This window comes from Ambystoma mexicanum, chromosome 3q, assembly GCF_040938575.1.
Source record: "Ambystoma mexicanum isolate Mex_15411 chromosome 3q, UKY_AmexF1_1, whole genome shotgun sequence".
NCBI classification, from domain to species: Eukaryota; Metazoa; Chordata; class Amphibia; order Caudata; family Ambystomatidae; genus Ambystoma; species Ambystoma mexicanum.
The window spans coordinates 801,245,851-801,390,029 of NC_090926.1; positions in this window are offsets into that span (position 1 = coordinate 801,245,851).

Genomic DNA, 144,179 nt, shown 5'->3' on the forward strand with positions numbered 1-144,179 from the left:
CCCAGTCCTACTCTTCCTTTGAATGCCTTGTCTGCAGAGTTGGTGTCTCTCCTACCCTCTCATATCGCGCCTTGAAACACTTGTGTATAGGCGCGTTACAAATGCCATATCATATCATATCTTTGACTCTTGCCACCATCTATAGGACCCCTGGTCTGGTCTCCCTTTCGTCTCTGAATGGTCTGAGCTCACCTCTTTTCTGCTTGCCTCTACCTCAAAGCTTCTCCTCCTTAACGTCTTCAATATTCACCTCTACGCTCTTGATTCATCCACCGGTCTCTTCCACAGCCTCTGTTATTTATATTGATATTTTATTTCTATCGCGCTCGTACACAAGTGTTTCAGAGCGCGACAAGGCAAGTGAGGGGAACAGGGGAGAACAAAACAGCGATCTTACTAGGCCCAGTGACATTGAGAACGCGCAAGTGCATGGGAGAGGGGTAGGGGAAAAGTGCATGGAAGGGGGGAGAAGTGGAAAGTGCGAATAATAAAGGCAACAAACAGTGGTAGTGCAGCCAGCAATTTGCAAGTGCTAGGTTTAAGGCAGCAGACATGGTGGGTCTGATAAGTGCAGGAAGAAAAAGGGGGGGCTGTATGGGTACAGATACAGACCCCAGTGCAAGGGGTGGGCCAGAGGTAGTGCGGGAGGGTGGTAGGATGAGCAGGTACCTGGGCCCAGAGGACAGAGTGTGGCCAGGTACACGGTGCCAAGAGAGAACACATCAGCAGGGGAGAGGGGGAGCGAAGGCAGAAGAAAAGAGGAAGGTCTTGCGGTGCTTCCAGAACCAGAGATTGTTCTCCTCAAGTTTTAGAGTGGCAGGGAGGCTTTTCCAAAGGGAGGCCTGAACCAAAGACAGAGATCTACCCCCAGCTCATTTCTTTGAAAAACGACTGACCCAGAGGGAGTTAGAGGTAGAGGAGCGAAGAGCTCGAGAGGGGAGGTATTTGCGGAGGGATAGCTGAAGGTATTAAGCTGTGACTTTCTTTCCCTCACCATCATCCCTCCAGGTCAACACACTCTGCTGGACATATTTTGTATGCTCTCATCTGTTCAGACATCCCCATCTCCAACACTCTCACTACATCTCTCTCCTGGTTTGACCATGCTCTCCTTTCTTATCATCTGGATTTCCTAGGACCCCTGGCTAAGCCCTTGCCTGCAGTGCCAGTCTTCTTCTCTGTCATTCGACCAATGAAGCGAGTGTCAGTTGCTGCTTTTGCCAACACTTTCATTCCCCCCTCCCACTCCTGATACTGACTCTCACACTGACTCTGCCCTTGCCAGTTTTCATCTTTCTATCACCAACACTCTGGACATCCTTGCCCCTGTCATGAGGATCTGCATGAAGGCTGCCTCCAAGCGCAACACCTGATATGATTCTGACCTAGCCTCTCTGAAACGCAAGTGCAGACTGGCTCAGTGGAAGTGGTGGGCATCAGGCACATCCTCTGACAGATTGGCATTCTGCTTGCTCCAAAGGCACTACATACTCTCCATCCTCTAGAAGAAGAGGGCCCATTTCCAAACCTGCATTTCTGTGGCCACAAACAACTCTGGCGAACTGTTTAAAATCTGCAAGGAGCTTGCCGATCCTGATGCAGTCTCCACCTCTCCCCTCCCTTCACTGGCCATCTGTACTTCACTGGCCTCTCACTTTTTAACCAAAACTCAGAACATCCTGTCCTCACTCCACTCTACTACCCTCCCACCTCCCTCCCCCCCAGGCTCTCAATCCTCCCTTGGCTCCCCTCCCCACTTTTACTCTCCTCGTTCTCACCCATAGCAATGGATGAGGTCTCTAGACAAGTTCTCTCTATAAAAGCCTCCTCCAAACAGGTGCTCCCCTGCTCCTCCGGAACTATTAAGGACAACATTTACTCCCTTGCGCCAGCCTTGACCGATTTCTGTAATCACTCCTCGGCCACCGGCTCCTTCCCGCCACTCCTCAAGCACTCCCTTGTGCATCCTCCCCTCAAAACTCTCTCTGTTGGCCCCTTCTGCCCGGATAACTTCCTAGCGTCCTATCTCCATTATCCGCTTCCTGGGCAAACTCCTGGAGAAGCTTGCCATCTCCCAACTAATCCAACACACTGAATTTGTTGGTTGTGTCCACGATCACCAGTCTGACTTTAGAGCTTACAGAGGCACAGAAACTGCTTTTCTGAACCCCTGTGAAGACTTACTCTCAAATTTCGACTCCAACTCTCCATCTGTTCTTATCCTTCTGGATCTCTGCCTTTGACATGGTCAATCATGCCATCCTGACTAATCGGCTCCGTGACACACTTGGCATCACGGGCCTGGCACTGGACTGGCTGACCTCGTTCCTCTCCGATCGTCCTTCCCAGGTTCAACTGGGCCCTTTTCTCTCCCCTATCACACTCTCCACCTGCGGTGTCCCTCAAGGCTCTATCTTCTTGCCGTGGCTCTTCAATGTCCACCTTGCCCCTCTGGCCCATCTGATCTCCTCCTTCTCTCCTCACTTCCAGTGTTATGCAGATGACATGCAGCTCTTCTTCGAACTTCCCTCTACTTCCTCCCCTTCTTCCACTCTCATACCTGACAGTCTGACTGCACCTCAGGCTTGGTGTGCTGCTAATGATCTATGCCTTAATGTCAGTAAGATGGAGATCCTTCACATTGAGACCCCAGCTTTCGCCTTCCCTCCTAACATCTGGCCACCCTCTATGGGTTCCCTCCCCTCACCATCTTGTGTGGAAAAAAAACTTTGGTGTCATCTTTGACTCCTCTCTCTCCTTCTCTCCTCACATTGCAGACCTTGCCAAGAAGGCCCACTATCAGCTGCTCCTCCTCAGAGGCATTCTGCCTTTCCTCACTTTCCCAAAGAAACTCAATGTCTCCAGACCTCTGGTCCTCTCTAGGCTGGACTACTGCAACAGCCTCTTCCTCAATCTTCCTTTATCCTCCATTTGCCGCCTTAAGCTAATCCAGAATAGGACTGCAAGGCTTATCATTGGCCTGAGGCTCAGGGACTGCATCTCTCCAGCCCTAAACTCTCTCCACTGGCTCCCGGTTGCTGCTTGGATCAATTTCAAGGCCCTCTGCATCATCCACAAGGATGTCTGGGGCCTGGGACCCGGCTTCAACCAACTCTCTCTTCCTAAATACCACCTTCGGTCTTCTAGCTCCAACTCTCTGCATATCCTACGCTTCGCTAAGCAGAGAGTGGGGGGTAGATCTCTGTCCTCCGCAGGAGCTTCCCTCTGGAATGGTCTCCCTGCCCCTCTCAGGCTTCAGCTGGATCTCCTTAAATTCGGGAAGCTCCTCAAGACCCTCCTTTTCTCTTCTTCCTTCCCTCTCCCCATCCCCTGCTAACTACCCCTCTCCCTTAGTGACTGGCTACCTGGTTCCCTCTGAGCTCTATGGGACTCCAGGCCCCCCTGCCAGTCCACCCCGCCACCCCCCTTCCTCGCACTCAGCATGTCGACCCTCTCTCGCTTCATCACATGCAATCCCTCGCACTTGCCGTCATGGCCTCTCCTCAGCACTTGCCTAGCCCTTGTGCCTTCTTCCCCCTCCCTCCGACACCACCCATTATTTCTCTTGCACTTTTTACCCTGCACTTCCTTCCCACCCCATCACTTCACTTAGAGCTGACCAGCACTCCCCCCCTCCCTCGCACTTCTTGTTACTGCACTTGCATGATCCAAATGTCACAAGGCCTAGTAGGGCCGTTTTTGTTGTTATCTCTCTCCCTTGTTCCACCACCCTTTTATGTGCCTTGTGGTGCCTTGAAGCACCATTTGTTGTATAGGCGTCTTACAAATACATAAATAATATTATCCAGTTGATCCTACTTTGTACACCCAGACTGCTCTGAACCAATAGCTAATCTCAAAATACTAAAGAAGGGTACTCCACTCCTCCCCCCCCCCCATGTCTCTGACTGAAAGACAGGTACTCCACGTGTCTTTCCCCGACCTGTACCAAGGACCCTTTACTTGATGATCCTTGTACCCCAAAGAATCAGGGGAGGACCTCCCTGGTCCGTCTACACTGCTGTTGAAACACTCATTTTAGAAGCAAATAGTGTAGGAAAATTCTGACCAATCACCCAAAACTGTTTGCACGACCATTGAGCCATTTACTTTAGATGTACGAAGTGTAGCAGGAGTGTGACTCCCTGCTGGTAACCCTGAAGCAGCAACCTCCATTTGAGTAGCCAGGCAACATACTCCAGTCAATTAAATCCATGCAGGCAAGTTATTACACCTCACACCTGGTTTCAACACCACTTGACCTGTTTGTACAGCCCTAGATAGAGGCCTTCCACATGGCAAATCCACAGGATCACACCAGCTTGACTCATAAAAAGAACTATGATCTTCCGATGTGACAGCGAATCTTGCCACCTGAGGTCGTAAGAACACATCGGTGTGTGTTCCTTTAAGCGCCTTGTGATGTGTCAGTTCAGGAGGCAGAGTTAATAAATAGGGCCGGCCCTTGGCACGAGGTACGGTGGACACAGGGACCTCAAGTAAGTAAGCTGATGTCTGTGTGAATCCTTGACGTGGTGGCAGGCCTCATCTAGACACGGCTGGCCACCAGAACATGGCAACGAGGCGGTTGCCACCCGAATCATCATCCAAGTGGTTGTGATCCCGCAGTAACTCCGAAGGCGCTGTGCGCTCTGGCAGCGTCCCTCTGCTGGCGAGCTTGAGTTTGCCAAGAGCAGGACCACCCCAGGCGTTGTGTCGGCTTGCCTACGCACTGGTAGCGGCAACTCTCTCACAAGCTCCTTGCACAAGTATCCCGGGCTGCCGGTGTTGATAGAAGTGCGTTCAGATACTTCCCCTCATCACCACTCACATGGCCATGTACTGAGGCACGAGTTGGGCATAAAAAAGAAAGAGAGGAAAAAGTGGATACAAAAGAGGAGAGGGTAGAATCTCCCTCTGGGGATTCCATACTGGATTTGAAACAAACAATACTTTTCACAAAAGACCCCCACTGAAGAAGTGGGCCTGCGATCTGTAAGCTGCTGCTCAGCTGGCTAACAACACTTACAATATTCAGAACAGTTTGGGGTTGCAGCTTGTTTCCAGAGTGCTTGTGTGCCCCGCCATCACTGCGCCATATAAGGTGGAAAACAGAGGGTCACTGAATACTAGATACTCTGTCACGCCGACCCTTGACTGGGTATGATCCAGCTCCCGCCGCTCACCTGGGCCTAGCCCAGTGTGCCGGGTGTCGAACACTCGGCAATTAATCAGAAGAACGAGGGCATTCTTTCCCCCACAGTGCGAGTGATAATTTGCACACACCTGTGTAACTTTGCTAAGTGAAAATGGCAAATGAGGACAAGAGTGCCCCTGCAGGTGCTAGGATGCCACGCCTTTCAATGACCCTTGCACCCCTTCAAGAGTTTGATCTCTCCGGAGCCCTGTCAGCCCTAGGCCGCAGGTGGTGCGCTTGGGTGAAGAGCCTGGAGCTGTACTTAGCAGCAACTGGGGAGGGCAATGATTCTATAAAGAAATCAGTGATATTCTATTTGGCTAGCCCCACCGTCAGTAAAGTTTTTGAGACTCTACAACCACTTGATGGGTCATTCAATGCAGCCAAGACAGCGCTCCAAGAATGCTTTGCACCCATGGCGAATCTCGACTACGAGAGGTCTCTTACGAGAAACGCCCTGCAGAAAGGAGGGGAATCCCTTGACACCTATCATTGCAGACTATGGCGAATGGCCATGACATGCACATGGCCAGATGAAGAACATGGGATACACCAACAAATAATTCAAGGATGTTCATCCATTAAACTGAGACAACAAATACTGCGAGAGCCAGGTATAACCTTAGTCGGTATCCTAGAGCTTGGATGCTCCTACGAACAAGCGGATATAAGGGAAGATAAAATGTGTGCCGCCATGAAGTCAAACAGCCTGCGACATAGGTCATTAGCAGTTCTAAAAGACAAACGTCCACCATGGAATAAGAGGGATGAGCGAGGAAATTAGATCACACTGTGTCCCAACTGTGGCTACGACCTGCCTCATTCTGCCAACTGCAAAAGGCCACATGTGTGGGAGATGTGGGGTAACAAACCACTTTGCCCAGGTCTGCTCTGAGCCAGCACCGTCAATGCACTCCCGAAGACAAGCGGGCTAAAAGGGGTCTAACCTTTCTCCCTGGCTGTTCAACCAATAACTCGCACTTCTTGCCCACCGCATTGCCACTCTCTGCCCCAACTTTCAGTGCTATGCGGATGACACGCAACTCATTTTCATGCTCCCTTCCGCCACCTCTTCTCCTTCTCTCATCTCTGACTGTCTGCTATACTACCAACTGCACCTCCCCAGAGGTATTCTTACTTTCTTGTCCTTCCCTCAGAAGTTCTCTGTTTCACTGCCTCCTGACAACCCTTGCACTTGGGTCTGTATCTGCAACCCTACAGTCCCTTTACCTGTACTTATCAGACACTTGTTGCCTGCACTTAAGCAGCCTTGCACTGCCACCTGCTGGCTGCACTACTGGTTTTTAATCCAGTGTCCTGTACTTGCTCTTCCTCCCCTGGCACTTTTCCCCTTCCCTCTCCCCTGCACTTGCGCGATCTCAATGTCACTTGTCCTAGTAAGATAGTTGTCTTGTCCTCCCTTTGTTTCTCCTCCCTTGCCTTGTCGCGCCTTGAAACACTTGTGTATAGGCGCGTTATAAATGTCATATCATATCGTATCATTCAACAGCTGGGGCTCACGCTGCAAGAAGACAAATGTGCATTCTTGCAAAAGAGAATCAAATTCTTTGGGTTTGTGTTAGAGGCAGATGGGATCTCCCCGGACCATACAAAAATGAAGGACATCCAGGAAGCAGGCCCGCCTTCTGACACTTCTGAGGTATGCAGCTTTCTCAGTATGGTCAAATACTGCAGAAGGTTCATACGCAACCTATCCACTTTGTTTGAGACGCTCTGTAACCTCACGGAGGACTACAACTGGAAATGGACCACCCTGGAACACAGCGCCTTTGAAGAAATTAAGAATGCACTCGCGGCGAAAGACATAATGGCATTCTTTGACCCGAATAGGAAGGCAGGAATTATTGTGGACACCAGTCCGTGTGGTCTCGGAGCTGTGCTGACACAGCCTGATGACTGTGGGAATGCCCGTCCAGTGGCATTTGCCAGCAAGGCCCTTTCAGCTGCGGAGCAGAGATATTCGCAAATAGAGCACAAGGACCTAGCCGTGCTCTGGGGCTACAGACACTTCCACCTTTACGTATAGGGCAAAGTGGCAAGGTGACAGTGGTCACCGACCACAAACCACTTCTCCTGAACATGGTTGGCTCTTCCTCCAAACCTCCAGCCCAGATTCAGATGTGGCTACTCGCACTGCAAGGCTATGACCTGGAGCTGGTGTCCCGCCCGGGGAATGCAAACGCTGCAGATTACCTTTCCAGACACCCTGTAGAGATGAAGAAACTGGTAGAGGACAACTAAGTAAAAGATACTGAGGAGTTTCTGCATACATTGCTGTCGGCTGCAACACCTGTTTCGATGTCCCTCAACAAGGTACAAGAAGTATCAGCAAATGATGACTGTTTCCGATTGCTGCAATCAGCCGGAACGCGAGGGGAATGGAAACAAGTTCTGGAGAAGCTGAACAGGCGCACTCAGGATGCAAAAAAAGATTGCTAGAACAAATGTGGCTTGTGAGGACTGAACTGACGTTTATGGACAATGGCCTGATTCTCAGGGGGTCAAAAATGGTCATCCCCTCTAGTTTGGTGCCACGAGTGTTGAAGTTGGCACACAAGGGACATCAGGAAGTAGCCAGGACCAATGCTCGGCTCCAGATGAAGGTGTGATTTCCAGACCTCGAAGAAAACGTAGAAGAGTTTGTCTGCACCTGTGTGTGGTATCAAGCAGCACCGCCCCACCAGAGAGAGCCCTACATCAAGTCCATGGTTCGGAGAAACGTCCCCTGGGGAATAGTACACATGAGGTCTCATTATAAGTGTGCCGGTCTGGAAACAAATGTGCCGGTAAGCTTACCGGCACTGTTGTTTCCAGACCGGCACACTCTAACTCTGCCCTCCCGCCCGGCAGTTCAGACCTGCCAAGCGGGACGGCACCTGCCCACAGAGTTTTCACGGAAGCACCAGCATCGTTAACCATGCTGGTGCTTCCGTGGTCCCTATTCCTATGGGAATGGGAACTTACAATTTGCAGGCGCCAGACTTTCTGGTCCGCCGGGGTTGTAATCCCCCGGTGTTGCCGGGAAGTCAGGCGCCTGTAAATATTTACGGTTCCGGCAGTATCACTGGCATGGTTAATGCTGGATCCGTAATGAGGCCCATGGACTTTGGATATCCGGAGGTGTAATTCATAGAGTCCACCTCACTTGAAGATGTGGTGTCTGGTCTTGAGAAGATTTTCACCGCACATGGACTCCCTAACGAAAGACACACAGACAATGGGCCTCCCTTTCAAAGCAGAGGGTTCTCCGAATAAGTCCAGCGCCTGGGAGCACGACGCCAAAAGATAACACAGGTATGGCCCAGGGCAAATGGTGAAGCAGAGAAGATGATGAGGACCCTCAATAAAGTGTTTCCTCATCGCACACGCACAAGGAGAGTGTGAGCGGTGAGCCCTATACCAGTTTTTGTTAGAATACTCAACCACTTCGTACTGCTCGACGGGGGTATCGCCGGCAGAGGCCCTCTTCCAACGATGCCCAAGGGGACTGTTGCCGGATCATTCAATACATAGCCCTAGAGTGATTGATGAAGAACTGGTGCTCGAACGAAAAAGGAGAGCGAATGAGAGGGAAAACATCAGGAGGGGATTACGAGACCAGCATTTGGAAGTAGGAGACAGGGTGCTGATGTGGTCCAGACACCCCAAAGGGAACATTTTGCTGCCCCATGAACCTACCCCCATGGAAGTGATGAAGACCAAAGGCACCATGATTACTGCCTCAGATGGCAGAGCAACAGTAATGAGAAACTCCAGCTTTTTCCAGAGAATTGCAGAGCCAACTGGTGAGGAAGGTGGTGATAGTTCTAATGGTCAGAGGAGAGTGGATCCCCCACAATGGTCAGGCCTAGAGATTGAGGAATCTGATCTAGGGTCACCGCAGTCCAGCGATGGCAAAGGCGATCCGATAGACCAGAGCGTCGCAGGACTTTGAGGTCAACCTACCTTGATTTGGACTTTAGTCCATCTAAATGCCTTTGGGTAGGTTCAATGCAATCCTGTTATATGCCTCATGTTTTCACCTGTTGTGACCACTGTAAGAATACTCTATTTGTATTATTTGTTTATGGAAAAGGAGGAGTGTGGTGTGTGTTCCTTTAAGCGCCTTGTGACGTGTCAGGTCACGAGGCAGAATTAATAAATGGTCCGACCCGTGGCACGAGAATCAGTGGACACGGGGACCTCAAGTAAGCAAACTGGTGTCCGTGATTCCTTGGCATGGTGGCAGGCCTCATTTAGACACGGCCCGCCACCACAACAATCGGGACTGTTAGTTTTTTTAATATGCTGGAAAGATTCTAGTAAGATTACGCTTCTTAGGAATTTTCCTGAGGATGGCCAGTTTACATTATGTGGTTTAACATTTTTAGGTTTCTTTCCCGAGCCTACTTTGACATTCTTTGTCTTTTTAAGAGGCTTCTAACATACGGGCTCCAGTATTTGCACAATCTTCTGCTTCGATTGTATTACAACAGGGGGAGTCACCACTTCCTCCACTGAAACCGGCAGTGAGTCAGGAACTTGAATTATCACAGAAGACTCCTTCAAGTTATCTGATTGCATGTTATGTGCCTGCTGAGTTAGACCCGAAGAGTTTTTTTAAATGGACATAGTTTGTGATAAGTCCGATTTCACACATAGTAGGGTACGGCTGTAAAAAAAATGTCAGGTTGGACTCATTAACTACATTGTCCAGCTTTTTTGTAATTGCATGCAACAAAGTTGTGTGTGTTTTTACCTCCGACTTGATGTTCTCCAAGAGAGATGCAAAGGTAGAGAGCTCATAGTTTAGCGCCACCAAGGCCTGTCTTGCACCCCTGTTCACATCTAACTCTGATCTCTCAACTGGGGGTGGAGATTTTCTAGTCCGACGGAGGTAAAGAACAGGATTTAGTAAGACTTTGGGGGTCATTCCAAGTTTGGAGGCAGCCATGGTGCTATTATTGCCATGGCTGCCTCCAAAACCGGGTCCGGGTAGTCGGAATGGGGATTTAGCGGGACATTCCGACCTATGCGGACCCGGTAAGTCCCCATTTCGAAAACCATTCCCCATTCCCATTTGAGCCCCTATAGGGCATAATGGGAATGGGGAAGGAGCTAATAACGGGCCCGCAAATTGCGGGCCCGTTATTAGCTCCATGGCCCCTTAACTGGTCCCGCTAAGGGCGGCTGTTAAAACATGCCAGCGCTAGTGGGACCCACTAAGGGACCTCGGAATGCGGCGGTAGGGGGTTAACGGCCCCAGCATCCTTACCGGTGCCGTTAACTCCCTACCGCCATACTCGGAATGACCTGTATCCTGTACAGGTCATTCCGAGTATGGCTTCAGCAATGTACTTCTACATCACCAACATAAGGGCTCCAGTATTTGCACAATCTTCTGCTTCGATTGTATTACAACAGGGGGAGTCACCACTTCCTCCACTGAAACCGGCAGTGAGTCAGGAACTTAAATTATCACAGAAGACTCCTTCAAGTTATTTGATTGCATGTTATGTGCCTGCTGAGTTAGACCCGAAGAGTTTTTTTAAATGGACATAGTTTGTGATAAGTCCGATTTCACACATAGTAGGGTATGGCTGTAAAAAAAATGTCAGGTTGGACTCATTAACTACATTGTCCAGCTTTTTTGTAATTGCATGCAACAAAGTTGTGTGTGTTTTTACCTCCGACTTGATGTTCTCCAAGAGAGATGCAAAGGTAGAGAGCACATAGTTTAGCGCCACCAAGGCCTGTCTTGCACCCCTGTTCACATCTAACTCTGATCTCTCAACTGGGGGTGGAGATTTTCTAGTCCGACAGAGGTAAAGAACAGGATTTAGTAAGACTTTGGGGGTCATTCCAAGTTTGGAGGCAGCCATGGTGCTATTATTGCCATGGCTGCCTCCAAAACCGGGTCCGGGTAGTCGGAATGGGGATTTAGCGGGACATTCCGACCTATGCGGACCCGGTAAGTCCCCATTTCGAAAACCATTCCCCATTCCCATTTGAGCCCCCATAGAGCTCAATGGGAATGGGGAAGGAGCTAATAACGGGCCCGCAAATTGCGGGCCCGTTATTAGCTCCATGGCCCCTTAACTGGTCCCGCTAAAGGCGGCTGTTAAAACATGCCAGCGCTAGTGGGACCCGCTAAAGGACCTCGAAATGCGGCGGTAGGGGGTTAACGGCCCCAGCATCCTTACCGGTGCCGTTAACCCCCTACCGCCATACTCGGAATGACCTGTAACCTGTACATCTCCTAGTGTGTAAGGGGGATTCACCACCACATCTATCAGTGCTACTCTTGAGACAAGTATCACCAACCTGCTCCCGCTCTGCTAACAGCTCTGCCAACAGCATTCATCGTACACTCCGCAAGAGCTCCGGGCTTGGGACAGATTTTGATGCAAGTGAGTGCAAAACAGTGCTCGGTCCATCCAGCAACAATATTAGCACACAACAGCATTCTCTACTAACAGCACTTGTCGTGCACTTCGCTCTGTGTCTCCTCCACCCTCCTCTGCTCTCCCCTGTTCTCTGTGATCTTCACATTCTTCAACCTTCTCTGTTCTGTCTCAACCTCTTTAGACTTCACCACATTCAACCTTGATTCTTCCCACACCTACTTGGTTTTCATCAGTGTGAGGGGTCAGAAATGTGAGGTAAAGTATTTTTAACTTCTGCCATTTTAAATAAATGCCTCACTATCCCTACCCTAAAATGGATTTCCCTGCCTAGAGTAAACAAAAAGGGATCTCTAACTCTCACACTTACACAGCAATCAAAACAAAAAGGTATAATATAGCAACTCAATTTCACAAATATATAAAACTATAACCTGGTTCACAGTGTAATCAATGGGGGTCATTACGAATTTAGAGGTAGCCATGGTGCTACTAGCACCATGGCTGCCTCCAAACTCGTGTCCGGGTCCTCTGAATGGGGACTTACCGGGTCTTTCCAACCTTGGAGGACCCGGTAAGTCCCCATTCAGAAAACCATTCCCCATTCCCATTCGAGCCCAAATAGGGCTCAATGGGAATGGGGAGGGAGCTAATAACGGGCCCGCAAATAGCGGGCCCCTTATTAGCTCCCTAGTCCCTTAGCGGCTCCCACTAAGGGACCTCGGAATGCGGCGGTAAGGGGTAACGGCACCAGCATCCTTACCGGTGCCTTTAACCCCTTACCACCGCACTCGTAATGAGGCCAAATGTCTCTTGTCATGGACTGGGCGAACTCCCCTTCCCCAGGTCCAAACAAGGGTTTTCTTCACAGTTCAAATGAAAACCAAGGAAATCCAACTTTAACACAAAGTTCTGTTGTTTCAATGAGATAACTTGTCAAAGTTCAAAAGCTCTCACTCCTCCTGGAAAATGAACGTTCCCAAAGTATCTTAAAAGGAAAAAGTCACTAGTCTCACACCTCCTGGAATGAGAACTCCTTCACATCTTTGCCAACAAAAAATGATTTGGTCAGAATGGTCTGCTTCAAGAATGACTTCAGGAAGAATGATAACCTTTCCCTTAATAAGCTTTCACAGTTCTTCCACAAATGTCACAACTTAATATATTGCTCTCCAATAGTACCACTCTTTAGCACTTCTGACTTCTACTACCTGGCATAACCAGGTTTCTTCGGGCCAATCACTTCTTGCCCTACGGATCTACTCGCCTACCCGCCTACCAAAACAGATAAGTGCTTCAATGGTAACTTTCTCAGTAAAATACCCAAAACCTCAATGGCCTTCTTAAACATAAGCAGGTTAGCAGCTTTCAGAGAATAGAACATTTGCATTGATCCTTATAAGGACCTCTCCACAAACGATGCTCATCACCCTCTGGACAATCACTTCCAGAAGGGCAGCCTGTTTGCCACTCTTCTTTTCCTTCTGCATTAATACCGAACCAATGTTCAGGATCAAGTCTTTTTCTGCTTCTATCTTGACTTCAGCAATGTACTTCTACATCACCCACAATAATAGGTCTCACCGAACCTGAATGGCAATCTTTACTACTTTGGCGCTGCTCACTATTCCCCTCTTGTGTTTGTCAAGCTTTATTGCACTGATATTACCAGGTTCTCAAGGTCTCTTGGCTTGGGTATTGGTGGTATGGTTGGGTTTCAAATCCAACCTCCCCACCAGACTGTTGATGTTTGCCCAAACTCACGCTTTCATACCTGGATCTGGTTTGGTTTAATGTCAGACCCTTTTCTAAGTTTGTAACAGTTCGGTATTCGTAATGCACATTAGCTTTTTTTGTACGTTAACCACAGTTCGGCATTCATAACGTTGCTTATTCTGCCTTTGACTCACTTGCACTTGCTTTGAACATGCAGCCTGAACCAGAGCGCCCCGGAGTCACTCGAGTGGCTTAGATGCACCTTCTCTCTTCGGTCACTGATACCTCAGCCACGTTGAATTGGAGTTGCTCTGACTCCCGAGAGTCTCCGGTGCAACCCTACCACCTGAGACCTCTCAACTGCTCACACTACGCCTGCCTTCCACTGGGACAGCTCTGCACGACGCAGTCTTCTTGGGTAAGCGTTTCTTCCATACGCTTCCTGATGCGCAACCTCTGCAGTTTAGGATAATAGAGGCACAGACCCTCTCAGGACTTGCATCAGTCCTGGCGTCTTCCAGCTCCTCTACTCCTCTCTCCTGCAGCATTCACGACCTGCGCTTCTTTTGCTTCTCAAAATGCTTCTGATTCTCCGCTACCTGCGCCTAAAGAGGCCTTTTATGCCTCCCACTCTCCCTCAGGTTTAGGTAATTCCTGTCAATTAGCTGACCTCTTCTACATCTTTGTTCCTCTGTATCCCTCGTACCCGTCTCAGTACTGATGGAATTATGGGACTTGCAGTCCAGAATGAAAGAGTTTATTTGCCTTGATTTTTCTACATCGCAAATTTGATTTACACTTTCTACAACGTTTAACAAAGGGTTATTACCTGAGTCAATCATACGGCAGGTTTGAGAAGAGGAATTTGATTCTTTACTTTTAGACCTTCCATTATTATACAAATTCCTCTTATTAGGTTTTTGGGAACTAGGGGAATTTATAACTGCATGCATTTATTGGGTTATAACAGGTTATGTGTTACTTTTTACCACAACAAGGTTCATGAATGAATTTGTTCCCATTCAGATGGTCTACTTGGGGGATAATCGAATTATGATGGCAACAAGCCAATACATACTGTGTTAGTGGTTGGATATCCAAGTGAGAAAGAGGTTAAATACTGTGGGCCTCATTACGACCCTGGCGGTAGGGAGTGAACGGCGGCGTAAAAGGTGCCGGCGTCGTTCACTCCGTACCGCCGCATTACGAGTTCCCCTCGCGGGACACAGTAAGCACACCTGGGAAAACCAGGCGTGCTTACCGGGTCCTGCGAGGGGAAGAGGGAGCAAACAACGGGCCATCTCGTAATGGCTCATTGTTTGCTCCCTCTCTCATTCCCATTCAGTCCTATGGGGGCTGAAATGGAAATGGGGAAGGACCGTGTCCGGGTCCTTGGAGGGAGGAATTAACGGGCCTTCCGAACTCAGAATGGCCCGGTAAGTCCTCATTCCGAGGACCCGGACCCCAACGTGTTTTCGGCGCAAATAGCGGCATGGTTACCACCGAACTCGTAATGAGGGCCTGTGTCTCATCACCTAGGTATCCTTCACTCTCCTGGCCCTTTTCGCCTCCTGTGTGATCCTCCCGCAGTACACCACCCACAAGGTCAGGATCAGGAAGCGTCTGCCATTCCTTGGCCACCCAGAAGGATACTTGAGGTACGGTTTCAGTGAGGGATCCATTGGATTCATCACACCAGCCTAACCTGACTTTAACCTTCTCTCCCCATGTCCTGCTTCTTCTGTTCTCTCTACACCTTCACATTATCCTGCACCTTTATTTACCCATGCATCTCCAGCTTTATCTGAAATTTCACTGCCTCCTGCACCTTTAACTCTGTCAATCCTTCCTCCTTCAGCATCTCAACTCTCTCCTCACCTCCAGACTTGTTACTGCTCCTCCAATTTCCCACACTGCTTCCCTCTACCTGTGGGTTTTTATGCCTCACAGATCTGTCCTTGTGGCTGGTTCTGCCTAAAGGGTCTGCAACTGGGGTCCCTGATAGTTGTGTCTCAGGGATTGGTGGATGCTTAAATGGATTTCTGTGTTCAGCTGTAACTGATTGATTAATTCACATTTTACCCAGTCATGAATCCAACCCATAAAGACCAGGCCACCTTCTTTGTTTTTACCCAGTCACACATGCACCTTTAAGCACAAGGGACTATGTCCCATAGATAGAGTCAGGGTTGCTGTGGTTGTCGACCTGAGCTTACTTCATCACTCACAACTGTAGCTGTAAGCATTGTGTGTGTGCGCTAACTCATCAAACCCTACCCTCTCTGCAATAGTAGCAACTGGGAATTTTGTGTATTCTGCATCTGCACGCTCTGCTATATTTTGTAAGAGTCTAACACCACATATCCTTCCTTAAAGGATCCATGGATCTGTTTGTAATGTTTTGGAATGGTATTTTCAAAAGACCTGAGACCAGGGACGGGGTCACCTAGTGGTCTGTTCCCTTGCGAATAGATCATTGAATCATTTTTTGTAATATTGCTTAAGTTAATACACCATTATCCAAATGTGTAATGCAATTCAAATGATTTTTCTAAAAAGGACAAACAAAATAGAAATCCAACACATTTAGACCTGTACCAAGCCCTTCATCAGGGACCAAATCCGTCTCTTTCCTGGTCATTTAGCTCCCCAGGCTTAATCTGATGTGAAAGATGTCTGTGGGGAATGTCAAATAGCAGTTTTGTGAACAATTTTCATTTGGATAACAGGAGCCATATCTCAGGCTCCTTGTTAGCTACTAAGCAGTAGCTAACAAGGAGACGACTTCATAGCCTGGTCTGTCTGCTTCCCCTGCACTTCCTTTAGGTGTTGTCTCCTTCCATACCAGCTGGATCCAGGTATGAATAGCTTGCTTGAATCAGGCAACATTTTGACCAGCATCCTCTTGATTCTTACCAGTCTTCTCGCAACATGTCTGAGATGTACAGTGGTCTTTACCATACACCAGTTCAAACTGGGAACGTCTGGTGGATGCCTTAGGGGCGTTCCTCATAGCGAAGACAGCCCAGGGAATCAGTTCATCAGAGTTCCGGGTATCTTCCTCAACAAGTATGACGGGCTTCCCAGAAAATCACTTCAAGCCTTCAAATGATTCAAGGGTTTCTACTATTATATACACAAAAGAAGTGGACTTGTTTGAGATAATGGCAATATTGATTAATCCAGGTGTTTGGTGTTAAAGGGATTGTGTTTGGGGTTCTACAGCCGACACATTTGCTCTTATGATATGGCATTTATAACGCGCCTATACACAAGTGTTTCAAGGCACGACAAGGCAAGGGAGGGAGGACATAGACAACGATCTTACTAGGCCAGGTCACATGGAGATCGCGCAAGTGCCCGGAAAGGGAAAAGAGGAAAAGTGCGGGGGGGAAGGAGGCAGTGCAGTCCATAGGATTGACAGTAAAAAATAAATAGAATAAATAAAAGCAATAAGTAAAAAGTGCGGGCAGCTGGTGGCAAGTGCAAGGGTAAGTGCAGACATCAGATGTCAAGTGCTGGTCGGGGACTTTAGGGATACAAAAACAGTCCCCAAGTGCAGGGTTTGCCAGGGAGGCAGTGCAGGTCTGCAACTGGCGGGGGAGAGGACCTGGGTCCAAGATCAGAGGGTAGCCAGGTGACCAGTGCATTTTCAGTTTTCAGCCTAATGTTCAGCAGGGGAGAGGAGGATAGAAAGCAGAAGCAAAGCGGAAGGTTTTGAGGTGCTTCCGGGAACCAGAGATGGTTCTCCTCGAGTTTCAGGGAGGCTGTTCTAGAGGGAGGCTCCAGCCGAACAAAGAGATCTACTACCAACTCGTTGCTTGGAGAAGCGACTGACCGTGAGGGAGTTGGAGGCAGATGAGCGAAGAGCTCGAGAGGAAGATGTTTAGGAAGAGAGAGTTGAAGGTATTGAGGCCCTAGGCCCCAGAAGGCCTTGTGGACAATGCAGAGGGTTTTGAACTTAATCCTCGCAGCCACTGGGAGCCAGTGCAGAGATTTCAGTCCTGGAGAGATACGATCCCTGGGTTTGAGGCCAAGGACAATCCTTGCAGTCCTGTTCTGGATGAGTTGCAAAGGGCAGAGAGTAGAAGCAGGCAGATTTAGAAAGAGGCTGTTTCAGTAGTCCAGCCTTGAGAGAACCAGAGCTCTGGAGACAGTGAGCTTCTGGGGGAAGGAGAGGAAAGGAAGAATACCTCTGAGGAGGCACAGCTGGTAGTGTGACTTATTAGAGACGACAGAGATGTGAGGAGAGAAGGAGAGAGTGTAGTCAAAGATGACCCTGAGATTTTTTGCCTCACAGGTGGGAGCAGGAAGAGGGCCAAGAGAGGCCGGCCAGAGAGAGACAGGAAAGGAGGGAGCAGGTGTGCTGATTAGGAGAATCTCAGTCTTACTGGGATTGAGGCAGAGATCATTGGCGGCACACCACTCTTGGATAGCAGACAGACAGTCAGAGATGAGAGAAGGAGAAGATGTGGCAGAAGGGAGCCTGAAAATGAGTTGCGTGTCATCCGCACAGCACTGAATGTTTGGGCAGAGAGCGGTAATGATGTGGGCAAGAAGTGCCAGGTATTGGTTGAACAACCAGGCAGAGAGGTTAGACCCCTGGGGAACACCACAGCTAGAGATAGAGATAGAGGAGAGGAAGGACCCAAGTTGGACCTGGAGGGTCGATCGGAAGAGGGTTGAGCAGGATGGCATGGTTGACTGTGTCAAAGGCAGAAGAGGGATCAAGTAAGATGAGCACACAGGGGATGTTGGAATTGAGGTTGGAGAGCAGGTCTTTACGGATGTTCAGGAGAGCAGTTTAGCTCTTGTCTCTTCTGGTAGTCCCACCTTAGCGCAGGTGTTCAAAATTGCTTGTTAGTGATAAGAAATGATGAGCTCTGCTGTCTAAGGTCTTGCCTGGAGTATTTAGATAGCTGCCCTAAATGCAGGGTCACTCACTCCATCAGGGACCTCCTAGTTGTCCCTCCATTAGCCCTGCAAAATATTACATAGGGAGATGGGAACAGTGCCTTCCACTCACTCCGTTGGAAACATACAGGCCAATTATGCTCAATCTCTCCCCACCCTGTTGGCAGACCTCGTTCTCTCCACTTCTCTGTCCCTCTCCCTTCTGGCTCCACCCTTAGATTTGAACTTTTCTCCTCCAATGCTCCTTGACTCCTCCCCCTCTCCTTCTCTCACCTCCATGAACTACGACTACTTTCCTCCTTCTACTTCTCTTCTTTTCATATGACTACTGCTCCTCTCACTACAGCTACTCCCCTCTTACTACTACTGCTCCTCTCCTCTCACTACTACTGCTCCTCTCCTCTCCCTACTACTCAGCTTCTCTCACTAGGAATACTTCTCTCCTCTCACCCCTTTCTCTCTCTCTCTCTCTCTTTCTTTCTCTCTCTCTTTCTCTCTCTCTGCATTATCCTTACTCGTCCTCCTGCTGGTTTCTTGGTCTATCTCCACTCCACTGCTGATCTCACCTGGATAACCCACACTCCTGATTCCCTCCTAAATCCAATCCCCACTCCTGGCATTGGCCAGCTTTCCCTAGCCAATATAGTCCTATTTTCTGTTCCACTGTGCAAGTAGGGTCAAGAAAAGAAAGGTGCAAATAGGGGCCTGAGTCCCACCTCTTTTCACTGCTCAGTTCACCAGTAAACAGGATGGGGATGGTCCTCCTCCGTTCTAAGGGCTGCTGTTTGGACTCCATGCTGTTAGGTGCTTCTGATGCCTGTTGGTGCCTGAGACCCTTTAGTAGGGCTTTGGTGGTCAAATGGGTCTCTCCCACATGTGGGACCCCAACATTGCTTCTGCACATCTTGGTACACCTACATTCCATTTGTAGCGAAGCCAACAACCCATGGGGGCCGGTTCGTCTTCCTATTTCCACCTCTGTGTGGCAGACTGAAAACATGAACTTTCCTTGGTAATGTAGTCGGGATGTAACTATGGGAACAGCTCTGCCCCAAGCTCGGCCGCTGCTGCTTTACATCAGGGAACCAGGATGAGCCTGGTCACAGCTACCATCATCTCCCTTATCTCCGCTGCTGCATCCCCTCGTAGGTCTAGCTTACAATGTGGTCAGCCGGATTCCATACTGCAAGCAGGACCGGCAAACCTCTGTGCCCACCCGAGCAACTCTGCCACCGAAGATAAGGCTGGCGAGTCCTTGCTCAATGTGGTAAGGTTGGACACTAGGGTAGTGCTCACAGGAATGCTGGCACTTGGGGTACCACAGGGCATGGGACCTTTGTCCAAAGGAAAGAGCTGCCATGGGATTTCCCATCTCCTTCCTGCTAAAAAGGCCAGAGTACTGGTCTTGTCACACAAGTTTCTGCAGAAGATAATTGAGGTTCTGGTTAAATCTTTCAACTCTGCCACCTGTTTGAGGATGATAAATGGAAGCGCATAGAGTATCTATCTGGAGGAATTTCTTTAAGTCGAACATGAGCTTTGACATGAAAGTGGATCCCTGGTCCATGAAAATTTCAGAGGGAAACGCCACCTTGGAGAAGTGCATCCTGTTATGTAAAAGGATATTTATACTGCACACTATCACCACTGGAGTGGTTCTCTGGTGCTCTGGTGGCTCTGAAAATCAAGAGGGTAGGCATAGTTAGTAGGACTGAGTAGGAAAAAGAGCAAAAGAGCTGTGATGTGCTGTTGGCAGCTTCAGTTCAGGTTACACCATTTGCTGTGCATTGGTGTGATTTGTTCGGTCTATAGTTATTATGTGCTGTTGTGCGAGACTATGTGTGGTTTGTTTTATTGTTGTGGTGCAGTGAAGGGTGTGCAGTTTGTTGTGCAATATAGGTATGGTTGTGTTATGTTTCGAATTTGAGAGGTGTAAGCTGAAGGCTGAGATTTTTAGTGGGTTGGTTAGTGGTGGCGCTCCATCGTGCAACCCCCGCTTTGGTAACCTGTAGTACATGTCTGTGCTAGCGTCACATATTGTGGTGCGCTTGGAGGGGGGGGGGTTGTCTCCCTCCTATATTCTGTGCTGGGATGTGGATTGTCTGCAGGTCTGTTTAGTGGTGATGCCTTCTCCACCCGTGTTCTGAATAATGGATTTCTACACCACTTTGGCCTCTGGCATAACCTGGTGTGCAGCGCCCATTGCCTTCCTGGTCCCCTTGAGGGGGTTTGCGGGGGGACCTCTTCCATGTGTCCTTGAGCTACATTGTTCCCGTGCGTTATCTGTTTGGTCACCACTCTTTCATCTTGAAAGTCATTTTGTTTATAGTGTTATTTACAATAGGGAAGTCATCAAGACAAACAGTTGTATAGTCCACAATGACCCAAATATACCTAGTTTTGTTCTTGGAGGGGAAATGTGGTCCCATGATATCCATCCCAATCTTAGAGAAGATTTCAATAATGGGGAAGAGGTTGGGAGGAAGCTCAAGCCACATCACTGCAAGAGGTATTTTACAGGATTATCAGGACTGCTCGATTTTTCAATATATATTCCAGCCAAAAGAAGCAATTTAATACATGGCTCTGTGTCTTGGCCATCCCCTGGTGTCCCGTGGTCAGCTGGGAATAGGACCTGTGTAATACTGCCGTCCCAAAGTTTTGTGCGACCAGCAGCTGGTAGCATCTTTGTCTGTTCCTGGTGGGATTACATTCTACCCTGTAAAGGAGCCCCATTTGTTCTACAAAGTGTGTCCTTGTGTTCTAAAGCCCTTCCTCCACAGAGAGCACGTCCTCAAATGTATACCCATGTGAAGGATCATTTCTTTCAGCTGATGCAAAGTCAGGGCTAATGAGCTGTGGATCACTATACACCTGGATGGCTCGGTGAGTTCTTATTTTGGGGTTTTAGGTAGGTGAAATGTAACTGCTGTTCCCCTCTTTCTCTAGGGATGTGATTGGTAGTTTCTTCCACTGTACGCTGAAGGTACTTTTCGCATATCATTTGTCCTACTGGTTTGCCTAAGTTGCACTATGAAAGACTGATCACTATTGTTAAACAATATCAACTTGATCTCACCCCGATAGTCGCACTCTATAACCAATGTCCCTACTTTTTTTTACCATTCTTGAGGTTAAGCCCAGTCTTGGCCAGTATCCTCAATGGTTTTCCGAGGAACTGAGCTCTGATCAGCAGCACTCGCCAATTCTGAGATGGCTTGGAAGTGCAGCTAGGCAATTGCTCCAATCCTTTTTATCCGAACAGTTGCATTTGAAAGACGGGTTCCCAGTCCGGCCTCTGTGAATCCTACTGCTGACACCATCTGTCAAGAAATCCTGACGCCATCTGTCAAGAAATCAAGTGAGCTGCACAGTGGAGGGAACTTGTATCAGTCAAATCAGTTGTGTCCATGACATCAAATCACAGCAGTCAAAATTAAATACTATAAAAACAGATGTTATGTAAATACAAAAAAATATATAAAACCTACATAATATATCACAAGGTTAACAGAGAAGGCAACAATACCATTACTACTAACAGACCAACCTAAGCAGTGCATTATTAAAAATAAAATATGTGCCACTATAGTGTGATCAGGCAATTACATAGACTGTGCACACATTTTCTACCTTATACCTATAGTGCTCTAGATAGCAACAGATAGGTTCGACTTTCATCAACGTGAATGCTGATTGACAACAGCTAAAATTCAAATTTGTAAACCACGGAATTAAAAAAGATTTCTTGAGGACAACATAAAAAAGACCAAAAAACAAAAATGTATGGAAATTGTGGGAATGTAATAGAAATAAGATAATCTAATTCATATGCGTGTATGTGTGTAATGCAATTGAAAAAGGAATCTGACGAGCAGGCTATTGCTACTTAGTGCAATTGTAAAGGAAAATAAATGTATATTAGGTATACAATCATAAACCCCTTCTAAATCACACCAGAATTATAGTTACCCGTTCACAGATCAACATATTGTTTTATTACTAATTGAAGCAAGAATGTTTGATATAGAACATTTCTCTTTTGAAATGTGATAGAAAGAACTTGTGCTAAATTGAAACATTGTGAATGTATTAAGTGGACACCAGTTGAACTAAAACCTATGTGCTTGTGTGAAACATCTATTAGTCATCTCTCATCAGAGCAAGCATTTCTAGACCTCTTTTAACCTACCACTTAGATGAACACATGGCAGACCATCACAATAGCTGTGTTTATTTGAGTTAATGTGTCTTGGTTTTCTGTATAAGAAATGCATGAACAATATATGTATCATAGCCAGAAAAATGTGGTCTTTCTTGTATTTCTAAACCAAGCTCCAGAAAACCATTGCATGTATTAGTCTATTACCTTTACATCTCGTCCAATTTCCTCTATACTCATGGACGTCCTTCAGAACGAAGACCGGAGCATGTTGCAAAGCAGCACCATAGACTTTTCCACAGCGGTTACACCCTGTACACCCCCCTGCGTAGCACCTCCTCTGTCCGCCATGCCATTGGTTTCTTTATACGTGTCGGACAGGATGGAGCATTGAACCAGCAGCTGTCCCTTGGGTGAAAAATGTACCGTCACCTCCATGATATGATAAGATATTTATAACGCGCTTAATACTCAGAGGTTTCTAAGCGTGGACCCGGGATCGAACCGGTGCTGCTCCGTGTCGTCTTGCATCCAAGCAGAGCACATTGCCCCTGAGCTATCCTCCCTAATGGGTTCCACCAAAGTGCTGTGTGTCCATGGAGTTTTTCCCCTGCTGACCTGCAGGCTTTTTGTTTAATTTGCTTGGTTAAGGGGCACATGTGGCACAATTTCAACGGGTGCCTCACCCTCTTGCATCAGGCACTCCAAAATGTGCATGTGTGGTGGGACACATCATTCGGCAAGCACCTCACTCTTGAGGTTGAAGAGTCTGTTGAGTTTAAGCAACAGGTAAGATACTTCATTTTCTCAGGGGCACCACAAATGGGTGATATTCTACAGGGTATCTTTCTACATGGGAGGGGTCCAGGAGATTCTATCCTACCCACTTCAGTGGAGTATACCGCATGGACCAGAGGTTACGATAGGGCCTGCTGTGACAACCCAACCCAGAATGCCAACGTCTTAATGGTCTAGCAAAGGGTAGGCCCCTGGTTGTGCACGATTCACCCAGCACCCTGTAACTAATCCAAATGGGCTGAGCACACACTGTCCGTGAGGTGCCGACAAAGGTAGCACAGGTCTGTGTATGCACTGAACTCAGGAGGGACAGGGATCCTGACCAACAGTCGCAGCAGGCTGAACATTCGTATGCACATAATTTGACTTAGGGTTCCACAGAACCAAGGCCTCATCCATATGCTCTATGGGTTCTGGTGAGTCTGCAGCACAAAGAGTATGGAAGAAAGCACTAAAGGCTCAATTGTAAACACTGTGCATGGGGAAAAAACAACTCCACATTGTAGATAAAGTGGCAAAGGCAGGATACACAGGCTTTTGACTGAAACAAACAGCAAGTACATGTCATTGTAAAATGAAAATGGAGAATAAGCGCAAGAGGCATGCCTCAGACTTGCAGGGAAAGCCCCTGAAGAAGAGACAGACAAAGAAAAGGTGATTCCAATTTCTGGACCCACAACAGTGACTCGGGTAAACTCAATGGCTGTGCAGGCCACTCAAACTTCTGAGCCATGTTTATTGTGGACAGCTGCAACATAGACATACTGAGTGAGAAGGAGTTCCAGTTCCTCACTGTTAAAGGGACCAGGACCCCACTTTTCTACATCCTTCCCAAAGTGAACAAAAACAGTCTAAATCCCCCCGATAGGCTGATCGTATCCTTATGCGGCTCGATCCTGGAACCTCTAGTTAAGTATTTAGACTTTGTTTTAAAACCTTTGGTGGCTGTGACTGCCACGTATTTGGCTGACACCACGGACGTGATTCTAGATCTTGAGGGACTGACATTCGATCCGGCAACCCATTTGTTTATCACACTAGATGTAGAGTCGCTCTATTCAAATATTCCACAGCTGGAGTCTTCACCAGTAATGAAGACCTTTCTAGACTCCAGAAGTGACCCCCAACTGGTCCCCAGCGAGTTTCTCATTAAACTGTTGGAAATAGCTCTGACCAAAAATGACTCTCGGTTCAAAGAATCATTTTTTTTGCAAACCAAGGGTACCGCCATGGGTGCAGCATTCGCCCCTAATTATGCCATTCTCTTCATGTGGGCATTTGAAAAGGCTTCCATCTTGAATGATTTCAACCCATTCTATCAGTCCATCATATTCTACAAAAGGTACATAGATGATATTATTATCATCTGGGACAAAACGAAAGGTGATCATGTTCAGTTTTTGACATGGATCAATACTCTTAATGAACATCTGCAGTTCACGATGTCCACCAATAACAAATCAATACCTTTTTGGACCTTTTGGTGAAGGACAAAAATTGAGTTATTGCAGTGGATCTTTACCGTAAAACTACGGATAGGAACACAATACTCCATTTTGATAGATTTCACACCCACTCACTGCGCACCAGTATTCACTACGGCCAGTTTTTGAGGGCAGGGCGAAATTGCACCGACAACCATGATTTCTCTACACAAGCAGACATCATAGAAGATCGTCTGCAGACTAGGGGTTACCCAACCCATGTATTGAGACAATCACGGAAAAGAGCGCGCCCCCACCATCGGGATATTCTGTTATCTAAAAACTCCCGGGAAAGCCTTCCTAACACACGGTTGTTGTGCGCAATGACATTCAGCACTTACCTCCCGGCCATTAAAAAGGCCATAAGCAAACACTGCCCTTGCTGCAACTAAATGACTTTAGGCTAGACCTCCCTATGTATGACCTTAAAAAAGGTGAGAATCTTAAAAACTGGCTATCTAAGGCAGACACAGCCCAAGTTAAACAAAGATCCAAGACTATATCAGAAATCTGGGGTATGAATAGAATTTGTGGGCATTTTTCTTGCGGCTATTATTGCCAATGTGCATCGACTTTAACAGGCAACACGGTGTTGATTAATACCAAATTGTGGCATCTCAGGGATCACACGACTTGTAATTCTAAGAATGTTATATACTCGGTTACCTGCCCCTGCAATAAGACATATGTAGGCAAAGCATGTAGGCCGGTAAAACTTGGAATTACCGAACACAAGTCCAAGATAAGAACCAAAAATGCCTCAACCCCTCTAGTACTCCATTTTCTTGAAAATAATCACAGCTGTGATGATCGCAACTTGTGTGTCTTGGAATTAGTCAAAGGCGTAGAGATAAACTCTACTGCCACTAGACTCTCCACTCATGAGCAATGGTGGATTTATAACACACAGTGCTTTCTAGTTGGACTTAATCTCCAAGAAGAATGGATCTTGGGCTTGTGATCCGCTTAATTTCCACTTGCCTATTTCCTTCCCCTTTTCTTTTGACTGGACGCCGGCTTGGCACATGGTGACTTGTATCTGATAACTTACTGACTGTAATTTTGTTAGGAATAGATGAATGCAGCCTTTGGGTCAAAAACCGTTTTGGGTCGTCTCCATTTCTCTGTATACCTTTACGTATTATATTTCTGGCTTTTTCTGGCTGCCTGCATTAAACAACTAACCTACGTCTATATCTCTGTAAGGGATGGTTTAATACAGTTATTACCATACTTATGCGTCTCGGGAAGTATCTTTCCGAGATTCATCCCTTCAATCTGGGCGTTATAATGGCCACAATTCGGTCTACACTGATTAAGGTCCAGCTTTGAACTAGCGGGTAACATATCCCCCTTTTTTCACTAATCATTTAACCAATTCACAACCACTTAAAATGCTCTGCCTAGGTATTTACCTTTACAGGCGGTTCTCATTTGGTTAATGCCCTTTAAATGGATTGGTGTTATCCTTCCACCATTAATAGATAAATGAACATAGTGGCAGGGAAGCAGGCCACACATTTCTGGGTCATACTTCTATTTTGCCCTTCATATATACCTAAACTGGAACGATGGCCATAGATTGCTGTGTTTTCTTCGTGTGACGGTTCAGCGCATTAGCAACACCGCGCGTGACACATAACGCCTGTTCAGCCCCGCCCGATACCAGCTGGATTTAATGCGGGCCAGGCGAGACTGCAAGTTTGGAATGCTGTACCAAGAGGAGACGGCCCCCTTTAAACATTGCGGTGAGTTGAGGCATACTCTTGCTTTTATATGCCTCCACGCTGCTAGGCAGTTGAGAGTTAGAACTTTTTACATTGCATAATAATACTATTGACAACTGCCCGAGAGAAAAGATGAGAATCTTTCTAACCTTTAATGTTTTAACGCGGAGAGAACACACGTGCTAGTGAGGGGTTCACTCCAATAAAAGGGCTTATCAGAATGGATTATATTACACACCCGCTGGGTTGGTGTGCCTCAGCGTTGAATGATTAGTCAAAGGCTCTCCCTCTCTCGCTCTCCCTCTCTCTATATTTTAACTTTAAAAGATGAGCGGTTGGATACTCAAGTGCGAGGACTTAATTTTCTCCTTAAAGGATGCATTTATTAAAGATGTCCCCATGTGAACCACCATTGGGAGGCTGCTTTTGAGCATCCACAACAGGTCAGCTTTTAAATATGTTAAATCTATGGTCATCCTCCACTTAGGTGAATAAGCCATTAAAGTGCAATGGGCCAATTTACTTCACAAATGGCAATTAGGGAATTGTTTCCCAATTGTAAAAAAACGTCCTTGGTTTATGTCTCCACAGACCTACTACGCTGGGGTCTGCATAGTCTTTGGCCAAATATGTTATTGGAAGCAAACGTATAACAGTTATTCAAGCCACCCAGGGTTGAGAATATGGTAATAATTTTGACTATTCTCCCTTGCCACACATATGCTCCTGTACACTACTGTGACCGGAGCAAGCTTGACTGTGTTTTTTCACTTTTGACCCGAGTCTAATGAAGTGATTTGTTTTTGTTTTTTTCTTCTTCTTTTCTACAGGGCTAACAATTTTGGCTTGCCCTATTTTCATCTTAATGTTTTGGTGTGTCATTTTAACCGATTTATATGATGTGTTTAACATACAAGGAAAAGTACTGTCCTGACAAAGACGGGCATCAACTGGAGTCAGTTAGAAGAAATTTCCCGTCGAAACTACAGTTGTTAAATATATATTGCTAGGTTGACCTTGTTATTATATTATATTAAACTAAATGGTCCCTTGGTTAGCGTAGTTGACATACAGCACTCCCTCGTCATTGCACTACGTTCTCCTGTCCAAATTTCACCAATATAAGAATTGTCTGAATGATTTACTTATTCACAGTTTGTAATTTGATATTCTTACAACTGCAAACTGCGCCTTTCTGTGAGAACTGAATTAATGGCACTTATGCAGACCTTGAATAAGTTTTGCAAGGATACTCTTGTGAATATCAGTCCCCCTAACTCACGTGGTTCACTTCACTTGAGTCCGATGTTCTGGTTTCCCAACTGCCTCCGTGGAACGTGGACACAGGCCTCTATTAACGTGGGCTCATTTTGCATTGATATCTTTTCAAGTATATTGGACAGTCAGAGCGTATATTATGAGCTACCTTTTAGGTAGCATGTTTTGTATGCACCGCATTTTATTGAGTAAAGACCCAATATGTATTATGGGTAACAGATTAAATATGTCTTTTATCAATTTAACTATGAAATAAAATTATGCTTCTTTTGACTTGGGTCTAATCGAGTTTTTTCCCCTGTGCATGTCATGGAGGACAGTCAAGCACTAATGTGTTAATTCAAGGTTAACTTCGCCTGACAGGACCACTGTTCTATAAATATATACATTTCCAGATGGCAAATACAGGAATTGTCCTGGCTGGCACGCATCACAGCGGTTAAAATTACCCTACTTCCTAAATTCCTATATGTAGTTGGTGCCCTTCCAATAAAAATTCCAGGCCCAGCCATCCAAACATTACAGAAAGAAGTGATGAATTTCATCTCGGGGGGGGGGGTGGGGGGGACCGAGAATCCCCCAAAAAGTACTATTCAGACCACAAGCCCTAGGGGGACTGGGGGTCCCAGAATTCCGCAGATACCTATGGGCAGCACAAGTAGCCCCGATGCTACAATGGACATCTGGAGAAGATCGAAATCAGTGGGTCACACTGAAAAGAACAGCGACCAAGACGCCCCTTGGGAACCTAGGCTTCCTTGCCACACGACACAGGGAAAAAGGAGGTCAGTTACTAGAATCAACCAGAACAACTCTGTGGTATTGGGATAGGGTATTTAGAAATAGGAAGGTCAAAGTGGGGAAGGGACCACTCACTCCGATTGCTTATAACCCAGAATTTTCCCCAGGAATGCAGGCTAATTTCTGGACACACTGGGGGGGCAGAGAAAATAACATGGTCCTAAAATATCTCTACGCAGATGGGTCACCCTTGACGTTTGAAGAGTACAAGGCCAGGTTTAACATACCAGAGCGGGAGCGATACCACTATGTTCAGCTTAGGCACTGGGTCTCAAACGCAAAGGTGAAAGAGGAGGCAACTAGAAGCCCCACAGGAGTGGAGCTAACAATACAAGAAGGCCAACCAGACGAGGGAATAACTAGATTATACTGATTAATAGGGGGGATAGATCCTGAGGAGAACCTCACCTATATGCAAAAGTGGGAGACAGATCTAGGGAGACCAATCTTTGGGAATACTTGGGGCGCATTTGGCATAGATCCGCCAGGAGTTCCAAATGCACCACAATTAAAGAAGCAGCATAAAAACTCTGCCTCCGTTGGTACATCACGCCCGTACGTATGCATGCCATCAACCCAGAATACCCTGCAGCCTGTTGGAGGAAATGTGGACAAGCTGGGGATCTTGTCCACATGTGGTGGTCTTGCCCACTAGCAGAGACCTTCTGGAAAGAGATTTTAAGCCACATTAAAGAAATAACGGGGTTGGGGCTCCCCTTTGATCCGCTGGTGGTGCTCCTGGGAGAGGCGGTCGAAGGATGTTATGCAAGCTCAGGGCCTACAGCCACGCTCATCACTCACATGCTGAGCACGGCCAAACTTACGATTGCACAAGCATGGAAGAATAAGGACGGACCAATAACAGCCATGTGGTGACAAGGTGACAGCAATAGCCCACGGCTCTTACTCAAAGTATCTGAATATTTGGCTACCACTACACGAATTTACAGATGATAAAGAACAAATGTACTTTAAACCTAGGTTACTCCGGGCTATACCTATCATTTGATAAACGCAAACACTAACTGAAAAGTGATTCTACCGGTTGAACTTTTAAAGCAAGAGCAGAACACCTTTTCACCCATAAATTGCGGAACTGTTTGGGGGAGGGGGGAAGTTTGACGGTTATTTTGCATGGTTAATATACATGAGCAATGGAATTGAATTGCACTGAAACCTCAAGATGGGGAAAGGAAGAGTTGGCATGAACAAAATAATGTAAGTATGTCATTAACTGGTTATTGATGTAAACATGTCTATGATGCTCTAAAAAAACTTAAATAAAGTTGGTAAAAAAAAATATATATTTACATTTATAGAACACTTAACACACTCCCACATGTCCTTCATGTTCCCTTACAAGTCATTACTCAAAATACAAATGGGTTGGCCCTATACAAGGACATCTAATCCCCACAATCCCATTGGGTGCCTTCCACTGCAACACCATCCCCTTGAATATACAATTTTCATGACATTGCCAATACAAGCCCAACCCTCGTCTTTAGTTTCTCCCTGCAAAACACCCAACCCTAACATGGTATACAATTCATTTTTAGTACAACCTGCAATGCTAAATCTGACACACATGGTTTAGGTATGGACACTTTATGAAGGCTAAGGAGTTTAACAAAAGGCTCCTTTAATCAGGCACTAACTCATTTCTCCACGCACTCTGACACTCTAGGCATTTATTCTTGGCGTTTCTCTCACCTTTCAATTGTGCGCTATAACCAATTCATTTCATGTGGCCTGTGTTCCCATTATAATCTTTTTCCTGCGAATCAATTTAACTTTATCATAGGCCCGTGGTCATTCTCTGCTCCCAGTCACCCTGTTGCAAATGTAGATACCACTCCTAGACTGACAGGGCCATGTGGAAGATGTTTCTCCAGCCACGCTTAACAATATCCAAGCGTAACAATATCCAAGCGTAAAAAACCCTGGGCCCATACTCTTCATTCTATTTCAGATTCAAATAGCCGTTCCGATGTGCTTTCAGCTGTCAACCTCCAAATTTCGTGGCCAGTCAGTTTCCCAGAGCAAGCTTCTGTGCTTTGTCTATGTTTATGTACGTGTGTTCAAGACTACCGCCTATGAAATTGCTACATGTATACAAATCTAAACTGTATGACACTTGACAGAAAATAACACTAAACGTAACTGAAGTGAAGAGGACTGCAGGTACATTTTGTAAGTTTCTTTATTTATAATATGAAGGCCCTCCTGTCCAAGATGAATTTCACATCTGAGCAGGAACACAGCTATATATATATACATTTCAATGGAATCTTGGTGAGTTCTAGGTTGTCCTGGGAACTCAATAACAAGCTGGTTTTGCATTGACCACCTGAGTGGAAACAAGATAAACAAAAACATGTAGGACCATGGCAACTTAAATACATGGCAATTTACATACATGGTGGAGTGAGACAGAGTGCTTCATGTATTTGCGACCCTGACTGGAGCTGCTTCAGCCTTTTTTCACTTTCTTTGCTGTTTACCTTACTGCCAGAAACACTTTGAAAACACTGTCTCTGCCGCAGAGTGTTGCAGAGTGAGACAGAGTGTTTTCGTGTGGACAGTGCGGACAGCGAGAAAGGATGGAAGTATCCTGCTCTACTTTGGATTGCATGGTAAACTCACCTAAAAGCAAAACATACATTGTTGTAGAAGCAGGATTATAGCGAGCGCCTTTATGTGAGTCAAGGAAGGCATGGCTAACTCTTTGAAAAACAGATATCTTGTGGATAAATCTTGAGCACAATGACTAGCTTATACTTGGTTGCATTTGAGACCTTGATCTGAGACCAAACGGGGCACAGCAGAATATGTCAGGCCGTGGGGGAGAGGGAGGTCTGACTCTCCCGCGCACTCGAAGGGAAACTAAATGCTCTGCCGAAGCTAAAGGCTCGCTTAAAAAAATGCTACCTGTGCCGATATGTACGCAGCCGATGAAACAAGTTCAAGATCTCTCTCTCCACTTCAATATAAAAGATCTTCAAGACGCTCAAATGTGGAAGGAGGATAAAACATTGGGCAGAGAATGTTGAGGGTTGGCGAATGTCCTGAAAAGGAAAAAGTCACCTTTAACTTCAGCCTCTTGTACGCTTCCAAAAAAATGTCTCAGACCGATTAAGGGAGGAATCGAACAATTCATGATACAATCTAAAAACCCCAAACAGAAAAGGGAGAGATTATCTACATTTGATTCAACCGACGAAGAAATGGTAGAGATCAGAAATCCCGATATAATTGAAACACAAGTGCCTAAACCCAACGATTGTGACTCAACCACACACTTAAATAAAATGAAGAGTGCAAGATCCTCCCCTATGGAGAATTCGTCCACCCATTCAGAAGCAAAGGATCATTCTATCCTACAACCAGTGCAAGGTAGAGAGTCTGAACTCTATCCATCCCCCACTGCTCATAAACTAGCGAACGATATAGCTTACATCAAAGGATTGCTGGGAAAGGAACCAATCAGAGTAAAAAAGGAAGGAGGAGACCAGCAATCTTTCCTGAAGGAGGCAAAAGAGGCATTGAGTTTCCTTCCTTAGACATGAAGGAAAGAAGTGGGAGGAAGAAAAGGCATTGCACACAAGCCTGTGTAGTAAGAAACATTAAGGGAAGGCTCCGATGTCCTCTACAACTTTAAGTCACAGGCCAACAAATAGAGACCACATAGAGGTAGAAAGAACCAGATCATTTCCTTCCTCTACAACCCTAGATGACTCTGTCTACTCTCCAAACAAACACCAGGCCCAGCCTTGCTCACAAACATCTACACTTATAAATGCTCAAAAAAGCTTAATGTCAACGCTGACAATATCCCTTGCTCCATTCCTAAAATTGTACGAAGCTATGCAAGAGAGTTTTAAAGATCAAGCTACATTATTGGCAATGGTTCATTTGAAAGTAATCTATATCGAGGCTTTTATTACCTCTCTCCAGACAAGGGTTGACCAAGAGGTGGCCGCAGCAAGCCAAATCCAAAGAATCATGCAGGGACATTAGAAGCGGAACGGCATGAGAAGAACCTGATCCTAACATCTTTGATGAAAATCATGCACGAGAAAAAGAGAACATTATCGCACGCACCTCATATGGTACTCTTGCAAGAACCTCAATCCAAACGAGATCCATCATCTAACCTGGCTGATGAGCAGGCAGAGAGAAACAGCACACACCAAAACCTTAACATCAGTGACAAACCAGAAAAGACCTGGAAGGCAGGCACGCAGGAATAGAGGAAAAATGACAAGATAAGTGGAAACAAATGGATCCAACAATGCAAGATTCTAGGAGGGGACATCAGGAATCCTTTCCCATACCTATAGAGACAAAAGCTCCTAAAATTCAATGTTTGTCCAATCCGTTGGAAGAACAGCCCTTCTAGATTTTAAGAAAAACCAAAATCAGCTAACAAGCAGAAAAAAACAAAAATCTTCCTGCTACTAAAAAAAGAAAATCGAATGCGGCAAAAACTTTGTGAGACATATCAAAACCCAACTGCCGCCGATGGCAAAGAGCCCAACACAGCTTCCCTCATCCATCACAAAAATGGGGGAAGTCAAGGACCATGGGCAAGAACAGACCACTCAGAATCTGACATGGCCATAGGAAGTGAACAATTTATCCAATGATGAAGTGGATCTGGTATCACTACATGTAATCCCCACCAAAAATATCACTGTATATATGGTCGTCGGGAACGGCCATAGGTGATGTTTTTTGGGGGGATATGTTTTGGGTTTTTTGGGAGCAGGGGTTGCGGGGGTGTCCCTCGCTCCTTTAAAATAATGCGGGTGTTGCGGGGGTGTCCCCCGCAGGTTTCATGCCTTAATATCGCCGCAAAAATATGGTGATATTTTTGTATGGCGATATTTTTGCGGGGATATTAACACATGGAACCGTGGATCTATTGGATCTCTCGACCTACACTATTGAGGAGGAGGAAGTGGGGAACAGCCCCTGGTTCGATGGAATTGAAAGAGGAACAAGAGAGAACACAGAAGAAGTATTGGAAGGCCTTCAATGGGTTAGCCCTAGAGTAACCTCTTTACAAGAAGCCAATCGCACAGTGGACGAAAGACTGTCCTAAAGTCCCACTGCAAAAAACCCAGTGTGTACCTGACTTTCGAACCTACAAAAGAGCTTGTATCCACAACATCAAAAAGGATACATATGATTGACATGATAGCTGGGTTGAAATACAAAAGGAAATCTGAAAGAAGGGCTTCTGACAAAGGGGAAATAAGGCTGACAAGAGAGATCAAGAGTTATACGGAGAGAAAGAATACTGATGGCAGCACAGTACAACTCCAATGTATCTTTCCAGATGATGGTCGGCTCATTCGTAACTGTCTGAATCTGATGAACCTTTTTCAACATATTCCTCCACTAAGGTTCAACAAATCATATGATATATAAATTGTTGAATTCCCTAGGGCATCTGTTAAAGAGCATGTCATTTTACACTTGTACTCAGGGATGGTTAAAGCATCCTTACTGAACCTGCCACACGTATTGCTACAAGTAGGTTTTGGACTATCTGACTGGTCTGAGAATAAAAAAGAAAGAGAGAGGGAGGACGAAAGATGGAGAATTCAACCTTTGGATCAGTACCTAACAGAAATGCAGACAAACAGCACAGTACCAGGAAAACCTAGAGCAGGCAATCCATCAGAGAATGAAAATGATGGGCAGGATAAGACTGGTGATCAGCACACCCTTATTAAGAAGAGCCAAAAGGGATCCCTGAAGGTGTCTTTTAAAACCAACGGAAACACTGACCATAAAGACAGACAAATAGAAGCTAAATCATATAATGATGGACAACAACAAATCATGATAACAATTTTAAAAAAACCCGGATAAAGCAAAGAAAAATCTCTGTGAAAAGGACTGGGACGCAACGGATATTCTAAAGAGGCAGAACACAAACTGCCATAACATCATCTGGCAACGAAAGGCATTGAATGATCCTCCGCCGTACCTGCAAAGGTTTCCATCGCCTAAATACAGGGATCTCCTGATCAGATGCAGGCTAAACATCTTGCCAACTAGGGAGGTACACTACTTAAGAAAACAAATACCAGCTGAAGAGGCAAGATGTCGATTCTGTAACGACTTGGATACGTTGGAATCAATAAAACATTGGATGCTATCATGTCCAGCACTGAGCACCCAAAGGAATCTGTATCTGGGAGAGTGGGTGGCCAATATTAACACATCACCGGATGATGAATATTAGGAAAGAATATTGACGGTACAAAAAATCGGCCCCACCCTGGAAGCCCTAAGATTCATAGAATCGATCCTAAAGGGACTAACAGAGCGTAATGAAGAAATCCCAGGGCGGGGTGTAGTGCCTTAAGGAGGATGGTGAATGGGAACGATACTGACTTAATTGTTAAAGGTTGAAAAAATATTAACCAATAAAACAAAAAAAAAGATAACAAGTCATGGACGCTCGGCTATTGGAATACCAGCAGACATAAACATTTGGCTAACGGGAAAGGATATTTCTAGGGGAAATATAGATATAATATGCCTTCAAGAGACATGGCTGAGACTCCCCCTAAACCTAGATGGCTATTCCTCCCACTTAAATCCAGGCTACTACTAAATGGGACTGTACCTGATAGTTTAAAACACTCTATGGTTACCCATCTACTAAAAAAGCCAACGTTTGACTCTGTCTCTGCACAACTATCGTCCCATAGCAGGGCTTCTCTGGCCGGCTAAAATCCTTGAAAAGGTAGTTACAGGTCAATTGCAGAAATGTGTGGAACCACCCTTTTATCCTTGCAGAATGACTTGTTAAAGGCTGCTGACCAATGAGATCTCTCCAACCTGGTAATACTGCACATGTCCGCAGCCTTTGACACAGTGAACCACCACATTGTCCTTGAGCGATTGCAAGAGGTAGGAACAGTCTCTGATCATGCCATATGCTGGTTTAGGTAATTTCTGACAAACTGTCAACAAAAGGTGAAATTAGGTCAATTTATATTAGATTTGATCAGGCTGAACTGTGGGGTTCCGCGGGGATCATACCTTTCACTGTTGCTGTTTAACCTGTATATTCGTCCTCTTCTGGAGATCTTTAGACGTTATGGGTTGAACTTTCACTCCTACGCGAATGATACCCAGATCTTTATCAGGGTGGTCAATTTTGTCGAGGCATTTAGTAGATTGGAACAGTGTCTGGAAGAAGTCAGCAGATGGATATCCAAAAACCAAATACAGCTCAATGCAGCTAAGACCAAACTTATTTTGTTCGGACCAAGACATCTGCTGATTGCAGCTAGGAAACTGCCCATCCCAACTCTTTTGGGAAAGACCTTTAAATTTGCATCCTGGGTAAAGAATATGGGCTGTATTTGGCAAAATGATCTTGGTAGCGAAGGTGAAGTGGGAGCCAAGGTCCAGGCAGTGCACTTTGCACTGAGACTCTTACGCCAAGCTCTGCCATACATCCCTACAGAAGATCATGTGACCGTGGTTGGTGCTTTGACTTGCGCGCATTTGGACTACTCTAACAGTCAGCTGTTGGGAATTCCAGCTAATTCATTAGATTTAAGGCAGCTTGCCTTATCTTTAAATGTGTTAATGGTACTGCCCCTCAATATTTGAGGGACCAGATCCATCCATTTCAGCCCGTTAGACAGTTGCATTCAAGTGACGCTCATCTTCTGTCGATACCTCACTCAGTGTACAAATCTCGGGGAGACTCTCGGTATTTGGTCCAAAATTGTGGAACTTGTTATCATTATTTTTTAAATATCCTAGCGGTTCTACATTTGGGTCCAACTATGTTCTGTTTGAATTATGTTTCCATCAGCACCGTTATATAGTTCGGTCTGTTCTCTGCGCAATATAAATACCAAATACCAAAATACGGCGACAGGAAAGGTAAACCCTCTGCCAGTCTATTAACCTTAAGAAAGAACGGTATTGGCATTGAAGTATCTAGGGTTCACAACCCAAATCCCTTCCTGCAAAAGATATATGCAGCAGCAAAAAATGATACAAGCAAACGACTCACGGGGGGTTTAATAATAAATGTCTACTGGAACCCTGTGATCATAAAAACAGCTCCTCTGGTACACCAGATAACTGTAGCCCTAGACCTCTTCGTTGGAATGCATGAGGATAGATTCATCATACTGGGAGGAGATTTAAACATCCCATGCATTGACGAAAGAGGAATCATAATGAATGAAGATGAGTAGCATACGACTGGACGTATGCAACGTGCCGCAACATGGCTCAGGACAATGCATTCTAAAGATCTTTACTTGCTGAATGGACAAATGAAAGGAGAGCAACTAGCAAAGGCGACGTGGTCAAATGGCATCCATTTTTCGTATTTAGATCACATATTTGTCTCACTAGACATACTGGGAGACATAAACATGTAGGAGATCATTAATAAAGAAGCTAGCAGTTACGCCCTCCTGAAGTTAACATGGGAGAAAAAAAATGACAGCAAAGAGGAGCGGTGGCGTCCGAGGGTGGCTGCTAATAATACAAAAACACGTTTAAGATTGCAATACTAGGATATTCCTACATTGCTAGATGGCTTTGTAAAACAAGGGGAAGAAAGAGCTGACATAAATTATGTTCCCTTACTATTGGAATTCACCAGACCAGTTAAAGTGGGAGGAAACCTCTACTCGCTCCGTGTGGGCGTTGAAAAGATGAAACATGAGAAGAAATTGCGTAATAAAGACCTGAGAGCAATAAGGAATCTTGAAATCAAAGCCTGTTTCACGCTCTAGAAACAGGCTGCGTGAATATAAGGCAATACTTATTCAAAAGGATGCAGAAGCCATGCTTAAAGCGCTGGCCGTGAAGGACACCAGACAGGTCTGGCAATGGCTAAACAACCAAACTACTTCCAACCGATCTACCCTAATTAATGTGGTGACGGAGGAATCCTGGAGCACCTTCTATAGAGATCTCTATGGGATGGGATTGTGTATCTCAGTGGAACTGAGGAATGAGTAGAACCATCCTTGCACCATCCCGATGGACAGATATGACCTAGAGATCATCATAAAGAAAGCAAATGCATCGAAGGATATGATATGGCATTTATAACGCGCCTGTACAGAAGTGTTTCTAGGCACAACAAGACAAGGAGGGGGAAACAGAGGGAGGACCAAACAACGATCTTACTAGGCCTTTTGTCATTCAGATTGCGCAGGAGCAGGGAAGGGGAAGGGGAGAAGTGCAAAGGTGGGGTGGAGAAGTGCAGGTAATCAAATGTGCAGCCAGCGGGTGGCTCAGTGCGGGTAATCAGAAAGTGCAGAGAGAGGAGACTGTAGGGTTACAGATACAGACCACAAGTGCTGGGGGAGCCAAGAGGCAGTGTGAGGTGGAACTGGATATGCAGGGACCTGGGCCCAAGTTCAGAGGGTGACCAGTTGGCCAGAGTGTGAAACAGACGGGTCATCAGCAAGAGAGAGGAAGAGAGAAAGCGGAAATGAAGAGGAAGGTTTTGAAGTTGCTTCCGGAACCGGAGATGGTGCTGCTCAAGTTTGAGAGAGGCAGGGAGCCTGTTCCAGAGGGAGGCCCCAAATGAAGAAAGAGACCTGCCCCCAACTCTATGCTTGGAAAAGCGACTGACCCTCAGAGAGTTGGAGGTGGATGAGCAGAGAGCTCGAGATAGGAGATACGTAGGAAGAGAGAGTTGGAGGTAGTGCGGTACCAGGCCCCAGAAAGCCTTGTGGACAATGCAGAGGGTCTTGAGCTTGATCCTTGCTGCCACTGGGAGCGAATAAAGAGATTTCAGAGCTGGGCTTGAGGCCAAGGACACGTTTTGCTGTTCTGGATAAGTTGTAGAGGATGGAGAGTAGAGGCAGGAAGATTTATAAAGAGGCTTTTGCAGTAGTCCAGCCTCGAGAGGAACAGAACTCCAGAGACAGTGAGCTTCTGTGGGAAAGTGAGGAAAGGAGGAATACCTCTGAGGAGGTGCAGCTGATAGTTTGACTTCTTAGAGACGTCGGATATGTGAGGAGAGAAGGAGAGGGTGGAGTCGAAGATGTCCCCATGTTTCCTAGCCTCACATGTAGGAGCAGTTAGAGGACCCTGAGTGGGCGGACATAGAGAGAGAGAGAGAGAGGAAAATAGGGAGCTGGTGTTCAGATGAGGAGGATCTTTGTCTTACTGGCATTAAGGCAAAGATCATTGGCGGTACACCCCTCCTGAATAGCAGACAGACAGTCAGGAATGAAAGAAGCAGTAGAGGCAGCCGAGGGGAGCCTGAAAGAGAGCTGGGTGTCATCCGCATAACACTGAAAGTTGGAGCAGAGAGCAGCGATGCAGTGAGCAAGAGGTGCCAGGTATTGGTTGAACAGCCAGATAGAGAGGTTAGACCCCTGGGGAATATCACAGGTAGAAAGAGAGATAGAAGAGAGGAAGGACCCCAGTTGGACCTAAGAGGGTCAATCAGTGAGAAAGGAGATCAGCCAGCCCAGGGCCTTATCAGTAATACCCAGGTTATCACAGAGGTGCATGAGTAGGATGACATGGTTGAGTGTGTAGAAAGCAAAAGAAAGATTGAGGAGAATGAGGACAGAAAGAAGGTTAGAATCAAGGTTAGAGAGCAGCTCTTCACGGATGTTCAGGAGACCAGTTGCTCTGAAGCCAAACTGATGTCATGGAAACAATCAACAGATTCAGTATGATGTTTAAGCTGGAAGACGACCAGCTTTTCCAAGAGTTTGCCCAGGAAAGGAGTGATAGAGACTGGGCAATAGTTAGCTGGGGAGGATGGATCGGCAGAGGGCTTTTTTAGGAAGGGTTGCACGAGGGAGTGCTTCAGGGGGAGGGGAAGGTTCAAGTGGTAAAAGAGTGATTGCAGAAATCAGCGAAGGCTGGAGCAAGGGTGTCGATGTGGTCCTTGATGGTTCTGGAAGAGCAGGGAAGAACCTGTTTTGACAAGACTTTCATAGTTCGGACTTGTTTAGAAACATTGTCAGGGGTGAACAAGGGAAAGGAAAAGAAGGGAGGAGGAGAGATGGCCACAGGAAGACCAGGAGTGGAGGAGGAGGAAGAAGAGGAAGAGAGGGTGGACAGGATGTCCTGAGTTTTAGTGATGAAATGAGAAGCCAGAGGCGTACAGAGGGCCTAGGAGGGAACAGGAGAGGTAGAGCCTGCAGCAGTATTGACCAGCTCCTTGCAGATTTTGAAGAATTTGGCCGAGTTATTAGATGCTGCAGAGATGCAGGCTTGGATGTGAGCTCTCTTCTTGGCGAGGACAGAGAGCCTGTACTGACTTTGAAGCATGCAGCAGGCCAGTTTGTTAGAGGGTGCACCTGTTGCCCTCCACTCCCTCTCCGCCACCCTGCACTTGAGTTTAAGGGTGACAAGGTCAGAGTGGTACCAGGAGTTGCACTTGAATTTGGGCTTCAAGTGGATCCTCATGACAGGGGCAAGTATATCATGAGTGTTAGAGATAGAAAGATGAATGTTGGAAAGGGCTGTGTCATGGTGTGAGTCAGCCAAAGGTGCGGAAAGGGGAGAGAAAGTAGCAGCAAAAGCCTCCACTGACACACGCTTCATGAGTGGAATGACCGAGAAGGTAGGTGGCAATGCTGGAGTTGGCTTGGCCTGGGGGGTAGAGAGAGAGATGGGAGGAAAGGAGAAAATGATTACTCCAGGAAAGAGGAGTGGTGAGAGGGTTGTAGAGGGGGAGGTCTGAGGAGATCAGAACATCCAGGGTGTGCCCTGCAGAGTGAGTCAGGCCAGAGGGAAGAATAGAGAGAGAGATGGAGTCGCAGAGGTTACAAAAGAGTCATGCAGAAGGACAAGAAGCATCCAAGTGGATGTTAAGGTCTCAGAGAATGACAAGCTGAGAGGTAGAGGCGAGGAGGAGAAATCCGCCCACTCCGAGAGGAAGGTGGCTGAGCTACTGGTAGATAGCGGTCAAAGTGAGAGAAAGGCCAGGAGAAAGAGAGAGCCTGGCATTTAAAGGAGGAGTAGTCCTGCACAGGAATGATAGAAGCAGGGGTCCACTCCGGGAAGATCAAGGCTACACCCCTATGGTTTGTTCTGGGCGAGGAGAGGATCTTGTAGCCATCAGGAAGGAGAGTGTGAAAGGTGGTGACAGAGCTGGCAGTGAACCACGTCTCGGTCAGACGGACAGATTAACAAACTCTATGATAAAGAACCATACACAGGCTTGGGTTGCGTTCATCTTCGACCTTTTCACCCAGGTTCTGAGACCGGGCACTATCCCTGATTCTTGGAGAAGAGCTATTATTGTGCCAATCTTCAAGAAGGGCGATAGGTAGGACGAATCTTTCAAACTATCGACTTATCACCCTCCTGGATGTGTTGGCTAAACTCTTTGCAGGCCCTGCTATTAAAACCCCTGAGAAAGTGGATAGAAGACACTAATAGCTTTGACACGCGACAATCTGGGTTTGCCGCAGGAGTCGGGACAAAGATAAATTTGTTTACGATAAACCTTCTAAAGCACAGTGCCTTAACAACACAAACTAAAATATACTTTGCGTTCATAGACCTGACATGGTGGATAGGACTTTATTATGGGCAAAAATGGAGGCTGGACACTGCCCTAATGATATATTGGGCCTCTATTCCTCTACCAGAGTCCAAATTAGATTGAACGACTAGGGAACCCTAACAAAAGAAATCCACACATATCGAGAGCTAAAGCAGGAAGGCCCTCTGGGACCTGCTCCATTTAATTTTCCTTGGCAGACCTAAAGATTTTTGGAAAACAGGGTAATACTTTTTCCCTGCAGATCAACGGCCAAAAAATACTACGCATTGTATATGCGGGTGATGTAGTCCTCATGGATCAAATGCCCATATGTCTTTGGAGAGCGCTTATAGATCTGCAAAAATATATGCAAAAGAATGGCTTAGAGATAAACGTTGCCAAAAACAAACATTGTAGTCTTTTCTTCCAGTAATGGTAAACAGAAAGCAAGATCTAAATGGTACTTAGGGAACAAGATCCTATCCCAGGTTGCCTCAGTAGTATACCTCGGTATACGGATAAACTCCAGTTGGGTAGATACGCCTCACCAGCTGGAGTTAAAGACAAAAGTTAAAGCCCTAACGGCCCAGGGCCGACTGATCTACAAGAAATATTGTAGATTTTCCATCCTCCCCTTCTTGGCCTTTTACAAATCCAAGGTTGTGGCCTGTTTGACCTATGTTGCAGAGGTTTTTACATTTGCTCTGTGGAATATTTGGGCCAATCTAGAAGCTTTCTTTTGGAGGAAGATTCGGAGATTGCCTCAAAACCTCCCGATAGCAGTGATTAGATACGAGCTGGGGCTGACATCTATGTATGCCAACACGGTCTGGAAGACGCTATCTCTATTCAGGAAATATGCCCTTCAGCCCTGCCCTGAAGCCCGCCCAGTCTCCAGTGTGTCTGGGAAGGCAGGAATTGGGGGAGGAGCCCAAACCTTCACTGTCCTTGTCTGTAGGTATGCCTGGCTAAAACTAGTTCTAACTGGGCGACTGGCTGACCGTTCGAGAAATAATGGTTTTCCAAGAAAACAGTTTGTCACTTTTTCCAACACTAGCAATAGTAGTTCTAATAGTGATCCAGACCTAACCAATAGCAACAGTGCTAACCGGGGAGGTATGGCCCAAAACCAACAACAACAGTTTTTTCACGGGTGGGGCAAAGGGGGCCGCAATCGACCACCGGGCCCCCAGCAGATGCACACCCGCAATTGGCAAGGCCCCCCTCAGAACTGGTAAATGCAATTCCGATTTTCAACCTTACTAACTATATTCTCTCACAAGAGGAAATTGACATCCTTAGCAAAGGTCTTACTTTTGTTCCTATGAAAAAAGCAGACTCTTTCCAAACAGCTATAGAATTACAGAAGTTCTTCAGGCTAATCCGCCTAAAATATTTCTTTAGAGATTCGCAACCCAAAGACGATCAAGATAACATCACGGGACTTAAATCTGCCTCCACCTTCACTTCTAATAATAGCATGGTCAGCCCAGCTATTTTGGCCTTTGAAAATAAGATCAGCTTAAAAGCAAAAACTACCATCATGACAATCTTTCATATAAAGAACGTACCGCCTAGGTACAACTTTAAAACAATGAATCATTGGTCATTAAACCGGCCGATAAGGGGGGAGACATCTGTCATGATGCCTACCCCCGGGCATCTGGTTCGAGTCCATCAGCACCGGGAGCAGGCATCCATATACCTATTAAAACCTCAGCAGCCTCGGCTGGGGGCTGTTTGGGTTCACTCCTGGTGCCTTAGGCGCCAGGCTCATCTTAGAAATCAGTCCTGGCGCCAGGCTCATAGACATTACTTACCTTATGCAGACCATGCTGCAAATGAATCCAAGCCAACGTGAGGCCTGGATGGGACTATTTTATTACAGGGACTATTTTTTACTTGGGTGTAGTTCTCGGGAACTTCTTACCTGGAAGTACTTTGGGGGCTATTTAAACCACGCCCGAACAGCAGCACACGCTTCGCGTTATTCTGCATTCTGCAGCGTAACGCTCACCGTGCCTGCAAGTCAGCATCCAGTCTTCTGCCACGCCCGCCTCGAATCCAGAGCTCCTAGAAAAAGGGGAAAGAAGGAGAAAAGGTTAGATCACAGACATTATTTTAATTCCTTACCTGATTCCGGACCCAGCACATCTCCAAGCCTGAAAGGACATTACTTCAACACACTTCGCATCGCCAGCAGCAGCGTCGCGTTATACTCACCAGTCCACAGCATCTTTCTTCGGCGAACTCCAGCACCTGGGGGAAAACAAAAGGAACAACAAAGTGAGCTGAGAGAGAGCCGACAAATACAATCACTTTTACCACCATAGGCTTACCTGATTTACCACTGGAGGCATACCCTTTAATACGCCACATCTTCTTATGCCGCACCTATAAAGGGAGAGAAAACAACAAGTTAAACTCATGCAACTTTTACCGGACAGTGTTGGGTAATACAGACTCTTACCTGAACGCCATCAGCAGCCTCAAGACAATATTTTTTGCTGCAATTCAACAAGGGAATGGAACAAGGGTGAACATCGGACATATTGAACTCTGAACTTTATAAACCCCGGAGTCAATATTCCTCCGGAACTCCTCCAGTACCTTCAAACCAGTGAAGTAACTGGTATCTACACGCCCCTGCATGCCACGCAGGATGGAGAGCTCATCATTTAAAAACATAAGGTGAGGTTACTAAAAGGAGATATCGGAGGTGACTAGTGGGGAGAACGGGAACAGTGGGGAGGGGCCATCACTAAAATCCACGGGTGGCTAAATCCCTTTCTCCACTTGCAGGAGAATACGTCTACGGGTCAAGCAGACGAGATTGGGCGGGCCAGTCCAGACTGTCATCTCTGCACTACGCATCACGTTGGTGGAGACCGCAGCTGTCCGGGTCCGATCGACGCCCCTGTGGGAGCCAGGTGAGCGTAACAGAACGCGAAGCCTATCTACAAATCCCCACCCGGGCGTAATGGAAACCTCAGAAACCGACCAACTAGCCCAATTGGTAGGGGAACTTAGGGGAGAAGTGCACTCTGCGCGCCAAGAAACTAATGCCCTGAGGAGAGAACTGATTATGTCAAAGGAGCGCACTGATGATCTTGCTAGACAACTGCTGCAAAACCAAGCTGGGCAAACACCACTACCTGGACTCGGGGGGAATCAACTCCCGTTTCATCGAGCAATCCTGTGCAAGTGGTTCTACCAGGGAGCATTCCTTTAGCTCCACCCGAACGTTTTGCTGGGGACTCAAAAAGGTTTGCCGTGTTCATGAACCAATGCCGCTTGCACTTTTTATACAGACCTGGAGCTTTTCCAAACGACCAAGCCAAAGTAGCCTTTGTTCTATCATACCTTAGTGGCAGCGCAGCGGATTGGTCAATTCCACTAGTCAACCAGGATGACCCTCTTCTTCAGGATTTTCAGGGTTTTCAATTGAGCATGGAAAGACTATTCGCCAGACATTCACAGGGACAGGCCCTGGATAACAAACTTTTATCCCTACGACAAGGTAATCAGGATCTGCTAGCCTATATTGCAACCTTCAATAGGTTGGTGGTGGAAACCGGATGGCCAGAGGAAAAACGAGTTACATTATTTCATCGTGGACTTCGGGGTGAACTCAAAGATGTTTCGGCCCAAGTTGTGAACCCACCTCAGGATTGCGCAGAATATATAGACTTAGTGGTCCAGTTAGACCACCGACTTCAGAATAGAAAGGCTGATCGAGCTAAGTTCGAGAATCGGGTATTGGTTAAACCCAATGTTACCCCCAAAGGAACAAATGCATCAGAACCTATGCAGATCGGGGGGGTTAAGGGACCCTTAACTCAAAAGGAAAGAGAAAGGAGACGGCAGATGCAATTGTGTCTGTACTGTGGGGCCTCAGGACATTTTCTACGGGATTGCCCTATAAAACCATCCAAGAAAGTAGTCGGAGTTGCTGATAGAAATCAAACAGAGCCTGATTCGGGAAACGACCATGCCCGACAAGCGTAGAGGTCCGCTTGCCGAGCTTGAAGAAGGACACTCAGACCTTGCACCTAATCATATCAATGGTCCTTATTGATCCAAGGCAACCTTCACATATGCACGCAGTAAGGGCATACATCGATAGCGGGGCCGTAGGAAACTATATGGACCACAAATTGGCTTCTAGGATGAATCTACCTCTCTGCAAAAGGACCACTTCGGATGTCATCTCCACAGTCGACGGAACTGAAATTGCCTCTGGGCCTGTAACTCATTCCACCACAGAGATGACACTGTTGGGTCAAGATGGGCATCGAGAAACTATTGTGTTTGATTTAATCAAAGCCCTGCAGTTCCAAATAATACTGGGGATACCTTGGTTGGAAACACATAATCCTTGTATTGATTGGTGAGAGAAGAGAATAACCTTCCCGGATTGTGCACACACCTGTTACCCTGAAAAAACCTTGAACAAAGGTCTGGCCACAGTCACTAATCCAGTCGCGCAGTTACCTCAGGAATATCAAGAATTCCAGGATGTTTTCCAAAAAGAACAGGCAAACACCTTACCACCTCACAGATCATACGATTGTCAAATCGACCTCATACCCGGTGCAGAACCTCCATGCAGTAGGATCTATGCCCTTACGGAACCCGAAAACCTTCACCTACGACAATACTTGGACGAATACCTTGCTAATGGCTTCATTCGTCCATCCAAGTCCCCTGTATCCTCAGCTTTATTCTTCGTACCTAAAAAGGAAGGTGACCTCAGAACGTGCATAGACTACCGCGCATTAAATCAGATTACGGTGAAGAACTGATACCCATTGCCTCTGATCCCCGAATTACTAGACCAAGTAAAGGATGCTTGCATCTACACTAAATTAGATCTCCGAGGGGCATATCATCTGGTCCGTGTAAAGAAAGGCGACGAAGGGAAGACTGCCTTTCGTACCAAGTACGGATTATTCGAATATCAGGTGATGCCCTTCGGGTTGTGCAATGCACCAGCAGCCTTCCAGTATTTTATGAACGATGTCCTTCGTGAACTCATTGACGTCTGTGTTGTCGTATACATAGACGATATTCTAGTGTACTCCTCCTCAGAATCAGACCATGTTAAGCACGTTCGTTCAGACCTCGAGAAACTATGCCAGCACAAGTTATATGCAAAATTGGAAAAATGTGTTTTTCATACTACAGAAGTTGAATTCCTTGGATTTATCCTGACTCCAAAAGGAGTCTGAATGGACTCTCGAAAGGTGGACGCAATTGTCAAGTGGCCATCACCCAGTTCAGTTAAAGGGGTACAAAGCATGCTTGGATTTGCTAATTTCTATCGCAGATTTATTCATGGCTTCTCACATGTTGTACACCCCATCACAGCACTTTTGCGAAAAAGACAAACGCTTCTTGTGGACCGAAGAGGCTGAAAAGGCCTTCCAAGAGCTGAAATTGAAATTCACGTCGGCACCTGTCTTAAAGCATCCACGCCCGAGCTCCCATACGTAGTTGAAACCGATGCATCTAGTTTAGCCATGGGAGCTGTCCTGTCCCAGAAGGATCCTGAAACCGGTCAACTTCATCCAGTAGCATTTTGGTCCAGAAAGTTCTCGGCCCCGAGTTAAACTATGCGGTTACCGATAAAGAGTTGTTAGCCATCAAATCCGCCTTCAAGGCTTGGCGGCATTATCTTCTCGGTGCCAGGCACACCATTACTGTAATCACCGATCACAGGAACCTGCAGTATTTAAAAACAGCCAAGGCCCAATCATCGCGTCAACTTCAATGGGCATTATTCCTTGCCAAATTCAATCACAATCACTTATCGACCTGGTTTCAAGAATGGTAAGGCAGATGCCTTATCCCGAATAGGGATGGGAGAAGCATATTCGAACCCAGAACCGGTGCCTATAATTCCAGAACAAAGAATTCTTGGCATAACTACTCCACAGACTTTCGAAGATATTCATTTAAAAATCCAACAACTTTTCGATTCAGCAGCCCTGCAGGACTGGATGAAAAAGGGCCAAGATTATTCAGTCATCAATGACTTACCTTACTATCAAGGGCATCTATTTCTACCACACAAGGAACTACAAGAACTAGTCATCTCCAATTACCATGATGCTCTGATGGAAGGGCACCCAGGTATTGCAAAGACTGAAGCTAAAATTAAAAGACAATTCTGGTGGCCCACCTGGCGAAAAGACGTAAAGTCATTTGTACTGTCTTGTGGGATCTGCGCCCAAAACAAAAGTCAGAAGAAAAAAACAGCTGGTCTTTTACAACCTTTAGATATGCCACCCACACCATGGCACACTTTGTCTTTAGACTTTATTACAGATCTACCGCCATGTAATGGATTCAACACCATTCTAGTTATTGTGGATCTTTTTTCCAAGATGGCCCACTTTATTCCTTTAAAAGGATTACCTTCCGCTTCAATTTTGGCCAAGGAATGTCTCGAAAACATTGTTCGAATACATGGATTTCCTTCCGTATTGATTTCTGACCGGGGTAGTCAGTTCATTTCGCAATTTTGGAAAAAATTTTGTCAATTGGCGCAAATCGACGTAAGGTTATCGACCTGTCACCATCCTCAAACCGATGGTCAGACAGAGAGGACCAACCAGACTCTTGAACAATACCTACGTTGTATGCTTCACCAAACCGAAAGTAATTGGAAGGATATTTTATGGATTTCTGAATACGCATGCAATAACTCTGTACATTCAGGAACCGGACAAAGCCCCTTTTATACCATATATGGACATCATCCTCGAACCTCAGAACTCGATTCGCCCCAGCATTTAGAAATGCCGGCAGTGACCCATCTGCACTCTACTATTACACAAGCCTTTAAGGAGGCAACTGAACATTTGAAACAAGCAAAAGAAAAATACAAGAAAAATGCTGATCAACATAGAAGTGAGACTCCACCATATCGGATTGGAGATCAAGTTTGGCTGGCACAAGACACATACCTCTGAAAGGAACTCAGACTTTTAATCCTAGATATTTGGGACCTTACACCATTAAGGCCATTATCAACCCGGTGGCCGTCAAATTAGAATTACCCTCTAATATGCGAATTCATCCTGTCTTTCATGTTTCACTTCTAAAACCAGTTCATCCCGGAACAAGATTAACCAAACCACCTGACCCCATCCTAAAAGATGGAGAACCTGAATTCGAGGTTAAGGACATCCTGGACTCTAAGATGGTTAAATCAAGACTTTTTTATTTAATCGACTGGAAGGGTTACGGACCACAAGAAAGGTCATGGGAACCTAGTGACCACGTTCATGCTCCTCGGTTGGTGAAAAAATTCCATCGGAACTTCCCAGACAAGCCAGGGCCAAGGGGAAGAACAACTTTAGGAGGGGCCTTGGGGGGGGAGTGCTGTCATGATGCCTATCCCCGGGCATCCGGTTCGAGTCCATCAGCCCCAGGAGCAGGCATCCAGATACCTATTAAAACCCCAGCAGCCCTGGCTGGGGGCTGTTTGGGTTCACTCCTGGTGCCTTAGGCGCCAGGCTCATCTTAGAAATCAGTCCTGGGGCCATAGGCGCCAGGCTCATAGACATTACTTACCTCATGCAGACCATGCTGCAAATGAATCCAAGCCAACGTGAGGCCTGGATGGGACTATTTTATTACAGGGACTATTTTTTACTCGGGTGTGGTTCTGGGGAACTTCTTACCTGGAACTACTTTGGAGGCTATTTAAACCACGCCCGAACAGCAGCACACTCTTCGCGTTATTCTGCATTCTGCAGTGTAGCGCTCACCGTGCCTGCAAGTCAGCATCCAGTCTTCTGCCACCCCCGCCTTGAATCCAGAGCTCCTAGAAAAAGGGGGAAAGAAGGAGAAAAGGTTAAATAATGGACATTATTTTAATTCCTTACTTGATTCCGGACCCAGCACGTCTCAGAGCCTGACAGGACATTACTTCAGCACGCTTCGCATCGCCAGCAGCAGCGTCGCGTTATACTCACCAGTCCACAGCATCTTTCTTCGGCGAACTCCAGCACCTGGGGGAAAACAAAAGGAACAACAAGGTGAGCTGAGAGAGAGCCGACAAATACAATCACTTTTACCACCATAGGCTTACCTGATTTACCACTGGAGGCATTACCCTTTAATACGCCACATCTTCTTATCCCGCACCTATAAAGGGAGAGAAAACAACAAGTTAAACTCATGCAACTTTTACCGGACAGTGTTGGATAATACAGACTCTTACCTGAACGCCATCAGCAGCCTCCAGACAATATTTTTAGCTGCAATTCAACAAGGGAATGGAACAAGAGTGAACATCAGATATATTGAACTCTTTGAACTTTATAAACCCCACAGTCAAAATTCCTCCGGAACTCCTCCAGTACCTTCAAACCAGTGAAGTAACTGGTTTCTACGCGCCCCTGCATGCCACGCAGGATGGAGAGCTCATCATTTAAAAACATAAGGTGAGGTTACTAAAAGGGGATATCGGAGGTGACTAGTGGGGAGAACGAGAACAGTGGGGAGGGGCCATCACTAAAATCCAGGGGTGGCTAAATCCCTTTCTCCACTTGCAGGAGAATACTTCTACGGGTGAAGCAGACGAGATTAGGCGGGCCAGTCCAGACTGTCATTTCTGCACTACGCATCACGTTGGTGGAGACCACAGCTGTCCGGGTCCGTTCGACGCCCCTGTGGGAACCAGGTGAGCGTAACAACATCGTTCTCTGGGACAAGTAAGCTTATGACAAAGAAGTTAAACAACAGCTCGATAACACCTTGTTTTACTGCCAAATCGATATTGATCCCACACCGAGACTAACAGAGGAAATTACCAGCCTTATGTACCATGCTCACCTTGAACGTTGGATTAGTCTAGATGAACAGCAATTCTTGATAGCTAAGAATCCGATAACTCCAGCATTTTATCTGTTACCTAAGGTCCATAAAAATGCCCCTTGTCCACCAGGTAGACCTATTGTCTCAGCTCTTAATTCCATTCTTGAGCCTTTATACATTTACGTTGATTGGTTTCTCCGTCCATTTATCAATTCTAGACACAGACATTTTGGTCACCCTTGATGTAACTTCGTTATATACAAGCATACCTCAACTGGATTGTATTCAAGTCATTGAACTCTATCTTAACCAAAGAACATCGACCTTACATTCTGTACCTACACCCTTTCTTCTAGAATGTGCCAGAATCGCATTAATGGAAAACTTTTTCCTTTATAACAGCTCTTTCTACAACCAAAGGCACGGGACAAGCATGGGGGCCACCTTTGCCCCTGATTTGGCCAACTTGTTTATGGCCAACCTAGAAGAACATTCAATTTACCATCCTGATTACCCATACAAACACAACATCCTTTGTTGGTATAGGTACATTGATGATATCTTTATGGTTTGGAGAGGGTCCACCTGCAACCTTGTCTTGTTCATCCAATGGCTCAATGGACAAAATTCACATATACAATTTACAGGGGCAGATCATTTAATTTCAGTCCCCTTTTTGGACTTAGTTATCAAATAATCCCCGAATGGTCATCTAGAAACATCGCTATACCGAAAAGAAACTGATAAAAACACCCTGCTAACATTTGACAGCTTCCACCCAGCCAGCCTTAAAGAAAACCTACCTATCGGACAATTTCTCAGAATCAGACGTAAATGCACCAACACATCTGATTTTGAACTCCATGGGAAAGTCATGAAAACCCGTTTATCTGACCGTGGCTACCCGTCAAGGAATATACAACGAGCATACAAAAGAGCAAAACATACCAACAGACACAATTGTCTAGCATCGGCTATCAGAAACACAATAGATAAAGTCACCTGTGTTTCAACCTTTTCACCCATCAGTAATCTTCTAAGGGAGACAATAATACAAAATTGGCACATCATAAAAACCCCTAAATTCGCCCCTTCCACACCACGTTTTGCGTTCAAGAGGCAATCTAATCTCAGAGACAAACTTGTACATACTTACCCCATTACACGTAAGCCAGCAATTTCTCAAAGCACATTGTGGTCCCTCCCACCCGTGGTAGGCCATTTTAAATGTGGCTCATGCTCTGTTTGCTCTTTAACAAAAAACTTGAAAACACTTGAACTGTATGAAATGAAATGGACTCTAACAGGTTTTACCAACTGTAATACCCCGTGAGCCATCTACGGCATCAAATGCCCTTGCAATTTATTGTATATCAGTAAAATCAAATGCCCAGTAAAGCAAAGAATATGCGAGCACCGCTCGTGTTTCAAAAACAAGATCGATAACAAACCGATGGTTGCACATTTCACCCAGTTAAAACATTCTTTCAATGACTTATTCTGGTTTGTAATCCAAACCATCCCAGCGCCCACTTGAGGGGGCAATAGAGATCTGCTCCTCACAAAACAAGAACAAAAATGGATTTTTAATCTGGGTCCTGTAAAACGGGGTCTAAACACCACAGTGGAATGGTCCCTCTTCTTTTAGAGGCTTGTCGCGTACATTAATATATTTCATCTGGCCCTATGGTAAACATCACAATAATAACTCACAGTTCACTGTCCTTAAATATCACAATATCATCCTGTGCCACGGTGTAGACCATAACCCCACGGTCTTTTTCATTTTGGCATAATAAAAACTTTTTAACACTACAGCACTTTTTGTATTCTTGCTAATTTTTTTGGAGCGTCTACACTTGTGTTTCTCATCTATAATGAAGGAATATGACCTCGCCGAATTCAACAACACCAAACGCGAGTGCATTTCATTGTGTCAAACAACGTCATCTTGACATTGACATAAATCACCCAGTTTAACTTTTTCACAGCTTCTTGTGTCAGTGCGCATGCTCGAAACGCCGTTCGATATGGTCTTAATCTCTTGGCTAACCATGCCCTTGACTTTGCCTCAAGCAACACCAGATGCGAGTGGGCTCAAGTTACTCAGACCACAAGGTCATCGTGCCATCTGCATAAATACCCAGCTTTCGTTCCTTTACAGCTGTCCACGTCAGCACGCACGCCCGACCGGCTGATCGATATGGCTCCAGCTCCTTGGCCAACCACGCCCCGAGTTTCTTCCCGGCGTTACAAACATCACAAACGAAGCGTCCGTCAGCTCGCTCGTTCCATGCTGCGACATTACCAACTGCAAGATAAGCAGGAGCCACAACTGTCTATCTTTTCAAGGCAGTGAACATGCCTATGATCTCAGTTACAACTTGACTTAGCTGTGACACTTTGATATTTATCTCTCATTAGGCATCGTTTGCCCGACGTAAAAGGATTAATTATAACTTCCTTCAAGTGGACCTAACCTCCGGCCAATCCAGAGGTAATAATTCCCACTCTTTACACATAATGACTAAGTCGGCAGACCCCACGAATTTCTAACAGCTTTTTCAATAATTGCTGTTCTTTGTAGACTCGAAAAACGTAAATTTCCACCGAGACTGTGCTTCTGGCCCAATCATGGTCTATTGACTCTTCCTGGCTCTACAATCATCATACAAGTATCCATCTTAATGAAGACAGGTGAGCACGCCTACTTTAATATCATTAGATACCCTGTGTATCTAACTATGTTGCCCAAATATAAAATGCAAGTTTATGAATGCCACACCTTGTGAAAAGTACATTGACTTCCAGGTGCTTTCTATTGACAGATCTCTATTGGCTATTGAGATAAAAAAAAAAAAAGCCATTCGGCCTGTGCTGAATTTTCGTGAAGTAAACCGCGGCCTTGTTGCCCTATTTTTACATATAGGTGAGTTTTTCCGCCTTAGGTTGTCAAAAATGAGCATGTCCTCATAGACATCGGTTGTCTGTTAAAAGCCTTAGTAATTTATCAGCTGGAAGGTTTAAATAAACATGCCTCCCAATGTATTGCATGGCAAATTAAACACTACATGCTTGTTGTGCTTTTTGCTTGGCCACAGTCAGTGATGATAAAAATGATGTGTACTGTTAGTGGGGATTTTGCCTCGATTACACTGTTAGTTTTTTTAATTTGTAATCTTTCTCAACCACTTTAATAACTTTTAAAAATTATTTTACTTACATTGATATGTTTTTGTTTATTTTGTAGTGGGTTCCGTGTTTATAAAAAAGTACGGCGATTAAGAAGTACTCAGCACTATCAAATTGTTACATTGTTTCTCTCCTTTTGTCCTGAAGACGGCTACACTTGCATCAACACACAACGTTTTTGTCCATTGCCTGATTCCTTTTGGTGCCATTAGCCGAAACATATGTCGACTTTCACAAAACCAAACCTAAGTTATCTGATAGGTTTTCTTTTTCATGTGATAGAGCTTGTTCAATTTATGATTGCTCTACCTTTATTTGTTTGATGTTGTACATTGAGTACTCACACAATACCTTCTGTTTTCACGTACTAACCCCACTTAATTGCTTGTGTTTTTTAGACTATTCAGCTTTGATAACAAAATAACTATATGCTGTAGTTACATTATGCAATGTTTTTTTCTCCTTTAACAGAATTTTTAGACTGATTTTAGCCTGATTAAAAATAAAAAATAGTTTTGTTATTATTTAGTGGTTGCTCTTTTTCTCAATAGTTCTGTAAATGTTTTTGGATGAACTCTGGTGTTGATATTTGTGCTTTCAACCTCAGACCAGTTGAGCATCATTATCATACTCAACTTTTTTATAAAAATGTAATCAGTGTTTTAGGGTTGTTCTTTTCCTAACGACAGACACATCATCCACCTGATTGTGGTTTCAAGGTCATAGGGTCACCACCTCTTCCTCTGTTGCTCTCCTCACCGTCCTGGAGGACAGCCAACCCCCAGGTAATTGACAACTCTGAGAGCGTGAATGACTCAGATCCAGCAGAAAAGGTGAGGATTTTGGAACCATAGGCAGAGTCAACCACTGGAACAAGGAATCTGAAGCAGAAGATGAGCAGAGACGCCAGCAGCACCTTCCAGGACCGTGAAAGCACTGGTGAAGCCTTGCAGTTGTGCTGGCCCTCTTTTCACATCGACAGGGAAGACCCGCCAAGGACAAATTCCTCCCTTAGGCTGGTGGGACCTACTAGCCTCAAGACCTTCCTCCTTTTGGGCCATCCCCGACCTGCTGCAACTTTCCTGGGCTGCAGAATCCCAATCCCCGGGGTACCTGGACCATTATCGGGTGCATCGTCTTCCGAAAATAGAATCTGGCTGAAACTTTCCAGGCACCCGTGTGGACCTCTACAGGTAGAAATTCTTTACCAAAGGTCCCCTAACTAGAGTTCAGGACCAAGTGAGTGGAGAAAATCCAATTGGCAATATTTGTTTCTTTTTGGCACTAAGAAAAAGTCTCCAAAACAACAAAGAGCCGCTGAAGTGAATGGAATCTATTGCTGCCGAGTCCTTCTTCCGAGTGCTGCCACAGAAGGCCACCATAGGTCCCCCCTTTCGTCACCACTACCAATGAGCAGGAATCAGGGTCTGCAACGTTGCACCTAGAGGGAAGCCAGCTATAATGTCTTCTTCACTTTCAAGGTACTGTGGGGCCTGGGTTGTAATTACCTCATGCCATTTTCAGTGCTTCCTTACTTGGGAAGTGCTGTATTCTTCAATTGAGAGTTGACATCAACTCCTCTGTGCAGGTATTGAAGCTTGTAGGCTCCCCTTGAGCTCCTGTGTTTCCTCTGAAGATCGTCATCAGAACTGGAACTGGAACTGTCCATTTGACATTGGCTGTCCTAGTTTCCAAAAGGTCCATCTTCTTGATCCTATTGGCATTGGCAATGCTGGGTCCTCCATAGGTTTTAATTGTGAACACTTTTATTGCTAGGAAACTGACTGCTTATATCCCTCCGGGAGAGTGTACTTGTTATTTAAAGTTGCTAGTTGTGTTCTGCCTAACTTTGAAACTTTCCCTCCCGTCTCAATGTTGCAATGGTGATACATATCTAAGTGCTGATACTGACCTTTACTGACGTCACTCTGTGAGTTGGCTATTTAAAGCATAGAAAAAGTTACTCACCTGCATTATTGTTTCTTATATTAATTGATTCCATTTCACATTGAATGTTATTAGTAGTTGCTGCATTTTAGATGTGCTTGTATAATCCTTGTCTATATATAAATACATATATTTTAATATAACTTTAAGGGAGTAAGGGCCTCATCACGAGTTCGGCGGTAATGCAGTGGTTTTCCTGTCGAGTGTAAATAACGCTAACGCCAAGCCCCCCGGCGGATAGTCCGCCAGATCACGAGTTATCGTGCATGCGCACAGGGACATGGCGGTAGCACAAATAGCGCTCGACGGGTACAACCCGTAAATCCGGCGCACCGTGCGCTACCGCCATACTTCGCTAATAGCACGCGCCATGAGCACGCGCTATTAGCACGCAGCAAACGCGTCACCGCCGGAACGGGAAAAAAAGCGGCGGCCATGTTGGAAATCACAATCCGTCGGATATCACAGCCCCTGGAAGCCATCCACCCCTGGGACCACTGAATAATGTCACAGGAGCGCACTAGGGGCAAGTCTGCCCTGGACAGGGTGAGGAAGCCCAAATTTAGCGACCAGGAGCTGGCTGTACTGGTGAGGAGGCTGAGATCCACCATGAAGAGCTGTAGCAGCGCAAAACCAGTGGCCAGCGCCGAGCACAGATTTGGCGCAACATCAGCCAAAGTGTAACTGCAGTGGAGCGCGTGCCCTGGGATGGAGAGGATTCCGCAAGCGCCTCAACGACCTAGGTGTGAGAGTCCGCGGCATTCCCTTGATCCATTGAACCGTAGTGCCTAGACTACCCTGCACGTGCAGTGCATCAATAGAAGGGGCAGAGGACAGACATCCATAGCCATGGGACAGCTACATAGAGTGTGAGTGTGCAAGAAGACACCCCCAGGACCCTGAGCGTAGTGCCCCCAACCCTGCATGTGATCTTGTCACACAAACATTCCCATGAAGTGTACCTCCACACCCTCACATCACACCAATCACCACATGGTCATCGCAAGTGGAATGCATAATTGATACTGTCTACAATCCCACTTGATGGCATGAACTGCTTGATACTTATGTAGGTTTCCTTGAACTCAATCCACACCCTATGTACTCCACAGGTACACGGCAAACCCCACGGGATGAAGATGATGGGGAGGAGGCCACACCATCACGGCACCCGAGGCAGCGTGCCTCGACCAGCACCACCACCCAACAAAGGGGCCGCACAGAAGGGAACCGACGCAGGCCACATCCCACATCACCACAACGCAGCCCAACCAGACCGCTGCAGCACCCACATGTCCGCAGGGAGTCCGCGGCCAGCTCACCCCAAGCTACCAGGCATAGCCCCGATGCAGAGGGAGTCACCTGTGGATCGGAGACCGACGTGGGAGTGACACCTCCACGTGCGCATCAAGCAGGACGTCTGCAATCACCCGGAAGCAGTGACGCTGAAGGGATGGCCACACCACAGGGGACCCCAGGGCCAGGCACACAGCTAGCACAAACCCCACTTGTGCATGTGCATCGTGTCTGCACACCACAGCCGGACGTAGACACGCCATCATATGGCAGCCCTGAAGACCGGCAGCCCAATCCCAGCCGGCAACATGTCCCCATGCAGCCCCCGAAACAGCGCACAAATGGCAGGCCAGTACCTGCCACACCAGGGGTACCCTTTGTCACGGGGGCAGCAGTGATGGGACGACTGGACGTGATCGAGGCCAAACAGGCCAAAGTAGAATCCATGGCCAAGGTACACAGCCGGCACATCAAGGCCATCAGTGCATCCATACGCCATGGATGCAAGTACATTGCGCGAGACAATGCACGCATACGCAGAGTGGTGGAGCAATGCACTGCAGCCCTGACAGGGTTTGGTGAATGGGTGAGGGAGCTGTGCGAGGCAGTATCAGCATTTGCTGAGCAGACAAGGGAGGGGAACAACCTTCTCCATCAGCACATGCAAGCAACCGGGTCAGTCCCATCAACCTCCACTACACCCATGGAGGGATCCCTTGAGCCGTCTCCTAGGCGCCGTTCAATGCGCCACCTGAGGTCACACACGCCAGAGGGGCCTGGACATGGAAAGCGCCCACGACCATCGTAGTTGGACATGGCATCGTTGTGGGTGCCCTGAAAACAATTATGCACCTACCTGCACTGTTGTGGGGAGTTCACCGGGGCAGGGGGGGTTGTGTGCTAGGTGTTCACTGGGGGGAGGGGGGACTGTGTGCTGGGTGTTCACTGGGGGAGGGGAGATTGTGTGCTGGGTGTTCACTGGGGGAGGGTGGATTGTGTGCTAGGTGTTCACTGGGGGAGGGGGATTGTGTGCTGGGTGTTCACTGAGGGGAGGGGGGATTGTTATACTGAGAATAAATCATGTTTCAAAATTCACAAAGCATGGACAGTAGTGATTGTGAATAAGTGCTCTTTAACGTTGAAGTGACATGTGCAAAATGTAGCTGTCACCCGTATCAAAAAAATACATCAATCAAGCTATGTCTGGCCAACCTCCCCTCCCTCAGCCCAACCCTTTGTGTACGTGCAACACCTTCGGTCACGTCATCACCTGCACTCCCATCCTCAGGTGGCTGCACATGAGCATCAGGGGGCAGTGGCACATTCCTGTCCTGCGACAGCAGATGTGCAGCATGGCACATGTCAGTACAATTTTTCCAACTTTGTCAGGTGCATACATCAGTGCCCCTCCCGTATGGTCTAGACACTGGAAGCGTGCCTTGAGCAGTCCAAATGCCTTCTCCACGCAGATCCATGTACGACCATGGGCAATGTTGTAGGCCCGCTCTGCTGCACTGTGTGTATGAGCCATGTGTACTGGGGATATCCAGAATCACCTGCAGGGGAGAGAAAGCAAGTTTGGGGACAAGGTAAGTTCAGTGGGTGTACAGGGCTCAGTCATCAGTGTCATTTTGGCATGCTTGTCATTTGGTCACTAACATTGTGGAGTGTGCTGTGCTATGAGCAGCATTGATATAATGAAGAACTCACAACTTGGTACGCCTCTGTTTCAGAATGTAACAGTACTCATGCACTTGTCACTGGGGAAGGGGACCCTTCAATCTGCTTGTGCATGCAAGAATAGGACACCTCATGTGTCATTGCCATTCCCTTTGGCTGCTGTTGCATTTGCTGGTTGTCACTATTGTGAACTGTTCTCCAGGCATTTCATTGGCCATTCAGGGGACAGTGTTTGTGGGATGTCATTGGCATTAATCAGACTACTTATGTGTGGTGCTTTTGTGCATGTGCCGACTTATGTGTTACATTTGCATGACTGTCAGGTGGGCAAGGTGGGATGTCTGTACTGTGTCAGTGTGGGAAGCCATGGTGCTACTCACACATGAGGCTTTGTGGTGGTAGGCCTTCCATATGTCTGTCATGATGCCTACCCCGGGGACCCAGACCAAGTCCAGCAACCCCGGAAGCAGGCATCAAGTTACCCCAAGCAAGCCCAACAACCCCCGATAGGGGCTATTTGGGTGCAGTCCTGGCGCCTATGGCGCCAGGCTCATATGGAGAGTCAGTCCTGGCGCCTATGATTAAAACTTACCTGATGCAGACCATGCTGCAAACTTACCTGATGCAGACCATGCTGCAAGAGCTCCAAGCCAAAAAAGGCTTGGAAGGGACTATTTTACCTAGGGACTATTTTTTTACTCGGGTGGGGCTGGGGAGGAAAACTTACCTGGGACTACTTTGGAGGCTATTTAACCACGCCCGAAGAGCAGCACACGCTTCGCGTTATTCTGCATCCAGCAGCGTAACGCTCACCGTGCCTGCAAGTCTGCATCCAGTCTTCTGCCACGCCCGCCTCGAGTTTGGAGCTCCTAGAAAAAGGTAGAAAGAAGGAGAAAAGGTTAGAACAAGAGCAATACCTTTGATCCTTACCTGAATTCCCGATCCATCGCGCCTTCGAGCTGGAAGAAAGAAGTTATTCTATGCGCGTTGCCTCACCTGCTGCAGCGCCGCGCTGAACTCACCGGCCTTCGCCGCATCTTCACATTTCACCGCATCCTCCTGCATGTTCCCGCAGCACTCCGGCACCTAAGGAGAAGACAAGATCAGCAAGGTGAGCCAAGGGAATACACAGAGGAATACCCCCCATAGACTTACCTGATTTTACCACCGGGGGTACTATTCTTCTTCACGGGTCGGCGCCGCTTCTGCTGCTGATAAAAGCCATATGGAGTCAGACTCGGGAAACGACCACGCCCGACAAGCGTAGAGGTCCGCTTGCCGAGCTTGAAGAAGAATACTCAGACCTCGCATTTCATCATACCAATGGTCCTCGTAGATCCAGGGCAGCCATCGCGTATGCACGCATTAAGGGCATACATTGATAGCGGGGCCATAGGAAACCATGTGGACTATGAATTGGCTTCCAGGATGAATCTGCCTCTCTGCCAAAAAACCACCTCAGATGTCATCACCACAGTTGATGGAACTGAAATTGCCTCTGGGCCTGTAACTCATTCCACCGCAGAGATGACATTATTGGGTCCGGATGGGCATCGAGAGGCTACTGTGTTTGATCTAATCAAGGCCCTACAGTTCCAAATAATACTGGGGATACCTTGGTTGGAAACACATAATCCTTGTATTGATTGGCGAGAGAAGAGAATAACCTTCCCGGATTGTGCGCAAACCTGTTGCCCAAAGAAAAATCTGAGCGCAGGCCTGGCCACAGTAACCACAGCAGTCATGCAACTACCTCCTGAATACCAGGAATTCCAGGATGTCTTCCAAAAAGAACAGGCAAACACCTTACCTCCTCACAGATCGTACGATTGCCAAATCGATCTCATACCCGGTGCACAACCCCCTTGTAGCAGGATCTATGCCCTTATGGAACCTGAGAAGCTTCACCTACGACAATACTACAATACTTAGACCAGTACCTTGCCAATGGCTTTATTCGCCCATCTAAGTCCCCTGCATCTTCAGCTTTGTTCTTCTTGCCCAAAAAGGAAGGTGACCTCAGAACATGCATAGACTACCGCGCATTAAACCAGATAACTGTTAAAAACTGATACCCATTGTCTCTGATCCCTGAACTACTAGTCCAAGTGAAGGACGCTTGCATATACACTAAATTAGATCTCCGGGGGGCATACCATCTGGTACGTGTAAAAGAGGGCGACGAATGGAAGACTGCTTTCCGCCCTAAGTATGGGTTATTCGAATACCAGGTGATGCCTTTCGGGTTGTGCAATGCACCTGCAGCCTTCCAATACTTCAAGAACGATGTCCTTTGTGAACTCATTGACGTTTGTGTTGTCCTATATATCGATGATATTCTAGTATACTCCTCTTCAGAATCTGACCATGTGAAGCACGTCCGAGCAGTCCTTGAGAAATTGCGCCAGCAAAAACTATATGCAAAACTGGAAAAATGCATTGTTCATGCCACAGTAGTTGAATTCCTTGGGTTTATCCTGACCCCAAAGGGAGTCCGAATGGACTCACGAAAGGTGGACGTAATCCTTAAGTGGCCATCACCAAGTTCAGTTAAAGGAGTACAAAGTATGCTCGGCTTTGCCGCAGATTCATCCCGGATTTTTCACATGTTGTATATCCCATCACAGCACTCTTGCAAAAAAATAAACGCTTTATGTGGACTGAAGAAGCTGAAAATGCCTTCCAAGAGCTGAAAGCGAAATTCACGTCTGCACCTGTATTAAAGCACCCGCGCCCTGAACTTCCATACATAGTGGAAACTGATGCATCCAGTCTAGCCATGGGAGCTGTCCTGTCTCAAAAGGACCCTGAAACTGGCCAGCTTCAACCAGTAGCGTTTTGGTCCAGAAAGTTCTCGGCACCTGAGTTAAACTATGCGGTTACCGATAAGGAGTTATTAGCCATTAAATCCGCCTTCAAGGCTTGGCGGCACTATCTTCTCGGCGCCAGGCATACCATTACTGTGATCACCGAACTTACAGTATTTAAAGACAGCCAAGGCCCAATCGTCACGCCAACTCTGATGGGCATTGTTCTTTGCTGAGTTCGATTTCGTGATAACCTATCGACCAGGTTGTAAGAATGGTAAAGCAGACGCCTTATCCCGAATAGGGATGGGAGAGGCAGAAGTGAACCCAGAACCAGTACCTATAATTTCCGAACAAAGGATTCTTGGCATGACTACTCTACAGACACTACAGGACATTCAGGTAAAGATCCAGCAACTCTTTGATTCTACAGCCTTGCAGGACTGGGTAAAGAAAGGCCCGGACTACTCTGTCACCAATGATCTGCCTTATTGCCAAGGACGGCTATTTCTGCCACACAAGGAACTACAAGAGCTAGTCATTTCCCGTTATCATGATACCCTAATGGAGGGGCACCCAGGTATTGCAAAAACTGAAGCTAAAATTAAGACAATTCTGGTGGCCCACCTGGGGAAAATATATTAAATCATTTGTGATATCGTGTGGCATTTGCGCCCAAAACAAAAGTCAAAAGAAAAAACCAGCTGGACTCTTACAACCTTTAGACATTCCGCTTACACCATGGCACACCTTATCGTTAGACTTTATTACTGATCTACCCCCTTGCAATGGATTTAACACCATTCTAGTTATTGTGGATCTTTTTTCCAAGATGGCCCACTTTATTCCTGTAATTTCTGTCTGTATTGGTCTCTGACCGGGACAGTCAATTCATTTCACATTTTTGGAAAAAATGCTGTCAATTGGCGCAAATCGATGTGAGGTTATCGACCAGTCACCACCCCCAGACCGATGGTCAAACGGAGAGGACCAACCAGATTCTCGAACAATACCTGCGTTGTATGTTACATTAGATGGAGAGTAATTGGAAAGACATTCTTTGGATCGCCGAATATACATACAATAATTCAGTACACTCTGGAACTGGACAAAGCCCCTTTTGAACCTTATATGGGCACCATCCTCAAATCTCAGACCTTGACTCACCCCAACACTTAGAAATGCCCGCAGTGGACCATCTGCACGCTACGATTACACAAGCCTTTAAGGAAGCAACTACACATTTAAAATGGGCGAAAGAAAAATAGAAGAAAGATGCTGATCGGCATAGAAGTGATTCTCCACAATACCAAATAGGGGACCAAGTATGGTTAGCCACAAAACATATACCTCTAAAGGGAACACGGACCTTTAACCCCAGATATTTGGGACCTTACTCTATTAAGGCCATTATCAACCCGGTGGCTGTCAAGTTGGACTTACCTGCTAATATGCAAATTCATCCCGTCTTTCATGTGTCACTTTTGAAGCCAGCACAACCAGGGACAAGACTAACCAAGCCACCAGACCCCATCCTTGTAGACGGAGAACCCGAATTTGAAGTTAAGAACATCCTGGACTCCAAGCTGATAAAGTCAAAACTTTTTTATTTAATCGACTGGAAAGGTTACGGACCACAGGAAAGGTCATGGGAACCTAGTGACCATGTTCATGCACCCCGATTGGTGAAAAAATTCCACCGAAATTTCTCAGACAAACAGAAACCACAAGGAAGAACGACTTTAGGAAGGGCCTTGGTGGGGAGTGCTGTCATGATGCCTACCCCTGGGGACCCAGACCAAGTCCAGCAACCCCGGAAGCAGGCATCAAGTTACCCCAAGCAAGCCCAACAACCCCCGCTAGGGGCTATTTGGGTGCAGTCCTGGCGCCTATGGCGCCAGGCACATATGGAGAGTCAGTCCTGGTGCGATAGGCGCCAGGCTCATAGATTAAAACTTACCTGATGCAGACCATGCTGCAAACTTACCTGATGCAGACCATGTGGCAAGAGCTCCAAGCCAATCGAGGCTTGGAAGGAACTATTTTACCTAGGGACTATTTTTTTACTCGGGTGGGGCTGGGGAGGAATACTTACCTGGGACTACTTTCGAGGCTATTTAAAACACGCCCGAAGAGCAGCATATGCTTCGCTTTATTCTTCATCCAGCAGCGTAACGCTCACCGTGCCTGCAAGTCTGCATCCAGTCTTCTGCCACGCCCGCCTCGAGTTTGGAGCTCCTAGAAAAAGGGAGAAAAAAGGAGAAAAGGTTAGAACAAGAGCAATACCTTTGATCCTTACCTGAATTCCCAATACATCGCGCCTTCGAGCTGGAAGAAAGAAGTTATTTTATGCATGTCGCCTCGCTGCTGCAGCGCCGCGCTGAACTCACCGGCCTTCGCTGCATCTTCACATTTCACCGCATCCTCCTGCATGTTCCCGCCGCACTCCGGCACCTAAGGAGAAGACAAGAACAGCAAGGTGAGCCAAGGGAATACACAGAGGAATACCCCCTATAGACTTACCTGATTTTACCACCGGGGGTACTATTCTTCTTCACGGGTCGGCGCAGCTTCCACTGCATCCTAGCCGAACCCCGGCCCCTAAGGGGAAACAAAAGGACAGCAAGGTGAAACAAGGGACTAACAAGGGGAACCCTCCTCACCACAATAGACTTACCTGATTTTACCGCCGGAGGCATTATTCCCCGAGACTTCATACTTTCTCTCAGCACCTGAATAAGGGAGAAAGCAACAGGCTACATATGGACATTATTTTTCGAACTGTGTTGGATAATACTAATCCTTACCAGAACATTACCGGTTGCCACGAGGAACTCTTCAGTAGGGTCAAGCTGCAACCTGCAAGGAATCGGACAAGAGTGAAAGTCAGGCATTTGAACTCTTACGAACTACATACGTACGGCGTCTTGCCGGGAATATCGGAGTCAATATTGTCCTGGAACTCACCAATTCCTTCGAGCCAGTGAAGCAACTGGTTATCTACACGCCCCTGCGCTCAATGCAGGATGGAGAGCTCATCTTTTCAAATCATCAGAAGAATATTCCTACGGGCCAAGCAAACGAAGCTAGGTGGGCCAGTCCAGTCCGTCATATCGGCCCTACGTGTCACATTGGTGGAGGCCGCAGCAGTCCAGTCCAGATTGACGCCTCTCTGGGAGCCAGGTGAGCGTAACAATGTCACTGTGCAGCCACGTCTTTTACATCCTGAATGGGTGTCTTCGGCTGTGTTGGACATGTCCAAGGTTTCTCGTGCAAGGTGCTAGAATGAAAATGCTGCACTGATGGTGCTGCCTATTCACATTCAGGGATTTCATTGTGTGTGACCATCCCCATCAGTTGTGGTTTAACATGCATTACAGTATACATTTGTAATCACCCAGCAGCCGAGTGTTTGCCCTCAGTGCCTTTCCATGTACGCTGGCAGGGTACTGTTGCGCAGGACCATGGAGTCGTGGGTGGATCTTGGGTAGCGGGCACAGCAGTGGTTCAAGGTGAGGTCAGGGCCATATGTCATCTGCACATTCAGGGAATGGTAATTTTTCTGGTTTCTGTAGGCTGCCTCATGTGCCTGGGGTGGTACGAGTGCTACATGTGTGCAGTCCAGGGCTGCTATTACATTCGGGACTTGGGCAATGGCATGAAATTGACCCTTCAGCTGGTTCACCTGTGCCTGTGTGGCTGGCAATGGGATGTGCTCATTCACATGATTCAACAGTGCATCCACCACCTCTCCTAGCATGGCACTGAATGTGGACTGGGCTAAGAAATGCATCATGGCAACGGTGTGTTGGTAGCTGCCAGTCCCAAGGAATTGTAGCACAGACACGAGCTTCACAAGAGGAGGTACTGCTGTGCTGATGGGTGTACGGCTGCCGATGTCAGCCTGGATTGTGTCCATCAACTGGGTGATGGTTGCCCTGTCCAGCCGATATTCTGTCACCAACTGGCCATCAGTCAGGGCCCAGGGTGTTGGCCTGACCCTGGGGATGGCTGGCCGCCTTGCTGGTGCTGCTCTCCTCCTCCTTCTCCTCATCCCCACTGCCCCCTGCTCTCCCAGGGCCCTGGCCTGGTTGGCTGGCCTCGGTAGCTCCAGGCACAGCAGGTAGAAGTTCACATCAAGGCTCCCGGCTCCAACTGGCAGCATGGTGTTGGGGAGGGTGTGTTGTGCATGGGTGGGTCCTTTGTAGGCCTCTGATTTGCATTGGTTTCACCTGGGCCCTTATTGCTGTCTCCTCCCTGCTCCTACTTGTTTAATGGTGTTGGGGAGGGTGTATTGTGCATGGGTGGGTCCTTTGTAGGCCTCTGATTTGCATTGGTTTCACCTGGGTCCTTAATGCTGTGGCCTGTGTTCTTTTACCTCCAGCATTTTGCTGGGGGTATTTTCGGCAGATTGTCTGCCGCTTTTCTGGCGCTAATTGCGCCTGCGCCGGACTCCTGTTTGTAATGTTTTAGCGCAAATGGTTACTGGCGCTTTTACAGCCGACGCTTGTACAGCTGGCTGTACTTGCGCCGGCTGTAATGGCGCCGGCGGTATTTGAACTCGTGATACGACGGACCCTTAAAATCGGCGCTGATAGCATTACCGCCGATTTTAAGGGTTACCGCCAAACTCGTGATGAGGCCCAAAGTGTTTACTTGGATACCTGTGTGAACTTATTTCATTGTGCTACTCTACAGCTCACATAACTCCCTCCCTAGATAAGCCTGGCTGCTCAGCCATTATACTGACTTGCGTAGTACAGGCCTATATTAAGAGTTGGGTCCCTAATACCAAGAGGTAAGTCTCATGAAGTCCCACACGAGTTGGACTTTTGAAAAACGTACCTAACAAGAGGACATCTTCATTTCAGAATTCTGACAACTAACGAGCACCGTGAGCTATTTATATAGGCAGGGAAATCCACATGCGATAGGGAGAGATTGGCATTATACTTATTGCTTGAATAAACCACACTCAAAATGTCCATCAAGTGTCTGCCTGCTTCTTCAGACCTGCTACAGCACATACCAATATGGGCACTGCATCGGAAATAACTTTGATTTTTCATCCAGGGTTTGCTCTATCAGTACAAGGTTCTCCCATTCAGGCTGAACTCAACCTGAGGGTCTTCAAAAAGATTATGGACGCTTTCATTTCCCATCTTCATCTAGAAAGGGTACATATCTACCCATATTTGGATGAATGGCTGATTCTGGGTCCCACAGCTTTTGGTGCTAGATTCTTTTTCAGTAGTGGTGATACAGGCATTTTCGCTGGGCCTCACATTGAATATGGGCAGGTCAATATATGACACCTACAAGGAAACTTCAATTTATTCAAGTTTTATGGGACTGTAAGGAAGGTAAAAAAGGGAAAGGTACGTAAGAGTATGGAAAAATTATTCACCATAGAGACACTGTTCCTATTAATCCATAGTCCCATTTACTCCATATACCCTCCCACCTTACCTGCTTATACGTTCCTATGTCTGATTTGAGAGAGGGACTGACAGTTGGTCAGGGCGCAAATAGGTGGTGCCACAGGGGCAATGTTTAGAGCATGCCCGCACTAGAAAATTCCATGATGCTTCTTTGCAATTCATTCAAGTTTTGTCCATTTTCCAAGGGACGTCCCATGAGTATGGAGGAAATGGGGCTATGGACTAACAAATCCCTTATGTCCCTGACGCACCAAAGGTTCAAGCCCAAAGGGGATTACCCTATTTGTCAATAACATCTTGAATTTTTGAATGAATGCATCCCTAGGGGATGTTGCATATTCACAAGGAGCCTCTGCACTGACGGTGCCCTGGAGAGTGAAGCTGTTGCTGATCGACCGCCATCAGAAGACAGAGTGGTGAGATTCCAAGATGGCTGCCGTCACAGTGTAGATGTGCGACAGCGCTCTCCGGACCTGGCTAATGAAAGGTACCCACCACCCCGGCTGCAGACCCGCTGTGAGCACTGCATGTCTCCCCGCGGTGTCACTGGAAGAGGAATTGAGCGGAAAAACCCCCGGCTAGAGTTGAAAACCTTTCCGGAGCATACCCCGTCGGAAGCCGTCTGGGTCTGTGGGGCCTTTGTGGTGTGACGGCAGCCATCGCTCTCGGTGTGAGTGGAGGAGGGGATGGCGCACCTGAAAAAGACAGGGAGCTCCGGCACTGCAATCTCCCTGGGGAAGTGTCTGTCGGCAGCTGAGGATCTCCGCGGAAGGGGGGCCAGCGGAACAGCGGAGATTGGTGGCCCGGCTCCCTGTGAGGAGCCCTGGTGAGCGTGGCGCCGGGAGAGGTTCAGCGCCGAGCCCACGAGGGAGCGGGGGATCGGAGGTGCTGGCGGAGACATCAGCAGCCTCAGATTTGACTGCGGCGCACCGCTGGCGATTCCCGCGCGCCAAGGAGCACGGAGGCAGTGGGCCCCCCGGGGGGGCTGAATACCCGGCGACGTTTGGGGGGCACTATATCACGGCCCAAATTGTTGGATGAGCTGAGGAGTCGAGTGGGTCCCGGCAGGCTCTCCTTGTCTGCATGCTGCATCGAGCGACATCCTGCCTGCTGCGTGTGAAGGTACGCGGGCAGGGGAGAAGGTGGGTGGCCCCTGAGCGCAGCGTGGTTCACCCGCGGGTACTTTTCAGCTACAGAACTGTTTCACACACACACCCCTGCATCAGAGGGCCCCGAGACTTTGTTTGTGCAGTTGGTAGCAACTGTTTGGGCTGCTATAGGCCCTTTTGGAACAGAGGGTCTCAAGGAGGAAGGAGGAGCAGGCCGGCCCGCGGGACTGGTGGAGCGACACTGGCACCCCTGATCATCGAGGGGGTTCTCCCCCAAGTGCTGGCAGGAGCCGTACCGACCCCGCACAGTGAGTCTTTGGAGGAGTAACACACAGGGGCTCAGCCGGTGTGAGTGTGGGGTTTGCCAGGGGGAGGGACGCCCCCAGACCCATAAGAAAAGTGAATAACGCCTGCATCGTGCACGTTCTCGCTGGGTGCTGAGGAACACTGAAACGGGGCGAGCGGACTGGGACCCTTCACGCAGAAGAGAAGTCCACGAAATTTAAGGGGGAAGGCGGGAGGGCTCCCCACTCTTCGGGAGAAGTACTGGGCACCCTCCAGGCGATGTGGCCGGATCAGACGGCAGGAGTAGGCTCTGTGGCCATCAGAGGGAAGACTGGAGAGGACACCACTCAAGGGGAGGTGGAGAATCTGGCACCCCTGCCCAGACAGGAACTCTTAGGGGAGTTGCACGCCCTACAGGCAAATCTGGCGAAGACCTTTCAGGAACAATTCCAGCTAATGCGCAACGACCTGAATGAAGCCATTGGGGAGATGAAGCAAGATATGTGTCAACTATGGGAGAGGACGGATGTGTTGGAGGAAGGCCTGCAGGAGATGGGCAACGATATTTCGGCTAACCGCGAGGCTATAGAAAGGCTGGGTGTAGCCACGAGAAATCTTGAGATTCAGATGGAGGACTTGGAGAACAGATCCCGCAGGATCAATATAAGAGTGAAATTGCTGCCGGAATCAGTACCAGACAAGACTTTGAAGGCAGTGCTTCAGGGCATCTTCGCTGATATTCTGGGGGAGGATAACCCGGAGGCTTTGGAGCTAGATCGGGTGCATAGAACCGGGCGATTGAACAAGGGACAGTCAGCGAGACCGAGAGATGTGTTGGCAGCGTTTGCCAGATACGCCCAGAAGGAGACGGTCCTCAGGGCAGCAAGACCAAAAGAACCCATAATCTTCGAGGGCCAGCAGATTGCTCTTTTTCAGGACTTGGCAGGCATTACACTCGTGAAACGGAAGCATATGGGCCCACTGCTGAAGGTCCTCAATGAAAAGGCGATTCGATATAAATGGACCTTTCCGTTTGGCTTGACTTTTGAATGGGAGGGAGCCCAGCGGCGGGTTACTTCCCTACAGGAGGGGGCAGACCTCTTGGGTTTAGACCCAGAGGAATCCTCTGCTACCACGAGCAAGAAAAGTGGGCACGGCCTCCCATGCCCCGACCATGGGAATGGACAACTGTCGTCGATAAAAGGCGTAGAGGATCAAGACATGGTGAACTGCAGAATAAAGGGAAGCCGTGCTCACCGAGCTGCGAGAATTAGTCAAAGCCCTAATTTGTGCTGGGAATGTCAGAGGTGGTGGGCCTCAAAAAGGAGGATGCAAGCTGGCGGGTTACTAGGGGAGCAAACATGTTGGAAGCTGAAAGGTGTTACGCTCACCTGGCTCCGACAGGGGCGTCGATCTGAACTGGACAGCTGCGGTCTCCACCAATGTGACGCGTAGTGCCGAGATGACGGACTGGACTGGCCCACCTAGCTTCGTTTGCTTGGCCCGTAGGAATATTCTTCTGCAAATGGAGAAAGGGAATTAACCACCCGTGGAGTTGAGCGTTAACCCCCCCAACTCCCGCTGTTCTCCCCACTGATCAGCTTTAATGTCCCCTCTTATAGACTCACCTGATGGTTTGGAAAGATGAGCTCTCCATCCTGCATTGAGCGCAGGGGCGCGTAGATAACCAGTTGCTTCACTGGCTCGAAGGAATTGGTGAGTTCCAGAACAATATTGACTCTGAGATTCCCGGCAAGACGCCGTAAGTATGTAGTTCGTAAGAGTTCAAATGTCTGACTTTCACTCTGTCCGATTCCTTGCAGGTTGCAGCTTGAACCTAGCGAAGAGTTCCTCGTGGCAAGCGGTAATATTCAGGTAAGGATTTGTATTATCCAACACAGTTCGATAAAATAATGTCAATATGTAACCTGTTGCTTCTCCCTTATTCAGGCGCTGAGAGAAAGTCTGAAGTCTCGGGGAATAATGCCTCCGGCGGTAAAATCAGGTAAGTCTATTATGGTGAGGAGGTTTTCCCTTGTTTGTCCCTTTGTTTCACCTTGCTGTCCTTTTGTTTCCCCTTAGGGGCTGGGGTTCGGCGAGGATGCAGTGGAAGCTGCGCCGACCCGTGAAGAGGAATAGTACCCCCGGTGGTAAAATCAGTTAAGTCTATGGGGGGTAACTAATATTGCCTCTGTGTATTCCCTTGGCTCACCTTGCTGTTCTTGTCTTCCCCTTAGGTGCCGGAGTGCGGCGGGAACATGCAGAAGGATGCGGTGGAATGTGAAGATGCTGCGAAGGCCGGCGAGTTCAGCGTGGCGCTGCAGCAGGCGAGGCGATGCGCATAAAATAACTTCTTTCTTCCAGCTCGAAGGCGCGATCGATCGGGAATTCAGGTAAGGATCAAAGGTATTGCTCTTGTTCTAACCTTTTCTCCTTCTTACTCCCTTTTTCTAGGAGCTCCAGACTCGAGGCGGGCGTGGCAGAAGGCTGGATGCAGACTTGCAGGCATGGTGAGCGTTACGCTGTTGGATGCAGAATAACGCGAAGCGTGTGCTGCTCTTCGGGCGTGGTTCAAACAGCCTCCAAAGTAGTCCCAGGTAAGCACTCCTCCCCAGCCCCACCCGAGTAAAAAAAATAGTCCCTAGATAAAGCAGTCCCTTCCAAGCCTCTTTTGGCTTGGAGCTCCTGCAGCATGGTCTGCATCAGGCAAATTTGCAGCATGGTCTGCATCAGGCAAATTCCAATCCATGAGCCTGGCGCCCATGGCGCCAGGACTGACTCTCCACATGAGCCTGGCGCCATAGACGCCAGGACTGCACCCAAATAGCCCCCAGCGGGGGCCGTTGGGCCTGCTTGGAACAACCCGATGCCTGCCCTCGGGGTTGCCGGACCTGGTCTGGGTCCCCGGGGGTAGGCATCATAACAAAAGGGCGTTGATGCCCGTATTAGGAATGGGGAGAGAGCGGGAAGGTGTTTACATTTCGGGGGGTGGGGAGAGGGAGGAGAGGAGGGAGGAGAGGGGGGAAGGAGGGGAGGAAGGAGAGGAGAAGGGGGGAGCAGTTGGGGGATGGTAACTAGCAGTCGGATGAAGCGAAGGGCAGGGGAGCACTCCCAGGTAGCGGTAACTACCTCTGATGGGTAACATTTCAAGTGGCTAACACATAGTGTGAGGGGGTTGAACACCCCCCTTAAAAGGAAAAAATTAGAGCATTTTGCACGGAAAGAAAAACCGGACTTTATGGGGCTCCAGGAGACGCACTTGAAGCGTACAGACCAAGGTAGATTAAAATTGCGCAGCTTTGACCAGATTCTCCATGCCTCCGGCCACAATAAAACGAAGGGGGTGGCTTTAGCTATCAGAAACACAGTGGTTTTCAGGGTTTGTGATGTGATTAGAGATAAGGAAGGGAGATATTTAGTAGTCAGGGGGAAATTCCCGGAGGCCCCATATACTTTGGCCGTAGTGTACGCTCCCAACTCCGGTCAAGAGCTATTTCTACAACGTTTCCTAAAAGTGCTGGAGGAGCAAAGTTAGGGTCAGATTGTCTTAATGGGGGATCTCAACATCGCTTGGGATGGGGAGAGGGATAGATCTGGGAGGCGAGGAGGAGGGGGAGGGGCAGTAATGTCGGCAGACCTCAAGGAAAGGATTGGCAGGATGGGCTGCGAGATGTCTGGAGGGAATTGAAAGGGGAGGAGGACGGTTACACTTTCCTGTCGGGAGTTCATGGGTCACAATCCAGGATTGATTACATATGGGTGTTGGTAAGCTTGTTGGGGAGTATCCGGGAGGTCGTCACCGGGCCGATTGGTATAGCAGATCATAAAACAGTCTCCCTGGTGATGGGGCTGGGTCGGAGGGCAAAGGGTTTGTGGTGCTGGAAATTACCAGAAGCCATACTGAGAGACACGGATGTGTGGGAGAGGGTTGAAGAGAAAATCAAGGTGTTTTTTGAGAGTAACAGAAAAGAGGACACTGACAAGGGTATAAGGTGGGATTCATTCAAGGCCACTCTCAGGGGGGAATTTATAGCTTTATCAGCCCACCGGGTGAAACAGGTACAGGCTTTGGAAGCCCAATCGGAAGCGGAGGTGGAGGCAGCTAGACAGGCTGCGGGTGACACCCCCTCTCGAAAAACAATGCGAGAGTACAGGAAGGCACTGGGGCAGCTGAACCTCCGTGTACAAAAAAGGCGGAGGGAGCCCTATTAGCCGTCAGGCAAAGGTATTATGCTAAGGCCAATAAAGCCGATGCTCTCTTGGCGCATCTACTACGCGGCAAAAAGGCGAGAAATGCGATTACAGAATTGAAGACAGGCTCAGGGGCCGGGGTCACAAGGCAAGAGGAGATACAAGAGACTCTAGCGGAGTACTTTGGATCCCTGTACGCTTCACAGCACCCCGATAATAACCTGCAGGAGCAGTTCTTGCGAAGGGTGCATTTGGGGGAAATTAGCAGAGATACGAGGGATGCCCTGAATGTAATAAGAGGCCTTACAGCACATAAAGCCCCTGGTCCGGACGGCTATACTGCAGTCTTTTATAAGCTATTCATTTCACAGCTTGCGGCGCATTTGGCTTCATTATTCAACTCATTCCGCCGATGTGGCAGGATTGCCCCATCCATGGAAGAGGCTAAGGTCACCCTTATCCTCAAACCAAACAAAAACCCGGAGGAGAGAACGTCTTACCGACCCACTGCCTTGATTAACATCAATGCTAAGGTTTACACTAAGATTCTGGCGAATAGGCTCGACTCTATCCTCCCATGCCTAATACACCCCGATCAGGCCGGGTTCATTAGGGGAAGGCAAACTGCTGATAACATTAGGCGAGTGGCCCATATAATTGAAAAAGTCCAGAAAACAAACACTCCCGCGGTCTTGGTGGCTTTGGACGCGGAGAAGGCTTTTGACCGTGTGGAGTGGACATTTCTGTTTCGAGTTATGAAAAAAATGGGATTTGGTGGGGAGTTTATGACAATGGTGAGGGCCAATTATCAAGCCCCTACGATTAGGGTGAAGGTGAATGGGGCAGCCTCTGGGTTAATCCAATTGCAGCTGGGAACAAAACAGGGATGCCCGCTTTCCCCAATAGTTTATGCGATCTATCTAGAGCCTTTATTGCAAGCAATCAGGGACTCCTCTGAGATCCGGGGCATTCCTTTTGGGGGGGAGCAACAGAAAGTTGCGGCTTTTGCAGATGACATGCTGCTTATGCTGTCGGCACCAAGGGATTCACTTCTGGCGAGCGTGACACTACTAGACGCCTTTGGGGAAGCCTTGGGATTAAAAATTAACACTAATAAGTCAGAAGTTCTGAACTTAACGGTAAGGGCAGTTGATCGAGAGAGCCTAGGAGAGAATACTTCCTTTCAGTGGAGCCCGGGAGGGATTCGATACCTGGGGGTGAAAATCATGGCGTCTTTAGGGGGGGTGGTACGCAGCAAACTTCCCTCCGCTCCTCAAGACAATTAAGAGGGACTTTCTGCGATGGAGGAATCTGAGGGTGTCATGGATGGGGCGGATAGCCGCGGTTAAGATGGTCACGCTCCCACGTTTGTTGTAGCTTTTTCAGGCGATCCCTCAACCGGTCCCGGCTAGTTTTTGCAAGGAATTGGGTAAGTTGACGAGAGAGTTCATTTGGGAGGGGAAAAGAGCCAGGCTGGGGGCTAGACTGCTGATGGCACCTAGGGATGAGGGGGGTCTGGCATTGCCGGATTTTGGGCAATATTATGAAGCCGCACAATTGCGCATCATAAGAGAGTGGCTGAAGGGAGATGAAGGAACGCAAGATAAATTATGGGTGAGGATGGACAGGGCTGTGGCGCACCAGAACCTAGCTGAAGTATTGCGGCTCCCTAAGGAGCATAGACCCAGGCATCTCTACCAGAGCACTATTACTAAACTGATGGCCGATACATGGGACAGACTGTCGGGTGCTAGGGGAATCACTACTTTGCCATCCCCTTTCACCCGCATTTTCGGAAATGGGAATTTCACCCCGGGTTTGGAGAGAGGGGCATTTGCAAAATGGTGGGAAGGAGGCTGCAGGAAATTGTGTGACATGTTCCGGGGTGGGGAAGTGTTATCATTTAGCGATTGTAAGAGGGAATTTGCTATACAAGAGGGTGACAGATTCCGATATGCGCAGATACGTCACTGGGTATTACACCCGGAGGTCAGATTGGCGGCTACTCGAGATCCAACCCAATTTGAGAAATTCCTTCTCACTAATGATGGCATGAAAGGGCTTATCTCCAACATTTACAAAATGTTGCATGTAGCGAATGCAGGAACTCCTTGGGCGTATATGCGGGAATGGGAACGTGTCTTGGGGTGAGAAATAGGTAGGCTGGAATGGGAAGGATTGTGGAGGAGAATACCCAAATTGGCCAAAGCTTCCCAATTACAAGAGGCATGGTACAACATTTTATTTGGGTGGCATTACACCCCCGACCGGCTACATAGGATATACCCCTCAGTATCGGGGGAGTGCTGGAGGGGATGCGGGATGGCAGGCACAGCGGAGCATATTTGGTGGAAGTGCCCGAAGATTCGAGCTTTCTGGGAAGAAGTACGGGAGGCACAGGAACAAGCCTTTGGTCGGAGGAGGTGGGAACTCCAGTCCAGATCCTCTTGGGCATACGGGGCGCCACAGGGGCAGGGGAAACCAGAGGGAGGGAGAAGGCGAAAGCAATCTTGACCTTGGCAGCAATGTTGTTAATTGCGCAAAGATGGAAAGTCCCGGAGGTCCCTAGATTCCAAGACTGGCTCCGGAAGATTTGGGAAATCGTAGCCCTGGAGTGGACATCCTATGCTATGAATGACAGGGTTCAGTCCTTTGCGGCTGACTGGGGTGATGTTCTGAATGTGCTTATGGACGATTTTAGGGTGATGTGGTGCCCGCAATGTTTGAAACTGTTGGATTTACAATGAACATTGAGTTGCAACCCGAGTGAAGGGTGAACTAAGAAGGTTAAGCTAGTTGCCAAGGGGGGAGTGGGGTGAGGGAGGGAGGGAGAGGGGGTGGATGGAATGTTCTTTTACACTTTGTATGTTATGTTGCGAATTTCAATAAAAAGAGTTTACAAAAAAAAAAAGAAGACAGAGTGGTGCGGTGTAGAGCTGGATCTTCACCTGTAGGAGCCACATCTAGCCTACAGCCATGCGGTCACTGTCTTTCACAGGGCCTCTGCTGACTCATCCAAGTGTGGTCCACCCATGAGAGCACCACTGGTGCCAAAGGCCAAAGCCATCAGCACCATGGCAATGATGCCTAGCATCTCAAGCTGAAATTCGTCCCATTCCTCTGGTGTGGAAGATTGGGTTGGGAAAGATACCTGAGGTGCCTTTTCCTCAGAGGAGACCACATAACAGAGACTTCTCTTCTGTGAGGAAAAAGAAGAATTTATGATGCCCGGAGGAACATCTCTGTGTTTAGGACCTCTTGCTTTGATGCTTCTTCATTTAGTCCTTGCAAACTGAGGAACATTTTTGGTTTGGCGCTCTGTGTCTGGCAATCTCGAACGAGTCTGTCTGACGTCTTTTTCCTTGTGGAAAAAAGTGAAGAGTTTTACCACCTTTAGGGTACATCAACTGACACTACCTGCAGTCTACGTGTTGTGTGCTTCCCCAAACAGAATAAACACATCCTCTGGGGGTCGGAAATGGAAATTTCAAGCATGCAATGGATGCAAGGTTTTTTTAAAATTTTATTTTAATTTAATTTTTTATTTATTGTGCAGTAGCCACATTTTGACTTTTAGCACACTAGACAACATGATGCATACAAAAGTAATAAAACTCAGTCAATTTGCATAAATAATTTACAATTACTCTAAAAAAACTTAAAACATAACCATTAGAAGGAAAGAAGAGAAAGAAAGAAGAAAAAATGAGAAGAAAAAGAAAATGGGAGACCTCATGCCAAACTACATTTTACAGGAGGGGAAGCAAAATAGGAAGACTGAGGGCCACCAAATTCCATCCCCTTCCCTCCCTCCCTGCTAAACTTCAATCAGCCATCAGTTTAAGTTCCCTTAAGGTTCTGACAACCTCTACAGACAGACCTGACTCCTTACCTGAGGATAGTCTGCCCCAAAAGTCATCAGTGTTTAACAAGGACAAACCTGCTGAATCTTCTAGTCCTCAAGCTCCATGTGCCGTGGCACTTGGATAGTAAATGTTTAATAGTCTGAACTTCATTGTATCACACTTATCACAATTGGGTATGGTCTCCCCATCCTTATCTCTAGTAGCTAGTATCTCCAGAGTAGCAAGTAGATTTAAACGAAATCTCTGATAAGATGTTCTTAAGTATGAATCAGGTGACTTTTTTTTTAAATAGGCAGACACTACAGACAGTTGCTTTTCCGTCAATGTAAACGAGGCCGATCTCTTAGCCTTCCACATGCTGTCTTTAATGCCTATCCAGTCATTCTGCTTCATTTTATCTTTCACCTTTGAAGGATTCTGAAGAAGAAGAAGGTCAACCCCACAGTCAGATCCGGCCAGTATTTCAGAGCATTTTTGCTTGAATTTGACCAGAAACCCATTCTTCCCAGAATATAACTCTAGAGCCACTTCCTCAAAAATGGAGCTCTTTGGTTGATCTAAAATTAATCTATAGAGTGCCATCCACTTTCATTCCACCCACGATCTAAGTGATGAGAGGCCTAGTTCATATGTAAGGCAGATTATCGTAAAACTGTCTGCCAAACCTAAGGTTCGTTTCCACAATTTAGCTTCGATTGTGTCCCATTCTATATCCATGGCTATTAGGTTATAATCCAGACCAAATAGAACTATTGGAACTACCTTACCTATATAGAATCTCAGGAGCGGGAGTATAGAAAATGTACAGAATTAAGATTTAATTTATTTAATTTGTGCTCCCAACTTAACAATTTTTAGATCAATAGATAGAAGCAAACAGCACTTAGTTGGAAAAGATCTAAGTGTAGCTCGTAAGTAGGTTATTTCCGCAACAGCGTTTATTGTTAGCTGATCTAAGTTCCAGGCATAGTTCTTAACTACCTTTCTCGGTTGTTTAAATATTAATATCTTAGACTTCGCAGGATTAATGGTTAGATTATTATTTCAGGCATAGATTTCTAATGCGGTTAGGAGACGATGCAGCCCAACTTGAGAGTAATCTAAGACTACAACGTCATCTGCATAAGCTAACCAATTAACTTTTGTTTTTCCAATAGAGGGTGATAGTAAACCTATTTCCTGCAGCCACCTGGATAGATCTGCCATGAAAAGAATAAACAGAAGGGGAGCTAGTAGACATCCCTGATGAACACCTCTCTCAATCCTGATCGGGTTTCACAAGGTGCAAGGTTTAAATCCTTAAGGTCATTGTCGGATTCAGCATGGTGCAAATCGATATACTTCTAATGAAGGAATGTTACTGAAATTAACAAAGGGCGTGAAAAAAAGAAACTGAGGTCATGGGGAGTGACGCCTCAATATATACTGACTCTGACATCCTACCTACCCATTAGAAAAACATATTAGTTAACTCACGGTAATGTTCTTTCTGATTGATGTTCATCCCTCGGATTCTTCATCAACATCTCATCCTACCCCACTTGGCAGGATTCTATGTCAATTCATCCCCAATTTCTTTTCGATGCATTTTTTGACGAAAACGTTTGGCTGAAAAATACCTTCAACCCCTATTATTAATTCCCTATTCCCTACCCTAGCCTACCCCTTATATGCACTTTAGGCCCCAACGCCCATATTTTTCAATGATTTATTTCTGGCAAAAATATTCAGCAAAAAATGCTGTGTAAAGAAAACAGGCGATGAATGAACATCGTACCCTTGGCAGATTGCTAGTACGCCTTTCAGTTCTGTGGTTCCTTAGCATCAGAGTGCTAGGGTAAAAGGGTAGTACTAAGGTCATGAGGTCCTCAGCCTCAATAAACTGGCCCCGAGATAGAGGTATCGAGTGAAGCTGACAGGTAGCCCAGCTGCGCCCCTTCGTGGTGGAAAATTTCCTAAGAGCAGCTGCACTGGGAGATAGATATTATAGATCGTTGGGAGGAAGGAATCTATTCAAAATATAATTCTGGCTGATTGTTTAGTCAGTCATTGATTATTGATCAGTAGCTATTGATTATCATTTGTGATCAAATAACAAGCCTTAAAAATGGTAAAGAAGTGATAACTGACACAAAAAGTGGTCCAACAGCATCTGCTGTTTTACACACGCTCACACGGATTATGGAAAGGCAAAATGCAGGAAAGAGTGGAGAAAGTAGGAATAAACATTTGCAAGGACAAAGCCCATAAAACCAGTCATTACAAAAGCAGTACAAAAAGAGTGATGTATGCTTGTGACTCTTTTTTTAAATAGGCTAGCTGAAAGAGAAGCTAACATGAATACATAGGGCCCGATTTATGGAATGATTTGCACGGAAAATAGGGGGCATGTGCGCAAGCGCCAGTTTGTGTATTCATGGAACACAATGCGCAGGGCTAACCAGGGACTTATGAGGAATCTGCGCCGGTCCAACACATCACTGTGACAAACACCTTGCGCGAGACTCGTAGCGAAGGGGCGTTGTGTTCTGCGCAGTCACCTAAAAAGGGTGCGGAACACGTGGAATGGGGAACAACAAGCGGAAATATGGGTGTAACGAGGGATGTACCGAAGTTAAATCCTTGCAACGCCCATACGCACGCAAAAATCCTGTATTCATGGAATTGAACAGGGTTCTCCGTCGTGTGGAAAAGACGCGCAAATCCGGAAACATGTACACCATGCGAAAGCTGGTGTAAGCGTCATCCCGCACTAAAACAAATGCATAAAAAGGGCGCGCGAACAACAAACGCACGTATACAGCTACGATGAATGTACAATTTGTCGCAGCAGTGATCGTGGGACACCGCAGGAGGAGGATGGCCAGGGCACATATTTTTCTACCTAGGATTAGCCTTTTTGGGATGATGACCAGGTCTATGGCAGGTATAGTTTTCCAACACATATCATATTAGACCTGGTCACGGAGTGGGAGGATGACCTTACATCACCCACCCTGCGCATCCAAAACTGAGCCCCTTGGAAAATGTGCTGAATGTACTGCATTTTGGGGCCACTGGGTCATTTCAGCGGACAACTGCCATAGTTGGGGGCATTTCACAGCCCACGCAGAAACGCTGCCTACACCAGGTGTTGGCAATCATGACTGCACGCCCCTCTGTCCGCAAGCAAATCTACATGCCGGGAACACCTGCAGAAAGGCAGGCCGTGGGTAAGGATTTTTATGGGGGTGGTGCACTTCCCTAAAGTGCTTGGTGCAATTGATTGCACCCATGTGGCTCTATGTCCACCTAGGGCCACAGAGCACATCTATCGCAATCGCAAGCACTGGCATTCCATCAACGTGCAGGTTGTATGTGATGCCAAGAGTCTCATTGCTTCTGTATATGCGAACTATCCAGGGTCCACCCATGATAGCTTCATATTCAGAATGTCACCCCTACACCGGGCCTTGGAAGTTGGGAGGCATGGCAACACATGGCTCATTGGTGAGTATAAATGCCCATGCACATGCATGCATGTCACACACAGACAAATAAACAGCAATGACAAACATCTTTCCCCCTACAGGGGACAGTGCCTACCCTCTGAGAACCTACATGATGACCCCAATACGGAACCCTGCCATACTACCCCAGGTAAGATACAACACAGCCCATATTGCAACTCGGGCCATAGTGGAGTGAACATTCGGAGTGCTCAAATCACGTTTCTGCTCTCTTGACCACTCTGCTGGTGAGTTGCTATATGCACCACCACTAGTGTGCAGGATCATTGTGGCAGCATGTGCCCTGAACAATGTTGCAACACAGCGCGGTGTACTGATGGACATGGTGGTGCCCCTACATCCCCAACCACATGCACGTTGTTTGCGCAGGGAAGGGCAAAGGGCACGTGGCGAGGCTGCCCGTACCCAGCTTGTGGCAGAATTTTTCACCTAAAATCCAACCCTGTGGAGTACACACAGGCCTGGCACATTCCAGGTGCCATTCAATGATGGCAAAGGGGCAATCATCTCTGCCCACCAAACCATCCTGAGAATGTGTCCTTGGAGGTGCTACATTGCTTGCATCACTTAGAACTAAAACTAAACATTTTCTGGCTATCCGAAAGAAACATGGACTATGCCACTACCACCAGCCCAAACTAGACATCCAACGTCCTGTGTGGCACATAAACCATCCCACATTTATTTCCAATGTAATTTGCATATATAAAGCGCACAACACGCCTTGGCCATTGCAGCGCTGTTACATAAGGCTTACTCAGTTACATAAGTCCTTGTCAAAACATACATGTTCCCTAGTCCCATGTTGCAGTGTGGCAGCATCACACAAATGCAGAAAGTCAATTTAGGTGGCCGTGGCTAGGAGGAGAGGGAAGAGGGGAGAGGGAGGACAACGAGAGGGGGGGCATACACAACATCACAGGCAACCCTGGGAGTGTGGGAGGCATACACCACATCACAGGCGACTATGGGGGGTAGAGGGCGGCATACACAACATCACAGGTGACCAGGTGTGGGGGGGGCATGCACAACATCACAGGTGACCAGGTGTGGGGGGGCATACAGATAGTGCCCCATTCCCATGCAAACTTCACCAAAGTCTCAGCAAATGCCATGCACTCAACTGTCTGTGGAACTCACCTTCCTTCTTGCATACGATGCACACCATCGTGAGACGCTCCGCCCTACATGTAATGAAATGCAGAGTAACAGCACAAAATACATGTGTATACATTATCACAGTTGACACCAGAAAGAAAAGAAAATGTGCATACAACACAGAGTGCAGGAGCAACACAGGGGGAATGTCCATTGGCATAGATATGCACAGGAGTACAGTGTACCACACCAAGGAGAGATGGAGGGAGAGAGAGAGAGAGAGTGGCACAGAGAATGAAGAACAAGGAAATGACAGATCATGGAGTACATGGCCCGGTTCACCAATGTGCAATGACATGCTGCACAGCACAGTTGGTGTGCCCATTCAGGTTTCCACATAGGTAGGTAACACAGTGACATGAGCTCCAATGAAACTACCACAACCCCATGTGAGCATGCATAGGACACATAAGAGAACCGACACATGCATCAAAGATGACCAACAATGAAGCATGCACAACATGCAAGACAGTACAAAAGATTACCAAATAACGGCGTCTGAATGCTGTAAATCCCACATGACCTTCACCAGTAAGTGTGTTACTTAATTTGATAAAGGAACGACATTGTCTGGTCGAGGGCATGAGGAGTGTGGACTTTGAATGGTGCAGGATGTCTCACCCAGGAAAGCAGTCACCACCGCATCACGGATCACTGGAACAACATGGGCGAACATATCAAAACAGACATTGTGCAGTATAATTGACACAGCACACACGTGCCATGGAAAAATAAAGCTATGATTACCTGCACATGCCACCCGGTGCACCCCCATGCAAACATGATAGATTAGTTCACCAGGCATGCCTGCATGTACTCTACTGCACATGTATAGTCCCTGAGGAGTTAATGGCACATCTCAAGGGCAATGAATGCAAAAAAAACAAAGACCACAACCAGGAAAGGGCAAAAGAAAATATAAGATGCCAACATCTGGTCAGGGTTTGGGGGGTGGTTGAAATAAGAAAAAAATGTCCATCTTGGACCGGGGCTTGGGGGTCCCATCCAGGAAGGAGAAGGGGCAGGGTAAACATCAACACCCGCATGTGTGGAAGTTGAAAAAACAATTCCCTCCATGGGTACATGGACTGCACGGCTATCATAGATTGGAAGGGCTGTTGCCGCTGTCGCCACCTTCCTGTGTAGAATGCGAAGGTGGTGGTGGTAAGTAAGGGAGGTTGACTACGTAAGGCCCTGGCCTGGTCCTCCATGGCAGCAGCCAGGTGGGACCCACATAAATGCATCTGGAGGTCCACATGCAACACCTCACGGAATGCACAGAGTTCCTCCAAGATGGTATGCCTCAACAGTTCCATCTGCTGTTTGCACTGTGTACTGCGGGATGCCTCTTGCACTTCCATTGAAGCTCTGAGGGCCAGTAACTCTCGCATCAGGGCTGCCCTGTGGGCCCGAACCTCTGCAACCAGGTATGCCTGCAGAGACCTCAGGTCGGCACGTTGGCTCCTGTTGCTGGGCACCATGTGCAGCCTGTGTCAGCGGCATGTGGACCGCAATGCCTGCAGCTGGCACGCTTCCTGTGTTTCTCCCAAGAAAGTGGAATTGGCCACCCTATCCATGCCCTAAGCCAACACCTCATAGGAAGCGGCCTGTTGCTGTGCAACACGCAACATTGTCTGCCCCCACACATTATCCCCAGCCATGACACATCCGCCACGTGTGCGTGCCCTATGGCTGCTGGACCCAAGGGAGTGTGGCCCTTCATGTGAAGCAGGACTGAATCCCTCCCTTGGTCATCCGTCCCAACCGGAAGCCAATACAGCGGAGCGTGGTCTTGCAGCCGTAACCACCACAGACGCACGTGGCAACACTCACTGGCCCTGTGAGGGGGCGTTACCCCCTGCAGACGCACAGGCTACATCAACACCATCACTTGATGCACTAACCTCTGACAACATGTATGGACGCCCGGCTCACCACCAGAGCCACTGGTATCATTAGAGGTGGGCTCATACTGAGTCGTGCCCCGGATGGACTGTAGCACCAGGAGATTCTCATGGGCTGCCACAACATGTACTCCACTAATGCTCTGTTGGGGCTCAGCCTCCTGTTCCTACTCTACCTCCTCCCCCGAACCTGGTGGCTCATCACCTGCACATGGACACATAAAGACATGAGGAATCATGTTAATTGTCATCACAATGCTGTCCTGCAACACATTTACATGCATGTCAACATGCCATACTTTGCATTCATACACTATGTACAAAAATCCCTGAAATCATAGCGCCTGCACACTTGCCACCACATCCGATGTCCCTGTCCATGTAAGCACTGCAGACATTCCCAACAGACATGTGTGTTGTCCCAGGTGAGTGATGTGGAGAGAGTGAGGCCATGTGCTTGGAGATAGGACGAGGTGACAGGGTCATGCACCACTTTGGGGTTGTGGGGATGTCCAGTGTGGCAGGTCAACTTGGATGACTCCAAACTGATTTCTTAGAAGGGGCTCAGTGCCATAGCTGCGGCAGGGAACCACTACTACATGCAGTGCATGATGAATATCACATGCCTCAGACACAAGCAATTGACTGGTATAGCTGAGTCACTAACATCACTGATGTACATAGCCAGAGGCCACGTTGTGTTTGCATGCTAGAAATGTGTATTAGTATCTGACGGTTGTGGATGACTACTGTCACATAGCCATGTTCAACCGATGTGCAGTACATGGGTTGTATGCACTCTGCAGTACACTAGGCTTGAGTCAGTAGACCATGACATGGTTCACCCATGGCCTTCATACAAATGCAGGCAGAAGTGCCACACAATCATACCAATTCATTCAATCTAAATACACATATTCTGGATGCACACGCTTCTTCACTCACCGGACATTTCCTCGTATTCTGGCAGGCCTCCCACGCCTTGCAGCTGATCCACATGAATCAACTCGCTCATATCCTCTTCATGTGGAGTGAGCTCCTTCTCCTGCGGTGACCCACCTCCATTCACCATAGCAGAGGCAAGGTTGGCACCCAGCTTCCCTTTGGTTCGGCGGCTGAGGTCATTCCACAGCTTCGTGACCTCACAAGCAGTGAGCCTCTCATTCCGCAAGGAGTTGATGTGATCTGTGACTTGCAGCCAGTGGACCATACGCTGTGCAGGCGTATGGGTGCCCCCTTCCCCATGCACATATCACAGTGGTGGTAGTGTATGTAGTCCGCGAGGATCTTGAGTTCATCATTGAAGCTCCTCTTCCTTGCCGTGGTGGTCTCCTTTGCAGTGCTTTGGGATTGAGCCTTTCCCTGTTCTGCACGCTTCTGCCTCTTGGAAGGTGGTGCAGACCCTGTATGGCTGGGAACACTCAGGTCATTAGGGGCTGGACCACTAGTGGCCTGGGCCATGGCATCACCCACTGATGTTGGGTCATTCACTGGCCCTGTAGGTCCGTGACCCAGGGTGCTGAGGTCAGGTGGTTTGCGCTGCCATCCCTTCCCCTTGGACACAGGGCATTAGCTGTCCCAGTGAGTCTGTGTCCCTAGGCGGGGGTCGACACCAGGTACTGCAATTGCTCCCTGACCCTGGTTGTTGGGCACAGGAGCTGCCCCTGCAGGTGCCTCAACCTGGGAGAAGGGGAGAGCAGATGTCCCTGCAGGTGCCTCAACCTGGGAGCTGGGTCTAGGTGCTTTGCATTGCCTTCCCTTCCCCTTGGCCACACAGGCATCAGCTGCCCCTGTGTGTCCATGTCCCTGAGGGGGACGACAACAGGTACTGCAGTTGCTCCCTGTCCCTGGTTGTTGGGAACAGGAGATGCCCCCGCAGGTGCCTCAACCTGGGAGCAGGGGGGAGCAGATGACCCTGCATCTCCCTGGCCCAGGGTGCGGGGGACAGCAGCATCACCTGCAGCTCCCTGACCCTGTTGGGGGTGGTGCACAGCTCTCCCTGCACCTCCCCGGGCCTGGCCACCTCTGACATCTTTCCCCCTTGTGCCCTTCCCAACCATGGTACTGATGGATTAGTACTATGGGAGGCACACCAAGCGATTGTCCTGGGCAATTGGAGTGAGGGGCAGGCTACGTGATGGCAGTGCTTTAAGTGGGGTAAAAAATTGAGGGGGGGCCCTCGTTTGGGGGCGTGGCTTCCATTGCGGGCGTGGCCTAAAAGTGCACAAATCATAGTAAGGTGCGCAAACAAATATATAAATGTATTTGAGCATTTAAATATTTGTTTGCGTACTACTATGGTTTGTGATTTTTCAAGCCTTCTTTTATATACATAGCAATGTTACATATTTCTATGTTTATACAAGGTGGCTTGTAAGTGCACAAACCATAGTAAGTTACGCACATTTGTGTGCTTACCTTACTATGGTTTGTGTACTTTTCAAGCTGCCTTTTAAAAACATAGACATTTGTAACATATGCCTATGTTTATAAAAGACGGCTTGAAACGTAGCCATCTTTTATAAAGCGTTGAGGACGGACAAAACCCAAGGTGGCTTTGTCCGTCGACAAAGCTATATAAAAGATGCCTTGAATTGTGTACGATTCAAGCCGTCTGTTATAAACATAGAAATATGTCTACGTTTATAAAAGATGGCTTAAACGTACACAGTTGAAGGCATCTTTTATAAAACCTTGCCAAAGCAGAAAGGCGCCTCGGGCTCAGTGATCTCTGCTTAGAGCAGAGATCACAGAGCCCGAGGCGTCTTTCACCCTCTGCGAACCCGCGGGCTCCGTGATCGAATCTGCAGATTAGATCACGGAGCCCGCGGGTTCGCAGAGGGTCAGTGACCTGGCAAGGGAAAACTAAGGGACTCTAGCTTCCTCTGATGGCCCCTCAGATGAGGGGTCATCAGAGAAAGTTACAGTGACTGACGGAAGTGCCAGCCAGTCACAGCAACGCTGTGCCTGGCTGGCACTTCTGTCAGCTTGCCTGACGTTAAAGTGGCGGGCGCATCTCCCGTCGCGGCTGCGGCCGCGGCGGGATAATGCATCCTGCCATGGCGTGGTGAGGCCGGGGGGCCCCGGCAGGGCCCCGGCTCAGCCCCACTTTTTGGAGACTGCCGGGGCCCGGCCCCGGCAGGCCCCGGCCCACTTAAAGCACTGCGTGATGGAAAATGTTCTAGTATGGTCCAGCAAGGCTCAATATTACCCCCGGTGAAAAAATAAACGGTACGCGTAATGCACAGGCACCCCAAATATCAAAAAAGCATGTACGCTCGGTAACTCACGTGAAAAGAAAAAACATTACGCGGTACACTGTGGCACCCAGCAACATAAAAAATGCATATGCAAAGCCCATGAAAGCCACTGTGATGTTAACAATGAGGGCACGCAATACACAGGGGCAGCCAGAGTATGAATAATGCGTACGTGACTCACTGTTAGTCTCAGAAAAAGAAAAATACACGCGCGTGTGCGCAGAGGCAAATCCTGCACCGAAATAAGAAGTTTGCACTGTCACAGTAGTGAACAAAATGCGTGGCACCCCAAAAATCTCTGAAGTCCACACGTCCGTCCGCTCCAACTCGCACAAGCCATGTGAAGTTATCCTACGCACTCTTTTATCCTGAATCTGAACGCCAATCGCCCAACAGCCAGTGCGTGGCACGTAACTTACGCGATTAGGCCCTTTCCTCTGATTTCACGTGTATGCGCTAATTATGCACGTGTGAAGTAACCGTCACTCTGTTTCCGGCTGCTCACACGAGTAACATGGAAGACCCACGCGCGCCTGCCTACGATCTATTTTACCTGCCTCCTACTGCACTGAGCCACCTCCTACGAGCCATCTGCTGCTGCCTGCCCACTGTGTGTGCCTGCTGCCTACCTGCCCAGCATTTTGAGTGCCTGCTGTCAAGCCATTGACAGTGCTCCTGTCATCAGCCCTGTGACCACCTCAGCTGATTCAGAAGACTCCCAACGTGCCAGACCATCACCACCGCTCCACAGCCCAGCCCCAGGACCACCTTGCTCACCCACACCTGCCTCGGGGGTTTGCCATGTCTGAGAAAACATCTCCAGAGGCAAGTGGCAACCCACAGCAGCGAGGCAGAGGGCTGTCAACTTCACAGCCAGGGAAGTTGACATCCTGGTGGAGCAGGTCCTGGGGCATTAGGATATCCTCTTCAACCCCGCAACGCGTTGCGGCAATGAAGGACGGAAGCTGATCTGGGACCAGATCGTAGGTGACATCAATGCGGTGGGGGTGGAACCCCGTGACTACCAGCATGTGCGCAAGCGCTGGGAGGACCTGAAGTCAAAGACCCACAACAAGACCGAGCGCTTCCTCCAGGTTGGTGAGAATCAAGGGGGGCGCCGGGGCCAGTTGAGCACCACCGACATGCGGGTTCTGGAGAGGTTTTACCCAGCGCTGCACACCCAGGTCAGCGATTTGCAACACAGTCTGGAGTCATCAGGTGAGTGTCCATGTGTTACTGTCCTCCAACGTGCATGTTGATGTATGGTGGGAGTGTGCACCTTGACCTTACAGCAAGTATGCCTCTTGTACGGATGCCTGTGTGCATGTCCCAGACAGTGATGCACATGTGTTCAATGAAGCATGCGTGATTCCAACGGTGTTACTTTTGTTATTTTTTAAATATTTTTTTTTCCACTTATAAAGCGCACGGTCTCCCAGGGGCATCATGGTGCTAGAGAGGAGGACTGCTCGAAGAGGAAACTAATGGAGAAGCCAGAGACTAGAATAGATAAGTTTTCAAGACTCTTCTAAAGCACAAATGGTTGGAAGTGGCCTTAAGTAGCGGAGGAAGATTGTTCCAAAGTTTAGAGAAAGCTCTGCCGCCAAGCGTTTCCCGTTTGAATCTAGGAACAATGAGTAGATTAGAGGAAGCTGAACGAAGATCCAGATTCGGGAAGTATCGGGAGACTTTAGACTGAAGAAATTCAGCTCCATGGCCGTGGATTGCCCGATGGACGATACACAGTGATTTAAAGTGAATTCGCTGAGGCACCGGGAGCGAGTGAAGATGGCGCAGCACTGGTGAAATATGAGCTCCATAGGGAGAGCCAGTGGCTAGCCTAGCTTGCATATGCTGGAGTCGATGAATGAGACCGATGGGCTGCGAAAGATACAGTGAATTACAATAATCTAGCCGTGTAAGGACTAGCGCAGCCACCACGGGAGGGCGAAGGGCTTCCGGGATCATGGGCATGACCCTCTTAAGGACCCGGATCTGATGGTTGGCAGACTGGCAGACGGCCGTAACCTGGTTGGACATGGACAAAGAGGCAGAGAGAAGGACCCCTAAGTTCTTCACTATGCTGACTGGAACAGGTAGAGGGCCCAAGGAAAAGGGCCGGAAGGCAGGGGTCCACATTAAGGTGTTGGGGGGACATCCCACCAACAGTACCTCCATCTTATCACCATTTAGCTTTAGCCAATTTTGATCCATCCAGAGCCCGACTGCCATAAGGCAGTCGTGGAGGCAGGCTGAGACCTCAGATTGCTCCTGATCCAAACGGATCAGGATTTGTGTGTCATCCGCATAGGACGAGCAATTAAGCCCATAAGAGCGGATGAGACAGACCAAGGCCCAGATGTATATGTTAAACAAAATCGGCGAGAGAGAGGATCCCTGAGGGACACCACAAGTGAGGGGACAGGAGGGAGAGAGAAAGGGTGGCATGGCGAGGGTCTGTGTGCAGCCTGAAAGAAAAGAAGTAAACCAGGCAAGAACAGAGCCAGATATACTGATCTATGACAGGCGAGCGAGGGGGATGGGGTGGTCAACCGTGTCGAATGCGGCAGAAAGTTCTAACAGGATCAGAGCCCCAACTCCGCCTGCATCGACTAATCTGGTCATGTCGTCCTGTACAGAGACAAGCACACTTTCCGTGCCTCTCCCTGACCTGAAACCAGCCTGGGCATGATTAAAGGTTTTTGAGGATTCCAGAAAAGAAGACAAAAGAGGTGTTACCAGAGATTCCAAGAGTTTAGGAGAAAGAGGAATGACCCTCACAGATTTCAACTCCGGGGGGACCAGTCCGGACTGGCAAGAATTGTCTATAGCGATTGTGATATCGGTCAAGATGTCAGGGGCAATCGTCTTCATAATAGCGGCCGGAATGGCATCCTCGGGTGAGGAAGATTTAATCTTAAGGATAGCTGCCAGTACTTCTGCTTCCATAAATAGTGGAAAGGTGGACCAACTAGCATGGGAGTCTGTAGAAAGGGCGGGCACAAAGCCAGGGGTATCAGGAGACAGTATCGTGGGCGATTTAGCGATGTTGGCTGGAATGGCCTCAATTTTTGTGATAAAGAAAGAGGCAAGGCCGTTGCACCATTCTTGGGAGGGCTTAACCATAGAGGTAAGAGTCTCGGAAGAGGCTAAAGAGTGCACAATGGAGAAAAGAGTTTTAGGTTTGCACAAGGCATTTTCAGTTTTCTGTGCATAAAAGGTGGATTTCGCCAGTTTAATACTGGCCAGGTAGGTGGACAGGTTAAGCTTATATAAGTCTATAAGCCCAGGATTGTAGCTGATTCGCCATTTACGCTCAGCTTGACGAAGTTGTAAACGGGCAGTTTTGAGCTGGTCCGTAAACCAGGGTTGGGAAGGTAGTCCACAACCTTGAATCAGTTTTAATGGAGCATGGAATTCAGCAGCCGTCGTCAAGGCATGAGAAAGTGAGGATAAGGATAGAGGCCTCAAAGAGGCACAATTGGAGACTATATGGGCACTAAGTACCTTCGGGTCGACTGAGCGCCAGGAGCGTAGAAGCGTCTTGGGGGGGAGAAGTTTACAAGGGACAAGAACTTGCAAGAATGAGCACGAGACTAAATAATGATCAGACCATGTCACTGGCTCAACCGGGCCAGGGCGTAGCAAGGAGCCTTTAGCAAATACTAGGTCAAGAATATTGCCATGTAAATGAGTTGGTGCTTGAATCAATTGGTGCAGGTTTAGGTCAGTGAGGCTATCAAAGAAAGAAATAATCTCGGCAGAGCCTGGCATGTTAGAATGCAAGTTAAAATCGCCTAAGATCACAAGATTCGTAAAGTGCAAGTTTAGGTTTGCTATGAGGTCAGCTAGGCCTTTCCCAAAAGATCCTATAGGGCCCGTAGGGCAGTAAAGGAGCAGAAGATGGATAGTCCGGGAAGGCGTAATAGTACAACGAATAAAAAGAGCCTCCATACTTAGTGTATGTCAGGGAGTTATGTCTGTTGTACTGCAGCATATTACGACATGCACATGGTTTCTTACATGTATCTGAGACGTGCCTGTGTGAGAGGTGTGATATATGGGTGTTGTCGTCAACATCATGAACGGGCATGGTGTATTGTGTATGTGACTGAGATGTGACTGGCCATCACTCCTGGATGGATGTAACTGGTGCATTTCAATGTGTGCACTACTTTTGTTGCCTGATTGACGTTGAGGGGACTCTGATATGATAGCTCAGTGCACTGCTTCAGGATTGTCAGGTGATGTGTTTGCATAACATGTGTATGTCCCATCATGCATGTCTGTGTAGCATGCACAATTTGTAAGTGGTGAGAGCACCATGTCCAAGGATGTGATTCTCTCTTGTGAAGGACAGACATGTATGTGCATGTATGTACATTGCATGTACCTGTGTGTTATGGGGGGTGATGATGGTTGTGACCTTTGGCAGTGTGCATATGTTTTGTGCCAAACACACATAGGTACAGTTGCCTGATGTTTGTGTTCTATGTCTCCATATCCACAGCGGCGTTGGAAGAAGAGGGTGGAGAAGGTGCTCTGGAGCAAGGTAGCAGGGATGCCTCCACCGGGCAGAGACGCAAGGCCCAGCCACACCCCCTGGTCATTTCTTCATCTGGGAGCGAGGAGGCTGGTGCAGCATTGGCCACAGCTGCTGAGGGGAGGTCCAAGAGGGAGAAGGTGGACATGGACTCATCGGCAGCGGGGGGGGGACAGGTGAGCTCACACAGGAGAAATCTACTGCGGAAGACAATGGGGAGGCATCCAGGTTGGCGGGGGAGGAGGAGGAGGCAGCATTAGCCCAGTTCATGGGGCCCGGCGGGGGTGCTGAGGTGGGTGTGACTGGTGCAGTCCAGACTCAGGGGCGGGAGTCAGTGCAGGTCATAGTGGAGGTGCCTGTGCCAAATCCTGCCCCTGGGCCTGCGCTTGCACCAGTATACACTTGCCAGCATGCCCCAGGCCGGACCCATCTGCAGGTGTCGAATGTATCCACCCAAAACTGACACCCTAATACCTGCGGATCTCGCCATTTGAGACATAGTGGAACCCATGCTAGCCGGTGTTGCCAGGCGTACAGCCGCAATTCGTGATGGTGTGCAGGCTCACAATCGTGGGCTTGCACATCATCACAATGAGGTCTGGCGTCTCCTGAACTGGCTAGCTACGTTCCTGGTGTCGAATTGGGTGCGTGGGCTGGCCACTCATGCGACCCCCTCCTTGTCTTCCTCCTCTGTGTGCCAGTCATCCTCCCTGGCGCCTTCTGGCCCAGATACCACTAGGGCCCCCTGTGTACCTGTCCCACCCACGGCGGCCCATCTGGTCGAGATCACATCTCTGCCTGAGTTGGAAGTCAACGTTGGATCAGCCGAGGTGGTCACCATGCTGATCCAGGCTACGACAGGAGCTGTGGCAATGGAGGGAGGGCAGGCACCCAAGAGCCGGGCACATGCCAGGCGCCCCCAGGTAATTTCATCAGCCCGGATGCTGGCCAGGCAACGCAGGCACCGGGCAATAAGGCAGCAGCAGGCTCTGAGTAGGAGGCTTTGTGACTCAGGGCATACCATCAAAAGGGGGCAGGTATCTGGCGTCAGGCAGGACGCAAATGTGGACCTTCATATAAGGATGTCTTCCATGTTGGAGCAGTATGGGCAGCAAATCGGGGCAAAGAGGCAGCAGGCTCAGGAGGCGAGACTCACCATAGCCAGGGCGGAGATAGCACTGTGTCGGGCAGAGAGGCGGGCTGAGGTCATCGAGGAGACTTACAGGGAGTGGGAGGGGATGGAGAGGACCATGCTGGAGTCCCTGCAAACCCTCGAGGTGAGAGCGGAGGCCCGCCTAGGCGAACTGGATGCAGTGTACGATGATGCCCTGGCCGAAACATTGAGGGAGAATGGTGAGGAGAAGGACTAGCCCGCTACCTTTGTTAGTTATTTGGATATAAGTTTCTGTTGGTTTTATTTTTTATTTTTTTTGGACTTTACTCCATTTTTTGTACATAGTTCTTTATGTGTGGTTTTGCTTTTATTTATTTATTATTTGGAGAGCACTTTGGACTTTACTCCATTTTTTTTGTACATAGTTTACTTGGTTTTACTAATTTTGTATTCACCATGCAGTAATGTATTTTTTCTCATTTTGTTGCTATTGTAAATAACTTTCATGGACATGGACATTTTTGCATTATTTTGATTTATTCATGTACCTATTTTGATCTATGATTTACAGTGTGTATGAGCAAAATACAACTGTACAATATAATTTATTTTCTTAACTCACAGTCATTGTTTCTCAGATATTTTTTTTTTCAGTGTGCCGCTTTGTTCGTCTGTTTAGGGTCCCTGGTACTGACCATCGTTGGTCATGTGTGTGCTTACTTGCATGCATGTGTCATGTTTCCAATCCATTTTGAGTGATGAATGTACACATGTGGCTGACCAGTGAGGAGTGTGAAGGGGAAGTTTGGGTGTGCACGGTCAAGTGGCATTTGCTTTCACATGTGCAGCATCACTGTGTATTGGCCCACACTATGTTTGTGAGGGAGGTGGGTGGGGTGACTGTGGGAATGTTACATGTTCACGATATTTGCACATGATTCGCTTGATGCTATGTAACACACATGTCGTGCTTTCCCCTTCACCAGCATCTGTTTGTGCATATCATTGTCTCTGGTGTTCTGCATCTTGCACTGCAATATTGGCATTACTTTTGATTACACATCGGCAGACCAATGCAGCAGTCTCAGTGCGTGGGCACTGTCTGATTGCCATGTACTCAAGTAATTCCTCTTTGCTTGTGCTTTCTGTCCTCCTCTACCCTGCTGAACTCCTGTCTGAATCTGCACTGGTCATCTGGCTACCCTCTGACCTTGGGCCAAGGTCCCCTCGCCCGCCACTTGCACACCCGCACTGCCTCACTGGCATCCCCCGCACTTGGACTGTTTTTCTGTACTTGACTTGACAACTGATGTCTGCACTTAGCCTTGCACTTTCTACCAGCTGGCCGCAGTTTGATGAATTTCCTAGTTGTATTTCTTATGATGTCCTTCCCATGTACTTCACTGTCCTCTCACGCGTCTCCCCACACTTTTCTTCTTCCCCACTTCCCATGCACTGGCGCCATCTCAATGTCACCTGGCCTACCACGATGGTTGTCTCTGTCTTCACTCTGTTCCCCCTCCCGGACTTATTGCGCCTTCAGACACATGTGTATAGGGGCATTATGAATGCCATGTCATTTGATATGATTTCATGTCATGTCCTTCACACATGGGAGGAACAGTGATGTGTTTTTTTCGGATATTTGTTCTGGTAATAGCAGCACATTGAGGCTCAGGCCGTGACACGCCTGAGCAGTGTCTGTTCATGTGGCACACATTGAGGCGGCTTTTTATTCTGTCATTGTGTGACTATTTCTCCATGGGGATTATTGACATGACATTGTCACATGGCCAGCAGGGCCTCACTTTACCATTAACTTGTCAGATGTGTATGTTGGGAGATGGTTGCAGATAGCAATTGTGTTTGCGCAGCTGCCACACTCAAGAATGTGGCCCAGGTGTATGCATGTATTTGTGTTTGCAGGATACATTTTGCCATGGATGTTCATGGTGGTGTCACAACGCGGCAGTCAAGGTGATCATGTGTCACCATGTCAGCGTCCTGCATGCAGGTGATGTCAGGTCTGGAGGGGGCTGCCTGCAGGGTGGCGTCACAGGTGATGGGGGCTGGGGTGTCCCATGTGGAGAGAGCTGACTGCAGGGTTGGGTCATGGGTGACGGTGGCTGGGGTGTCCCATGTGGAGAGGGCTGCCTGCAGGGTTCATTCACGGGTTATGGGGGCTGGGGTGTTCCACATGGAGAGGGCTGCCTGCAGGGTTGGGTCACGGTTGATGGGGGCTGGGGTGGGGGTGTCCCATGTGGCATGTGGAGAGGGCAGCCTGCAGGGTTGGGTCACGGGTGATGGGGCTGGGGTGTCCCATGTGGAGAGGGCTGCGAGCAGGGTTGGGTCACGGTGATGGGGACTGGGGTGAGGGTGTCCCATGTGGAGAGGGTTGCCTGCAGGGTGGGGTCACAGGTGATGGGGGCTGGGGTGTCCCATGTGGAGAGGGCTGCCTGCATGCTGGGATGATGGGGGCTGGGGTGTCCTGTGTGGAGGGGGCTGCCTGCAGGGTGGCGTCACAGGTGATGGGGGCTGGGGTGTGGGTGTCCCGACAGGCGGGGTCTGCTTCCAGAGGATTGCGAGGTGCAGAGGCACTATTTGGCTGTGGTGCTGCCGGGGATAGCGGGGTGTTTTGGAGCGATTACGCTTGGGTGCGGCCAGGGAACGAGCAGAGTTTTCACATGATTTGGCTGGGGTGCGGCCGGGGTACGTGCAGTGTTTTCAAGCGAATACGCTGGGGTGCGGCTGGGGTACACGCAGAGTTTTCATGTGATTTGGCTGGGGGGGTGGCCGGGGATTGCAAGGTGTTTTTGCGCAATTACGCTGGGTTGCGGCCGGGGAACGCGCAGAGTTTCACACGATTTGGCTGGGGTGCAACCCGGATGCACGCAGTGTTTTCACGCGATTATGTTGTGGTGCGGCCGGGGTACGTGCAGAGTTTTCACGCGATTTGGCTGGGGGGCGGCCGGGGATTGCGGGGTGTTTTTGTGCGATTGCTCTGGAGTGCGGCCGGGGAACGTGCTGAGTTTTCACGTCATTTGGCTGCTGTGCGGCCGGGGTACATGCAGAGTTTTTAAGTGATTACGCTGGGGTGCGGCCAGGGTACGCACAGATATTTCACGCTATTTGGCTGGGGTGCGGCTGGGGTATGCGCAGCGTTTTCACATGATTACGCTTGGATGTGGCCGGGGATCGCGCAGAGTTTTCATGCAATTTGGCTGGGGTGCGGCCGGGGATTGCAAGGTGTTTTCATGTGATTATGCTAGGGTGCAGCCGGGGATCACACAGAGTTTTCATGTGATTTGGCTGGGGTGCAGCCGGGGATGGCGAGGTGTTTTCGTGCGATTAAGCTGGGGTCGGGCCGGGGATCGCGCAGAGTTTTCACACAATTTGGCTAGGGGGGGCTGTATGCTGGACCAGGGATGGCGCGGAGGCTTGCGCCTTGTTAGGCATTTCACTTTTTACTGCACGTGAGGGCGTGTTGGGGGCGTTACTGGCACAGCTTGCTGTTCCTTGCGCCACGGCTACTGATGCCTTTGGAAATCCATGAATAAGTGTGCCAAGCAATCATTTCTCTGCGCCACGACTGGCGCATGCTCCTTCTCGGCGAGTGGCGCTTGCGCCTTATCTGCGTCATATTCTCTGAATCGGGCCCATAGTGTTCAAATGATATCGGCAGAACTAACATATAATCAACATGACAAAAAAACACAACCGGTGATTGATCAGCTAAAACATAATTTTCAAATAAACAGAGAACCCGGCTATCCAAAGAAAAAGATACTACCGTTGATGAAATTCACCAACTTACTTTACAATTAACCCAGGAATAAGGCGATCAGAGTAAGTAAGATGTTGGCACAAAAGCAGGTGTGTAAAATATGCTTTAACATTGCACTTTTCAAGTGTACCACTAGGTGGTAATGCAACATAAAAAATGTCCATAAAACGAAAGTAGCTTGGACATTACATTTGTTTCAATGGAAAAGGACCCGAAGATTCCCAGAGATGGTCTTCTCAGGAGGATTGTGTCAGGCAAATCCCCAGTCATGCGGTCACTAAAACTAAACTTGTTTGCTGGCTCCAGACAGATTCATCTGTGCTCCCTGCAGCGCGCGCCAATCCTGCCTCAATAGTTATTATATCACCATGTGTTATGGTGTTTTTGCGGGACTGTCGTATAAAGTGTTAAGTGAAGAATATTGTAAATCCTTGGTGATACCAATTAAAAGTGCAAACCTGCGAACATAAAGATGTGTTAACAATTTAAAAACAGCAATGAGTCACTTGCCTGCAGCGGCCTAAGGAGCCTTGTGAAAAGAAAGGTGAAAGGGGATAGAATTGGTTCTTCTGATTTCTCAGGATTTAATGTGGATGCAGTTTAGGAAAATTCTCTTTATAGGATTATCAGATGTTAAATCATATAAGTATTGAGCAGTATCCAAAATAAATTCTGCGACTGCAACTTAGTATCAGGATATTTATTTATTTTCATCTGGGTAAATACATATTGATGGTTTGTTATGTTAAAAAACACTACACACCTTCGTTCTGTTTGATTATTAGATCATCCTCTCTTTATTCAGGACAAAAGCACCACGTAGGTATTTTCAATTAAAGATCCCACAGATAAAACACAGGGATATAAAAATGATTTGCCTGGAATCACACACGTAAGAGGTGAAGCCGAGATTTTGGAGCAGTGTGCAGTTTAGGAACTTTGACACATACTTTCTTACGTGTAGTTGCCAGAGATGTGTCAATGTTAGTCGTTCAAGAATACTCTGTTCTATGGAGATCATTCAAATTATAAAAATTATGATAAACCAACCTATATATATAAACCCTTATCGAAACATTTTGTAGCATTTTTCCCCATCCTAATTGGGAGGGCACAAGTATCAGAATGCAAAGTAATGTGGGCCTGAACGGTTTTCACTGGGTTTCGCAAGTGTGCTTTCAAGACCTATGACACAAAATATACCACACAAGCATAAATCTCACCTCCACCCTACAATACACTGTACAAAGCCACCTTCCCTGGACAGCTGAGAGGGCACTTGGCAGACCTGGGCATGGCAAACGTGCACTCGATCTTGCTTTGGAAGAATAGCTCATGTACACATGAACTTCCTTCCACGTTTGCTATATACTTTGCAGGCCCTACTACTGAAACTCCCATCAATACTCGGAAAATTCATACGCAACAAACTATTCTCTTACATCTGGTCTCGTGAGCAATTTAGAATCCTTAAGAAAGTCATCTTGCATACCGTAGCAAAGAGAGGTCTTGCAGTGCTTGATATACACAGCTATATTTTAGCATCTCATTTAGGAGGCCAGATTGACTGGTTCGCTACACCTGATTGCAGAATGCAGTAGGCAGAGAGCTGGCCTGCTAATGTATCAATAGGGTTATCAAGGTTCTTTTGATTTCCTCCACTGGGCGTGCTTCATTGATACCATCCAAAAATGTTGCATGTCACGCCAAAAAGACTTTGGATGAAGCCCTAAAACCCCTCAAAGTCCATCACCATTGACACTGATTTTACAAAACCCAAGTCTTTTCACAGGGAGAAACATTAAAGTTAAAGATTCTACAACACGTTGATTGTAGTTGTAATATATTTTATTAAATATATCTCCAGATCTATTCATGCCCCACCGGTCTGCTACATGTCCTCCTTCCAACTGCTCATTGTTGTATTGTATTGTTTATTCATTTATATGGCGCTCCAATCCCTGGGGTATCTGGGCGCAGTACAGTTTAAAGGTTACAGGCATTACAGTGAATCAAATTTACATTGACACTTTGCAACATTTACAAATTATATACAGCACTAGTTATATATGCAGAGACGGGTACATAGCCGTTATACACAAGGTCATGCATAAAGGTCCTGGGGTCGCAGCCACGGTTTTGCATCGTTCTTAAAGGTTTGGAAGGATGGTGTGGCTCTAAGGGAGAATACATATATGTGTATTTCTATTGGATACTTGCATTCATTTTTCAAGATTTCCTAGAGATTCAGATCTCCCATATGGTTTCTTCTGCTCTGGTCTTTTTCATAATTGTTTCAGAGTCCAGATAGGTATATTAGTGATTCCCATCTTTTTTTGAAGGGGAGTCAAAAATAGGAAGGCCCGACGAGTTTCAAGAAAAGAATTTGTCTGCTCGTCTGGGTTTGTACCTGGTAAAGAAGCCACAAAGAGGCTCTTTGTCTGCTCGTCTGGGTTTGTTCCTGGTAAAGAAGGCACAAAGAGCAGATTTAAGGTGGTTGCACAAGACTTTATGGTAAACCAAACCAAAGGCGGCCGGTAGGTCCAATAGGAGGAGAATGGAGGCTTCTCCTTTGTCCTTGCGTTCGTCCATTTGGTTTTTTAGGTCGATAAGGGCAGTTTCTGTCCCGTGTCTAGGTCTGCAGCCCGATTGACGGGAACCTAGTAAGTTGTTAGACTCCAGATAGGATTGAATCTGCAGGTAAGCAGCTTTATCTAAGATTTTTAGGAGAAACAGTACAGTTGTTATTGGCCTATAGTTAGTGGGTATGCTTGGGTCTAGGTTTGCCTTTTTTAGAAAAGTAGCAGTTTCAAAGTTATTTTGAACAGCATTCAGCTTCTCATGCCGAACACATCATCTGTTTTACCCTTTCCGTTACGGCGTGCCTGTGAAACCACAAGGGTTTCGTTTTTGCAAATGGCCGCCCTGTAAAACCAAGGTGCCTTACATCCCATGCCCTGCAAGGCTGCCCCAGGATTGGCTGGATCCATCCTCATAGCTGCGTGCCAATTCACCGGCAAGCAAGAAGCCGGCCCGCCTCCTAAGGCCCAGCTACCGAGGCTCTTGTCCCAAGCCTGTTAGAGCCTAAGGACAGAAGGACAGACTCCCGCACTCTATCTGTGTATTCGCCTAACTTTAACCTGCCACAGCTCCATTCATTCAGTCCACCAAAAGCCTGTAAGTACCGACAAACTTGGTTAGGCCACCCACTCCTACTAAAACTCCAAACGTGTATTTGTTGATATTATAGAGCAGGTTCGATCATATGCTCCTCACGCTAACGTCCTTTGGAATATTCGTACCGCGCTAATGCTGTATGTGCATATTGTGCGTGAAACGTATAACTGTACCTAGCATACGCTATCCAGGCACTCCATATATCAACTTTCAATAGCCTTATGTTAGCCTTTATATTCCGTACTTTCTGCCAGTAAGAGGAACCCCTGTAGTAGTCGACTAGTCTTGTGCACTGTTTATGTTCAAATAGCAAACAGTTTCATTTAGCTACCTGCACTCTGTCTGTAAGCGGAATGCCTGCATCTAGAAACTTACCTTTGTCTGATCTTCCGCCTGATCCTAAAATGGCGACCACAACGCTGACTTATAACAAGGCTGCGTTCTCGTTGATAAGCAACCAAGGTGCCATATAATCTTTCCTTAACCACTGCCAGGCGGTAACCGCCCCATAGACTTATGCCCCGTCTGACTTTCGGTGTGAGACCTACACTTATTTCCTTGGAGGTAAGCATGTAGCCTCTGCACCTCGCTGAAACACACAGAGCTACTGGTACCACATCGTATCGTGTAGACCTATAAGCTACCCCCCCCCCACACTTCCGTGTCTCCCCTGTTAATCCCACAGCCTGGCTTTAATAGCACCCTGGTAGTGCGCCGACTCATGCACTACAGCTAATCTGCCACGCACCACCTTGCTGGCATTGAGTTATGTTCATACGTAACCCCTAGCCAGCCATGTACTGCATTTAGATTTCATGCTGTTCCTAACATGTATTGTAGGTGACTCTTACAGTGTATTTAGCCTTGTACAGCAGAAGGTTTCCATACTTGCTACTAGCCCTGGACTGTAGCAGATTCTTAGGTGGCATCCATTGTAGTTAGTATTTTTTGCAACCTCCAGCCTCTTCTTTGTAGAAGGTTTTCATACTGTTTCCACTGCAGCAGGTTTTCTTGCTGCATCCATTGGAGACGGCTTCATGATGTATCTAGGCACGGCACCAGGCTGTCATCTAGAGTGTCTATCACAAACAATAGAATCACGCTACCAATCTATCATATGATACGACGACATACCTAGGTTCCACCTTTAGTTATACCTAAGATTGTATTGCTCGCCCTATTCCAATCATGCTACATGATCTCTCAAAGGTTGTCTCCAAACTATTGCTACTCTGCTTCACAATCACTAGGCTTCCTCTGATCCTTAAAGCAAAGTATATGGCTACACCTTCCCCCTTTCAGGGGGGATTTAGATCTACCCTTAATATGAACCGTATGCCTTCCTTGACTAGAAGAATTCTACCTCTATCTAAACAAATCTGCCCAATGCATTTCCTGCCACCTCTCCAGCCTATACAGGACAGAGCACCATTGGTCCTAGGGACTACCAAATCCCTATCCGAACCTATGAGGCCAGCCCAATGGATCCCGAAATTCGCAACCAGACCTAAACCGAACCAACTGTGCCCTACAAGCACACGAAATCTCAGACTAAGCTCTAGACTCACCAAATTTTCATTGTCTACAACCAATATTTACAACAATCAGACGCCCTTTAAATTTTGAAAAAAGAATACTAAACTCATACCTTCTGTGGAATCTAGCATTCCATCCCTCCACCGTAACGGCCCTAACAAGAATCTAGATAAGAAACCCCACGAAATCATAGGAGCATTGATCAATTCAAGATCTCTAGTAGCCCATGCTACTGACATTGCAGATATCATCACGGTCAATCAGCTAGACTTCCTAGTCATCACAGAGAGCTGGCTTCATCCAGCGGCTTGCCCAGCCATTTCACTAGCTGTCCCTGAGAACTACACCATCCTTAGGTTGGATAGAGAAACTTCTAGAGGTGGGGGCATCGCCTTCATCACTAAATCCAACTTGGGCTTGAGGGCCGTACAACTTATGCCATTACCTTCTGCTGAACTCCTCTCAGTTAAATTACCCCTGTCAGCTTCTCATACCATCATCATGCATCTCATCTATAGGCCTCCTGGGCCTATTGCGTCTTTTGAAGAAGACATAACTGCCTTACTACTAACACATAACCTGGGTCACAAACTATTATACCTGGCGACTTCAATCTAGGCTTCAATGACTAATGATGCTAGCGCTACCATCCTAGCAAACACAATCTCTGAAGCCGGCCTTACTCTCAGAAGCAATACCCCTACGCACATAAAAAGCTGCACCCTGGATTGGATTGCAGATATTAACTGTAAAACCTCCATAAATGCAATTGAACTTTGTACATGGTCAGATCACCATCTGATCTTATTCTCTATACAAGATAACTTACAAATAAACATGGCCAAACCCCTGGCCCCACCAGCCTTCACAAGAAATAAACGGAATATAACAGCAACATCCTGCCCCTCATCCTACCTATCACCAACATGTCTAATCTCCCTACAGACCCTACCTCGCTTGTTGACTTGTACAACACCACTATTAACCCAGCTAATGACTCTATTGCGCCGCTTAAACTCAGTAAAGAGAAACTTTGAACCCATTTGAACACCTGGTTTACCCAGAGTCTGAAAGCCTTACGCAATGAAAAAAGACATGCGGAAGCTCAATGGAGAAATAATCAGTCTGAACAGAATAAGAGTAATCTAACCCCACTTGCAGAAAGATAAAAAAAAAGAAATAATCCAAAGAAAAAAAACAACCTTTAACGAAAGAATTGAAAAAGCAAATTCTAGTACAAGGGAACTTTTCTCTATCCTAAGAGAAATAGAATCCCCCATTACCCCGACCGATACATGTATCAAAAACTGAACGTGGTGCACCAACATGCAAAATGTCCTTTGTAACAAAATAACTATGCTCCAAGAGAAAATCATTGCCAAAAAAATCATGTTCCACAACAATGTACTAGTGGCACAAGAAACCATCCTTCAGGAAGCTGCCAACAAACAAGTTAAACCAAGTAATCAGTTGAATTTCAAACCTATCTCTATACTAAAAGTTGAAAAAATGATCACATCAATCAACCCCTCCAGATGCCTAGGGAATTCATGTCCAGCACCTATAATTAAAGAAGCAGCTATAGACCAAGCTCCTTTCATTACTACACTAATCAATTCGTCCTTCGAAACCTGCTCAGTTTCGACGAATCTTTAAGACGCTTGAGACTGCAAAAAGCAGGCGTGAAACAGCCATCCCGCAAAGGGAACCTTGTAATCAGGCGTTAAGGGTCGGCGCCGTTTACGGCGCCGTAAACCCCTTAACTCCTGAGTCGGAATGAGGCCCATAGTCTCTTAGAAATGAAGGCCTTCCACATTTCCTGATATGTAACACTTTCTATTGAACACCTTTTTGATCCTCTCCAGCCATTTTATGACTCTTTAGTCTACAATTTTCTTTATGAGTAATTCATTTGCTATCTCCCTTTCTCTGAACATTCTCTCTCTTTCTTGAAGATCCTCATTCATTTCAGCATATCTACATATCCGATTTGCATTCCTAACTTTCCCATCTGTAAGTCTTACAGCATCACGCATTATGTCCACTAGTCTAATAGGTTTTGACCATCTAGAACCTCCACTACTTTTATTGATTGGCCACTTAATACGTAACCTGTCATGACCACTGGCCCCAAGGTGTCAGACCTAGCCCAACATCCTTGGAAGCAGGGTCATGATCCTCATTCCAGGCACCAGCCGGCCCCCGTAGGGGCCTTTTGGACCTTGTCCTGGCGCCAGTGGCGCCAGGCTCATGCTCATGCTCATAAAGGGACCCAGTCCCGGCACTGGAAGCGCCGGGCTCATATAAAAGGGATTGGTGCTTGGGTGGACTTACCTGCTGCAGACCATGCTGCCTTCCTACCTGCAGGATGAACTCTTCATCCAATCCTGCTGGGACTACTTTAACTGCTGGGTGGGGCCAGCACCACTCCCAAGAACCACATACTGGAACTCTTTTCTTACCTCTGGAGGCTGTGGAGGAAGACGCCTAAGCACTACTGAAGGCTATATAAACCACACCCGATTGGTTTCACGTGCTTTGCGTTATTCTGCAATAGCAGCAGGACGCTCACCGTGTCGGCTCCAGCTGATCTTCTTCTTCTGCACCTGAAAACAGGACAATCTTCAATTTACCTTCTTGAAATCCAGCTCCAGCCTTCCGTGACATCTGAAAAGGAAAACGAGAACATTAGAGTAGCACGAGAAAATACCAGAGCTGCTCTTACCAACCGTCGGCGCCTTCCAAGGCCCAGTGCCGCGATTCTTCGTTCTCCAGCCATCTGCAACAACAAAGAATACAGGTTAGCGATAACTCCATGATATCTGCTTACCTGTGCCACGGTCTCCGCGAGCTCCGTTCTGCGCCATTTGTCCGCACCTGTAAAATACAAGAAGGACATTATTAGAGCTCAGGACTCCATTTCTACTCACGTGCCTCAAGTGGTCCTCCGGCACGATCCTTCGGCATCAGTCTTCATCGCCGGTTGCACCGCGACCTGAAAGAAAAGGGGAAAAAGAAATTTAAAAGTGCATTTAACTTCAGATGAACCTTTTGCTTGCCTGCAAAAAACTCCGGACTTTTCCACTTACCGGATCAACATACCGGACCTGCAAAGAGGCAAGATTCTGAAAGGACAATAAAAGACTCAAATAAGGCACTTACCGTTCGTTCAGCTAACGACGGTCTTGCCTTCTGGACTCTACCTCCGCAATAAAAGGCTGAACTATCGTCCAGTGAAGTAACTGGCTACAGCGCCCCTGCACAGACGCAGGATGGAGAGCGCCGCATTTACTTACCTAAGGTGAGCACGTGTGGCCTAGGGGAGTCGTAGGAGTGTCAGGAAGGGGAAAGGGCCGAAACCCCGTCAGGCAGACGTTAACCCCTGTTTCCTCTCTGCCCGCAGACATCTCACTCTCCGGATTAAGATCACAGTAAGGAGGGGGCTCTTCCAGGGTGGTGCCAAAAACCTGCGAGTGACTCTGGAAGGCTCGGAGAACGCCCAGACCAGACCCACGCCTCCGAGGGATTCAGGTGAGCGTAACAGAACGCGAAGCCTACCACAAATATCCCACCCAGGCGCAATGGAAACCTCGGATACAAACCAATTGGCCCAATTGCTTGGGGAGCTGAGGGCCGAGGTACATGCATCTCGTCAAGAAACAAATGCCTTACGAAGGAAATTGATCGTTTCCAAAGAGCGAGCGGACGACCTGGCCAGGCAATTGCTACAAATTCAAGCTGGGCAAGCACCTTTGCCTACCTCGGGAGGGAATTATCCACATACAACCTCAAGCAATCCGGTGCAGATTAATCTGCCAGGGAACGTGCCCCTGGCTCCACCAGAACGTTTCTCAGGTGATCCTAGACGCTACGCAGTATTCATCAACCAATGCCGCTTGCACTTTTTGTGTAGACCCGCTGCATTCCCAACTGACCAAGCTAAAGTAGCGTTCGTACTTTCTTATCTTAGTGGCAATGCGGCTGATTGGTCCATTCCTTTAGTGACACAGGAGGATCCGATCCTCCAAAACTTCCAAGACTTTCAGGCCAGTATGGAAAAGTTGTTCGCACGGCATTCACAAGGGCAGGCCTTGGACAATGAACTCCTATCGCTAAGACGAGGTAACCAAGATCTCCTGGCGTACATAGCATCTTTTAACAGACTGGTGGTTGAAACCAGGTGGCCTGAAGACAAGAGGATCACGCTTTTCCACAGGGGGCTACGTGGAGAACTTAAAGATGTCTTAGCACAGGTGGTAAATCCTCCACAAGAGTGCTCCGATTATATCGACTTAGTAGTTCAATTAGAGTATCAACTACAGAATAGAAAGGCCGATCGCTCCAGATTTGAAACCAGGGCGTTCTCAAAGACTCAAAACCCTGCTAAAGGAAATGATTCCGTGGAACCCATGCAGATAGGCATCGTGAAAGGACCTTTAACTCAAAAGGAACGAGAAAGGCGAAGACAGTTACAGCTATGCCTCTACTGTGGGAAGTCTGGACACTTCCTTCGAGATTGTTCAGTGAAACCGGTCAAGAAAGCCTTGGGAACTTCCGAAAAGGATGCAAAACAACAAGAATCGGGAAACGACCTCGCCAGGCAAGCGTAGAGGTCCGCTTGCCGAGCGTAAAAACCAGTTCCTTGACCTCGCATTTTGTACTGCCTACGGTCCTCATAAGCCCCGACCAACCAGATCGTATGCATGCTATTAAGGCACTCATTGATAGCGGATCAATCGGTAACTACGTGGATCAAGATATGGCAGCTAGGATGAATCTTCCTTTGTGTCCTAAATTGGTAAAAGATGTAATCACTAGAGTGGATGGTACAGAAATAGTTTCCGGACCAGTCTCTCACACCACCGTGGAAGTGACGCTGCTCTGCCAGGACGGACATCGGGAAGGAATCGTGTTTGATGTAATCAAGGCTCCGCAGTTTCAAGTAATTCTAGGAGTTCCTTGGTTGGAAAAACACAATCCTCAGATCGACTGGCGAGCCAAGGTAATCCGGTTTCCAGAGTGCGCCCAAACTTGTTATTCTCGGCCCGACATCAGGCTGGCAGCCATCGCTTCCGAGAACATCCAATTGCCTCCTGAATATCAAGAGTTTAGTGATGTCTTCCAGAAAGATCAGGCCAACACCTTGCCTCCGCACAGGTCATACGACTGCCAGATAGACCTGATACCCGGATCCACTCCACCGTGCAGTAGAATATATGCTCTTACTGAGCCAGAAAATCTTCACCTCAGACAATACTTGGACCAGTACCTGGCTAACGGATTTATTCGTCCCTCAAAATCTCCAGCTTCTTCAGCTTTGTTCTTCGTCCCGAAAAAGGAAGGTGACCTGAGAACGTGTATAGATTATCGCGCCCTGAACCAGATTACAGTCAAAAACAGGTACCCGCTGCCTCTGATTCCCGAACTATTGGACCAAGTAAAGGGCGCCTGCATTTACACAAAACTAGATCTCAGAGGAGCCTACCACTTGGTACGAATCAGGGAGGGGGACGAATGGAAGACGGCCTTTCGCACAAAATACGGATTATTCGAGTATCAAGTAATGCCTTTAGGACTATGTAATGCACCGGCCGCCTTCCAGTTCTTTATGAATGACGTTCTCTGAGAGCTTATTGATGTTTGTGTAGTTGTCTACATTGATGACATCTTGGTATACTCCTCCTCTGAAGCTGAACACCGACGACATGTCACCGCAGTTTTGCAGAAACTTCGCCACCATCGTTTATTTGCTAAGTTGGAAAAGTGTACCTTTCATGTAAAGGAAGTCGAATTTTTGGGGTTCATTTTATCACCCAACGGTGTTCACATGGACACAAGAAAAGTGGATACTATCACCAAATGGCCGTCTCCGACTTCGGTAAAAGGAGTACAGAGCATGTTGGGCTTCGCTAATTTTTACCGAAGGTTTATCCCCGAATTCTCTCGAATAGTCCAACCTATCACGGCTCTCCTAAAAAAGAACAAAACATTCGAGTGGACTCCAGAGGCCGAACAAGCCTTCCAAGATTTGAAAGCCAAATTTATTTCTGCTCCAGTCCTGAAACATCCTCGTCCAGACCTTCCTTATATCGTCGAGACCGACGCATCTAGCCTTGCAATGGGGGCAGTTTTGTCACAAAGAGATCCTGAAACACACCAATTACACCCTGTGGCATTTTGGTCCCGCAAATTTTCGGCCCCGGAAATCAATTACACAATCACGGACAAGGAACTTCTGGCAATCAAGTCCGCCTTTAAGGCCTGGCGGCATTATCTCCTAAGAGCCCGGCACACTGTCACTGTAATTACTGATCATCGTAATCTCCAATATTTGAAGTCAGCCAAGGCCCTATCTTCAAGACAACTCCGTTGGGCTTTATTTTTCGCGGAATATGATTTTGTTATTACGTTTCGGCCGGGCGTCAAAAACGGAAAAGCGGATGCCCTTTCACGAATAGGTGTTAACGAACTCGCAGCTAATCCAGAACCAGTACCCATAATCCCCGAACAAAAGATTTTGGGAGTCATCAACACAATGTCTCTGGACGACATAAAAAAGAAGATCAAGCAAGTAATAACTCCCGAAGATTCCTTGACTTGACTGCAGAAAGGAAAGGATTTTACGATAGAACAAGATCTATTATACTTCCAAGGCAGACTTTATTTACCGTGTGATGACTTACAGAAACAGGTCATCACCTGCTATCATGATTCCTTAATAGAGGGACATCCGGGTGTAGCCAAAACCTCCGAAAAAATTAAAAGACATTTCTGGTGGCCGTCCTGGAGAAAGGATATCAAAGACTTTGTGGCCTCATGCGGCATTTGTGCACAAAACAAGAGCCAGAGAGAAAAACCAGCCGGGCTACTGCATCCGATAGACATTCCACCGTGCCCTTGGCACACCCTCTCAATGGATTTTATCACGGATTTACCCCCTTGTTCCGGATATAATACAATTCTAGTAATTGTCGATCTCTTTTCAAAGATGGCTCATTTTGTTCCACTGAAAGGATTACCCACAGCTTCCATTCTAGCCCGAGAATTCCTTGAAAACATTGTTCGCTTGCACGGGTTCCCTTCAGTCCTAATCTCTGATCGAGGGAGCCAATTCATTTCCCATTTCTGGAGGAGTTGTTGTCGTCTTGCACAAATTGACGTGCGACTCTCTACCAGCCACCACCCTCAAACTGACGGACAGACTGAGAGGACTAACCAAACTCTGGAACAGTATCTTTGTTGCATGTTACAACAATCAGAGGGTACTTGGAGGGACATTCTTTGGATTGCTGAATATGCGTACAACAACTCAATACATACCGGAACAGGTAAAACCCCTTTCTTCCTGTTGTATGGGGTTCATCCTCGGACCTCTAATTTAGATCCGCCTCAAGATCTAGGAACACCCGCTGTGGACCATCTTCATGCGACCATAACTCAAACATTTAAGGAAGCCATCGCACACCTTCAACGAGCCAAAGAATCTTATAAGGAAGGTGCTGATCAACATCGGAAAGAGGCCCCTCAGTACCAAGTAGGAGACCAAGTCTGGCTGTCTACTAAACATCTATCTCTAAAAGGACCACGCACCTTTAACCCAAAGTACTTAGGACCCTACGCGATCACGGCTGTGATAAATCTTGTGGCAGTTAAATTAGAATTGCCCACTCGAATGAAAATACACCCTGTATTCCATGTTTCACTCCTGAAACCTATGCAACCCGGAACCCGTCTGACTAAACCTCCAGAACCCATCCAAGTAGACGGAGAAACCGAATACGAGGTTCAGAACATCTTGGATTCTAAATTTTTCAAGTCAAAACTGTATTACCTGATTGATTGGAAAGGGTATGGCCCCCAGGAGAGATCTTGGGAACCTTCAGAAAATGTCCATGCTCCTCGTCTAATCAGAAAATTTCATCGGACCTTCCCCAACAAACCAAAGCCTCCGGGGAAGACCAATTTGGGAGGGGCCTTGAGGGGGGGGTGCTGTCATGACCACTGGCCCCAAGGTGTCAGACCTAGCCCAACATCCTTGGAAGCAGGGTCATGATCCTCATTCCAAGCACCAGCCGGCCCCCGTAGGGGCCTTTTGGACCTTGTCCTGGCGCCAGTGGCGCCAGGCTCATGCTCATAAAGGGACCCAGTCCCGGCACTGGAAGCGCCAGGCTCATATAAAAGGGATTGGTGCTTGGGTGGACTTACCTGCTGCAGACCATGCTGCCTTCCTACCTGCAGGATGAACTCTTCATCCAATCCTGCTGGGACTACTTTAACTGCTGGGTGGGGCCAGCACCACTCCCAAGAACCACATACTGGAACTCTTTTCTTACCTCTGGAGGCTGTGGAGGAAGACGCCTAAGCACTACTGAAGGCTATTTAAACCACACCCGATTGGTTTCACGTGCTTCGCGTTATTCTGCAATTGCAGCAGGACGCTCACCGTGTCGGCTCCAGCTGATCTTCTTCTTCTGCACCTGAAAACAGGACAATCTTCAACTTACCTTCCTGAAATCCAGCTCCAGCCTTCCGTGACATCTGAAAAGGAAAACGAGAACATTAGAGTAGCACGAGAAAATACCAGAGCTGCTCTTACCACCCATCGGCGCCTTCCAAGGCCCAGTGCCGCGATTCTTCGTTCTCCAGCCATCTGCAACAACAAAGAATACAGGTTAGCGATAACTCCATGATATCTGCTTACCTGTGCCACGGTCTACGCGAGCTCCGTTGTGCGCCATTTGTCCGCACCTGTAAAATACAAGAAGGACATTATTAGAGCTCAGGACTCCATTTCTACTCACGTGCCTCAAGTGGTCCTCCGGCACGATCCTTCGGCATCAGTCTTCATCGCCGGTTGCACCGCCTGCAAAAAACTCCGGACTTTTCCACTTACCGGATCAACATACCGGACCTGCAAAGAGGCAAGATTCTGAAAGGACAATAAAAGACTCAAATAAGGCGCTTACCGTTCGTGCAGCTAACGACGGTCTTGCCTTCTGGACTCTACCTCCGCAATAAAAGGCTGAACTATCGTCCAGTGAAGTAACTGGCTACAGCGCCCCTGCACAGACGCAGGATGGAGAGCGCCGCATTTACTTACCTAAGGTGAGCACGTGTGGCCTAGGGGAGTCGATGGAGTGTCAGGAAGAGGAAAGGGCCGAAACCCCGTCAGGCAGACGTTAACCCCTGTTTCCTCTCTGCCCGCAGACATCTCACTCTCCGGATTAAGATCACAGTAAGGAGGGGGCCCTTCCAGGGTGGTGCCAAAGACCTGCGAGTGACTCTGGAAGGTTCGGAGAACGCCCAGACCAGACCCGCGCCTCCGAGGGATTCAGGTGAGCGTTACATAACCACTCTCCTTCTTTAATAGGCATTTGTTTTGCTGCTTTTCTTTGTTGAGAATTTGTTTATCTTGAACCTTTTCCTTCACAAGGTTCATGTCAATCTTTTTTCTGACAAGCTCTGCCCAATCAACCTGGGAACACTCTAGTATCGGGCTTTCTCCCACGTAACATTTCGAAAGGAGAAACACCTGTGGTGACATGAGGTGTAAATCTATAGGCAACCATTGTATCCTCTGAAGCCTTTTTCAAATCAGATCCTTCTGACAAAGCTACCTTAATCCTATTTTTGATAACTCTGTTAAATCTGTCCACTATTCCATTTGTCTCTGGATGGTAGACAGAACTGGTTGTGTGCTCAGTACCATTGGCTTTTAGAAAATCTTTCATCTCCTCAGCCACAATTTTCACACCATTGTCTGTTAAAATGGAAGTGGAATATCCCTCTCTTCTAAAAATGTTATCAAGGAATTCAGTCAGATCTTTTGCACACACATTTGTTACTCAAGTAAGTTCTACCCAATGGGATACCATGTCGACTAGAACTATGCCATAACGACAAACTCCTTGACATGTGACAGGGCCTACAATAGCCAATCCCGTTCTCTCCCAAGGTATAGAAGGGATGGACATGAGACTCATCGGCTCAACTCTAGCAATGCATCCTTTAGCTGCGTTCTCACAAAAGGCACACTCCCTGACCAGCCTCTCCACTGGTGTACCCATTGCTGTCCACCAATAATCTTGTCTAATTAACTGTTTGGTCTTGGTCATCCCGGGAGGACCTTCATGCGCCACTTCTAAAATGTTCTGTCTTACTACTGCTGGAGGAAGAATTTTGTCTCCTCGTAAAATCATCCCATCCCTCACAAGGAGCTCATCAAATACATTCCTAAATGGATCAGGTATGGTTCCTCTCCTGATTTCAGAACTCTTCATACCTGCCTCTAGCCTTTCTTTAATTTCTTTCAATTCATGGTCAACTAACAGAGCATCACACCACTCATTTTCAGACACAGCCTCCTGACGAACATTGAGAACTTGTTCATCTTTTCTCCTTCATCTCCCTCATCCTCTACAACATTGGTCAGTCTGGACAAGCAATCTGCTGCCCTATTTTTAATGTCTGGCAAATACTCAACATCCCAGTTATAGTCCTGTAAATTGGCGACCCATTTCCTAATCCTTGATGAGTCTTCCTTAAAGGTTTGTGATCAGATCTGATGGTGAACTTAGCACCCCATAAGAAAGGCCAATCTATCATCATGCTCTTTGCTGTCCTTCTCATACACCAACACATCATCGTTAAAATACAAAACTCCATTCATGTCTTGAAACAGTTGATACATAATCCTTTGGAATACAGATGCTGCATCAGTCCAAATGGCATTCTTTTACATTGAAATAGACCTTCTGGAGTGATTAATGCGGTTACATTCCTAGAGGAAGGATGAAGCACAATTTGATGATATGTGGGTTTTAATTCTAACAAACTCATAACAATGGCATTCTTAATAGTACTTAACATCTCCTTAATATTAGACAATGGGTGTCTATCAGGTATTACACATCTGTTGACTGATCTAAGATCTATGAATAATCTGAGTTTGCCATTGGGTTTGTGAACTACCACTAATAGAGACACCCACTCAGAAGCCTCTATCCTCTCAATGACACCTTGTTTTTCCATAGACAGTAGTTCATCCTTAACAGCAGATCTAATTGCTAAAGGAATATTTCTCAATTTCTGTACTACTGGTCTAGAACTATTTTTTATTCTGATTTTATGCATAAAACATTTAAGGTTTCCCAGTCCCTCACAAAAAACTTCATGCTGTGATAAATCATTGCCATCTACTACTGCATGCACACTTTCTTCTGCATTGGGGTCAAGCTTTATTTGAAGCCTTTTTTGGTGTGACCACCTCAAAAGGGGATTGCTACCCTTCTTTGACACATATGCATTCCCTCTAGCTGATCTAGCCTTAAACTTTAAATTAGACCAAAACCAACCTTCAATATCAATTTATTTTCTTTCCCCCATAAGCTACTGGTCTCATGTCTACAGGATTGAGAAACAGATTCTTTACCATTTTGGTCTCAAAATATGTTTTGGCAACAAGGTATATTTGACTCCTGAATCAATTACCATCCCTAAGTGTACCCCTTTCAATAACAGCTGTAGGCTTTTCTGTGTCCGCATCTTCATCTTGAACCGCCAGAATATCATCTGAATTTATGTCAATGGGACATGTGCAGTCTTCCATACCTTCACATAGTTCCTCGAAACATGCAATGCTTTCACCTCTTGTTCTATAACATGATGTGAAATGTCCCTTTCCATTCCATCTTTTGCATGTTGCCTTGAGAGCAGGACACTTATCGCTGCTCGCAAAATGAGTGAGACTGTCACATTCCTTTAAATTTCTTCCTTTTTCTCCTTGTACTTGAAGTTCTTTTTTCTGCTTTCTCTTCTGAAAGTTTGTTTTGCTGATATTTCCATTATCTGTGTTTCTTCTATCTTCTTTTCATTAAGTTCAGCTTTTTTTCCAACTCTTCAATGCACTTTTGTGTGTGTTCAACTTCCTTCATCAATTGTGGGATTACCTGTAGCCCCCAGCGCTTCTCTTACTTTTGCGTTACTGCATTCAAGCATTAATTGGTCTCTTAGCCTTTCATTTAATGTATTTCCAAAGTCCCAAGATGCTGCTAGGCCTCTTAGTGCTGTGATAAATTGCTCTACGGACTCTTCTTTTTCCTACTTCCTCTTTCCAAAATGGTACCTTTCCAAAACAATGCTTATACATTTTTCATAATGTTTATCTAACATTTTTCGTATTCTGATAGGTTTGTGGAATCCTCATCAGACAATGGAGGTAGATTTTCAAATTGTTCTTGGCCATAGTTGCCAAGGCAATGCATAAGAAGGTATTTTCACCAGTGAAGTTCACACCATGTACTGCTAACACATAATGGTAAAATCTCCTTTTCCATCTTCTCCATGGTATATTAGGTTTGCCATAGTAATGTTTGGATGTTCTTAAATGTTCTTGTTAACACTTTATTGTTTGAATTCCTCAGTCAGCAAGACTAACTATTCTTGCCTGTTCGCTTTTCCTTTGTCACATGATTCTTAGTTATGTTACAGATATATATATTTTTTTTTTGTTTATTTGATTTAATTGTATAATACAATTTTTACAAAATAGAGATACAATCCTCCCATTAACTGTTCAAATTTCACAAACAAAACGGCACAGAGTCTTACTTTAACCTATGTTGCAATCACACGTAGTTCCATCTCTGATTCTGCACCGGGATCAAGAACAGGGTCCGCGACCCCCACAGGAGTGGCAAGGTAAAGACACCCAGCTGGCTATCCTGCCCATCCGTATCTGCGGTCAGGTAAGCAGGCCGATCTCTCGAAAAAACCCTACCACCGCGATCACCCAAGTAGTCTTTTCCCCACTTATGAGCCGGCACCACCATTCCTCTTCCTCATAGACATATAGGTTTTTGAACAAATGTCCGAGGTGTCTCTGGTGGGGGCCCGTGACGCCTAAGCAGTTGAGCAGGAGGTGTCTTATGGTTTCAGCCATCTCTAACTTCATGCAGAATCTACATGCTTCGTCCGGGGCCAATTTTCTACGGAATAGGACTTCCCTTGTGTGAAGGATATTAAGACGGATTCTTAAAAAGTTCATCGTGAGTTTGGAATCCGGTACTCCTAATAAGTAAGGTTTGAGCTTGTTCACTTTAGACAGCTGAGAAGGAGGATCTTTAAACAGTTTTGAGGCGGCAGCTTTTTCCAAAGTGTCGATCCAGTCTTGATTTAGAAGTCGAGATTTCACCTTGGCGGGGTTGTTAATTAGTTCATCTTTAGAACTTCCAGCATTCTCTAAGATTGATTCGATCTTTGCCATCCAACTTGTGAGCATTTTGCATGATCCAGACCGGATTTCATACTGGATTTCTTGCATGATCCGTGGGGGGCTTGGGAGTAGGCACTTTCGAAATAACATTGCTTCGTTACGAGAGACAATAGAGGTCAAAGATTGTAAGGAAAGTTCCCTTCTTGTTATCACCATTGGTAACGAATCAGGAAGGTTAAGAACCTTTCTCCAATAAAAACCTTCCACTTTTAGTCAGAAAGATGTTGGCAGGTTCGGTAGGGCTTCTGCTCCATACGTGAGTGTCGGGATCACTTTGGCCTTGTAGAAGGTTATCACAGGGGCCATGGTGAATTTTCCATATTTTTTCAATATTGCCCGAGATTGAGAGGTAAGAAGTCTCGCCTTAGTCATAATGTTCTCCTGCATCAATTTTTCCTTGCAGTTCTTGTTGATAATCACTCCCAAGTATTTAAAGCTGTCTACCAATTCAATTTTGATGTTATTTACCGCCCATGTGAATTTCTCTGACTTCCTTTCGTTTCCTCCTAAAGTCATGATTTTGGTCTTTTCCAAATTCATCAAGAGGTTGTTCTCTTTGAGGTAGGAATCGAGGTTATTTATCTGTCTCTGGAGGCCGATAGGAGTTACATCAAAGAGGATTATGTCGTCCGCATATAGCAATCGTGAAATTTTGCTGGCTCCCAATGTCGGGGGGAACGTCCGGACTCTAGCTTCGTACTCTTTGAAGTCGGCCGTATATGCGTTATACAGGGCGGGAGTTAGAGGGCATCCCTGCTTTACCCCTCCTACTGTCTTCATCCAGGTAGATAAAAGGCCTTGGTTGTTGAGCCGGACACATATTGTGGTTTCCGTATATAAGGCCTTTATGGGTTCCAGTATCCTTGGGGGGCAGGCATGGAGTTGTAATTTATCCCATAATCGTTGCCTGTCTACCCGGTCAAAGGCCTGGACCAGGTCGATGAATGCCATATAGATCTTGGGGCTGCCCTCGAATACTTTGGCTTTTAGTGTGCTCACTGCCAGAACATTAACCAAGGTGCCGACATTTTTCACGAAACCCGCCTGGAAGGGATCCGACAGGCCAGTCACCGAGATCCAGTTGCTAAAGTTGTCCAGGATTAGAGCACCAAAGAGCTTTCCTATGGAGTCTAGTAAAGCGATGGGACGATAATGTGAAGGGTTGTCTTTAGATCCCTTTTTGAAAATAGGGACCAAAATCGCTTTCTTCCAGGATGATGGAATGGTCGAGAGTCTAATACAGTTTGAGAAAACTTCCTGGATGAAAGGGGCCCAGAATTCCAATTTGTTCTTTATGTCGAAATTGGTTATGCCATCGGGTCCTGCCGCTCTGGATCCATTGAGCTGAGTTATTTTCCCTTTAATTGTGTTCAGGTCCGTTGGGATTTCCCACAGTTCTCCTGAGCTAGGTGTCCAGTTCTCTATTACCTTATCCCGGACTCCATATAGGTTTTCAAAGTGAGATATCCAGGATTTTTCACCGATTGTATTTTGTAGTACCTGGTTCACTAATTGAGAGTTACCTTTAATCAATGACCAGAAGTCGCGTACCTTGTGACCACTAATAGCACTCAGCATGTTTTCCGCGTCTGACTGGTACCTATTTGCTTTAGTTGACTTCAGCCAGACTTTGTAGGCTTTTACTGCAGTAGCGGCTTCAACCTTCTTGCTCGGTGACATTGTTTTTGCTGCCTCCCGTTGCAGTTCTGACCCCCTTTCTTCGAATAACTAGCTGTTCATTGTAAGTATGAAGTGGGGCTTTAATTCCGTGGTCAGCAAAATTCTAATTCTTTTTACAACTGCTTCATCTCATTTGGATTGTTGAGCTGTTCTTTACACAAGCCTTTGTGAGATAGGCAATATTCTAATTCCTTCTGCAGTCTGAAGGTTGACTTGATGTGTACTTTACACAACACTTTGTGACATATTAAGATTCTAACTTCCTCTGCAGTCTGTGTCATAAAGATTGATTTGTCATCAGTCCTTCCTTTCATGAAATAGCTTCACATGAGCCTTTGTGATGAAAGCAAATTCTACTTTGACTTGGAACACAGCTTTTGTTTGTGTATTTACCAGTTAACAGTTCAAACAAAAACACTTGCTACTACATGTGGCTACTCTGTTTGTTCTTGTGCTACTTGATCAAAACTGGGCTTTGTTTACTTTTGATTGCTACTTCAATGCTAAATGTCTTATCTGTCCCAACGCGCATTTAAATTATCAATGCCTTTAACCTTGTAGTGCAACCCTTATCAAAGTCAATTACTGCTTGCACTCTCCCTTCTTATAGTTAAGCTCAGCCTGTGGATTTCTCAACACTTTGTGCTTTTTGTACAGTGCTCCTTTCTTTCATTCTCACAGTTGCAGAAGATAGGTGCCGGTTACCTTTTTTTTATGATGAACCCTCTGTAATCTGCAGTGTTTTTCTTCTTTCTTGAGACTCTCCACGAAGCAAAGTGCAAGAACTGAGGGTATGGCACCACGGTTACTCTGTGGGGCTGCTGTGGTATTTACCGAATTCTTTTATCCTCATCGCCATTGAAAGATTCTCCAACACGTAGATTGTAGCTGTTATATATTTGATTACATATATCTCCAGATCTATTCATGCCCCACCGGTCTGCTACACTTCCTCCTTCCAACTGCTCATTACATAACTCTCAACCTCAACCTGCCAGATTCCACATTCTCCCACACATTCTGTATTCCATACCTCACCCTCTGCAATGCTTGTATATAAGATGCTATGTAAAGCTTTCACTTAGTGGCCGGATGGAGTTTCACGACATTTGGGACAGTAATTTACAAATGGTAAACATATAGATTTTGTAAACTGTAACATCAAATGTAATGTTGCCGAGGAGTAAAGGATTTGCTCCACATAAATCCGGCACTGGACCTCTCACTCATCAATACGCAGGGGTATGAGTAGAAACACTCTCCTATTGAGGCTTTCTTCCATTCTCACCCGACACTCAAGGTTGTGTCTTCTGCGTACAACATTTTTGAAAACACAAACTCATATCATCAATTCAGTAACATGTTCAATTAGGAGAGGGATTTACGAAGAGAGTGCTCCCGAGAACAGTGGCACTGGATCTTGGTTGGGCGGCTACCCAGTCTCCAGTGCATACCTGAAGGAAAGTGCTTCAAACTATTGCTCAGATGGGACCTACCACCAAGTAGATATTAAATGATACGCCCGAATGCATGAGATCTTTGTTGGCAGAATTGTTCTCAAAGGGGTAGCTATATTTTTGCTTGGTGAGCTGCCCTAAGGTTCAATTACTTTGGTAACTGATAACTGATGTACCCACTCAAATCATTGCTAGGAGACCCAGGCCAACGCTGCTTATACCTCTTGCACAACCCAATGGGCAAGTTGATCTCATACCTGTGAGCAAAGCCCACAGACAGCCTACCCATCACCATATGGTCCATAGTGGCATATGCGTAGGCGGGGTAGGGCCTGAGTGGGCAAAGTCTCTGTATATATAGTGGCATGGAAAAAGTATCCATATATTATGGTCACGCTTTGTTGATTATGTCAAATCATATGTTTACGCTGCCTCAAACAGACCACCATATGCATGTTCTTTCTAACTTAAATGAAGGGTCTTCCCATCAGTTTAGTTGTAACCGTTCATATTTTCAAGTAGTGTGAGTGAGAAGCAGTTGATAGGCTGTTGGTGTGGGAGGAAAGAAAAGGGAGGGGAGAGAGAAATCTTTCTTCTCCTTTTTTTCTTGCCCTTATCAATTTGCCATTCACTGGAGTGCCAAGAATGGACCTTCAGTGCACTCTTTATGGATGTCATTTGTATAGTAGCCAGCACTAAGGGGCTCATTTTCATATAAACCGTAATGTCAATGGAAGACGTAAAAGCCTTGCCCCTTCCATTGACTCCACGGCTCAGTTTCATCCATTTGTATGGCTGAGAGGAGGAGCAGAAGGCAACTTGCGTTTCCACCACAGCCTTTCCTGTCCACCATACAAATGCTCCAGTATTTCCATGCCAGCGCAAATGCTGGGGATCCCTATGGAGGCCGCTGGCATCATGCACCAGCAAAACGCAGCTGGACCCTATAGAGATTGATTGTATATGCTGCCTGCTATGCGTCCATGGCTGGGGATGTTCAATTCATTTGCACTTCGCCGTGCAAATTACCAAAATTCAGCTGTTCGAGTTAGAGTGTTCACGTAACGTATCCCCGCCGCCAAATTACAAGAACTTACAAAATAAGCACCTGTTTTTACTGCATCAACCTAACTCCAACTGAGGCAGGGGGAGGGAGAAGATGGAAGAATGGTTTTCTTTAGTTCTTTGTCTTGTGCTCCATGATTAGTTTATTTATATTCTCTAGGAAAATCATTATTGTGTTGGGGAATACAGACATGCCCATATCGTCAGTTGTTTATTTTGATACTGTATGCTTGACTTCCTATCGTATTGCAAGGGTTATTGGAACTGCATACTTGGGTTCTCATTGAAAGTGAACACATGGAAATGGACTTTATTCTGGTCATTGTTACTTCCACATTGTTCACAGTTACTCTGTATGTTGGGAAACATGAATAAACAGTTGCTTAAATAAATACTCTGGAACAAGGCCTCATACTTGCAGGCCTCGTTTGGCACAGGCAGCCTGCTTGCTATATATAATATAGGCCTGTGTGGCGGTGTGAAACGCTGTTTTCCCAACAGACCGGAGTCTGTCTTTGATTGATGTGCATTTTAGTGGAGGCAGACCTTAAAAGCTTCTCTCTCCAGCCAGAGCTGTGGCAGAGTGAGGCAGAGTTTCTTGGCGGAGTGAAACGCCATTTTCACAACAGACCGGAGTCTGTCTTTGATTGCTGTGCATTTTGGTGGAGGCAGACCTTAAAAGCCTCTCTCCCTAGCCAGCGCCGTGGCGGAGTGAGGCAGAGTGTCTTGGTGTCTGGGTGCGGGAGCATAATTGGGGGCTACGTGAACTGATTCCTGTACGAATATTGCACAGACACTGGAGTACAACTATGGGCTGCTGCCATCCAATCCAGGATCAGCTGAGGTCTAAGAAGCAACATGGTGAATGGCGAATAGACTCTGTACATTATTGTTACAACACACTCAATTAATATCACTGTGTGTTGGGAGCACTTGGTTAATATCTTTTTGGAAAACTGCCCTCAAACGTGCAGCGGCAGTCAGTGTTGGAGTTGCTGGTCTCTGCTCCAGTATGGATACTCATACGTGGAAAATGTGAGTAAGGACTGTGCCAAGGACAGTTTTAAGCACAGTGACCTTCTGAAAGATTGACGGGTGTCCGTGACTTGTACTCCTTGCTTCCGATACTTGACGTTTGCTGGGTTCGAAAGTTGACACCTGTGAGCTATGCAACAGCACTTCATTATGAAATTGAAGGCAACGGGCTGTGTCAGGCTGCGCAGCGAGGCAGCCAGGAAAGGGAAATGGCTGGGAAGTCCTGCACAGACCCGCAAAACACAAAAAGACACCCCAAAACAAAAATGGGAAGAAAGACTATTGTCACAATGGTCGTGTTCACCCTGCAACCCAATCTTGCATCACGGGTTTCTTCTAAGGGCTGCGGAGTGAGGTGAGCCTGTACTGTCGGGGCGTAATAAGGAAACAGACCCTTTTATAATTTCCGGTCTTCCATCTGGACACCGCGGACTATGGGAGGGTAGGACTACGTCTACCCCTCCACGCTCTAGTATGATTGGTCACACCTCGGTATCATTGTCTGGGTCCACACACTTGCTGGACAATGATGGCTCCCTCCTGAATTGGTGCAGAACACTCCAACGCAACTCAATGGGACAGCCATACAAGTGAATAGTGAATCCTTGCCAGGTAAACTATCTATTAGCCCCAATTTAGGGGCATTGGTGGCAGACTTGGACCTTGGAGCCAAGACCGTCATTGAGAATGCAATTATAACAAAGCAGTGTACTAATGACTTTTCACACATTGGTGGGCCCCCTAATCCCCACCTTAAGGAAATCTCTGCAAAACTTGATGCCTTGGTAGCACTGTGTTCCAACCTTGTTAAGGAGCAGGGTATTATGAAGCAGTCCATGGCTATTGTAGTGGAAGCAACCGTGGTACTACCTACTGTGTTAAAACGTCATGGCGAGACCGCTAGGGGGCGCAGACCGCGATGGCTGCTCCAGCACTGCTCTGTCGCTTTGGAGCTTGCTGTCTCCGCCCCAGGGCAGTATTAGCCTGCACTGAAGCCTGTTGACCCCACCATAGGAAAGGGGGCTGGGGGTAAAGACTCCAGACCCCCTGTCCTCGGAGAGGTAGCGAGAAGGGGGCTGACACGGAGAACACAAAGACTCAGAGGCGTGGCACGAGCCACACATAGCCGGTGTGCCAAGAAGGAGCCCCCCATGCCCCTGACTGGAGAGAGCAGTTGGCAGCGCCTCACGGAGCCAGAGCCCGTGCTCCGGTGACTACAGTCGCCCGGGTGTGTGATGCATGGGGACCTTGAAGTTAGACCGGAGCCGCGGCAGCACCGCCAAGGCCCGTGAGCAACAGCGGGCATGAAGGGAGGTGGATAGGTGGCGACACTCTGAATGCCGGCCCGGACCCCAGGGCAATCCAGGTGAGAGGGAGGGCAGAGGAGGCACCGGGAACACACTCGCCCGTGCGTGGAGCCATTACTTGGCCATGGCTCCACGCGGGGTTAAAAGGAAGGAGCGGAATTGCGGTCCGCCCTCCCTCCCAGCCAGCGCACAGTAAAGGCGCCCCGTGGGGCGCATGGAACGCTCTGATAAAGGACTGAACCCCTACAGAGGACAGAGGGGCTGATACTGAAGAGGACCAAGACCCAGGGCTGTGAAAATACCCCTTCAAATATGGAACGGGATAAAAAGCGATAAAGAAGGGGCAGAGGGAGGAACGTGCAGAGAAGAAGAATGAGCTCAGGAAGTGGTAAATGAACACCCAACCAAAAAACCCACAGTAAGACAGCCCTGGGAGAGACCCAGAACATATAGAAGGGGATTGACCTCACACACGGGCAGGGGGCAACCACTGTCTTGACCCTGAAGTTGGAAGCCATCCCCAACACCGCTGAAATAGAGGGCAGGGTGCACTTGGACTCAACTGAACGGTGGAGCAGGTCCTACGGGGTCAATGCACAGTTGGAGTGAGGAGAGGTGATGCAACATTTGAGGAGCTAGCGTCATGGGCCCCCGACAGGGTCCAGCAAGAAAGAAGGGGAGCGACAAGCTATAGATCACCTTAGGATCACACAAGAAGGCTCTATTGGGGCGAATCTCCTAGCAAAGACTGGAGGAGAATGAGGAGCGTCAGAGAGACGTGTACTCCCACAGGCCCTGGGGGAAGCCAAACCAAGGGGGACTCAGCAGTGGTACACCTTGGGTCTATGTGCTATGGACCACAGCCCAGGCCGGAGCTGGAGGAGGAACGACACCAGGGATAGTGGGGCTGTGCACGGACAAGGCCACGTGGGCCCGGAGGAGACAGGGAACTCGGGTGCACCACGAGCTGGGGCAGATAGGAAGGCGTAGCTATTACGCTCACCTGGTCTGCGCGGGGGCTTCGAACGATGCTGGGTGGCGAATGCTACTTCTGTGGTCACTCTGGTCAACGATTCACCTTGGGGGAGTCTGCTCCTATGACAGGTGAAGGGAGCAATTAGAGAAAGGTTCTTGATTGGTGTGGCCCCCACCTCCCTCTGGTCACTAACCCCTTCCCTCAGGGTTATCTCTCACCTTGTGTTTGTAAGCGGTGAGCTCTCCGTCCTGCTTCTCTATGCAGGGGCGCTGTTGTGGATGCAGGCGTCCTAATGGACCTAGTTACTTCACTGGTCCGCGGGCCTGCGTGTCGAGCACAGACCGGCTGCGGCTCAGACTCTTGTTTTTCTGCTTTTAGGTGAGTGAAGAGTGTCTTTTCCCTGTAAATTGTAAGAGTCTCTTGTATTGTTTCTCAATTGTCTTTCGGGTTCTCTCCTGTCTCTTTCCTCCCTTTCCATGTTTGTCCTTCTTTTCGGTGTCTTTTCCAACTATTCGATATGTGCCCGTCTAATGTGATGTTCCTTTTTGTCCCTGCAAGTGTCGCCTATGCCGGCGTTCGCGACGTGGGGCCGTGTTTAGTCTATGCTTGCAGCCGGATGAAGAGCGAAGGGCGCAGAGCCGAGGCCAACGAGGATGATAGGTAAGATTTAGTGCGCGAAGTGCAGGCGTTGGGCTTGGGGCAATTGTGAAGGTTGCTAACCTGCTGTCTTGTTTCTTCTCTTTTCCTATGTTGCAGGCAGTGATGGTCTCCTGGAGCGGTAAGTGAGCGAACAGGCTGGATGGAGTTCAATGTCCACTGCTTTCTGATAAGCGCTGAGAATAATGTTGTTCATTTCTTTCTCCTTAGTAGATCGTCAGTGTTTTTTCAGGACCGTGATCTTACCTGATCAGGGCCGGAGATCAGGTAAGCTGGAGCTGGACACGGTGAGCGTTATGCTGTAAGGTGCACAATAACACGAAGCACGATTTCCAGCCGGGGCATGGCTTATATAGCCAGCCACTCCCGAGGGCTCAACCACACCCAAAACACTAGTCTGCATGGGCTTGTTTGGGAACAGAACTGTGATGCAGACCTCCATGTTGGATTCAGATCAGTACCTGACACTTCCCTTATTCACTGCAATGAGCCTGGCACCACAGGCGCCAGGACTGGGACCAGAGGTGCCAGGACTGGGACCAGGAGTCCCTCCTTATGGCCTTGGAGGCCCTTGTGGCCATTCTTAGATGCTGCCTTACCGATGTGCCCTGTGGGCAAATATATAAAGGGTCACCAGGGGTATGAATCGTGACAGTGGCTTGGTGGAGTCCCACAGTGGTTGGCTGGGGCTTTGAGTCTGGAGACTGTTCGTAGGTTGCTATGCTGGAGGAGGACCGGGGACTGCTGGGGCATGGAGGGGTAGCACAGGCTGGGGTTCAGGCACTGCAGAGATTCCACAGAAACCCTGTGAACGACCAAGGAGGGAATCCCTCGACCCATAGCAAAATGGCTGCAGGAGGTGGTCCTAACCAGAGACGATCTGAAAGACATTTTCCAGGAGATCAAGGCAATCCGGACTGACATCCAGCCATCCATTTGTGATCTTAAAGGCCGTGTAGACAAGCTGGAAGATAAGATGGAGGGAATGGAGAACAACCACCTGCAAGTAGACCTGCTAGACCTGAAGTATGTAGCACGCCTGGCAGACCTGGAGATGAGAGAAGAGGAAACCCTTTTAAAGCTCGACGACCTGGAAAATAGAGAACGCCGGAATAACCTACACATCCTGGGGGTTGGAGAACAGAAGGGAGAGACTGCGGCGAAGGTGGGAAGAAAAGTGCTAGGACCAATTAATCAGCTTTTTGCCCTGGAAGGAGGTGTAGCTGGAAAGGACCCACAGAGGTGGAGGTGGAGGGGGCAAGGGCCCGAGATCTCTAGTGGTCTGCTTCCTGAGGTAGAGAGAAAAAATGGAGGTCCTGGAAAAGGCTAAACGCTTGAGCAGCTTCCAATACGAGGCAGACACTGTAAGGGTGTTTCAGGACATGTCGGGACTCACCCTGGCCCGCCGAAGAGATTGCCGCCCACTTACACAGTGGTTAACTGATAAAGGCATTAGGTACCACTGGTCCTTCCCATTTGCACTATAATTTGAAAAAGGAGAGGCAGACTATTGTGTGTCCAGTGGCCCGGAGACGAAGCAGGTTCTCCAGGTTCTCAAAGGAGATGAACCAACTGAGTACCCGGGTGGACCCTCAAACGCTTTGGCAGGGGAGAGTGGGCTGGGAGGTCCATAGAGTACTAAGAAGAAGATGCCGGGGGGCAGAACATTTAAAAGGCTCAATATACCCCTGCAGAAGAACACAGGTGGCTCCGTCTGAAGGAAAGGAGGGGGTCAACGTGTACACGGCAGACCTGATAGCTACATTTATGTATTTTTTTTATTTTATTGTATATGGTTTATTTAAACCTTTACAAAATACACTTTATAAGAACAGAATAAAAAAGTACATTTCCAAGATAAAACAATATTAGATATGAACTGAACATAATTCCAATCAACATACAACTATTCAAAGAAAGTATTTCATTATCAAAATCAGCAGATCAAATTAACCTACATTTAACAAATTCTAAAAGACATTTAAGATAAGTCACAAACAACTTTTAAAAAAGCAATCATTCTAATCCTGAGTACAGTGTTTTGACCATGTCTCATTTGATACCACAATAGTTCTCTATTGACACCGTTTAGATGCAGTACAAATTGAGCAAAATATGAGATTCGGTATTGGAGCAGAGCTGGGCAAATAAGTAGAATATGATGCAGTGTTTCCTCAATACCCTCTTTCCTACAGAATCTGCACCAGATCCAAGGGTCATTCAACAACTTCCAACCCTTCAAAGTGCTATTGGTTCTCATCACATTTAATCTAAATCGCATGAAGCCATTTCGTAAACTTCTGCAAGGGTATTTTTCTAAATAGGCTTCCATACCAGGAAAAAACGGCCAGAAAGAGTATGCTTGATTGAAATTACTTGACTGCGATACTGTACATACAGTCTGTAACCAGTCATCACTTTTTAAGATACTTTTTACTTTTTGCGGGTTAGATTGTAACATTTCAATTGAAACACCCAAATTGGTGAGACAAACCTCAACCTTAGATTTTAACTGGTTGATAAACAAGTTATGGGAATCCGTACCTGCTATAGTATAAAGGTTATCAGATGAATTTACTAAACACTTTCGCCATAGCAAGATCTTTTTCCACATGATAAACGATTGCAAAGAATGTAGGCCCAACTCATATCTTATAATTTCCATCGGCACACTTTTTGGTATAAAGTATAAGATTCCTTTCCATATAAAACTTTCCAGAGACTTCAACCAGTCAGTTTTTTCAAAATCAAAAAATTCCGTACCATACATAAACCTTGGAATTGCTTTCATAATGTAAAAGGTTCTTAACGGTACCATGGTGAATTTGCAGTATTTGGTCTCTAGTTTACGCATTAGCCTTAGGACCATCTCTACCTTAGTCCTCAATTGAGTTTTTATTATGGTTGTGGAACCTGAACTCATTACATTATAACCCAAATACTTGAAGGCAGACTGACACTTAGGGGTCGATTCATGGAGCAAACGTGCGCCGAAAATCCCAGCGCAAGCAGGCGCAAGGTAGCGCAAGCGTGAGAAACGAAGCGCATGCGCACGCAGGCGATTCAAGGAAGACGCTGCTCGTGTTTCCCGCTGTCCGTGCGCCCAATCCTGCCATGGCGCACGGAGGCGCACGCAGGCACACACGGCGTGCGCTCCGTGCACAGCAAAAGCGCACATAGCGCGGCGCACACAACCAAAGTGGGCGGAACAGTGGGCATAACACGCGGAATGGGGAATAACGCGTGAAAAAGAAGGCGTAACTGGGGAAGTACTGCAGGGAACTACACGGAAAGCCCACACGCACGCAAACAACCCGTATTCATGGATTCGAATACGGGAAACCCACGCACGGCAAAATACGCACACAGGCGTCAATGCGTCCGCCACACGAAGGCAGGCGGAAGCGTCCCCGCGCACAGTATAAAAGTGCGCGCAAACAACAAACACGTATATACAGCTACGATGAATGCCCCATTTGTCGCAGCACTGATCTTGGGGCACCGCAGGCGGAGGAGAATAGCCAGGGCATGCATTTTCGCACCACGGACAAGCCTTTTTGGGATGCCTGACGACCAGGTCTACGGCAGGTATAGGTTTCCACCCCATATCATCCTAGACCTGGTCAGGGAGTGGGAAGATGACCTTACATCCCCCACCCTTGGCTCCCAAGCATTGTGCCCCTTGGAGAAGGTGCTCAATGTCCTGCATTTTTTGGCCACTGGGTCATTTCAGCGGACTACTGCCATAGTGGGGGGGTCTCACAGGCCACGCAGTCACGCTGCCTACACCAGGTACTGGCAATCATGACAGCGCGCTACTCAGTCCGCAGGCACATATATATGCCCAGAACACCCGCAGAAAGGCAGGCCGTTGTCCTGGATTTTTTCAGGGTGGCACACTTCCCCAAAGTACTCAGTGCCATAGATTGCACCAATGTGGCCCTACGTCCACCTAGGGCCACTGAGCACATCTACCGAAACCGCAAGCACTGGCATTCCATCATGTACAGGTGGTATGCGATGCAAAGGGAATCATCACCTCTGTCTATGCAAACTACCCTGGCTCCACCCATGACAGTTTCATATACACAATGTCCGCCCTGAGCCGGGCACTGGAAGCTGGGCAGCATGGCGACACCTGGCTCCTAGGTGAGTACAAATGCCCTTGCACATGCATGCATGTCACACACACACACACACAAATACACAAACCCCAATAATCACAACCATTTACACCTCCCCAGGGGACAGTGCCTACCCTCTGAGCAACCACATGATGACGCCAATCCGGAATCCCACCACACCACCCCAGGTAAGATACAACGCCGCCCATATTGCAACCAGGGCCATAGTGGAGCGCACATTCGGAGTGCTCAAGTCACGTTTCCGCTCCCTTGACCGCTCTGGCGGGCAGCTACTCTATGCACCACCAGTAGTGTGCAGGATCATTGTGGCAGCATGTGTCCTGCACAATGTTTCAACACGGCAGGGCGTACCGGTGGACATGGTGGTGCCCCCACATCCCCAACCACAGGCACAGGCGCTGCCCATGGGAGGGGACAGGGCACGTGGCGAGGGAGCCCGGACCCAGCTTTTGGCCACATTTTTCACCTAAACTCCCACCCCTGCGGAGTGCACACAGGCCTGGCACATACCAGGTGACAATCGATGATGACAAAGAGACAGTCAACTGTCACAACCCTACCACCCTGAGATAGTTGCCATGGAAGTGCCACATTGTCTGCATCCCTAGCTACTTAAACACAGGCTATCCTGTGTGACCAAAAGGCACACATATGACATGACATGATATGGCCTATACACAAGTATTTCAAGGTGCGATGAGGCAGGGAGGGGGGAACAAGGGAAGGCAGACAACAACACTACTAGGTCAGGTGTCATTTAGATTGTGCAAGTGCAGGGGTAGGGGGAAGGAAAAGTGCAAGGGGAAGGGAAGAGGGGGGGAGTGCAGTACAGGGTAAGTAGACTAAAAAACAAATACATAGGCCAGCTGGTGGCAACTGCAAAGGTAAGTGCAGACAAGTGCTGGGAAGGGGGGACTGTAGGGATAGAGAGACATTCCCGCAGTGCAGGGGTTGCCAGGCAGGCAGTGCAAGTGGAGAGTGGCTGGGCCAGGGACCGAGGTCGGTGAGAGTGGCCCAGTTGCAGATCCAGTGCAGTTCCAGTGAAGAATTTTGCAAGGGAGAGGCAGAGAGAAAGCAGAAGCAAAGAGGAAGGTCTTGAGGTGCTTCCCGAACCGGAGATGGTTCTCCTCAAGTTCCAGTGAGGCAGGAAGGCTGTTCCAGAGGGAGGCCCCTGCCGCGGAGAGAGATCTACCCCCAGCTAGTTGCTTTGAGAAGCGGATGACCCTGACATGCAAGGTGTGAATCACACACACCTGCAAAACAGGCCATGGCCATCACTGTTATGTCACTCAAACCCTCCCAAAGCACAACATGACATGGCAAGCAATACCCATACACCAACACAGTAACAATAAGGTACACATTGCCATGTCCAAAATGTACAGTGGCATCAGACAATGATGCCTGACATGGAATCAGATGAAATGACTGACCAACAACCTCCCACCCAAAATAAGTCATTTCCAAATGCATTACAAGAGTTAAAGACGTAACATAACAATGAATGCCTGTCTACATGCACATTGTGCATTGCAAAATCAACACTGCACCTTCTGTGTGCTGTGTCCAACTCCTGCAACACACTGCTCAGCGCACAGCACAGTGAACAGCCATTGTGTGTGATGCACACCCTGAGCATCACATCTAAGCGACAGACCACATCAAAAAGCAAATTAGGCATGTACAGAATCCATAATTGGTCACAAAACTTGTGCTGGAGGGACACAGTGGGCACCAGAAGGCAAACAGTGTACATGTGGATATGCAAGGGTGGTTGTACATGTAGTGCATCAGAGTGCAAGTGTGTCGGTCAGTAAGGACATGCACTCAACATATGCATGTGCAATCAAGTGACCATCAGTGTCCTCTACACATCACATGTGAACATTCACCATGTGTACACCCCATCATGTCAAACCACAACTATCCCCTCGCACCTGAAAGGTAAACACAACACATGAACAGGCATTGATCAGCAGAACACAACATAGGATACCACCATTACAATGTCAGGGTTCCCATCACACTGCAGGGCAAGGCAACTATCAACAACAACCCCCCCCTCCCTCACAAAGGACCATGACCCACTGAACAACTGCACCTGGGTCATGGAGCCTTCAACCCTCAATTCCACCTGGCCACAGGATCACCTTTCCCCTTCGTCACCATCTCCCACCTTGTGTGTAAAAAGGGGCCTGCACCCTCAGAGTCCACACTCATTTCCAAAATAACAAAATCCAAGCCAGAAAAAAACAAACCAGAACACCCTCCAGTAGATGACTTGACGTAGCAGTACCTCACAAAGGCCAAGCACTACCACAATGATGTAACAACCAAGGTAGCACAGTAAAACAATGTCACAACAGGATGTGAACCATGTGTGGTACATAACATAGAATGATGCACCATGAATGGATGTGTACTGTCACAGGTCCCGTGTACAGGCGCGGGAGTGTCACGAAACAACCACCCCCACCGTGTGCCGGGTGTCTGCAAGGTCAAACTCACACAGGCCTCTGAGACCCTAGTGGGGAAGGAGGGTCAGGGATATGCAGTCGGGACAGGTGTTGGCACACTGGATAACTGGAATGAGTGGCAGGAGAGGGGAGGAGGAATGACACATGAAAGTTGGGAATGCACGAAAATGTACTACCGGCAAGAACACATACACAATCCAAACAAACTTGGACATCATTGTCATGGCCTTCTGTAGTCCAAGCTTAGGAGTGGCACGAACCAACCACCCCCTCTAGGGTTTTGGCGCCTGCAAGTTTGGGGCTTACACAGGCATCCACAACCCCAGTGGGGAAAGAGGGTTAGGGAACGTTGCTTGGATAAGTATGGGAAGCAGGAACACTGGGTAGAGGGTACAGGGTTCAAATTTGCATAGGATTCCGGTTGATTAGGGGGAAAAAACATACCAAATTGAATTACACATTCATCCATGCATTAGTGCACCCCCCAGCAAGCCTATGCAGAGCAGTTTGAAAGAAAAACAACAAGACACTTAGCTCTGGTTTTGAGTGCTGGCCTCCTGCCTGCGCACTCTCAGGTCCGGTTACAGGAGCACTGCAATGCTGCAAAGAGAGCCACAGTCAACAACCTGTACGTGCCCATTACACAAAAACACACCACCAAACATGCCCCATAGCAACAAACTACTCTACAAAAAGACAGTCTGGTGTAGATGCTTCGTACCCATATATAACATTACCCCTGTGATGGGTCATACACAGTCAATGCAGTAAGTCAGCTGCCGGTGGGTGCGTGGCAAATGGAACACCAATGTGTCACAATTCACACAACATGCAATGTTCCCTGGGTAAGCAGACAGACCCATATAGCAAGGCATGACTTCAGAGCAAGTTGTGTACCACCATGACCGAAACAAAGTTGGCAGTGCATTTATCAAAATGTACATGGAAATGAAATGCACCCGAGTATGTCCCTTGCTGTATGTCCCTGTGAGCTGCCCCTTTCCATGTCTCGGAAGGCTACATGGTTGATACAAGTGCCTCAATGGACCTTGGTGTACCAGAGGGTATGTGCCACTGCCCCTGCAGGTGTCCCAGACAACCTTACAATCAACAGCCATCAGTCCACCAACACATCTGAGCTGCATTGTGTGCTTCAACACCAATATTCGTCCAAGCTCACCCTCAGTGCTGTGACTAAGCCTGCATGTGCAACTCGCCTGGTGCAAGCTTTGCTGTGTTGTGGCCCCCCTGTGCTGCTCACCTTGCCTGGAGTTCCTTGGAACACGTTAGCAGTTCTAGGATGTAGGTCTGCAATTCCTGTGCCTCTGCTTGTGCACACATGTGCATGTGGGCACCAACAAACGTGTCCAGAATTCCGACATCCAATGGGCCATGTCTGCTGGCAAAGGTGCTCTGGAGGCTCATCCCCCTGCAGAAAGGGCATGAAACACATGATTAATGCTTTAGAGTCATCTGTGTATGTCTCTTCAGGCATCTCATTACTTGACCATGTCAGAGAGTTACATCAGAAATCACACCATCAGTCCGTCTTTCACATCCAAAGTGTGGAACACTATCTACGGCATGAATTGCAACAAGCACGTGTACAGTAAAGATAAGAAACATACTACACAATGCATAGTAATGAATGTACACATTAATCATGAAACACCCCAATCTAGCAAAAGCTGTACAGTGGACAATAACACCGCAATTATCCCCACTAGGGGTGTCAACACAAGTCACACAGCACCAGACATGCCACAGATATGACAGTCCAAAGCCCTTGTGTAATAGGTTGTCACACCGAACCATCCTTGCGAGCCCATGGATAAGGGAGGCAGGAGTGGCATATGTGAGTCAAGGACCCCAAGCAGCAAACACATACACAAGATAAGCCTGAAGGGCCCAGCTGGAACAGACAGTGGATGCCTTCAAAAGCCACAAAGCACCGCACCGTCACATGAAAGCACAATAGACAAGCAATTTTAAACTATATTAACTAATTGCACTAACTATGGAAAACCTAAATTACCTAATTAAACTAACTATCAAACAGAAACTTAACTAACTAAACTAAAAGAAAAATCAAAAATGGCCACATACGACCCGGGGGGGAGGGGAGGCACCCAGGAGGGGGGAGGTACAGGGTGCTGCTCAACATCCACCTGCGATGATGCTGAGCCAAAAAAAAAAACTCCATGGGCTCAACGCCTGCACAGCCCGACCTATGTGGGAGATAGATGGTCGTCCGAGTCTGGCTCATCCTGGAAAGGAGGACGTGGCACAGTAGCCTGGCCATGCCTAGCCGCAGCTTGCCCCTCGTCGGCAGCAAGTCTGCCGGACGGGTGAGCCTGGTTCTGTGTGGCGATGTGACGTAGGTCTGCATGCAGAACCTCACGTGATACACGTGCTTCCTCTTGCAAGGTAGCACGTGTAACACGGAGTTCCTCCTGCAAGGCCTGGCTGGACAACCGCTGCACCTCCTGGCAAGCCTGTAGCTCAGCCGAGATGGTACGCTCAAGCTGTGCAAACCTCTCCTCTGCCCGCTGCCTCTGGGACATCATAAGGACACCCAGAGTGGATTTGAGGGAAGCATACTCCTCCCTCAGGGCATCCATGTGCGCCTCTGCGTGAGCAACAATTGCTTGACGTTGTAACGCTCACCTGGTTCCCACGGAGGCGCGGCGTCGAAGGCGCAGAACTCTGAAGATGGACAGGAAGGGCCCCTCTATTCTGGCTTCCCTGGCTCGTTGGATACCCTCCTGTGCGTGAAAAGGGATTATTACCAACTGTGGAACAATGCTCAAGCCTCCCACTCCCTTCCAACCCTCCACGATACCTCCTCCACGATTCCCCGTGAAGCCTCACCTTAGGGTTTGGAAGGATGAGCTCTCCATCCTGCTTCTGATGCAGGGGGGCGTTGAAACCCAGTTACTTCACTGGATTGAGGATTGGTGGGAGTTCAGGTAAGCTTGACTGTTCAGGTAAGGCGCTGTAAAAGTTCTGTTCAAAAGTTCAAGCTTAATAATAATGTTCGTTGTCTAATTGCAGCAAGCGCTAATGCTTATGTCTTTTTCCCCTTAGGGCCAGGGTTCGGAGTGCCGGAGATATGGCGACGACCCAAAGTGAAACAGTTCTGGATGAGCGCTCAGGTAATGTCTTTGCATTCGCTCATTCAATGTCTTTGTCTTTTTTCCCCATAGGGGCTGGGGTCCGGAGATGCCAGGAAGCGGCAGGACCCGAAATGCAGTGGGAATAATCCAACAGGTAAGACTTAAAAGGAAACTGAGCTTTCCTTATTCCTTTTCTCCCTCTCACCTTGTTCTTGTCTTTTTTCCTCTAGGCGCCGGGGCGTAGCTGAATCCGGAAGATCGCTGCTGAAGATGGAAGCGCCTTGCCAAGGTGAGTAAAATGCAGCGCTGCAGCGATCGAAACGAAATGCCTTTAAAATGATGTCTTCCTTTTCAGGGCCGTTGGAGAAATGACTCCGGGATGCAGATTTAGCAGGTAAGGGCTTTTCTTCTCCTATTCTCTTCCTTTCTCCCCTTGCAGGTGTCCCAGGGTGCTGGCAGGCGTGGCTGAAGTCAGGATGCAGGAGCTGACACGGTGAGCGTCCAGCTGCTAGGTGCAGAACAACGCGAAGCACGTGTGGCTGTTCGGGTGGGGTTTAAATAGCCTTGGAAGAAGTTCCTGGTATGTATCCTTCCACCAATCAGGTATGTATCCTTCCCCGACCACACCCGGGTGGTGAAGTAGTCCTACAGGTAAAGTAGTCCCATTCAGGCCTCAAGAGGGCCTGGATGAAGCAGCAAGGTCTGCATCAGGTAAGTGTGCACCCAAGCACTTAAACACATATCCTTTTCTATGAGCCTGGCGCCTAAGGCGCCAGGACTGGGGTCCGCTATGAGCCTGGCGCCTAAGGCGCCAGGACTGAGTCCAAAGGGCCCCGACTTGGGCCCGCTGAGACTTCCCTGGGGAAAATGATGTCTGCCTCTGGGGTTGCTGGGCCCGGCCTGGCTCCTTAGAGGTAGGCATCATGAACGTACCCCCCCTCAAGGCCCCTCCCAAGGTCTTTTCCTCCGGGGGTTTTGGTTTGTGCGGGAATCTTCGATGGAATCTTTGAATTAATCGTGGTGCGTGAACATAGTTACTGGGTTCCCAAGATCTTTCCTGAGGTCCATATCCTTTCCAATCAACAAGATAGAAGAGTTTCGACTTAACTATCTTGGAATCTAAAATGTCTTTCACTTCGAATTCTAATTCTCCATCAATTTGGAGCCTGGGGGCTCAGACAGTCTGGTTCCAGGTTGTACTGGTTTTAGAAGAGATGCGTGAAAAACGGGATGAATCCGCATGTTGGATGGTAAATCGAGTTTAAAGGCCACTGGGTTGATAATAGCTTTGATGGGGTAAGGCCCAATGAATCTGGGATTAAAAGTTTGCTGACCCTTGAGGGGTAGATGTTTAGTTGCTAGCCATACCTGATCTCCTACTTGGTAAGGAGGAGTTTTACTTCGGTGCAAATCAGCGTTTTCTTTATACTTTTTCTTGGCTTGCTGTAAGTGGGTTGTAGCTTCTTTGAAGGCTTGGGTTATTGTGGAATGTAGGTGATTTACTGCAGGCATCTCCAGGGTCAGAGGTGGATCTAGGTCAGAGGTCCGAGGATGGTGACCATACAGGGTTTAAAAAGGAGTCTGTCCGGTTCCAGAATGCACTGAATTGTTGTATGCATATTCTGCAATCCAAAGGATGTCTTTCCAATTTAACTCGGATTGGTGTAACATGCACCACAGATATTGCTCGAGAGTCTGATTGGTTCTCTCGGTTTGTCCGTCGGTCTGGGGGTGGTGGCTGGTGGATAACCGCACGTCTATTTGTGCTAGTTGGCAACATTTCTTCCAAAAGTGGGAGATAAATTAACTTCCACGGTCTGAGACTAATATGGAAGGGAAACCATGTAACCGCACTATATTTTCCATAAATTCCTTGGCCAAGGTGGAAGCTGACGGCAATCCTTTTAAAGGGATAAAATGGGCCATTTTGGAGAATAGATCCACTATTACGAGAATCGTGTTGTAACCACCACAAGGAGGCAGGTCAGTTATAAAGTCCATTGACAAGGTGTGCCAAGGTGCTGGTGGAATGTCCAAAGGTTGAAGTAGGCCGGCTGGCCTTTTCTTTTGACTCTTATTTTGGGCGCAAATTCCGCAAGACAACACAAATGACTTTATGTCTTTTCTCTAAGAAGGCCACCAGAAGTGGCGTTTGATCTTTTCTTCTGTTTTCGCGATACCGGGGTGTCCTTCCATTAATGATTCATGATGACGGGTAATGACAAGTTCCTGCAATTCTTTACTTGGCAGAAATAACCGCTCTTGGAAGTAGGGTAAATCATCCTTAACGGTGTAGTGAGGACCCTTTTGACTCCATTCCAGTAAGTCAGAAGAGTCAAAAAGTTGTTCTACTTGAGCTTGGATGTCCTCAATGGTTTGCAATGAAGTCAAGCCCAGAATTCTTTGTTCCGGTATGATTGGCACAGGTTCTAAACTCGAATTGGGTTCTTCCATGCCTATCCGGGATAAGGCATCTGCCTTACCATTCTTGCAGCCAGGGCGATAGGTAATTACAAAATCAAACTCCGCAAAGAATAAAGCCCATCGGAGTTGTCGCGAAGATTGAGCTTTGGCCGTCTTTAAATACTGCAAATATCTGTGGTCCGTAATTACGGTGATGGTGTGTCTTGCACCGAGAAGATAGTGACGCCAAGCCTTGAAAGCTGATTTAATAGCCAGTAGTTCTTTGTCGGTAATTGCGTAATTGAGTTCAGGTGGAGAGAATGTTCTGGACCAAAAGGCTACAGGGTGTAGTTGGTTAGTTTCTGGGTCTCTTTGCGACAGGACAACTCCCATGGCCGAACTGGATGCATCGGTTTCCACGATGTAAGGGAGATCTGGGCGCGGGTGCTTCAATACAGGTGCAGAGGTGAATTTGGTTTTCAGGTCCTGAAAGGCTTGTTCAGCCTCAAGAGTCCATTCAAAGTGTTTATTTTTCTTTAGGAGAGCTGTGATGGGTTGAACAGTTAGAGAAAATTCCGGGATGAACCTTCGATAGAAATTGGCAAAGCCAAGCATGCTTTGCACTCCCTTCACAGAGCTAAGAGATGGCCATTTGAGAATGGCGTCCACTTTCCGCGAGTCCATTCGGATTCCTTGTGGTGTCAGGATGAATCCGAGAAACTCCACTTCTGTTGTATGAAAAACGCATTTTTCGAGCTTTGCAAATAATTTGTGCTGGCGCAATTTCTCAAGAACTGCCCTAACATGGTTTCTGTGATCAGATTCTGAGGAGGAATACACCAGGATGTCGTCAATATAAACGATGACACAAACATCGATAAGTTCCCGAAGAACATCATTCATGAAGTACTGAAAGGCGGCAGGTGCGTTGCACAAACCGAAGGGCATTACTTGATATTCGAAGAGCCCAAATTTGGTGCGGAATGCAGTCTTCCACTCGTCGCCCTCTTTTATACGTACCAGGTGGTAAGCTCCTCGGAGATCTAGCTTGGTGTACACACGAGCATCTTTTACTTGGTCGATAAGCTCAGGTATCAGGGGCAAAGGGTAACGATTCTTAATCGTTATCTGATTTAGGGCGAGGTAGTCAATACAGGCCCTAAGGTCTCCTTCCTTTTTCGGTACGAAGAACAAAGCGGAAGAGACTGGTGACTTTGATGGGCGAATGAAGCCATTGGCCAGGTATTGATCCAAATACTGGCGCAAATGCAGGTTCTCAGGTTCAGTAAGAGCATAAATCCTACTACAGGGTAGTTGTGCATTGGGTACCAAGTCGATTTGGCAATCGTAAGATCGATGGGGAGGTAAGGTGTTAGCCTGCTCTTTCTGAAAAACGTCTTGGAATTCTTGGTATTCAGATGGTAGCTGTACAGGGGTGGAAGTTACAGAGGCTAGACCCATAGCTGGATTCCTTGGGTAACAGGTTGGTTCACAATCAGGAAAAGTTATCTTCTTTGCTCGCCAGTCTATTCTCGGATTATGTGTTTCTAACCAAGGGATTCCAAGAAGTACTTGAAATTGTGGGGCCTTGATCACATCAAACACGATTGCTTCCCGATGTCCGTCCTGACCCACCAGAGTGATTTCAACTGTGGAATGCGTTACAGGCCCTGAGGCTATTTCGGTTCCATCAACTGTAGTAATTACATCTTGGGTTACTTTCGAGCGGAGAGGAAGCTTAATCCTGGAAGCCAATTCACGGTCTATGTAATTTCCAATAGCTCCACTGTCAATTTATGCTTTTATAGCATGCAACTGCTGAGGCTGTTTTGGGTTCACAAGCACCATTGGCATGACAAAATGCGAGGTCAAAGAGTTTGTTTTCAAGCTCGGCAAGCGGACCCCTACGCTTGTCGGGCTAGGTCGTTTCCCGAACCAGGTGTCAATAACTCGTTATCAGTGGCTCCAACCACCTTCTTGGGTGGTTTAACTGGACAACTTTGAAGAAAGTGCCCGGAAGTTCCGCAATACAGACAAAGTTGCATTTGTCGCCTTCTCTCTCGTTCCTTCTGCGTTAATGGTCCTTTAACACTGCCAATTTGCATAGGTTCGGAAACGTCAGTACTCTTGGAGTTAACGTGGGTCTTGATAGGTACTCTGGTTTCATACTTGAGCCGATCTGCTTTTCTATTTTGAAGTCTGTGATCAAGTTGAACCACTAAGTCTATGTAGTCTGCGCAGGCCTGGGGTGGATCTACTATCTGAGCTATAACATCTTTAAGCTCTCCGCGCAGGCCTTGATGAAACAATGTGATCCTTTTATTTTCAGGCCATCCGGTTTCCACAACTAGTCTATTAAAGGTGGTGATATAGGACAAAAGATCCTGATTACCTTGTCGTAAGGATAGCAGTTCGTTGTCAAGGGCCTGTCCCTGCGAGTGTCTTCGTGTCTCCTGGCGGGCTGAGTGCACTTCTGCCCGTAATTCCCCTACAAGATGGGCCAGCTGATCTGTCTCGGAAGTCTCCATAGCGCCCAGGTGGGAAATTGTGGTAAGGCTTCGCGTTCTGTAACGCTCACCTGGTTCCCACGGAGGCGCGGCGTCGAAGGCGCAGAACTCTGAAGATGGACAGGAAGGGCCCCTCTATTCTGGCTTCCCTGGCTCGTTGGATACCCTCCTGTGCGTGAAAAGGGAGTATTACCAACTGTGGAACAATGCTCAAGCCTCCCACTCCCTTCCAACCCTCCACGATACCTCCTCCACGATTCCCCGTGAAGCCTCACCTTAGGGTTTGGAAGGATGAGCTCTCCATCCTGCTTCTGATGCAGGGGCGCGTTGAAACCCAGTTACTTCACTGGATTGAGGATTGATGGGAGTTCAGGTAAGCTTGACTGTTCAGGTAAGGCGCTGTAAAAGTTCTGTTCAAAAGTTAAAGCTTAATAATAATGTTCGTTGTCTAATTGCAGCAAGCGCTAATGCTTATGTCTTTTTCCCCTTAGGGGCCAGGGTTCGGAGTGCCGGAGATATGGCGCCGACCCGAAGTGAAACAGTTCTGGATGAGCGCTCAGGTAATGTCTTTGCATTCGCTCATTCAATGTCTTTGTCTTTTTTCCCCATAGGGGCCGGGGTCCGGAGATGCCAGGAAGCGGCAGGACCCGAAATGCAGTGGGAATAATCCAACAGGTAAGACTTAAAAGGAAACTGAGCTTTCCTTATTCCTTTTCTCCCTCTCACCTTGTTCTTGTCTTTTTTCCTCTAGGCGCCGGGGCGTAGCTGAATCCGGAAGATCGCTGCTAAAGATGGAAGCGCCTTGCAAAGGTGAGTAAAATGCAGCGCTGCAGCGATCGAAACGAAATGCCTTTAAAATGATGTCTTCCTTTTCAGGGCCGTTGGAGAAATGACTCCGGGATGCAGATTTTGCAGGTAAGGGCTTTTCTTCTCCTATTCTCTTCCTTTCTCCCCTTGCAGGTGTTCCAGGGTGCTGGCAGGCGTGGCTGAAGTCAGGATGCAGGAGCTGACACGGTGAGCGTCCAGCTGCTAGGTGCAGAACAACGCGAAGCATGTGTGGCTGTTCGGGTGGGGTTTAAATAGCCTTGGAAGAAGTTCCTGGTATGTATCCTTCCACCAATCAGGTATGTATCCTTCCCCGACCACACCCGGGTGGTGAAGTAGTCCTACAGGTAAAGTAGTCCCATTCAGGCCTCAAGAGGGCCTGGATGAAGCAGCAAGGTCTGCATCAGGTAAGTGTGCACCCAAGCACTTAAACACATATCCTCTTCTATGAGCCTGGCGCCTAAGGCGCCAGGACTGGGGTCCGCTATGAGCCTGGCGCCTAAGGCGCCAGGACTGAGTCGAAAGGGCCCCGACTTGGGCCCGCTGAGACTTCCCTGGGGAAAATGATGTCTGCCTCTGGGGTTGCTGGGCCCGGCCTGGCTCCTTAGAGGTAGGCATCATGACAGACGTAGAGACGACATTTCAGCCTGGCGTGCCCTGTCTGAGGCCGCCATGCCCAGCCTGAGTGAGCGGGGCGTGGACCGTGCCGCCTGCTGCTGGAGAAGCACCTGCCTAGCAGGGGGGAGCACAGATCGGGCCACACGCTCCATGCTCTCAGCGATGTTCTCAATTGCTGCCCCCTGCCGTTCTGAATTGGCAGTCATGTCTTGCTCCCACTCAGTATACTGCGGTTGCGCGCGGCGACCGCATTGCCGGGCTTGACCCCTGCGGGACCCAAGGACCGGGGGTCCTCGCTGTGTTGGCACCGCCCGCGGCTGCACGACTACATGCCCCCATCGAGGTGATGTCCCAGGCACATCAGTGACTGGTGTGGAGGGTGACCCTGCGTCCCGATCCACCATGGGCGGAGGAACCAAGACTGTCTGATCCCTCAGTGCAGGTGTCGCAGACAGAGGAGTGTCCACATCAGAATCACTCACCCCTGACACATGGACTTGATGCTCATCCAACTCAACATGGACGTCAGAGTCGTCATCAAGGCTGGACTCATAGGCAGCCAGAGACAAGATGGACTGTAGCACTTGGGGAGTTTCGTGGCCTACCACCCCACGACCCCCACTAGTGCCGGGTTGATGTAGTGGTAACAACCCTGTGTCTGGCATGACAACACCATCCTCCGCCTCCATTGCGTCATCACATGAAAAATAGAGAGAAAAAAGGTCACTACACATGTCAGACACACACAACACACACACACACCGACAGCAAACGCATCAGGCAGACATGTGACACACAACATATAACCTGGCATGCATGCTGGGTCAACTTTGAATTGCTTCTGTGATCAGACCTGTTGAAAGGTGGCAGTTTCCATGGAAGTGGGTCTATGCAGTGCAGAAAATGTGTACGCAACTCACTACCTACATGTACAAGGACTCCATGGTGTGTGCCAGGAAATGTGAAGGCAGTGCAATGTGAAATTCAGGCATCACGTGCATTGTGCATTCAATGTGTACCATATCTAGAAGCCAAGCACCCCTCCAGCCCAGTACCAAAGCAGGGATGCCTAGCATGGTATCAAAATGCTGACCATACACCTGTGTATTGACAGGCAGTGTTGACTGGCATCAACAGCTTAATGTGATTCAAGTGACAACACTGCAAATGATGATGGGACAGTAAGCAGGACACATGATGAAAACTCTGGATGCTGCCCATGTGTGAAGAAGACACAACAACAGTTGGACAGAGTCATTGGCCATTGAACAGGCTGAGGCCTGTGAGCCACACAGATTGTCAGACCCTAAACAGGTGTGCAATGCAGTACTGAGCCACAGTTGAAATGGGAAGGCTGATGAGATGCCATGCAATGTATGTAACCAAGGACTTGTATTACAGTGATCATCCAGTCAAGGACACATAGGGGCATGCGTGCAATGCACATGGAGCATGAATGGGCACTCATGTCCCTGCAGGACATCTGACCTATGCACAGTACAAGTGAGATACCCTGCATCAAGTACTAAGGCTGTACCACACGGCATTTGTCTGGCAGATTCTGCGCTGGAAGTTAGCATCTACACAGGACGCATGAACAAGAAAGTACACATTGGCAAGATTGAAGCAGACCAGTGCAAAGGTGGAACTGGGGTGCAGAGTGGCGGAGGAGGGGCAAGTGAGCATGCCTACATGGAGTCCCTGCATGCAGGCAGAGGAGACATGAATCACGGAAGCATTGCATTACTTACACATCAGAACCATGTACACGTCACATGTAGTGGCAATCATGCACAACACATCCCACAAGTGAAACACACACGTCCTCAACAAACACGCATCAACACTCACTGGACTGGGCATCAAAGTCCAGCATCTCTCCCACTCCTTCGACCAATTCAGGTGGTATGAACTCCGCAACGAGTGCCTCATGCGGAGTGAGCTCTTCCTCCTCTGGTGCAGGCCCACCGCCAGTCACCAGAGTCAAGTTGTAATTAGAGGCACGCTTAGCCTTAGTGCTGCGTTTGATGTCATTCCAACGCTTTTTGCACTCTTGCGCCGTGCGCACCTCATGGCCGAATGAACTGACATGTTCCGCAACATGCTTCCAGTGGGTGTCACGTTGGGCAGCCGTAGTTTGACTATTGGCACCCACTAGCATGTCACGGCTGTGGCCCCGCACGTAGTCCACGAGGAAGTCCAGTTTCTGCTTGCAGAAAGGCTTCTTCCTCGACGTGCAGGAGGTCGTGGCTGTGTGTGGGGTCCCAGCCTATGCTGCAGGTGCAACCTTCCTCCTCTTGGACTGTGGCGCAGACTCTGGCTGGCTAATGCCGCCCTGACCAGTATGGCCAGTGGGTTTGGTGGATTGCGCCGAGGGAGTGGCAGGTGGAGGGACGACCAAAGGCCTGACTTGTGTCAGTGGCAGCTGGGTGCCCTCTAATGGACCCTGTGCAGCAACATCAGCTGTGGCAGGGTCATTGACCGCAACGGTCCTGGTTGGCAGACTCACAACCGGGGTGTTGTTGGGTGCATCTGCCCCTGCACTTGCCAACACCCGGCTGTTCGGGGCAGCAGATGACATGACTGCCCCAGGGACAAGTGTCTTGGTCTGAGCAGCCCGGCCAGCCCCTATGGTTTCCCTCCTGGCCTGTTGGAGATCTACCAAGGGCTCCTCAAGTGCCAACGCAGCCTGCGCTGGCAGACCCTGAGCCTGGGTGGCGGTGTCCACAGCTGCACCTGCAGCTATCACTACCCTTGGGCCCGTGGCAGTCGATGGAACGGACTGCCGGGTCACACGGGCGCCAGTGCCAGATGCAGAAGCTGCATCCCCCGGAACCACAGGGGGTGGTGGCATGACTGCACCGACACATGGCACAAGATTGTGCTCAAGTGGCGCACCCCTGCCTCTTCCCCCTCTGTGGCCGCCCTGGACACCCTGGAGTCCCCCTACTCCCTGGTCACCACGGCCACGTCCCCGACCACGCCCGCCACGAGGAGTATGCCCAGCTGAGGCGCCCCTCACCTTTGGTGGCCTCCCAACCATGGCACAGATGTAGTAGTGCCGGCACAGATGGATTGATGCCAATGGGAGGTGTACACCACAATTGACCTGGGCAATTGGGGTGAAGGGGGTGGGAAACAAGATGTTAACAGCCCCCCTGCACCTGCAAGGCTGTATGTGACCCCGGTGATGTAGTGACGGGTCACGCAATGCTCAGGCACCCCAAAACTGCAGTAAAACTGTGCACGCAACCTTGCAGCCTGCGTGCGTGGATTCAACCTCCCGCAGTACGCGGTGGCACCCAGTAACACGAATAACACGTACGCGTGGGACACGCACGCTACTATGACATCGAAAATGGGTGCGATACACAGGGGCACCCGCAGTGGGAAAAAGAGCGTGTGCGACTCACCGTCTGACTAGCGTGATGCAGAAAAACATGCGTAGCCAATACCCCCGCCAAAAGAAGAGATACGTCCTTGATAGCTGTGAAGTTGTGATGGCGCGCGAAACAACAGGAAGCAGCAACACATGTCGGTCTCCACGAAAGGCACGTACAGCGAACTGCTGGGCCCGCTCACCTTTAACCCGTGCTGAGGGAAATGCCCGCGCGCGTCACATCACTTACGCGCATGGGCCCTTTCCTCGGATTACACGCTGACGTGCAGTTTTTCACGCGCGCTGAAATGCCCATGCACGCCTGCGCGCGTCACATCACAGAGGCGCTTGCGCTTGAGGGGCCTTCTGTCCAATGAAATTGCGTATGCGTGCAGACGCGCTTACGCGCTAAGGGCCTTTCCTCGAATTACACGCTGACGTGCAGAATTTTCACGTGCCAAATCACTCCATATCAAGCTGGCCACGCGTAAGCACACGGAAGACCACGCTCCTGCCCAGAAGGCCGAATTACTGCCCCCCAGAGCCCCGAGCACTCTCCCACCTACCATCTGATGCTGCCTGACTGCCTGCTGCCCACGTGCCCTGCCATTTGCTGCCTGCACATCAGCCAGGGGTGCTGTTGCTGTGACCACCCCTGCTGGAACCATCGCTCCACAGCCCAGCCCCAGGACCCAGTTTCCCACCCACTCCTGCCTCTGGGGTTGTCATGTCGGGCACTGCAACATCTGGCACCACTGACAACCCCCGGCCAGAGAGGCAGAGGGGCACCAGCTTCAGTGCCAGGGAAGTTGGTGTCCTGGTGGAGCAAGTCCTGGGGCAGTATGATGCCCTCTTCGGAAGTTCCCACGCCGACAAGGAAGGACGGACTTGGATCTGGACAGACATCGTGACTGCCATAAATGCGGAGGGGGTGGCAGTCCACGACTTCCAACATGTCAAGAAGCGCTGGGAGGACTTCAGGTCCAGGACCCTGAACAAGGCCCGGCGCCTCTTGAAGGCAGCGGATGCTAAGGGGCGCCGGGGCCACTTGTCGGAAGATCAGATGAGGGTCCTGGAACGCATATCCCCAGCGCTCCACGTCCAGCTCCTTGACAGGCAGACCCGTCTGGAGTCGAGCGGTAAGTGTACATGCATCCTGATTGTGAGCTGTGCGTGTGGTGATGTTTCAGTAGTGTGCAGGTTGCACATGTGTTTGTATGGGGTCGAGTATGGGTGGGGGTGTACAGGGCCGTGAGGCTAACACATGCGAGGGCTGTAATGTGTGAGACATGGATGGTGCTTGTGTGTGTAGGCTTGCATGCCAAATGCAGTTGTGTGGGCACATATGTTTGGATGAATGTGTATGTAAGTAGACATGTTCGTGATGTCACGCATGTATGTTGTTTTCAGCTGCATGTATCAGCACTGTGTACATGTGCATGTGTGTGTATTTGACAAGGGTGCAACAGTGATGCAACATGGATGCATGTGACAGCGGGATGTGGAAGCCTGATTGGCAGATGTGACATGGATGCCCATCTGAACACTGCAACACTTGGCAGAGGTGTACACATGCATGCAAGTGTGGTGGTGTGTGTACATGTGTAGTGCACTCCCTGTGTTGCATGTGATGTCTGGCTCACCATTGCCTGCTCATGCTGTTGTATGTGTATGGATGGTGCTGGCAGTTGCGATATGGCTGTGGTATGGCTCATGTGTGCAAGTTGAAATGACATGTGTGTTGGGGATTGTGATGGCATGTCTGAGGTTTGCCAATGCCACTCATGTACAACTGTCATGTGTGTATGTGTCCATTGTACAGTGCCCTGATGCCTGTGTTTTATTTTTCCCTGTCTGCAGCGTCAACTGATGAAGAGGGCGGAGAAGGTGCTGTGGAGCACAGCGGCGGGGATCCCACCGCCAGCCGGAGACGCAAGGCCCGGCTCCCCTCCCAGGTTGTGATCTCGTCGGGGAGTGAGGAGTCCGGTGCCGCGTCCCAGGCCACAGCTGCCGGGGGGAGGTCCAAGAGGCGGAGGTTGGATTTGGACTCCTCGGCAGCAGAAGGGGCAGCTGGGACCCCACAGGGCCCAACGGGGGAAGATGGCACGGAGTCATCCAGGTTGGTGGGGGTTTGGTGGAGGAGGAGGCCGTGCAAGCAACAGAGACGGGGTCTGGAGGTGGGGATTCCACTGGTGCTAGTAGTGCAGTGCAGGGACAGGAGGCAGCACAGGCCGCCGCGGAGGTGCCTGTGTGCAATCCTGTCCCTGATCCTGTCCCTGCATCATCTTGCACCAGCAGGGATGCCTACGTCCAGACCCGTTTTCAGGCAGTGGATGAGCTCACGACAACTGGCCTTCCTCTGCCTGCGGACGTGGCTATCCGGGTCCGGGTTGAGCCTGTCCTGACTGGTGTGGCGTTGCGTCAACGGGCCATGCGAGGTGACCTGCAGTCTTTTCATGAGGAGACTGCACGTCATCTCGAATGGCTCGTTGACCGCGTCGGCCTACTGGGACAGGTCACCCAGGCCGATTCCTCCGTTTGATGGGGCTTGCTATGACCCCCTCCTCAACTGAACCCCCTATGCGCCAGTCGTTCTCCGTGCCATCTTCCCACCCATCAGTCACCTGGGTGCCCTGTGGAGCTGCCTCTGACGGTGCGGCCAGGCTGGTGGAGGAGGCATCCCTGCCACGGTCGGGAGTCGGACGTCCAGCAGGGGTGGCCACATCAACGACTGCACCCCAGCCAGCGGAGGATGTGCAGGCAGCAGGAGGCAGTGCACGGGCACAGGCACAGCAGCAGCAGCAACGTGGTGGGAGCCATGATGGCTCGAGGCCTTCGACATCGGAGGGGCAGGCATCGGCCGGAGGGCAGGAGGACCCAGGACAAAAAGTGTCTTCCGTGTGGCAGCGGTTGGGCCACGCCATAGATGCGGAGCGGCAGCGGGCGGAAGAGGCACGGCTCACGATGATCAGGGCGGAGAACTCCATGTGGAGGGCCCTGAGGCGGGCCGAGTGCCTCGAGGCAATCCGCAGGGGGTTGGAGGTGGACAAGTCGACGGCCCTGCGGACCCTCAGGGCCATGGAGGAGGACCGCCTCCGGGACATTGAGCAGGAGTTCGATGATGCCCTGGCCCGGGACATCCAAAAGTGAGCCGTCGGACTAGCCCGCTGCCCTTGTAAATAGTTCTGTAGTTAGTGTTAGATTTCCTTTGGTTTTGCATTTTTTTTGGACCTTTTGGACAATGGGCCACATTTTTGTATATAGTTTTTTTTTTATTAGGTAGTGTTATTAGATAGGTTTAATTTCTTCTGTTGGGATCATGGACCCTGGCTTGTTCAACTGCATATAGTTGACTGTTGGATTTTTTTTTTTTTTTTACAATTTACCCATGGAGCAATGGCTTTCAATTATAATTTTCCATTGGATTTTCTTTTGTGGACTGTGACTTTGGACACCATTCCTTTGGATTATGATATTTGGTTTTGCATTATTTCACGGACATGCTGCTTTTTATTTTTTTTAATTCCCATTTCTGTTTGTTTATTTTTTATTCAATTTAAGTTTCCTTTAATACATATTTTTTGTTCAAACTTCAATGTGTAGTATCATCTCATTGGTTGGTTT